At 42.5% G+C, this 144179-nt stretch overlaps 1 protein-coding gene across 1 annotated transcript; it reads left to right on the top strand.

Moving 5' to 3' along the window:
- The first annotated feature begins 72806 nt into the window (after window positions 1-72806).
- Window positions 72807-136686, top strand: LOC124777396 (dehydrogenase/reductase SDR family member 11-like). The gene is made up of 6 exons (XM_047252788.1): window positions 72807-72938; window positions 98602-98764; window positions 100576-100705; window positions 113159-113288; window positions 129090-129242; window positions 136376-136686. Exons 1-6 carry the CDS (start codon window positions 72807-72809, stop codon window positions 136418-136420), a joined length of 753 nt encoding a protein of 250 aa, XP_047108744.1. The 3' UTR covers window positions 136421-136686.
- The last annotated feature ends 7493 nt before the right edge of the window (window positions 136687-144179 follow it).

The raw sequence follows: 144179 nt of genomic DNA, 5'->3' as shown, positions 1-144179 counted from the left end.
GCACCTTAAGAGACGCATGTGACAAACTCAGAGATGGACAGTAAGTGAATAAATGAACAGGAAAATAAAACTTAGAATAACTTATCACATCTTGTATTTCAGCACTGGTTAATTTGGAAACGAGCAAGTAATTCCTAACTTACTTTCTGCCTATGGCAGAACAAGTTCTTTCTCCACATGGCCACAAAGCTTGGATATAGCATCATGAGCTACACGACAAAGACTTTGAAGCGTCACAGGATAGTTGCGTTCTAACCATTGTGAAGTTATTTACGTGTAGTAAGAAGTGTCAGTGTCGGTCTTTGCAATTCTTTCTGCGCTCCAGCCAGCTGTTATAATTTTATTTTACTATCTAAAGCTATATTGTTGATAGAATATTGGAATCTGCGCTCCAGCCGGCTGTTATAATTTTATTTTACTATCTAAAGTTATATTGTTGATAGAATATTGGAAGGTAAGAAGTAAAACTGAAAGAAGTCTGTTTTATCTTCCCTCCTTTTACCTTCACCCATCTCTTGCAATCGTGAACGAACTGAAAATCTGACTAATTTCCACTCGTCTAATCCTGCGTCAACTAAATCAGTGGCACACTGACGTCCTAAATTCTATGAAACGCGGATCATTCATGGTTGTGAAGTGATCTTTATTCACTGAAGATTTATGATTCGCATTGGTACAATTTCAGTACTACGATGCAGATACGTCCTGTATGATATTTTACTGATTTTATTTCTGGTTGCAGTAATGTTGGGCTCAGTTTAAAGCTACCACTGGGAGTCGTGCGACGTGTCAGCTATTTCTCGGTTGATTTCCACAGTTTGGTTGGTTTGGTTTGCTATAGTCGGTACGAAGGACGCAGGGGGTTATGAACTGAGAACTACCGTACAGAAAACTGATTCGCTTTATTCGTTTATTTCTTCCGAGTGCTCATGTAGTACAATCTAATCTTTATTCAGATGAATTTTCTAAAATACATCAGTTAATCAACCATAAAATATTTATTGGCTTGGGAAGGCCAAAGACAGTAAGAGAGAAAGCAATCCATGATAATCAACGCATCCTGAGCCTTAGAACTAATCTACCCATACATTATGATTCATGTTGAACAGAAGTATGTATGTCATGCCACTTTCGAAGATAAAATAATTTTGTAGTTGATGCCTTTTTCTTTGGTTTGAAACAACAGTTAGCCTGGACTTCCGGCCTTGGGCTAAGTTGACTTCAGCTACTGTTTTGTAAGATTCATCGTTTACACATGCATTTTCAATACTACGATACAGATCTGTTCTGTGTGCTATTTCACTAAATTTTTGTTGTTGTTGCAGGAATGAAGATAATACCATAAATACACTCATAGAGTACGTCCTAGTTTTGATTTGCAAGCCATTTAATATGCTTCTCATAGACTTCGACTATATTTAATTTTAATGTGTTGTTGGGGTGACATGCATAATAAATAAAGTATTCCTTATTAAATCATTAATTATGTTTATCATGATTCATAAGTTATTACCTTAAGGTTGACGTACGTTAGAGGTAATAGCTACATGAGTTTTGAGACCTCATATCGTAAAAGTAGATTGCAACCTCATTGTTTGGCTAAGAAGAATTTGGAGTGCAAAAGGCAATTAATTAAGGCTGTTTGCCCTTTAAATCCTTGCATGAACGGAGCTCATACTCGCGTGATCCTGGCTGATTTGTATCCCATACTATAAATAATCGTAATAGATTTCCTTTGAGTCATGTCTTTTTACTGGAATGATGCGTTCGAACACACATTCCTGCCTGTGCCTCATCTCAGAGGAGCACTTGCACCCTGCGTCCTCAGCTACTTGGATGAATGCCAATTCCTGTCTTTCCCTACAGATGTTACCCTCTATTTCTCCCTCAGGTACCATAAAGATTATTCCTTGAAATCTTAACACATGTCCCGTCATCATGTCCCTTCTTAGTGTCAGTATTTTCCATATACTACTTTCTACGGCGATTCTGAGGATAACTTCATCCTTCATCTTCTCAGTAACCCATATATTTAACATTCTTCTGAGGCACCACATCTCAAAAGCTCCAATTCTCTTTCATTCCGGTTTTCGCACTCTCCACGATCCCTACCGTACACTGCTGTGATATAAACAAAAAAAAATCCAGAAATTTGTTAGTGACTGAAAACGACAGTTCTGTGTCAAATTCTTAAATGTAAACATGCAATCAGGCTTGGAAAAGAATAATTTTGGTGAAATCCATCTTTATATAAAAAGGAGAGTTTTTTGCGTTAGATACGTTTGAGAACTTGAGTTTTGAATCAAACCTCAGTTTTTCAGCTTAGTTTTACTATGGAAATAAGAACTTCAGGATAAAAATACTCACACTTTTCCCAACACAAGTGCCAACCGAACAATAACATGTGGCTAACTCAATTTTCTTAAAATGTGGGAAAGAAGAGTTTCATTTCTAACCCCCTGATGTATAAGAATCGTAATAAATCCCTCATCCTACATGCAAATACGTGTTTTTATCCACAGACAAACTCCCAACTGGTCCACATGGAGAAAGACTGAATCAACACAGAGAATGAAGTCCACCAGCTGATAATATCGCATTATTAAATTCCCAAAATAAATGAATGTGCGGTTATCGATCTTGTTTGAAAAGAAGAGTTTCATTTCTAACCCCCTGATGTATAAGAATCGTAATAAATCCCTCATCCTACATGCAAATACGTGTTTTTATCCACAGACAAACTCCCAACTGGTCCACATGGAGAAAGACTGAATCAACACAGAGAATGAAGTCCACCAGCTGATAATATCGCATTATTAAATTCCCAAAATAAATGAATGTGCAGTTATCGATCTTGTTTGAAAAGATGTTGCTTCCATGGGGATGCACAGGATCCAATTGCTTAATAAAATAATACATTGTCTGTTGTTGGCTGTATTGTGCTTTATTAAAATCGTGCTGTTAGCTAATTTCGGTCGAGAGCCATTATCAAGCACATCTGCCATCTCATGTACTATTTATTGTGCTCATCACATTCTTTTATGTAGCACACATAAAACCAGAATTCGTATTCCATCGTACTGCAGCACTTGGAGTATGTTACGATGGAGTAACTTCTTTCCACCATAAATCGGTTCGACATTAACGCATTAGAACATCTACTGAGTTTCACATACTCGACCTCAGTGAGTCGCTGCACTTAAATTATTACTTGTGTAATATGTCACTGAGTCTTCTTTAGTGTGGGTTAATTTTTGAGTGTTTCCATTCTTCATTTTCTCCTTACAGGTAACTGAGTTCACATTCATTTGATACCCAGCAAAGTGGTGCAGTTGTGAGACCCTATACCAGCATTCAGCAGGATGCCAATTCAAACTTTCATCCAAATATGCTGATTTAAATTTTCCATGGTTTGACTAAATCACTTAAGGTGAAAGCCAGAAGGTTTTTTTTTTTAATGGGATATGACCGATTTCCGTCCTTAAGTTCAGTTTTTGGTTCATCTCTAATGATCTCGTTGTCAACAGTCGACGATCACTAATCTTTATGTAATACCTTCGCTAGAGCAGAATTAATGGAAACCATTACTTTCCACAGGTGATGGAGAGGAGGAGCTGTCCCAGCAATTGCGCCAGCTGTCACAGCAGGTGCGTCACTTCCCCATCTCATTCAGCACCTGCTACGTCCTCACTGTGGACAGTGGGCTGTTCACAGGTTATCTGGCAGCAGTAGTGACATACGCCGTCATACTGTTTCAGTTTGGTGGATAGCGTTCTTCTGATGGTGCCTTCTGAGAGACAGCTGCCTTGTCTTGATGGAAGTGTGTTACATTCTTAAACACAGTTAATTAACTACATCATTAGTTGAAACTGGTTATGTTAATATTGTAAATATCGTAAAGCAGTTTTTAGTCACCTGCCACTTTGTAGTAGTGACATAAACAAACACAATAATTACAAACGCTGCACTTATTAAACAGATCTACTTTTATTACTCTGTTAGTATTTTCCCTCTCGGTATCATCCCTCACAAAACAGTAATCATTAGTTGTCAGTAGGTGTAAAATTTGTGTTCTAGTTCAAGTTTTTTAGGTTTTCAGGACGAATTTTAGGGATTTTGGGTCTAAATTTAGGAATTCTTTGAGAATAGATCCTCAACTGATCTTTTTGAAACGACCATTCTTTTCTCAACAAATTCTGATATACAGTTCCAATTAAATATTTATCCATTTAGTGACCATGAATTGTTTTTTTCATTATTAATGAATCAAATGGTGTAAAAAGATAATACAAAAATAAATCGAAGTCATATAAAATTTTGATTAGCTGTATAACGATATTATGTATAGAATTTAATGGATTCACATATTATATGTTATTTTGTCTGTACTCAAAATAATAAACTAATTCTCTCTAAATTTATATATAGCATCCTTGAGACAATCATTTTTAAAATTATTGTTTCAACAGTATGATGGTAGTAAGCTCTTCAAATTGGTAGTATGTAACCCATAACGAAAATATGAAACATAAATGCTGCAAGTTGATGACACATTTATCTTTGTTTGATATCAGATTTTATTTTTATGATTACATAACACATTTCAAATACGCCACTGCCCCACTCTACTGTTTAGTGAGTACATGATTCAGTCTTGCATTATTAACATTAATATCAGTATATTATGATGATGAATTACCCAATTTATAATACCATTACATTTATTGTTGTAAAATATTTCTGTCTTATATGATATTAAAATAGTAATTACTATAATGTCCCAGTGGGGTAACCTAGGCAGAGGAGCACTAGGCCCAAGTAAGTGTTGAACATCATTTGTGGGCAATATATGCATACAATGTAAAACGAACCAATTAAGAAAAATTTACTTCTAAGCTTCCTACAATTAATTACAAACACTTTAAGAACAACAGCAACAAGTTTCAAACATGATCATACGCCATAAATGTGCATATTCCTCTCGTGTTTATTTTTCATTCAGGTAAATCTTTAATGCGCTATCACACTTACCCACATTGTACAGTGAAAAACATATGAAACCCAAAATGTTGTATATCCTTTCTTTCAGGAGTGCTAGTTCTGCAAGGTTCGCAGGAGAGCTTCTGTAAAGTTTGGAAGGTAGGAGACGAGATACTGGCAGAAGTAAAGCTTTGAGGACCAGGCGTGAGTCGTGCTTCGGTAGCTCAGATGGTAGAGCACTTGCCCGCGAAAGGCAAAGGTCCCGAGTTCGAGTCTCAGTCGGGCACACAGTTTTAATAGTTTTAATCTGCCAGGAAGTTTCATGTTGTATATGGTTATGAAAAAATCTGTGTTCAAAGACAACAAGTGAACTTTGTACATAGGTATCATAATTATGGAAGAAAATAGTTTCATCAATCTACATCACAGAGGCAAAGAAACTTGTTGCAGTTCTTTGAGAAATAATCACTTATCACAAAGTTTCAACTCCTGTAATGAGGTACCCTATTACGACATGAAAAAAAATTTAGTAAAGAGTATGTGACAGAAGAATTATGAAAAAATTGTATACAATATCTATGGTTCAAAGAAGAATTTGTGTCGCAAATACTTTAGCATATCACCTCACTGATTTTCCCACAACATGTTTAGTGATTTGCAATTGCTTGGTATCAGTGAATGTTTTGGAACACTACTGTCCAAAACAGTGAGACTTACTAAGACAATGATCTTAATATTTACATTAACTTCCACAAAAAACACACACACACACACATTTAAAAAAGAAACACAGAATGTCCTTGAAAATCGAAGACAGGTACAATGTTTTTTGGGTCGCATGAGTACTGTTGATCAAGAGGCACCACAACTTGCCCTGTGACCTCAAAATCTATCCTGGTGCATCTAGGTAGTTGATCAGTCTAATTCAGATAGAGACACCTCCCATATAATCGATACAAATCTGTGCATAGCATAAGTAACTGCTAGCATTACTTGGCAAGGAAAAGACCTTTAAGTTTAACAAATAATAAAACCATGTATGATCTTTGGCCCCTCAGTCATGGAACTGAACAGAATACGTCTGTGAGTGTAATTACACACTGAAATACCAATAATGGGGAAGAAACTAAGTTCTCCAATATTAGTAAGCAGCAAAAAGGCAATATGGGCATTATTATTGTTATTGAACACTCACCAAAACCTCAACAAGCAGATAAGAGAAATCGCCCCCCAGCCACAGTAAAAAAAAAAGAAAAAAATGCCTCTGAGCACTATGGGATTTAACTTCTGAGGTCATCAGTCCCCTAGAATTAGAACTACGTAAACCTAACTAACCTAAGGACATGACACACATGCATGCCCGAGGCAGAATTCGAACCTGCGACCGTAGCGGTCGCGCGGTTCCGGGCTGTAGCGCCTAGAACCGCTCGGCCACCACGGCCGGCAGCCACAGTTCAGTTTTAAAATAATGCCCAATGCCGTAACAATAGCAAAAGCCCCCAAGTGGTTTGGGAAGCCAACAATGTTGAAATGGATGCACACAGGTGGCAGACGAATTTCGATTACATTACCAGACAGTACCTGAAATACCCAAAAATTGCTACCAACTCTTTTCTCCCAAAATTAACAAGTTAAATAGTAAGCATTAGAGCCACTCACAGCAATAAATGAAGTAACTTAAACTGAAGTCCACAAAGCTGTCGGATACGAGAAGGTAAAACCACAGTATGTCTTAATTACAAGAAAATCACAGATTTATGCTGGTATAACAAGCACTTGATAGAAATACACGCAGGCCTCTTGAACTCGCAATCAGCGTACCCACGACCAGAGTGTAAGAAAGCAGGAAGGCTGAGCAGGTGTATCTGTAGTGCTAATAGCCATGAAGGCCGGTAGGGTGCATAAGCAGACAGCGATGCTTCAGGAAAGACAACAGAAAGGCAAATTTTGCGAACCTTAAGCTGTCCCCGAATTCACTCAGTAGAAGTAAAATACCTCACTATAGGTGTAAGATTGGACGCTTCCCTCTTAACTACGGCATCGCAACCCTCGAAGTCCATGCTAAGAATAACTATGGCCACCTCGAGTCCTCCAGAGCTGTCAGGATGAAAACCTATATTGAGACGCACGACTGCAAGCGGAGTTCCAAAGTCCTGTCATCCTACAGAGAAATTGGACATCACAACATGTCATGCCTGAAGAACCCTTCCTGCTGCGCTGTCTTTCACCATCCAACTCAATCATCACACTTTCAGTTACGTCAAAATGGTAAGCCCTCTGTTGGAGTGAAAGGTGGCATGTACAGCGATCTATCGACAAGGTAAGGCTCAATCTTCCCCGCTCCCCGCCCCCGCCGAAAGTGGAACCACGAGCGAAGGTCTACGAAGTTCGACTATTTCTGACCTCGTTTGACTTGACTCAGATGGATCTTGAGTTCGCCTCCACTGTCTTCCTGTTTGACCCCGAATGTGAGAGAGTGGGAACTTCCAACACCCTATATATTCCCAGGAAATGGAGAGACGACTTACTCGGAACCCTACTGCATGAATCCCTACCCCAACATTTTTGACAAAGACTTTATCCCCGACTCGAATGTTTCCCAGACGATGCCCTTTATTATACCCTGCAGCTTTCCTGCTGTGGGCACACTGAATATTAGCCTTGACCTTCACCATGCATCTGTGATATAGTCGACAGTGGGCTTGTTGGGCAGCAGATCTTGTATGCGCCAGAAGTTGGCCAAGGGAGTATTAAGCGATAAGATAAAGTAAGCGAGGGGGAAGTAGTCCGAAGGGTTTCTTGCCTAGCTGTATTAAAGGAAATGTATGGTGCCAGCTAGTTTGAGTCTCAGAGTGGAAGGCATTAAGTGAGAATTTCTAATTACGATTGACCCATTCAACGAGTGATGGCTGGGGATAATAGGGACCAATAGTAACATGATTAATATCGAAGTGGAAACAAATTATCGAAAAGAAGTAAGAATTTACGAAAAGAAGTATGAAAAGGAGCATTATCACTAACTGGAACACTTGAGTGAGCAAACCAAGCATAAATTCTACTCATATCTGTAATACTCTGAGCAGCCATAAGATTCCTATTACGCAACAACTAGATAAACCTAATAAATCCATCAACAACGACTAAAATACATGCCCACCATGGGTACGAGTCAGGGAACGAAAATAATTGATAAAGAAGCCTTCCATGGGACTCTCGGCTCGAGTATATATAAGTAACTCCCCTAGAACGCAAATAGGGAAACTTACAAATGTGGCGATACCTAACGTACCACCGCTGGCTCATCAAGAAAATACTAGTACCTCAATCCAAAAAGGTAAACAAGGTCTCATTGTTAACCTTATACACAAAAAGGGAAAAGGATTCATATTTTCAGCTTTCAGTGCTTTACAGTGAGTAGATATGATAGAGAAAATTCACCATCATCTGCCCCTCTGGCGTCTACTGTTCAGAACATGTTTAACATCAGCCGGGCACTGTCAGGCAAGGTAACCAGGCTGGCCGCAATGTTAGCAATTTTCTCTAATAGTGGTTTTTTACTGAAAGCGGCACCCTCCAGATTGGTGTCCATGTGCATCGAAACCACTGCCCTGACCCCTCCTCTCCTGTGATCCTCTTACATAACTCCTTTCACAAGCGTGGCTAGATAATCTAAGTCACAGTAGCACAATACACATCACAGAGGCAAAGAAATTTGTTGAACTTCCTTGAGAATGAATCACCTATTACTGTTTCAGTTCCTATAACTAGATACCATATTAGGACAAAACAAATTATTATTACAAGCTTATGCTACAGAAGAATGATGAAAAAATTTAATACAGTACCTACGTCTCAAAGACGAATTTGTGGCACAAATACTTTAGCGGTTCAGCTCATCGATGTTTACTAGTTTACAAGTTCTAATGGTTCAAATGGCTCTGAGCACTATGGGACCTAACATCTGAGGCCTTCAGTACCCTAGAACTTAGAACTACTTAAACCTAACTAACCTAAGGACATCACACACATCCGTGCCCGAGGCAGGATTCGAAAACCAGCGACCTTTAACGGTCGCGCGGTTCCAGACTGAAGCGCATAGAACCGCTCGGCCACACCAAGTTTGCAAGTGGTTGGTATCAATCAATGTTCCACTACACTCCTGACCAAAGAAGTTAAACTTAGTAAGACAATGATCTTAATATTTACTTTCATATCCCCAAAAAGTCCCACACACACATATTTGAGAAAACACATCATTTTTAAAAAACCAAGACATGTACGATGTTGGATCAAGACATGTTTTTTAGACAACATGAGTACTGTTGATCTAGAAGCAGCACCACCTCCGACCTCAAAATCCAATCGATTGCGCCCAGGTAGTTACTCAGCCAACTCAGATATAGACAGATCCTGGAAAATCGAGACAATTCTGCGCATGGCTCAAGTAACTGCTAGTATTACCTATCAGGAACGAAGACCTTTAAGTTGAACAAATAACCAAATCTTTAATGATCTTTAACAGCTCAGTCATGGGACTTTGCAGAATATGTCTATTAGTGTAATTACTCACCCACATACGAATAAAGGGGCAGGAAGCAAGCCCTCCAGTAGTAATAGCACAAAAGCAATTGTGGCATTATTACTGAACACACAACACAGTCTCAACAAGGAGAGAAGAATATTCGTCCGCCAGCCAGGTTTCAGTTTAAAAATAATGTCCAATGGTATCAGAGTAGTGAGGATGTACACAGTTGGCAAACCAACTTCTATTACATAAGCAGACAAGCATCAATGCCACTCACAGGAATAAATGAGGTTAAATTAAACGAAAGTCCACAAAGCTATCTATATAAGAAGGTGAAACCACAGTATGTCTTAATTATCACACATTTATACTGGTTTAATAAGCATTTGGAACAACCACGTGCGGGCGTCTTGAACTCACAATCAGCGAAACCACATCCAGGGTGTATAAAAGCGGGAAGATTGAGCTGGTACCCCTATAGTACTAATAGGGATTAGGGTGACAAAGACGCATTAGCAGACGGTGATGCCTTAGAAAAAACAATAAAAAGGAACCTTTTGCGAACCTTACACTGTCCCCAAATTCAATTAGCAGAAGTAAGCTACCTCGCCACGGTTGTAAGATGGCTCGTTTCCGTCTTAACCGTGGAACTGCAGCCATAGACTGCCAGTTAAAAATAGATATGGCTGCCTTGTGTCCTCCAGAGCCCTCGGAGTGAAAACTTATTCTCAAACACACGACCTCAAGTGAAATACCGAAATCTCTCACAGAAAAATCGCCTGGCTCAAATCACAACACGTCATGCTTGGAGAGCCCTTCCTGCTCCACTACCTGCCACTGTCCAGATGATTCCTCACTCTGCCACTTGCTCTCATAAAAATGGCACGCCCTCCGCTAGAATCAAACATGGCAAGCGGAAGATGTACCATAACCTATCGACGCAGTACAGCTCAGACTCTTTGTCATCATGTATAATCATGAACAGCTGCCAAAATGTATAACTTAGAAGTAGATATCCTCGGAGCAGTGAAACAACTTAAATCACCTAATAAAAGGAACTCTTCTGGCCCAGACTGTACATCAGTTGCGTTCCTTTCAGAGTATGCTGATGCAGTAGCTGCATACTTGACAATCATATACAACGGCTCGCTCGACGAAAGATGCGTATCCAAATACTGGAAAGTTGCGCAGGTCACGCCGATATTCAAGAAATGTAGTAGGAGTAATCCAGTAAATTACAGGCCCACATAATTAACGGTGATATTATGCAAGTCAAGATTTTGGAACACATATTGTGTTCGAACATTATGAATTGGGTCGGAGGGAATGGTCTATTGACACAAACATAGATTTAGAAAACTTCATACTAGCTCTTTACACACAGGAAGTGTGTAGATTGATTTCGTATTTCTAGATTTCCGAAAGGCTTTTGACACTGTACCGCCCCGCGGAGTGGCCTCGAGGTCTCAGACGCCATGTTACGGATTGCACGGCCCCTCCTGCTGGAGAATCGAGTCCTCCCTCCGGCGTGGATGTGTGTGTTGTTTTCATCATAAGTTACTTTAAGTTAGTTTAAGGATTGTGTAAGTCTATGGACCGATGATCTCAGTAGTTTGGTCCATTAGGAATTTACACGCGCTCTGAATACTGTACCACACAAGCGGCTTGTATAGTGAGATTGTGTGCTTATGGAACATCGTCTGTGTTATCTGATTGGATTCGTGATTTTCTGTCAGAAACGTCACAGTGTGTAGTAACTGACGGAAAGTCATCGAGTTGAATAGAAGTGATTTCTGACGTTATCCAAGATAGCGATTTAAGTTTTCTGCCGTTCCTTATCGATATAAACTACTTAGGAGGCAATCTGTGCAGCCGTCTTAAGTTTTTTGAAGATGATGCTGTCGTTTATAGTCCGGTAAACGCATCAGATGATCAAAAGAAATGGGAAAACAATTTATATAAAGGTATATGAATGGTGCAAAAATTGGCAGTTGACCCTAATAATGAAAAGAGCATCCAGATCAGTGCTAAAAGGAATCCGTTGAACTTCGGTCACACAATAAATCAATCGAATAAGAGGTCATAAATTCAACTAAATACCTACGAATTACGATAATAAATAATTTAAATTAGAAAATGTTGTGGGGATGGCAAATCAGAGGCTGTTATTTATAAGCAGAACACTTAGAAAATTGAACAGATCTATTAAAGAGACTGCCTACAGTACGCTTGTCTGTCCTCTTTTGGAGTACTGCTACGCAGTCTGAGTCATCACCAGACAGGGTTAACGGAGTACATCGAGAGAGTTCAAAGAAGAACGCCACGTTCTCTATAATTGTGAAATGGGGGAGAGAGTGTCACGGACATGCCACAAAATTTGATATGGACTCCATTAAAACAAAGGTGTTCTTCGCTGTGGCGGAATATTTCCGGAGATTTCAGTCACCAACTTTCTTCCCAAATGCGAAAATTGTTTGTTAACGCCGACCTAAATGGGGAGACACGATCATCATACTAAAATAAGGGAAATCAGAGACCGCATGGAAATGCATAAATGTTCGTTTTCCTGCACGTTTTTAGATAGTGGAATAATAGAGAATTGTTGTGAAGGTGGTTCGATGAAACCTCTGCCAGGCACTTGACCGTGATTTGGGGAAGATTCATGTGGATGTAGATATAGTAAGCTATTTTATTTAATTTTACTGTGTAAATTTGAAGTTTATATCTTCTAGCTAAATTCGTGAATCTATGTAAACCACTATTGTTGAACAAATATGATTTGTAGTCATCAAATATGATCGCAGTTTCCACTAACAGTTTTTATAAACTTATATTTTTTTACGTAAAGCATTTCCAGAACGATATTGACACCTCATAGCTTCCAATCCAATGAATTTTGTTAATCATTTTTATTACATTCGTGTTTCATTTTTCCTAAAATCTGTTTCTTAACTTGTGGCATACTATATACACTGTTATATACATAACTACATATCTCAAGTTCATCATGCATACTTTTCATATCTGTAGATATAAGATAATAATTTATATTGTATGTTTAACTATCTGTATCTTGATAACACATTTCAATATTTGTGCCATATTTTGGCTCCAATATATTTTAATTGAAATTATGCATCAATTCATTTAATATATTTAATATGCACACACCAATGCAAATTGGCGTGTTGAACTTAATTTCCGATTTATTCATATGAATTACTACTAGAATTTCTATAAATTATCTGTGTGTGAAATTTGGCTTAGCTATAAATTTATAGCATTTTTTACCATCTGATACAGTCTTCGTATTCACAAGATTACATCTATATTCCATAGTTTTTCCAACTACACTATTATTCATGAGCTTATATAAATATTTTTCAAATTCGTTTTTGCTGTCACTCTCATGTCGGTATTTTTATAAATCTATTTTGGCAACAAATTACATTGACTAAACTTCAAAATTCTATCCAGTTTAGTTAATTTTAATCCTAATTTTATACATAGTTTTAATTTGCTATAATACATCACACACACACACACACACACACACACACACACACACACACATATATATATATATATATATATATATATATATATATATATATATATATATATATATATATATATATATATATATATATAACTTCCGTTCATATCATTTTTTCCATTATGGACAATGTTTGAACTCAAATATCTCATGACGATACAATTTTCACTTCTTCCCTTTCTTCCTTTTCTCTTAGCAAAATCTCTTCATCCTTTGACTATGCTTTTGTTTCTTTTGTTCTGTCCATAATGCTCCCGGCTTCCTCTTCTCACTTACAATAAATTTCGCTCATGAAAACCACACATTGCATTTTGTACCGGAGGTGGTGGTCCAGATTGCTGTACACACCGGTACCTCTAATACCCAGTAGCACGTCCTCTTGCATTGATGTATGAATGCATTCGTTAAGGCATACTATCCACAAGTTCATCAAGGCACTATTGGTATAGATTGTCCCACTCCTCAACGGCGATTCGGTGTAGTTCCCTTAGAGTGGTTGATGGCTCACGTCGTCCATAAACAGCCCTTTCAATCTGTCCCAGGTACGTTCGATAGGGTTCATGTCACGAGAACATGCTGGCCACTCTAGTCGAGCGATGTCGTTATCCTGAAGGAAGTCATTCAAAAAATGTGCAAGACAGGCGCGAATTGTCGTCCAAGAAGACGAGTGCCTCGCCAATATGTTGACAATATGGTTGCACTATCAGTCGGAGGATGGCATTCATGTGTCGTACAGCCGTTACAGCGCTTTCCATTACCACCAGCAGCGTACGCCGGCCCCACATTATGCAATCCCAAAACAGCAGTGAACCTCCACCTTGGTGCACTCGCTGCACAGTGTGTCTAAGGCATTCAGCCTGACCGGGTTGCCTCCAAACACACCTCCGACGATTGTCTGGTTGAAGGCATATCCAACACTCATAGATGAAGAGAACGTGATTCCAATCCTGAGTGATGTATTCAGCATGTTGTTGCGCCCATCTGTACCACGCTGCATGGTGTCGCGGTTGCAAAGATGGACCCCGCCATGGATGTGGGGAGTGAAGTTGCGCATCATGCGCCATCTATCACAAAGTGAAAAAATGGATCCAGCTAAAACATTCACATTTCTTTACGTACTACACGAACATATAATAAAAAATGGGGGTTCCTATTAAAAAAAATAATAAAACGCAGTTGGTATTCGTTTGACCTATAGCAGCACCATCTAGCGGACCAACCATAGCGCCATCTAGTTTCCACCTTCAAGTTAGACAAGTTTCGTTCTTTGTAATTTTTTTGTTTGACGCATATTTCGTGAAATATTTGGCCCGGTCACGATCAATGGGCCATCCTGTAGAGTGTATGCTGGTTTTTGTTTTCCTCCCTGAATGGAAGCTTTCTGCATACTGAAGAGTCTCGCTGTGGTTTTTTTCAACTTACATCGTAAACTGAATGTTTGTGTGGATGAAATTCAGATGTTGTAAAAACCGTGACAGCTCTTCTTCACCGTGAGGCCACACTACAAACGTATCGTCTACGTATCGCCAGAAGACTGTTGGTTTAAACATCGCCGAATCGAGAGCCGATATAACGGCGCTGTTTCACCATGCCCTTTCCTCTACTTACTTTCTATTTAATAATGAATATTTTGAGCAACTTGACGGGGTTGCCATGGGTAGTCCCTCTGGTAGCAAACTTTTATATGGAAGACTTTGAGGAGAGGGCTCTCGATTCGGCGATGTTTAAACCAACAGTCTTCTGGCGATACGTGGACGATTCGTTTGTAGTGTGGCCTCACGGTGAAGAAGAGCTGTCACGGTTTTTACAACATCTGAATTCGATCCACACAAACATTCAGTATATGATGGAAGTTGATAAGGATGGTTGCCTACCATTTCGGGACGTCATGGTTAATCGCAAGGTGGATGGGTCATTGGGGCATTGTGTTTATCGAAAACCCACGCATACGGACCTGTACTTGCAGGCGTCAAGCTGTCATCACCCGTCACAAACTATGGGCGTCCTTCGAACGTTGGTGCATAGGGCACATGTCATGTCTGATAAAGACAGTCTTGCAGACGAATTAGAGCACTTGAAATCTGTATTTCTACATAATGGATATTCTGTACATCAGGTCAGTACTGCTTTAAGGATGAAAAAACGTGATCACCCACAAGATCAAGAGGATAAGGAGGTGCTTAAGTCCAGAGCATTTCTCCCATATGTTGGTAACATTTCTCCGAAAGTTGGCAGAATTTTAAAGAAACATCGTGTGAAAGCAATCTTCCGGCCACCTACAAAGACTCGTGCTCTTCTGGGCTCAGCCAAGGATGATATGGGATTACGGAAGGGTGGAATTTATAAAATACCTTGCGAGTGTGGGAAAGTCTGCATTGGTTAGACCACACGCACAGCACACGACCGCTGCGTTGAACATGAGTGCCACACTCGCCTTTTACAGCCCAGTAAGTCGGCCATAGCCGAACATTGTATTTCCACAGGACATACTATGGATCATTCTGCCACGAAAATCTTGGCTCCATCGAGATTCTTTTTATTTCTTTATTGTTATTTTTAAACCTGTTTACAGGCAGGCTTGCTGCAGCATACTACGCCGCTCTTTGGCATCAGAGAAACACAAAATATAGAAATGAAGACAGTTAAAGAAAGATGGTGGACATATAAACAGAAACAAACACTTTTTAAAATACATGGTGCCGTTCACGGGCGTATAGTCCAAAATAAAATTGTTCAGACACTTGGACACATACAGAGACGAAAATTGTCACACGTGAACGTAGGTGCACAGAACGAATAACACTGAACCACTTAAGCACAAAACGACGGCACACACAGAAACATGAGGCGTTGATCTCCGGCGCGCGAATGTTCACTAACCGTGTACGAGTCCGGGGACCTGCCAAAAGAGGAGGAGGAGGAAGGGGAGTGGGAGAGGGAGAGGGGAGACCAGAGATGCCATGTGCTGGGGAGATAGGGGGAGGGAGGAAGGGGGAGGGGAAGCCCAGGGGAAGAGGGGCAGAGGAAGGGGGATGGGGGAAAAGGAAAGGGAAGGGAGGGAGGGTGCCTAAAGGAAGGGACACAGGAAGTGGGGGGGGGATCAAAGTTGATAGGAGGGGTAGATGGAGGGGAGGTCGACATCATCAGGGAGGGGGAGCAGGCGGAAGCTACCTTGCGAGAGGGTAAGGAGGGTGGAGAGATGGAGACCGGGTGGGACGTGGGAATACAGGCGCGGCAGCGGGCGGGGGTGGGAGAGGAGAGGTGAGACAAGCGGTTGAGGAGGATCGAGTTTGCTTTTCAAAGGAAAAGGAGGAGGTGGGGGAAGGGGATGAGATCATACAGGATCCACGTGGGGGAGGGGATACGGACGTGATAGGCGAGGCGGAGAGCATGGTGTTCAAGGATTTGTAGGGATTTATAAAAGGTAGGGGGGACGGAGATCCAGGCCGGATGGGCATAGCAAAGGATAGGGCGGATGAGGGATTTATAGGTGTGGAGGATGGTGGAGGGGTCCAGACCCCACATACGGCCGGAAAGGAGCTTGAGGAGATGGAGTCGGGAGCGTGCCTTGGCTTGGATTGTCCGGAGATGGGGAGTCCAGGAGAGGCGACGGTCGAGGGTGACGCCAAGGTACTTAAGGGTGGGAGTGAGGGCGATAGGACAGCCATAGATGGTGAGATAGAAATCAAGGAGGCGGAAGGAAGTGGTGGTTTTGCCTACAATGATCGCCTGGGTTTTGGAGGGAGTGACCTTGAGCACCCACTGGTTGCACCAAGCGGTGAACTGGTCGAGGTGGGATTGGAGAAGGTGTTGGGGCGCTGCAGGGTGGGGGCAAGGGCAAGGAAGGCGGTGTCATTGGCAAACTAGAGAAGGTGGATGGGGGGTGACGGCCGTGGCATGCCTGCCGTATACAAAAGGTACAGAAGGGGGGAGAGGACGGAGCCTTGGGGCACACCGGCAGAGGGGAAAAAGGTGTAGGTGGCGGTGTTATGGATGGTGATGTAGGAAGGACGGTGGGAGAGAAAGGAGCCGATCAGGTGGACGTAGTTAATGGGAAGGGCGAAGGTTTAGACCTCGAAGAGGAGACCGGAATGCCATACGCGGTCATAAGCACGTTCCAGGGGGAGGAAGATTGCAGAGCGATGGGAATTAAGCTGGTCGGAAAGGAGATGAGTGAGGTGAAGGAGAAGGTCGTCGGAAGAGAAGGACGGCCGAAAGCCACACTGGGTAACGGGAAGGAGGCGGTGCTGGCGGAGATGCTGGTGGATGCGGTGGCTGAGGATAGATACCAGGACCTTGCTGAAGACCGAGGTAAGGCTGATGGGACGGTAGGAAGAGACGGCGGACGGCGGTTTGCCAGGTGTAAGGAACATCAGAATACGGGAGGTTTTCCACAGGTCGGGGTAGTAACCGGTGGACAGGACTACATTGTAGAGCCTGGCCAGGGTGGAGAGGAAAGAGACAGGAGCTTCACGAAGGTGATGGTAGGTGACACGATCGTGACTAGGAGCGGTGTTGCGTTGGGTGCGGAGTGCAGCAATGAGATCCTGTGTAGTGATAGGGGCATTGAGTTCTGTGTGTGCGATGTTGTCCAAGTACTGGAAACCAGGTGCGAGGGGAGGGACAGAGGTGTCAGTTCGATCGCAGATATCTGGGAAGAGGGAGTAATCGAACTGCGGATCATCGGGGATGGAAAATACATCGGAGAGGTAGGAGGAAAAGTGATTGGCCTTACTAAGGGTGTCAGGGAAGGGGTGATTATCATCGAGAAGAGGATAGTAGGGGGAGGGTTTAGTTCTGGTAAGGCGACGGAAGGCTGACCAGAACTTGGACGAGTTGATAGGTAGGGTAGCATTTAAATGGGTGCATGTCTGTCGCCAGTCCCGGCGTTTCTTAGCCGCGAGCAAATTACGAATGTGTCGCTGGAGTTGCCGGTGGAGTCGTAGTGTGTCCGGGTCACGCGTGCGGAGGAAGGCACGGTAGAGACGACGGGATTCACGGAGGAGGAGAACGGCCTGTGGGGGTAAGGTAGGACGGTGGGGGTGGATGGCGACAGTAGGGACGTGGGCCTCCAGGGCCTCAGACAAGGTGTGCTGGAGAAATGAGGCGGCATGGGTTACATCGTCAGGGTGGTGGTAGGTGAAAGGGTGGCTATCGACCTGGGTGGAAAGGGTATCCCGGTAGGCATTCTAGTTGGCACGGGATCGAGATCCTTCTGGGTTTCAGTTGTTAAGGAACCCGTGGACATACGTCTGGCTGAGAATCTCATTAATCGTGATGGCGGCTTTCAATTGAATAAGGCCTGGAACCCGTTGATTTCTTTAATATCAACCGAAAGGAAACTTTTTATGGCTTCTGACATGTCGACCGACAAGTAATTTTAATTTTAGTACTGAAATTGTGCATTTTATTGTTTTGGACACGTCTGCGTGCATGTTTTACTTGTATCACGCATTCGTTGGTGCTCCATAGATGCAGTATATTGTAGAGGGCCTTGTAATCGGCAGGTGCCGCGCATGCCACGGTAACTTGCGCATGCGCGTCTTGCGGCACTTTTACGTATAAATAGAGCGACTTGCACTAGCAACATCCAGTGTCAAACACTCGCCTGAAGATGGCTGTAAGGTTGTCAGCCGAAATATCGTGGAAAGAAGTCGACGAGTTCCGGCTGCAATCCAGAAATCTTGTGGAATATTCGATACGCCGGGTCAAGAGTCACGTATGATGTTAGTTTCTCCTGGCGTACTTTGTGTCCTAATAACTAACGGGAAAGCAGCCAGGTGATGTCGATAACCGCCGATATTTCGACAGGAGCATACCCTGCCATTTTCCAGGGAAAACCGCAGCACCTAAGCCCTGTCCAAGAAATTCTGTAATGATAAGACTCTTCCCCCGCCCCCCTCCCCCCCCCCCCTCTCTCTCTCTCTCTCTCTCACACACACACACACACACACACACACAGACACGCACACACACACATATCTGTAAACTCGAGCGCCATCACAAACTAAAAACGTGAAATTAATGGTCAACGAGTGAGGTACTAAAGACTGTCCCTCTGTGTTTTCACGTTTGAGAGCAGGAGCAGGATACCGTGTAGAATTCGGACAAAAACCACCACTTCTATTTATAAGATCACTTGCAAATTCAATTACAACAGCCTTGTTAATAACACTATCCAAATAGCTGCAAGCGTATTCCAAAATCTCCATGTTTCTACATTCCATAGTGCGTGTTCTGCAATCTTGGATTTGCTCTGCCGCTGTAAGCGTGTGTTCTGCTAATGCTCAGTACACTGGTCCTCCACAGCCCTGATGGTCTGACCAATATATGACTCGCCAAAACTGCAAGAAGTGCAGTAATCATCCGCCTTGCCGAAACCAAGAACATCCTGTACGGTGCCTAAAAGGACCTTGATCTTAGACGGCAAACGAAAACCACAGTTCACATCGTATTTCCACAAACTACGACCAGTCTTGTTCGAAATGTTCCCTGCGTAAGACAGAAAGGCCGTAGGGATTGGTGCCATATCGGTATTATCATCACACACCCAGCGCACAGTCGGTCGATTTCGCAATCCACGTCTAATCGGTCTTTCACTATAATCATTATGACGAAAGTTGACTTCGCGATGGGCTAACTGATCTGACAAACTGTGAGGGTCCGAGATGACATCGGCTCTGTGAACCAAGGTATGAAGTAGCCCTGGAAGTTGAGCCGGATTATGACAACTGGCAACCTACAGATTCAAATGAGTGTGACTAGTCTTCAGATAGACAGCATTTTCCAATGTATCGTCCGTCTTCCTCCTGACCAGCTCATCTAGAAAGGGAAAGACATACATCCTTTTCCACCTCCATCCTGAAACGAATATGCGGTTAGAGTGAATTCAGCTCTTCAAAAATGTCGAAATTTATCTGTTAAATCTGCACCAAAGCTAACGTCAATCAACCATAGCGAATCAGGCAAGAGGAACACGAGTGAAGAGAGAGACCACATCCAAACTAACTAGAATATCAAACTTCTTCAAATGCATTCCCTCTAATCGACATAAGAAATCCGCAGAGTTCTTAATGTGGTCCTCACATCGACCGACTGTGGGGCTCAACAGGGTGGCGAGTCGTTTTGCTACACGATATCTCGGGGCACCAGAGTTACTCACAATCAGACTACAAGGAACACCTACCCTGTGGATCTTAGAGAGGCCATATAACCTAGTGAACAGCACAATGAGAAATGAGACTCCTGATGGTCTCCTGCGATAAGGATCTTTTAGTTGGAAGGCTGCTCGTCTTCCTCTGAACATAGTTCGTGAGGTCAGCAGCGACCCTGCGGTATGAAGAATCAGGTAGTAAACACCGTTCGTGCAAAACATCGGTTGCTTTGCCCTTCTCAGCAGGTAAAATAACAGTATCCTGATATTGTTATTTCTCCTGCTGTTTTTTATATAACGTGAATCGGATATTTAAAGTAGCTATGATCCACCTTGAAAATGTCTTCCGCAGTTGCGGACGAAACGTTGGGATTTAAGGTGAAATCCATTCGGCCACGACTAACAGTTCGGAACATTTTATTAATTGTGAATACTTACTAAATTCTGCAGGAGCAGTGTCGGCTGTCTACGCTCAATTATTTCACAGACTACCGAATTAAGTACTAGGTGCGCTTTAACCTCATACTGATCCAAAACGTTATTAACACTCAACAGTTTTTCATTACTATTACTACTCGCTGTTTTGAAGTCTCTGGTCGTGTATTTTAGGAATCTTGTCCATCTGCATCTGACACAAAATAAAAAATTCATTACTGTTTGTTGATTGCAATAAGATATTTCTAGTTATCTTCAACAATATGTCAAACATACTACACAACACTGCTATTGCGCAATAAATTTTGAAATTTGTCACAATGGTGGATAACCAAACTAAATTTTGCGGTCTTCTACCTTAAACGTCGTTACGCCAGTCCTTAGTCCCAAAATTATTGGTTACAATCATCGAGAGTTTATGCATTCTCTTCTGTTGATCACGCTTTGCTAACTAATGTGACAATACTCAGGAGAAGAAATGGACTATTAGCAAGTTTTATTGCACCGGAGTTACAGATCCTGTCACTGGTAGCCAGTGTTCAATGTTATGATAAAAATGTTATTAAATTATAATATAATATTAATAAAGAGATGTTATTTAATTATATAAATGAGGGTACACGTCTATATTTAAATGTGTTGAACTGGAAGTTGTGATACCTATGGAAACAGTCCTACAATATCATCATTTACTTCCCAATCACAGTGTAATTAAACTAGCTTCCCATAGATTTTCTTTTAATAAAGACTGTTTCTCTATTGTTATAAGTTCTAGAAATCAATTATAACTGTACGTTGTATCTCTTTTTCTGTCTAAGAGGTGATGATGCATGAATTGTTCGTCGGATCCTGTGTAGAACTTGGGTAGCCGTGCAGTTATCTGGACTTCGTTTCCCAGTCGCAGAATTGTTTTTTCTGTTTCTTTTGGAATACAGCTTGAAATAATATATGATAAACATTTTTCTCTTCTCTAACTCATTATTTCACTTCATGGAACTACACACTTTTACGTTAACTTGAGAACAGAACGCATAATTGCACTTACACATAATACGAGTGGACGGTGCCCCCCATCTCTATACTTGCCCGCTAACTGACAACTCAAGACTGGCAGTCTCCGAGGTCTGCTTGGGCTCAACAACCACGACAAGTAGAGCTTAGCTTAGCGATACACCGTCTTATCCAAAGATACTTGTGTTGGATTTCTCATGCTCAACTTATATATACAGTAGGGATTTTCTCTGCCTCGTGACTGGGTGTTGTGTGATGTCCTTCGGTTAGTTAGGTTTAAGTAGTTCTAAGTTCTAGGGGACTGATGACCGTAGATGTTAATTCCCATAGTACTCAGAGCCATTTGAACCATTTTTAAATATACAGTATATAAATACTGTAGCAGATTATTCATTGGGAACATAAAAGTAATTAAAGGAAGATGGTACCACAGGGATATGGAGCCATGCTGACTCAATTTCTGTGGCCAGATGCGCTTGGTTTTTTAGTTGAGGAGTCATAAAGCAAATAACCCGCACCATGTGGTCCCACTGATTCTCGATTGAGTTTAAATCTGGGGAGTTTGGGGGCAGACGAACACAGTAAACTTATCATTGTCCTCTTCGAACTACGCACATACACTGCTACACACTGTATTGTCTTGCTGGAAGAGGATAGCGTGCTGAGGCAAAATAAACTGTTTGTGTTGATCCATTGTGTCTTCCTGATGATTTCACCCAGGAAATGACAAGAAAATTTTCCTCAGACCATAATACTCCCTACTCCAGCCTGGGCGATTGTTGCAGTGTGTTTGCTTTCAGATGTTTCACGCTGTACATGCAAATGGTCATCTGTCCGCTCGAGCATAGAACGTGGTTCATCTGATAAGGCCACCTATCACCACTCACTGGACGTCCAGTTGTATCTGACGCCAATCAACAGCAATCAGTATGGGTACATGAACCCGTTACCCTATGCGGTGACCCGTATGCAGCAACGTTCGCTGAACGGTCTTTGGGGAGACACTGTTGGTAGCCCCTAGGTTCATCTGGGCGGTCAGCAGCTCCACAGTTGCACGTATGTTTGCCCATATACATATCTGCTGTCATCATTCACCCTTGTCACTTGTGGACCGTGGTTTACCACAGTTGACACAGTTGCGCTTTTGGATAGCACCAATTTGACACGCACGGTATGCTTTAATCGCGGCTGCATGCGATCAGTTCACAAAATTTGCCATGGTATACTTTAACTACTGTTGCACGCGAACAGTTTACAAAATTAGCCATTTCTAAAATACTTCCGCCCTTGGCCTGGATACCAGAGGCTGGTGTTGGCAATTGCCGTCTGTTAGTGCTTAATGCACAAAGACTTCGAACAAAGCCGGTGATGACATTAATGTGACTGGATCCTTTATAATTTCAGCGTAAGTGCGCAGGGTGGGCTGGGGTAATATTACCTCCGATCTGTCTAGTATTTTTCTAATTCACAGAGTACATACCGATGTCAGCTGGTTGTGCATAAGAGTAAGTAGGCTAAAAGTCTACCAACAAGGGTAGGAATCCGACAGCAGCATAGACACTGTTTATTGAGACTGCAGTTTATAGTTCTGAGATATTGGTGGTCACGTTGGTCGGGATCCCACCACCAGGAAAGTAGCTTGTTTTGAGCATCATAAATATCGACACAGACAGTGTAATGACGTCTAAAGCGTCAAAGACTGGCAAAATGACAGACATTCTTGGGCTTTCTTTCATGTGGTTGCTCGCAGAGAGGTATACTGGCGCACGCACCAACCACAGTGGACATGGAGTTGCATCGAATCTTTTCTTCTGATGTGTCCCAGTTCTGCGAACAGTACGAAGATGGATGCATCGATGGGTCAAGGGTTCGAAGAGAATGATCACAGCCAGTCAACATTCATCATCATCATACAGTCCCAGTATCTGGCATGTTGGTAAAAGGGTAAACAACCTATGAATGGCTAGTGATTATGACAGTAGCCGTTCCATTCATGATGTTTTGAGGCTAGTTGGTGAGTTTTATCTTAGAAGTCTCCGTGACGTTACCTTTCAACAAGACAACAGACGAATGCCTGTTCCCTATAATGTCATGGTCTACCTAGGTACAGAGGGTTTTTGGATGTAGTCTTATCCAGCATACTCTCCAGATATCTCACCCACTGATGAAATCTGATCATGGCGGGAACGTCTCTGTTTGCCAACCACGGTGTTGTAGAGGATAACCTGCCTGGAATTACGTATAGCTATTTCCTGACTACGGAAAACATGTGAATCAGTACCACATCTACACTCACTGCCAAAAGGGTGATAATATGGGCTATCAAGCGAAATTTGTGACTCGACAGATGTTTTTTTTTTTTTGTATGGAGGATACAGCATGTCAACTTGGATTGAGAGTTATCATGAGATGAAGAAGTAACATCGAGTGTGCCCCGAGGAACTGTGTTGGGACCCTTGCTCTTCATGTTGTACATTAACGACACTGCAGGAATTATTAATAGTAAGAGAACTGTTTTAGATGATACACTTATCTATACTGATGTTCTGTCTGAAAGAAGTTGCTTAATATTCAGTCAGATATTGATAAGATTTGAATATAGTGCAAGGATTGACAAAGTGCTTTGAATGTTCAGAAATGTAAAACTGTGCAGTTCACAAACAAAAATACGTAGTTTCCTGTAACTATAGTGTCAATGAGTCACATCTGGAATCAGTCAACCCGCACAAATACGTGGGTGTAAGACTGCATAGGAATATGAAACAGAATGGTCATACAGACTCAGTCGTGCATGAAGCTGACGGTAGTCTTCGTTTTATTGGTAGAATACCAGGGAAATGCATACAGTCTGAGAGGCACCCACATGCCTTGCTCATACTGTGGCATCAAGCAGTCAGGCCTGCAAGATGAGTGGTCTGCCAAGCGAGTGGATTCATTCTTATTTATCGAGTAACATGAACTCTCGTACTCACAATTAAGTTACAAATTATCCTCCTATATGAATAATACGCAACGGAAACGTACATCTGACTATCAGTAACTTACAGAACTCTGACTGTTCACTACACACTGGCAATACCACATTTTCTTTTTTTATTTAACGGATTTTATCAACACCTGGCCATCGCACTGAATATGAGTGGCGCACACATTATGAATTCTGGATATGATGACAACATACAATTCGAAGGAAAAGGCCACCAATCTTTTTCTTTTCACTATCTTATTTATTCCGATAAATTCTATAACCTAAACACACAAATTCTACAACAATAACACATGAGAAACTCCGCCCAGTGGGCATGGCTTTACATTGGTGATTCTCTACCTTATGGTCTCGTAATTATTTAACGCTACAGTGCACTTTCTGGATAGGATGGTGGATCTTTTGCTATATCTCACACTTCGACTCTCACAACCATCATCACGAAACTTTCCTCCAGACCGAGCGGTACGAAAGGAACATGCATAACCCACTACCTCTGAAACTACCTTGCTACTCTCCCATGCAAACCACACATATTCAAATTACATGACATATACCACACTACAACATGAAATACAACACAGGGAATAGTCACAACATTATCACTTTCAGCTTTCCCACTTCAATTAATATTTGTCCCAGTTTCACACGACACTGCCCCACTTCGTAATTCTACTTTCCTACTATGAACTCTGGAGATATATGCACGTCTTCCTGTGCAATGCAAGCCAAGTGGCGTTGCTGGATAGACGGCTAACTCACCTTGCTTCTCTCTCAGAGTATTATAGTTTGAATCCAGCATCACACGGAAACATATCACTCAAAGTAATATTAAGAACATATTCATCACACACACGAGTCCTCAACTGATACCATGGACGAGTAATTCTCTTTATCCTTTGTCTCATACGCAGATTGAGACTCACACAGTACTCACCATGTGGAAGTACTCGCCTCTAATTTCAAGTCCTGCACACGCTATTTCTTAAATATCTCAACTTATAGCACACACGCTAGTAATTCAGCTTAACTTAAGCACACAGAAGTATTTCAACTTACTGCTACACGTGGTTTCATTGTGACCATTGGTCACTTCCGAAGATTACTACGATCCCATTAATATTACCGGCCTGACATTTAATTCTCCCCACAAAAGTTCCTGAAATAGAGAAATTATTATTTCAAACAACTCTTAAGTATTCCACATGCATACCATGTCTCCACTCTTTTGTCTTTACGGAGCACACCTAAGACAAGTCTTAACAGCACAAGGTCCAGCGGCAGAGTGCTGAAACACGGCCATTCTTCAGGTCCTCTCGCACCTCTGCCCAAGTGGGGGAGCACCTTGCTACCGTATTGGTCAGCCACATTTCAGGTGCTCAAAGCTCAGGTAAATTTCATCTCTTTGGTCCCACCAAAGGTGGCCAAAGGATCGTATCAAAGATGATCATATATTCACATTCACTATCTGGGGTTAGCAGACGACCATACATTCATTCATTTCACAGATCTCACCAAACTGGATGTAGGGATTTATTTTGTGGGAGTGCACATGTGATCAATTAAATAAATAAATTGTCATTCTTTCCCACACTGGTATCTGGCTTCGCTGTATTAATTGAAATTGAGTTATTTTACAAAAAAATGTGTTGTTCTGAGAAAAATAATGAAGTATGTTGTACCTATTTTCAATGTCGGGCGGTACTGTACCCTTTCACCACCGGCTACACACGCAGAAATAAATGACACGGTACTATCCTTGCAATGCGAGGGTAGTTCCGAAATTTTTTTTCAGAAAGCTGTATTAGAACAAACGTAGCAAGTCATCATAATAACCAGGAGGAGACCTTAGCCCCTGGTGACCTCAAATAGACGACCAAATGCTGTTACTTTACCAAATTATTGACACAGTTGTTGCATTATTGTACTCTCCACAATCCAGAGTCACATACACATACAAATTTACAGCAATCCACATGACAAATAAAACATTACGTCATACAAAAAAAAAATAATGTTGAGATAAAAATTGGCTTAGTTACTGGGATCTTCGTTATTTTTATGAGTAATCCAAACTTCACTAATTCTATGACAAATAAAAAAATACTAATTGTACTCATGAAATTTTAAATAGCTCACTGTCCAAACACATAACAAGTAATCACACATTCATAAATTGCGTTGCAATAATCTTTTACACGGCAATGTCTAAATACAAAACAAAACCAATAAAAGAAAAAATTGCGTACACTAGTTCCATGTATAATGTCAGGCTCCATACCATTACTCTAAAATATACATGAAACGTACAGAGAAATAAAACTGACAAGAAAAACAATGATATATGCCACAAGTTACATACTGGTTACGTAATATAGTTCATCTAAGACATCATGTCATACCTCATTAACTATCATCACTGAAGCAATTGCCACCACTACTCGAGTGTGAGTTTAGCCTTGTCCTTGTCCACCAGTACAAATACCTGCTGCTGAGCTAGTCAGTCCGTCAACTTTGATCAATACACGCAATAAATAGTTAGCAATAAGTGCTTGAATCCACCAGTAGCTCTCGTATCTTACTCTACTGCTCATTTCTCTGTTGTTACACAACTTGCATTTCGACTAGCCTTCGTTACACTTTAATGTGAAATATCACCATTGTGATAATGAAAATAAGTGGCTTCAGTCAACACACCAACAAGATCATTACTGTCCATGACATCAAAATGCATCAGTTAATTCCGATATTTGTTTTGCAATGCAAACTATTGTCCCCTGTGACAACCTTACTGACCAATGCAACAAGAGCCGCTACATTAGTATTACGCCACTGGCTAATAATTAAAGCATCATTGTACCAAATATTCTAATAAACATGCTACGTGAACTTGATAACCCAGAACAAACAAAAAAAAAACACTAACTATTCTAAACACAAATGTTAATGAAATACAATTACACTTGCTGTCCCTTCTGGAATGAAACATATAAAAAATTTACACAATTACAAGTACAAATACATTATTCCCTATCTCGCGAGTCACACGGAATCATTTCATTCTGTGATTTTCTTGGGATCAAAAAAGTTGCTGACAGGTTCCCTAGAAACACTGTCTCGGTGTCAAAGCTCTCCCAGGGTTGCCTGGACGAAAGTCTTTAAGTCACTCAAATCGGCGTTTTGAACACATTAAACACAAATGTCATAGTCACTCTCAGAGTACCATCCACACGAATCTGGTCGTCCAGAAATGGCCCTACAACTTCTATTACCCACGGTTCTGTCCTTTCAGTTCATGGTGTAATTAAAAGTCGTAAGTTCCAACGAACAGCACTTATTCCCACACCAATTAAAGAAATGTCTCCTATTACAAATGTAAATATCAATGTCCCACTTTAGTTTCTTGCGTTCATACAATAATTAGTCACCAAACGACAACTGTCCTCTTTAAGTATACCAAGCATTCCACATGCAATTCACAAAGCACACTAACAAATCACTGCCAAAAAGTTTATTGGTCCCACCGTTCAGTGGTCAAGACAAAACAAAACAATCGTCCTGTCTGCTAAAGACAAAATCTTTTCCACCACTCACAACGTGGGAACACCAGTCCTTCACTTTCCACGATATGGAGACATACGAGCAGTCATCTTGTTTCACGGCTCCACAGTCCAGTACTAGTTAATAGTTGCTGGTAAAAAATGCCCGCCGGACTCTGCCGCACGTCGTTCATTCTGCCGTGGCGCTGCCACGCGAGATGTTGAGCAGAAGAAACCACCCGCTGTTGCCTCCGTGGGATACTTTCCCCAGTCGTAAGGTTGGCGGAACTTATGAATGGCCAGTGGTACGTGCGTGTCGCCCCAGGCCGTTGACCTGCTGTAGCGGGCACGTGGAGTGTACCCCGACCGGCAGTGGAGTGGGGAGTGCCGCGGCTCTGTCGCCTCTCCCATGGCGACGTCAGCTTGGCCCCGCTAGCGGTATGGGCGCGTTCTGCGTAGCCCCTCAGTGCTACGACACCCAATCAGTCAGACCCCTTTCAAGACACTGTCCATTCCATTCAACTGCTCTTCCAAGTCCTTTGCTGTCTCTGACAGAATTACAATTTCATCGGCGAACCTCAAAGTTTTTATTTCTTCTCCATGAATTTTAATACCTACTCCGAATTTTTCTTTTGTTTCCTTTACTGCTTGCTCAATATACAGATTGAACAACATCGGGGAGAGGCTACAACCCTGTCTTACTCCCTTCCCAACCACTGCTTCCCTTTCATGTCCCTCGACTCTTATAACTGCCATCTGGTTTCTGTACAAATTGTAAATAGCCTTTCGCTCCCTGTATTTTACCCCTGCCACCTTTAGCATTTGAAAGAGAGTATTCCAGTCAACATTGTCAAAAGCTTTCTCTAAGTCTACAAATGCTAGAAACGTAGGTTTGCCTTTCCTTAATCTTTCTTCTAAGATAAGTCGTAAGGTCAGTATTGCCTCACGTGTTCCAGTGTTTCTATGGAATCCAAACTGATCTTCCCCGAGGTTGGCTTCTACTAGTTTTTCCATTCGTCTGTAAAGAATTCGTGTTAGTATTTTGCAGCTGTGACTTATTAAGCTGATAGTTCGGTAATTTTCACATCTGTCAACACCTGCTTTCTTTGGGATTGGAATTATTATATTCTTCTTGAAGTCTGAGGGTATTTCGCCTGTTTCATACATCTTGCTCACCAGATGGTAGAGTTTTGTCAGGACTGGCTCTCCCACGGCCGTCAGTAGTTCCAATGGAATATTGTCTACTCCGGGGGCCTTGTTTCGACTCAGGTCTTTCAGTGCTCTGTCAAACTCTTCACGCAGTATCATATCTCCCATTTCATCTTCATCTACATCCTCTTCCATTTCCATAATATTGTCCTCAAGTACATCGCCCTTGTATAGACCCTCTATATACACCTTCCACCTTTCTGCTTTCCCTTCTTTGTTTAGAACTGGGTTTCCATCTGAGCTCTTGATATTCATACAAGTTGTTCTCTTATCTCCGAAGGTCTCTGTAATTTTCCTGTAGGCGGTATCTATCTTACCCCTAGTGAGATAGGCTTGTACATCCTTACATTTGTCCTCTAGCCATCCCTGCTTAGCCATTTTGCACTTCCTGTCGATCTCATTTTTGAGACGTTTGTATTCCTTTTTGCCTGTTTCACTTACTGCATTTTTATATTTTCTCCTTTCATCAATTAAATTCAATATTTCTTCTGTTACCCAAGGATTTCTACTAGCCCTCGTCTTTTTACCTACTTGATCCTCTGCTGCCTTCACTACTTCATCCCTCAAAGCTACCCATTCTTCTTCTACTGTATTTATTTCCCCCATTCCTGTCAATTGCTCCCTTATGCTCTCCCTAAATCTCTGTACAATCTCTGGTTCTTTTAGTTTATCCAGGTCCCATCTCCTTAAATTCCCACCTTTTTGCAGTTTCTTCAGTTTTAATCTACAGGTCATAACCAATAGATTGTGGTCAGAGTCCACATCTGCCCCTGGAAATGTCTTACAATTTAAAACCTGGTTCCTAAATCTCTGTCTTACCATTATATAATCTATCTGATACCTTTTAGTATCTCCAGGGTTCTTCCATGTATACAACCTTCTTTCATGATTCTTAAACCAAGTGTTAGTTATGATTATGTTGTGCTCTGTGCAAAATTCTACCAGGCGGCTTCCTCTTTCATTTCTGTCCCCCAATCCATATTCACCTACTATGTTTCCTTCTCTCCCTTTTCCTACACTCGAATTCCAGTCACCCATGACTATTAAATTTTCGTCTCCCTTCACAATCTGAATAATTTCTTTTATTTCATCATACATTTCTTCAATTTCTTCGTCATCTGCAGAGCTAGTTGGCATATAAACTTGTACTACTGTAGTAGGCGTGGGCTTTGTATCTATCTTGGCCACAATAATGCGTTCACTATGCTGTTTGTAGTAGCTTACCCGCATTCCTATTCATTATCAAACCTACTCCTGCATTACCCCTATTTGATTTAGTGTTTATAACCCTGTAGTCACCTGACCAGAAGTCTTGTTCCTCCTCCCACCGAACTTCACTAATTCCCACTATATCTAACTTCAACCTATCCATTTCTCTTTTTAAATTTTCTAACCTACCTGCCCGATTAAGGGATCTGACATTCCACGCTCCGATCCGTAGAACGCTAGTTTTCTTTCTCCTGATAATGACATCCTCTTGAGTAGTCCCCGCCCGGAGATCCGAATGGGGGACTATTTTACCTCCTGAATATTTTACCCAAGAGGACGCCATCATCATGTAATCATACAGTAAAGCTGCATGCCCTCGGGAAAAATTACGGCTGTAGTTTCCCCTTGCTTTCAGCGGTTCGCAGTACCAGCACAGCAAGGCCGTTTTGGTTATTGTTACAAGGCCAGATCAGTCAATCATCCAGACTGTTGCCCTTGTAACTACTGAAAAGGCTGCTGCCCCTCTTCAGGAACCACACGTTTGTCTGGCCTCTCAACAGATACCCCTCTGTTGTGGTTGCACCTACAGTACGGCTATCTGTATCGCTGAGGCACGCAAGCCTCCCCAGCAACGGCAAGGTCCATGGTTCATTGGGGTGGATTTAAATACTCATTGATTACATGTATGATCTATTAGATACATTGGTAATAAAAGAATCTTTGTTCCAAAAAACGTAAAATCATACACCCTAGTTTTCTACACATACATCATTAACATTTATCCCTTTTCTATATACGGCCCACACTTGTGCTAGTGATTGTACCTGTCGTCCCTCATACAAAACATGAAAGTGTAGAAAAAAAAAGGAATAAGAAACAATCTATACAGCTCATAATTACAATATCAAATAGTAGACTACTTTAACATCCTATCACAGTGAAAATATTAGAAACTGTTGATTCTAAAACTATAATATACAGCGAACCTTTGTGCTTGTGACAGACTGAAATTAATACCCCTTGAAAGTGTTCTAACAAAAAAATAAGAAATAATCTACACAGCTCACCATTAACTACCACATGTTATTACATAGAAAACTACTTTAACATCCTAACACAATAAACATTTTAGAAACTGATGACTCTAAATCTACAACATACAATGCACCTTTGTGCTTGTGACAGACTGAAATTAGTATCTCTTCATATATTTTACCTTTTTATTATATATAACAACATTTCTAGGACATGCATGTACCATCCACATGATGTCAGATCCTGACCTGCCATCGAAGTTCATCCAAATCAAACAATAAAACACGATAATATTTTAGTTATGGATCAGTAGCATCCCCTTTACAGGAATGTGCGCATTGATCACACTACTCTACGACTCTCACTCACCAGACATCACATTTTCCTTCTCCTTCAATCCATTAATACACTAACAGAATAGGCCTAGAAGTCAGCTAACCTTAACACCACCACACTCACGACAACATACCACAACTTTGCTCCCTTATACTGAAGCTGTTTCAGAGATAGCATTCCAGTCTCCGAATTCGTCCTTTCACTCTGGCACCTCTCTCCATCGGCTTACCTCTGCATTCACTTTACCGATTATTCATCCTGCTATATATCAACTTAGAATTGCGACGTTTCATCTAAGAACAAAAAATACACAAATTATTCATCCTGCAAAATAACTGTACACATTCTTGGTACCGTTTTGAATAGTTATACTGGCACCAGGCTTCAACAACAACAACAAAAATTACTTTCTTTCATGTTGCAAATGTTATGGTAAGAATTAGATTTACACTTATATTACATCTTACGTCAGTATTCCACAACGTTCAACACCTGGATCTCATACTCCCTTTATGTCCCTTCACGTTGTGCAGTTGTCCTCATCTCTTCATTCGTATTTCGGCTCTCCGTCCGTCCATTACTCCATCATTTCCCGTTCTTCCTTCGCCATTCGCATCAATCTCGATTGCAGCATACACAGGCCTCTCTGTAACATACCTCTAAGACATCTCCACATTATTAGTTCTACTCGCCTTTATTTACCACTTTTTCATCACGTCGAATCTCTCTTTATTAATCACACTGCTTCACGTCGCTTCTCTCCTTAAATATCACCTTTATCCACTACTATTTATCACGTCGCTTCTCTATCTACCATTTTTATCCACTCATTAATCATCACGTCGTTTCTGCTTGATCCTTATTCATATGACAAAAAATACGCACATACACCACTCTGTCGACTCCTGTTCATGATTCATTCGACCAGTCTATTCCGTCATACTTCCTGACATCCCGCCTGAAAATTGTTATGTTCTATTTGACCCTGCACAACGATACACACCACAAATAAGTACACTGACTACCTACAATAAATTGCCTACTTTCGATCTACCCCTACCTTTTCCATAATTTGATGTTAGAAATGTGATGAAGCCCACACGATTGTTTTCCCTTGATCGCCTCAATCAGTACAGCATTTTCACGGACAATATGCCTCACTCTGAATGGTCCACTGTACACAGTAAAGAATTTGGTAGTTAGGAATGTGTGCTCACATGAAAATTAAATGTGTGCAGAGAATATACAAGTTGGGAGAAATGGGACAGCCCAAGTGTTAGAAACTTTGGTGCTAGTGGCCTCTTTCCCTAACACCAGATTCTGAACAACCATACGCAGCACCTCATTATAACTGTCACTATGACAACGACATGCTACCGATCAGATGGCAGCTAATCTAAAAACTTCGATCAGAATGTTGACTTTTTACATTACGTGTTAAGTACCTGCAATAGTCAAATCGCACTAATTAAACTGGACTCATTGGCATTATTACATAACATTTTTAGCAACTGTATTTTTTTTTGAGGAAACAGTCCTTTTACTTTAGTGTTCCAAATCAAATTTGCAAATTTTGCTCTGAGAGGCCAGCCTAACAGATTCCATTACTGGTGTTTTATTCTGTGATCAGAAGTATGGTATTTGCACTCCTACATATCAGTAGAGTATGTCTGCTACATAGACAATTTTCAGTGCCAGTGGCAAGTGTTTTAAGGCAAGATGCTAAGGGTTGATACGTTGGATTAGTTTCTCCTATCCATCAATCTATTACAACAAGAAATAAATGCCAGGATTCCATGCTCTCCTGTCATTCTGATGGTTTCTGCCGTTCCTATCCTCGACTCTGTCTGACCTATGAGTCGTGTCTCCGTTCGCAATGTTGCTCTTATTACCAAGTTCCTGTAACAAGTGCTGAAATGATGCAGAATCGTCTAAGCCTCTGCCTGCTATCACTATACCTCTGCGCAATTTCACTGGAAACTTCGTTATACAGATCCTAATGAGTTCCTCAGTTTCGTATGGCACATCGAAATACCTATTTCGTCTCAGCATTTCCTGATAGCACGATACTGGATCTCTTATACCACCTTCTTTACAATTTAGCATCATCAATATGCTTTGCTTAACCTGGTCCTGCTTACTTTTCGACCAGAATTCATTTGAAACTTGTCACGAAATATCTTGTAGCTACTACAGTCTTTAATAACTTCCTGCATTTTCGCTCTAGCCTCGTCGTTCAAATGGTTACACACAAACCTCATTTTGAGAAGCGGTCCCCATGATGAAGGCAATGAATCTCGAAATTGAGACAGCCACAGGCATGGATGTTGGTAATTATCAGGATCCGGAAAACAAGTGTACGTTTGTACCGACACGAAGTGCCTCCTACATTCTTCTTCCACATTTGTTTTCCGACCTTGGACTATACCCAGTTGGGTTTGCCACCTGTTTTATCCGACACAACCGTTCTTCTAACTCTCTGAGTTCGTCTTCCTCTTTCTCCCTATTTTCGTTTTTTGAATTTATCTCACTCTCCCTCTGCAATCTACCTAGTGGTGTTTCACCTTCGCTTCTGCACGCTAATTGCAACTGTGCTAGTTCTTCCCTATGTTTGCTATTTGCATCTAATTGCGCCTCTTTAAACTGTAATAGTGATTATATCTCCTCCTGGTCGGTATAAACCTCTCGCTGTGTACTGTCAGAGCCTGTTTCGCCTCTTATACTGATCTTTTCTACATCTGCACTAATCGTATTCATTCTGACCACTACCTCCGCAACTTCATCCCTGTGTTTATTTAGCACCACTTCCTGCCAGATGACTTGAGCTTCCACGCTGTCTAATGCCCCTTGTTTATCTGCACGTAAGTCCTGCACTACCTCTTTGATTCACTCATCTGGCAACACGTCCCTACGTTCTATAATATCACTCTCTATTGCAATTATTCGTACCTCCAAATTATTGGCTTTTTCTTTCACGGTGTCACATACTTGCTTCAATGCATCCAGATTCTTCTCCCCCTCATCTAACCGATTATTAACTGTGGACAGACGCTCATCGATAACTGTGTGTAGCTTCCTCATTGCCTCTTTATTTCCCTTATCCATTGCCTCCTATCTTTCCTTATTTGCTTCCAATCTTTCCTTAGTCTCCCTATTTCTCTCCTTATTATCTCTATCCATCGCTTCCAATCTTTCCTTATTTGCCTCCAATCTTTCCTTATTATCTCTATTCATCGCTTCCAATCTTACCTCATTATCTCTATTCATCACTTCCAATCTTTCCTTATTATCTCTATCCATCCTCTGTAAAAACTGCAGTAGCACTATGTCATTTGCTACTTTCGGTGCACTCACCTCGTTCACCTGAGAAACCGTAGCTTCACCAAGGGTAGCTTCACTTTCACTGCATACCTGACCTTGTCCCGGCTCGACCGCATCGTCGGGAAAAGCCCCCGGTTGTGGACAAAGCCTGCTGCTTAAAGGATCACCTAGCCGTGGTCCGCTGAACAATTCAGCACCTTCCGAGCGTTTGCCGTTCTCGCTCATCAACCCAAGGTCGACACCTACTTCCTGCAGCACTGCTACGTTCATCCCAGAATCACTATTCTCCATGGTGACTACACTTTTCGACTGCGACCTAGTTGCTACGGACATTACACAAAAAAAAATTATGCAACGATCTTCCAGCCTTGGACGATATAGCAATTAACTACATAAAAAAATAAAAGATCCTCACCAATCCAGAAAGAAATTGCAAACAAAAAAATTTTACTTCTTAGCGCTATCACAATATATTCCATCAAATAAAAAAAATCTTAGCAGCAAACCCTAACAGCAAAATATCCTGGCAAAATATCCTGGCAGGATCCAAATTATGAGAGGCACCCACATGCTTTGCTCATACTGTGGCATCAAGCAGTCAGGCCTGCAAGATGAGTGGTCTGCCAAGCGAGTGGATTCATTCTTATTTATCGAGTAACATGAACTCTCGTACGCACAATTAAGTTACAAATTATTCTCCTATATGACTAATACGCAACGGAAACGCACATCCATCAGTAACTTACAGAACTCTGACTGTTCACTATGCACTGGCAATACCACATTTTCTTTTTTTATTTAACCCCTTTTATCAAAACCTGGCCATCGCACTGCATATGAGTGGCGCACACATTATAAATTCTGGATATCATGACAACATACAATTCGAAGGAAAAGGCCACCAATCTTTTTCTTTTCACTATCTCATTTATTCCGATAAATTCTATAACCTAAACACACAAATTCTACAACAATAACACATGAGAAACTCCACCCAGTGGGCATAGCTTTACATTGGTGATTCTCTACCTTATGGTCTCGTAATTATTTAACGCTACAGTGCACTTTCTGGATAGGATGGTGGATCATTTGCTATATCTCACACTTCGACTCTCACAACCATCATCACGAAACTTTCCTCCAGACCGAGCGGTACAAAAGGAACACACATAACCCACTACCTCTGAAACTACCTTGCTAATCTCCCATGCAAACCACACATATTCAAATTACATACATACACCACACTACAACATGAAATACAACACAGGGAATAGTCACAATATTATCACTTTCAGCTTTCCCATTTCAATTAATATTTGTCCCAGTTTCACACGACACTGCCCCACTTCGTAATTCTACTTTCCTACTATGAACTCTGGAGATATATGCACGTCTTCCTGTGCAATGCAAGCCAAGTGGCGTTGCTGGATAGACGGCAGACTCACCTTGCTTCTCTCTCAGAGTATTGTAGTTTGAATCCAGCGTCACACGAAAGCATATCACGCAAAGTAATATTAGGAATATATTCATCACACACACGAGTCCCCCCCCATGAACCATGGACCTTGCCGTTGGTGGGGAGGCTTGCGTGCCTCAGCGATACAGATAGCCGTACCGTAGGTGCAACCACAACGAAGGGGTATCTGTTGAGAGGCCAGACAAACGTGTGGTTCCTGAAGAGGGGCAGCAGCCTTTTCAGTAGTTGCAAGGGCAACAGTCTGGATGATTGACTGATCTGGCCTTGTAACAATAACCAAAACGGCCTTGCTGTGCTGGTACTGCGAACGGCTGAAAGCAAGGGGAAATTACAGCCATAATTTTTCCCAAGGGCATGCAGCTTTACTGTATGATTACATGATGATGGCGTCCTCTTGGGTAAAATATTCCGGAGGTAAAATAGTCCCCCATTCGGATCTCCGGGTGGGGACTACTCAAGAGGATGTCGTTATCAGGAGAAAGAAAACTGGCGTTCTACGGATCGGAGCGTGGAATGTCAGATCCCTTAATCGGGCAGGTAGGTCAGAAAATTTAAAAAGGGAAATGGATAGGTTGAAGTTAGATATAGTGGGAATTAGTGAAGTTCGGTGGCAGGAGGAACAAGACTTCTGGTCAGGTGACTACAGGGTTATAAACACTAAATCAAATAGGGGTAATGCAGGAGTAGGTTTAATAATGAATAGGAAAATAGGAATGCGGGTAAGCTACTACAAACAGCATAGTGAACGCATTATTGTGGCCAAGATAGATACGAAGCCCACACCTACTACAGTAGTACATGTTTATATGCCAACTAGCTCTGCAGATGACGAAGAAATTGAAGAAATGTATGATGAAATAAAAGAAATTATTCAGATTGTGAAGGGAGACGAAAATTTAATAGTCATGGGTGACTGGAATTCGAATGTAGGAAAAGGGAGAGAAGGAAATATAGTAGGTGAGTATGGATTGGGGGACAGAAATGAAAGAGAAAGCCGCCTTGTAGAATTTTGCACAGAGCAGAACATAATCATAACTAACACTTGGTTTAAGAATCATGAAACAAGGTTGTATACATGGAAGAACCCTGGAGATACTAAAAGGTATCAGATAGATTATATAATGGTAAGACAGAGATTTAGGAACCAGGTTTTAAATTGTAAGACATTTCCAGGGGCAGATGTGGACTCTGACCACAATCTATTGGTTATGACCTGCAGATTAAAACTGAAGAAACTGCAAAAAGGTGGGAATTTAAGGAGATGGGACCTGGATAAACTAAAAGAACCAGAGGTTGTACAGAGATTCAGGGAGAGCAAAAGGGAGCAATTGACAGGACTGGGGGAAATAAATACAGTAGAAGAAGAATGGGTAGCTTTGAGGGGTGCAGTAGTGAAGGCAGCAGGGGATCAAGTAGGTAAAAAGACGAGGGCCAGTAGAAATTCTTGGGTAACAGAAGAAATATTGAATTTAATTGATGAAAGGAGAAAATATAAAAATGCAGTAAGTGAAACAGGCAAAAAGGAATACAAACGTCTCAAAAATGAGATCGACAGGAAGTGCAAAATGGCTAAGCAGGGATTGCTAGAGGACAAATGTAAGGATGTAGAGGCCTATCTCACTAGGGGTAAGATAGATACCGCCTACAGGAATATTACAGAGACCTTTGGAGATAAGAGAATGACTTGTATGAATATCAAGAACTCAGATGGAAACCCAGTTCTAAACAAAGAAGGGAAAGCAGAAAGGTGGAAGGTGTACATAGAGGGTCTATACAAGGGCGATGTACTTGAGGACAATATTATGGAAATGGAAGAGGATGTAGATGAAGATGAAATGGGAGATACGATACTGCGTGAAGAGTTTGACAGAGCACTGAAAGACCTGAGTCGAAACAAAGCCCCCGGAGTAGACAATATTCCATTGGAACTACTGACGGCCGTGGGAGAGCCAGTCCTGACAAAACTCTACCATCTGGTGAGCAAGATGTATGAAACAGGCGAAATACCCTCAGACTTCAAGAAGAATATAGTAATTCCAATCCCAAAGAAAGCAGGTGTTGACAGATGTGAAAATTACCGAACTATCAGCTTAATAAGTCACAGCTGCAAAATACTAACACGAATTCTTTACAGACGAATGGAAAAACTAGTAGAAGCCAACCTCGGGGAAGATCAGTTGGATTCCGTAGAAACACTGGAACACGTGAGGCAATACTGACCTTACGACTTATCTTAGAAGAAAGATTAAGGAAAGGCAAACCTACGTTTCTAGCATTTGTAGACTTAGAGAAAGCTTTTGACAATGTTGACTGGAATACTCTCTTTCAAATTCTAAAGGTGGCAGGTGTAAAATACAGGGAGCGAAAGGCTATTTACAATTTGTACAGAAACCAGACGGCAGTTATAAGAGTCGAGGGACATGAAAGGGAAGCAGTGGTTGGGAAGGGTGTAAGACAGGGTTGTAGCCTCTCCCCAATGTTGTTCAATCTGTATATTGAGCAAGCAGTAAAGGAAACAAAAGAAAAATTCGGAGTAGGTATTAAAATTCATGGAGAAGAAATAAAAACTTTGAGGTTCGCCGATGACATTGTAATTCTGTCAGAGACAGCAAAGGACTTGGAAGAGCAGTTGAATGGAATGGACAGTGTCTTGAAAGGAGGATATAAGATGAACATCAACAAAAGCAAAACAAGGATAATGGAATATAGTCTAATTAAGTCGGGTGATGCTGAGGGAATTAGATTAGGAAATGAGGCACTTAAAGTAGTAAAGGAGTTTTGCTATTTGGGGAGCAAAATAACTGATGATGGTCGAAGTAGAGAGGATATAAAATAAAGGCTGGCAATGGCAAGGAAGGCGTATCTGAAGAAGAGAAATTTGTTAACATCGAGTATTGATTTAAGTGTCAGGAAGTCATTTCTGAAAGTATTCGTATGGAGTGTAGCCATGTATGGAAGTGAAACGTGGACAATAAATAGTTTGGACAAGAAGAGAATAGAAGCTTTCGAAATGTGGTGCTACAGAAGAATGCTGAAGATTAGATGGGTAGATCACATAACTAATGAGGAAGTATTGAATAAGATTGGGGAGAAGAGAAGTTTGTGGCACAACTTGACCAGAAGAAGGGATCGGTTGGTAGGACAAGTTCTGAGGCATCAAGGGATCACCAATTTAGTATTGGAGGGCAGCGTGGAGGGTAAAAATCGTAGGGGGAGACCAAGAGATGAATACACTAAGCAGATTCAGAAGGATGTAGGTTGCAGTAGGTACTGGGAGATGAAAAAGTTTGCACAGGATAGAGTAGCATGGAGAGCTGCATCAAACCAGTCTCAGGACTGAAGACCACAACAACAACAACAACACACGAGTCCTCAACTGACACCATGGACGAGTACTTCTCTTTATCCTTTGTCTGATACACAGATTGAGACTCACACAGTACTCACCACGTGGAAGTACTCGCCTCTAATTTCAAGTCCTACACACGCTATTTCTTAAATATCTCAACTTATAGTACACACGCTAGTAATTCAGCTTAACTTAAGCACACGGAATTATTTCAACTTATTGCTACACGTGGTTTCATTGTGACCGTTGGTCACTTCCGAAGATTACTGTGATCCCATTAATATTACCTGCCTGGCATTTAATTCTCCCCACAAACGTTCCTGAAATAGAGAAATTATTATTTCAAACTACTCTTAAGTATTCCACATGCATACCATGTCTCCACTCTTTTGTCTTTATGGAGCACACCTAAGACAGGTCTTAACAGCACAAGGTCCAGCGGCAGAGTGCTGAAACATGGCCATTCTTCAGGTCCTCTCGCACCTCTGCCCAAGTGGGGGAGCACCTTGCTACCGTATTGGTCAGCCACATTTCAGGCGCTCAGAGCTCAGGTAAATTTTATCTTATTGGTCCCACCAAAGGTGGCTAAAGGATCGTCTCAGAGATGATCATATATTCACATTCACTATCTGCGGTTAGCAGACGACCATACATTCATTCATTTCATAGATCTCACCAAACTGGATGTAGGGATTTATTTTGTGGGAGTGCACATGTGATCAATTAAATAAAAAAATTTTCATTCTTTCCCACACTGGTATCCGGCTTCGCTGTTTTAATTGAAATTGAGTTATTTTACAAAAAAATGTGTTGTTCTGAGAAAAATAATGAAGTATGTTGTACCTATTTTCAGTGTCGGGCGGTACTGTACCCTTTCAAGTCTACAGAGGCGATTGCTTACGAATCACTCTAATGGCTCATTCTAGAACATTGCTCAAGTGTGAGGGACCCATAGCAATCAGGGTTAATAGGGTGTATTGAATGTATACAGACAAGGCAGCACGAATGGTCATTGGCTTGTTTGACCACTGGTAGAGTGTCACATAGAGCCTAAAGAAATTGAACTGGCAGACTCTTGAAGATAGACATAAACCATTCCGAGAAAGCCTACTTATATAGTTTCAAGAGCCCCCATTAAATTATGACTCTTTGAATATACTACCGCCCTCTAGGTATCGCTCACATAGGGATCGTGAGGAAAAGATTACATTAATTACAGCACGCAGAGGCATTTAAACAAGCACACTTCACGTGTTCCTAGGTGAATAGAATGGGAATAATCACTAGTACAATGGGATGTATCCCCTGCCACGTACATCACAGTGAATCGCCGAATATAGGTGTAGATGCAGATGTAAATATATATGTCATCGAAGATCAATTCGACTCGACGTCCAAATGGGTTAGAGCAACTGTTGATGCCAGGTATGCCATATCTCTGTATCAAATATCGTTCCCTATGTGGCACCAAACCAGTTACAGATGTAGTAAAGAATTGTTCTTAAAATACTAAGTACCCATAATAAATTCGTTATTTGCTATCCTTACCGCAGTTGCATGAAACATGGACCTTGCCATTGGCAGGGTGTCCTGCGTGCCTCAGCGACGCAGTTAGCAGTACTACAGGTGCAACCACAGCAGAGTGCTATCTGCTGAGAAGCCAGATAAACATATGGTTCCGGAGAAGGGACAGAAGCTTTCTCAATAGTTACACTGGCAGGAGTGTAACTGTGCTGAAAATATACATTCTCAGAAATTTCTTCCTCAGCTTAAAGCTTATGTTTGATCCTAGTCGATTTCTCTTGGCTAGAAATAATATTTTTACCAAGTGCGAATATGAATTTTATTTGCCCCTTCCTCCGTCCGTCATGGGTTATTTTGCTGCCTAGTTAGTAGAATTACTTAACTTCATCTACATCATAAACACCAATCGTGATGTTAAGTTTCTTGCTGTACTCACTTCTGCTACCTCTCATTACATTCGTCAATTCTACGGTTCACTCCCAACCAAAGTTCTGTACTCAGTAAAGTGTCCGTTCCATTCAGTAGATCACGTAATTATTGTTCACTTTCACTGAGGACAGCAATGTCATCAGCGAATCGTATCACTGATGTCCTTTCACCTTGAATTTTAATTCCATTTCTCAACCCTTCGTTTTTTCCATCGTTGCTTCTCCAATGTGCAGATTGAACAGTAGGGGTGAGAGACTACGCCCTTTTAATCCGAGCACTTCGTTCTTGATTCTTGTACATATTGTCTATTACCCGTCTCTCCCTATAACTCACCTCAATTTTTCTCAGAATTTCGAACACGTTGCACCATTTTACAATGCAGAATACCTTTCCCCAGGTCGACAACTTCCTCCACACTTCTCGGTCATTTACTGCTCTTTTCCACCCCTGGACACCCCTACTAGTAATATCCATTATTACCTCGTCGATTCACCTTCTTCTAGGTCTCCCTTTTCGACTAGAGGAATGAATAACATTTTTCATCATTTTTTTGGAATTCTATCCTCTGAGATTCTCTCAAAGCGTCCTAGCTGTGATTTCACAAATTTTACTACGCCCCTGCCTTGTATAAACACTTGTAATTCGGCACTGTAGCGTATTCTCCAGCCTTCTTCCTCCCTTATTGACCCATAGATTTTGCGTAGTATTTTCCGCTCAGTGGTTCATAGTGCATTTTTATCGTGTTCTGTCAACGTCCGTACCTCTGACCCTGTATGATAACTTGGCGGACTAGGGAATTATATATTAGCAGTTTTATTTTTCTTGTAACAAGGCTATTCGTTCAAAATGGTTCAAATGGCTCTGAGCACTATGAGACTCAACTGCTGAGGTCATTAGTCCCCTAGAACTTAGAACTAGTTAAACCTAACTAACCTAAGGACATCAAAAACATCCATGCCCGAGGCAGGATTCGAACCTGCGACCGAAGCGGTCTTGCGGTTCCAGACTGCAGCGCCTTTAACCGCACGGCCACTTCGGCCGGCTAAGGCTATTTGTGAAAAGTTGCATATTTCCAAAGTAGCCTCTCTAATACTGTTATAATTTGTTATTAGGGCTCCCAAGTAGTTAAAGGAGGACAGTCCTTTGAAGCATTTCCCATTGATGTTTAGGTTTTTAGGGGTTCTTCTGGCCTCAAAAAATGTTCAAATGTGTGTGAAATCTTATGGGACTTAACTGCTAAGGTCATCAGTCCCTAACCTTACACACTACTTAACCTGAATTATCCTAAGGACAAACACACATGCCCATGCCCGAGGGAGGACTCGAACCTCCGCTGGGATTCTGGCCTCTGTTTTGTTTTCATTTACTATGAGGCCAATTTTTAAGGCTTCTGTTTCCATTGACCGGCATGTTTCTAGCAGTGTATTGGTATTTCTTCCTTCTATAGAAGTGTCATCAGCGTATGTACATATCTGACTAGTTTTTATAAATATGGTGACTATTTTGTTGATTTTATTTACTACACTATGCAGGGCTATATTGAATAGGACAGTGGAGAGAGTATGACCTTACCTCACACCTTTATTAAAGTGAAAGCTTTCACTTGGTCTACTAAGGACCATTACTTTTGCTCTTGTCTCTGTCATTGTCATTCTGATTAGTCTTATTAATTTAGCACATGTACCAACTTCTTTCAGTACTCTGCATAGTTCATGCCGATTTATGCTGTCAAAGGCTTGTTTGAATAGGAAATGCAGATCTATATCATATTCATAGAACTTTTCCGTCATTTGTTTTATCACAAATATTTGATCAGTTGTCCCTCTGTCTGATCGAAAGCCACACTGATATTCCGCTAGTATGCCTTCCGCACACTTCCGTATCCTTTCGTTTAATATACTTGTGAAGATCTTATAAGCTGTGCTTAGGAGTGTTATACTTCTATAATTTTCACATGCTGTTCTGTCCCCTTTCTTATGGATGGGGATTATTATTTCAATTTTCCAATTATGTGGCACAGTTTCTGTTTCCCATGTATCTGATCTTAATGTGTGCAGTTCCTTTATTGCAGCCTCACCACCAGTTTTTATTAATTCTGCAATTATGCTGTCTTCCGCAGGGGCTCGATTGTTTTTTGACGTTTGCACAGCGTGGAAAACCTCTTGTAGTGTTGGCTTTCTTGCCTCATTGGTTTCATTATCTACTTCCAGCTCCACTCTTTCCTCCTGTGCGGCTGCCTCTTCATCTTCGAGGCTGGTTCTTAGTGTATCTTTGAAATACTCCGCCCATCTTCCCACTATCTGTTCTTCCTCCCTTATCATTTTCCCATCTTTACTGGAACAGGCCATTGTTTTCGGTTGGGATCTATTCCTCATTTTGCCTGTATCTTGATAGAACTTTCTTATTTTACTCTGTTCCTTTAATTCTTCTAATTCTTGAAATTTCTGCTTGTTCCACTCTCTTTTATTTCTCTTGCACAGTCTGTTAGCTCATCTCCTTAATTCTCTACGTTGTTCCACATTATTTCTGGTTTCTCTCTGTAGCACTTTTGTTCTTGCACTGTTCTTTTCCTCTATTGCTGACCTGCAATTTTCATCAAATCATTCCTGAGTTCTTCTATTTCTTCTTATGCCTATTATTTCCTCTGCAGCACCCTTAATGGCTTTTTCAATCCTGTTCCACAATTCGTCTACTCCTATTGCGGTCTCTTAATTGCTCGATTTTCTGCTTAGTGTTACTTGGTATTTTTTTACTTCATCAGGGATGTACAGTTTGTCTTTATTCCATTTCGTCATCTTTCCTATTCTGTTGCCATTTGTCTGTGACAGTTTCTCTCTCAAGACTGATTTAATCACAAAGTGGTGCGAATCACAGTTTGGTCCTCTGCAGCTCCGTATATACGTAACTGGCGTGGAGTGGCGTGCAGTCACTAAAATATGGTCAATCTGATTGACTACTCCATTGGCTGCAGACTTCTAAGTACCCAGATGGGTCCTTTTGTGTGGAAAGCAGGTACTTGTAATAATCATATTATTCCTTGCTGCGAATTGGCATAGTAAGTATCCATTCTCATTGTTTTCTTCATGTAGTGAATATTTTCCAGAAACTCCATATGGGCCTTCATTCCTCCATATTTTTTGCATTAAAATCTCCTATTACTTGCATCAGATCATCTTTAGGTACTGCACAGCATACTTTTTCCAAGTCTTCGTAGAACTGTTCTTTAATTATGTCCTCTTTTTTCCTGTGTTGGCGCATGTGCATTAACTATTGATACATCCCTAAATTTCCCTCTTAGTCTGAGGCTCCACATACTTTCATTTAAGGGTTCAAATTCTCGAAAGCTTTCCCTAACTTCCCTAGTTATTACAAACTCTGATCCAAGTTGGCCTTTTCTTTCTTCTGGTCCACTATATACCAATGCGTACTCAGGTTTATCTATCTGCCTATTCCCTTGCCATCTTATTTCCTGTAGCCCTACGATGTCACATTTGAATTATAAAATTTCATTGACTGTTTCTTTCATTTTTCCAGGCTGAACCATTGTTCTCACATTCCATGACGCTACTTTCAGCCGGGGTCATGATACAGGCTTGTGTTGAATTACAGTAATTTCTTTTTACAGTATGTGGTTATTAGCCACATGCCCAACCTCCCACCTGGAGGACCAGGATTTTATGAGGTTTACTCCTCTAGGGAAGCTGGCTTCACTATGCCTCTAGAGCTCTCCCTGTCCTATATTGTGGGGCACACTTTGTCTGTCTCCCATGAACCTGTCTCGATTTTTCTCTAGTCAGCTTTCATTATCAAACCTAACGTCAGAATTGCCTCTCTGGTACCTTTACCTTTCCTGATGCCAAAATGATGGTCATCTAACTCATCCTCAACTTTCTTTTCCATTTTTCCGTATATTACTCTCGTTAGCAACTTCGATGCATGGGCTGTTAATCTGATTGTGCGAGAACTCTCGCACTTACCAGCTCTTGCAGTCTTCGGAATTTTGTGGATGATATTTTTACGAAAGTCAGACGGTATATCGCCACACGCATACATTCTACACACAAACAGGGACAGTCGTTTTGTTGCCTCTTCCCGAATGATTTTAGAAATTGTGATGGTATGCTATTCATCACTTCCTCCTTGTTTGATCTTAAGTCTTCCACAGTTCTTTTAAAATCTGATCTAGTACTGGATTTCCTATAAGTTTTACATCTACTCATGTCCTTCTTCTACCACAGTAGACAAATCTTTCCCCTCACAGAGGCCTTCAATGTACTGGTTGCACCTCTCTGCACTCTCTTCTGCATCCAATAGTGAAGTTCCCATTGCACTTATAATGTTAGCATCCTTTTTTTTAAAATTTTGCCGAGAGTTGCTTTGACTTTTCTATATGCTGAGTAAGTCCTTCCGACAGTCATTACTTTTTTGAATTCTTAGATTTTTTACCCAGCTATTTTGTCTTAGCTTCCCTGCACTTCCTATTTCTTTTATTCCTCAGCGACTTGTATTTCAGTATTCCTGAATTTCTCTAAACATTTTTGTACTTCCTTCTTTCATTGATCATCTGAAGTATTTCTGCTGTTATCCATGGTTTCTTCGTAGTTTACTTCCTTCTGCCTATGTTTTTCTTTCCAACTTCTGTGATTGCCTATGATGTCCTTTCCTCTTCAACTCTACTGCCAGCTGAACTATTGCTTAAACCAGTATCTATACCCTTAGAGAACTTCAAGTGTACGTCGTTATTCTTTAGTACCTCAGTATCCACTTCTTTAAGTTTTGATTTTTCCTGATTAATCTCTTAAACTGCATCCTACACTTAATCACTACTACGTTGTGATCTGAGTCTGTATCTGCTCCTGGGTATGCCTTACTATCCATTATCTGATTTCGGAATCTCTGTTTGACCACGATGTAACTGAAATTTTCACGTATCCCTCTGCTCTAATGATTCTTGAACGGTGTATTCGCTATTACTACGAGAAATTTGATGCAGAATTCAATTAGTTTTTCTCTCATTCCTAGTACCAATCGCATGTTCTTCTGTTTGGTCTACTCCTTCCCTACAACCGAATTCCAGTCCACCATGACTACAAGATTCTCATCTCCCTTCGTGTGCTGCATTATCCGTTCAGTACCCTCATATACTTTCTCTGTCTCTTCGTGTCCAGCTTTCGACAGCAGGATATATACCTAATTTATCGTTGTCAGTGCCGGTTTGCTGTAAATTCTGATGAGAACAATCCTAGCACCGAACTCTTCACAGTAATTTACGCTCTGCCCTACCTTCTTATTCATAAGTTGTCCTACTCCCGTTATACCATTTCCTGGTGCTGTTGATATTACCACGACCAGAAATCGTCTTCTTTCCATTTCGCTTTACTGGACCCCACTATACCTGGACGGAGCTTTTGGATCTCCCTTTTTCCGTTTTTCTAGCTTCCCTATCATATAGAAGCTTCTGACATTCCACATCACGACTCTTAGGAGATTATCCTTTCATTGGTTATTCAGTCTTTTTCTCATGGTCACCATCCCCCTGGCAGTCCCCTCCCAGAAATCAGAATAACTGATAATGCTCTTAGGACTAACATTTCGTTCCGATTAGTTAAGAAACGAGTAAAAGGGCTCTCTCCTTACTCACTGCTTTCAGCTTTCTTTGTCGTTGGTGCTTTGTTTCTGTGTCCACAGTGGGCGGTCGACCAGAGATATGGCAACTGCGCCACCAGGCCATTGTCTTCAAACCAAACTCCCTCTGCTTGCTAGACAGCCATCTGCTGATGAGGATATTGGCAACACTGCCATGACATGAAGGATATGCATCAAGTGGCACACGTGCTTTCTGTAGCTGACAACAGGAGGATGGTTGAAGTAGTGCAGTCAAGGCTATGTTTGAGTCAGTTGCAATGAGTACTGGCTGAAAGAGCAGGGTTTCAGTTCAGGCGCCCTAACAGTATGATTAGACTGATGTTCTACTTTCTCAGAGAGCACAACAATGTTTTTAGGGACTGCATGGTGATTCGGTATGGCCATCTCGCATGGTGGCGAGATGGGTGTAGGCGTTTCGAGATACCAGAGATATCATTCAGATAGGCTCTATTTGGGGCGAACCCCACAGACCATATGACAATTTTGAGTTCCTTGCTTCCTTGCTGGAAGTGGATCACCAGTGGACTGGGCGTAAGTAACCAACAGAGTTGGGCATGTGCCACAAGCAGTGAGCGACGTTTCGTACGACATTCTTCGGTTCTGCAAAACTGCAGCACATTGGTACCACATTCAATGACCGAGGTACAACAGTGGTAACGTCATGCACTCGTAGGGAACTGATTAATCACTGCCAAATGGAGGGTGAAGGCTAATGAGAGGCTCATCACTATGGACGAAATCTGCACTTGGCAAAACACAACATGATCACAGCGGCAGGGAAATGTTTTAGTTCTCCTCGTTCACAGAACGTGCGCCATGAACCAGATGGCACCAAGGTGATGGTTATTGTGTCTTATGACTACGTTGGTTAATCCTGCATCATGTTGTACCACAGGGGCAGACAGTCACTGCAGCCTACTACTGCAGTTTCTTATGACATGGCCTTCGGATTGCACGAAGGATAAATCAGCAGAACCTTCTGGCACTGTCTCTCGTCCTACTCCATGACAGTGCACAATGCCACACAGTGGATCCATGCAGGAGCTCCTGCGTCCATTATGGTGGTAGATACTAGAATATCCAGTGGAAGACATGGAAGTCATTATCTATGCCATATGACGATCCCAGGAAGACATCGAACAAAAGGCTGTGCTGACGACATCTGAAACCTTTCACTTGTGGAGGGGAACCTGACCTACATGTGGGGCGGTTATGTTGAGGACATACAACAGAGTTTTAAGAAAATCTAGTATGAATTATAACAATGATGCCACTACTTTTTATCTAACCCATGTATACAGAGCGAGGCAGCCAAGCCATGTAACGGGAAGTTCATACAGAATGATTATTGCTGTTTTATAAGGCCAAATGTGGGTCGTTTTCTGACATATGCTACGTTTGTAGATGCCAAATTACGACGCCGACACAACGTGCGTGAAACTTAATCAAATAGCACAAGATAACACCACAAACTACTGTCTTGCAGTCACAAAAAGAACTCCCAAAACGTACACACTACTGTACCAACTACATCCGCATCTAGATCTGCATCTATACTCTGCAAGTTATTGTGAGGTGCATGACACAGGTTACGTCCCCTTATACCTCTTATCAGGGCTTCTTCCTTTTCCATTGAAAAATGCGATGCCCAAAGAGTGATGACTTAAACACTTGTCTGAACTGTAAATAGTATAATCTCCTCTTTTTATACTTAAGGGTACGTTGCATAGACAATTATTGTGTATTTCTAGATTCCTCACTAACAGCTGCCTCTTGAAACTCTATAATTAGATTTTCATGGCATATTTTGTGTCGTTTTTAAGTACATGCTAGTTTACGTTTCTCAGCATTTCGTGTCTGATAAAATCTGAGTCGACCAACCTCGTAACTGTTTGTGCTGTGATTTATCCAATATGCCTTGATAGTTCTATTTTATACGGGTCCAAAACATTTGATAAATTTTCTAGGACTGTCAGTTTGAGTTTTTGGTAATCAAATACCTTTCAAGAGTGCATTTTGTCATTAATCAACCAATTAACCGAAATACGTCACCTGCCTTATCTATACCTATGTGATCATTGCCCTTCATATCCCTACTAACTGTTACGCCCAGGGAGTAGTGAGATTCGTGTTCTGACTCATTGATATTGTAGTTAAAGCTATTACATTTTTTCGTGTTGTGAAGAGTCAATTTTACATTGTTGAACGTTTAAAGCAAGTTATCATTCTTTTAACTAATTTGAAATTCTGTCTGAGCAGTAGGGTGATCCATATCCGGTTGGGTCAATATGATCTTTGATCGGTGAATGGCAGGCTGGTTGCGCGGTGGTCCTCGCGAAAGCGGAGACTCGCGAGACCAAGTTGAAGATCGGGAGCATGCGGGCTGGAAGTGCAATGAAGGAAGTGAGCTGCTGCGGCGAGTGGTAGGATGGCTGCCTGTGTATTGCAGTTGGGCGGTGATGGAGAGCGAGTGTAGGGAAAGACCGAGAGAGAGAGAGTGAAGTATTTTGTGGATCAGCAAGGAGTGCAGGGTTTTCTGGCTCCTTGAAAGCAATTGACAGAGCCGTAAAGAAGACAGAAAGAGAACTGCGAGGGTTTGCTTCAGGAAGTAAGCGGACGGTTTGGGCCTCACGTCGTGGGATTAATCGTTCCAGCTCTTTGGACGGGGACTTGGGCGTGTACTGAATCCCACTCCACTCTCTCTGAAGGCTGAAAAAGCTTGGAAATCCGCCACAAATGTGATGGACGCAGTGCGGATTTATTTAACTTGGTGACCACTTACCTTCTGACAGTTAGGTGTGAAGTAGGGAACTTAGTTGGCATAAGTAGAGCTGTTACTCACCTCCACCCATGTTTTCAAGGTACATTCTGAGTTATCTAACTTTACGCTTTATGCTGGAACTTTGTATTCTGTAGTGTAATCTAAAGCTCACACCAATGTCAGTTAAGGCAACATACAAAGATGCACATGTGTATTTCTTAAAAACACGTTTGTCTTTGGAAGTTGTTATCAGCAGGCTAGGTCCTATGAAGGGAACCAGTACATAGAAGATTTTTCAACAGTTGTGTAGCGGAATCTGTTGTGACGTTAAGGTGTCGTCGAATGATAATTAGAAGATTCCAGGATTTCTTTTTTATTGAAGTTGGTGCTGCTAGAATTAAAATTTTTGAGAAATGTATTCCCTTTAAATCAGATAACATATTTTTTAAATTGGAAGTTTAATTTTTTCATGTGAAGAAAACATGAAGGGTAAACCAGGTTTTTCTGAATTATTGTTTAAGGAAGCTTCTCGTGAAATGTTAGACGGTATTCCGTGTCAGGTCAGCAAATATGTTTGACCGTTATATTATCAAGATCTGAATGAATTTTCTGCAAAATTTATCACGCTGTATTCGAAACATAAATCCATCATTCGTGAAAAGTCTGAGTTTACTATTAATATTATGTGCCAAGTAATTACTATATAACATAAAAAGCAAGGGCCTTAGAAGTCTTAAATGGCCACCCTCAATGTATCGTGTACACCTGTCTATGAATCTCCATCTAAGTTAATACGTTGCAGTTAGTATTGCGTGGAAGTTGATAAATATATAATATAAACAGGAAGAGACCCAACACCCTTTCCTGGTCACACCAGATGTCACATGTTCATCTGTCTGTCAACCTTCGTCCAAGGGAAAATCTTGCGTCTCCCTGTCAAGAAATCCTCAATACAAATTTCGTTCGATATCGCCTCATTACCATGATCTCATTAATAAACATGGGTGTGGTATGGAACAAAAAGCTTTCTGGAAGTCAAGAAATACTTCATCTTCCTTACTGCCTTGGTGCACTGCTTTCAGGATGTCATGTGAGATAGGTGCCGCTTGGTTTTGCATGATCGATGTTTTCTCAATGGTATGGATGAATTCTTTTATTTGATGATACGCATTCTGGCGGGCAACAGTTCATACGCTAGTCCGACGATCCACATATACTTTTCATATGATCCCCGTAAATAGCCTCAGGCAAATGTTGGAATGGTTCCTTTAAAGGGCATGGCCGGTTCTTTGCACATCCTCCCTAAATTCGAAGCTTATGCTCTGTCTGTCGATGGGATATTAAACGCTAATCTCCCTTTTTTCTATTTATGATACTTCATTGCATTTGAGCTCAAAATAATCCCAACATCCTACAACAGACTTACGTCAAAGACATTGCACGGTAGTTTTTCAGATAACTTTTGCTGCTCTTCTCCAACTAACCAACACAATTTTTTTCTTAGACAGACCTGGGATGATAGTAGAGGTAAACACTGCTGCAAATTCTGTACAGAATGCAACTGGAATTCCGTCAGGTGCCGAAAGCTTTGTTCAGTTTTAACGATATCAGTCATTTCTCAACACCAGTAACAATAACATCTCTACCACCCACCTTCGCAGTGTTGTGAGAACTAGACTGGGATAGTACACTTGGATTTTCATTTGCAATTGGATATTTAAAGACAGATTGCAGCCTACCTGTATTTGCTTTGTTACCCTCAATTTTAATTCCGGTGTCATCCATGACTCTCAGGACGCTTTCCTTGGCACTATTTACAGGCTTTACAAATGATCAGAACTTATATAAATCTTATGAGAGGTTTTTCGATAAAATTTGGCTAAAGTACAGCTTAAAAGCTTCATGTATGGCCCTCTGGAAGCCAAATCCTTTTCTTTTAGCATTTCCTTATCCGTGCCACTACGCTATGTTTTACACCAACTGTGCCGTACTCGCTGTTTTTTCACAAGTGTTTTTACAGAGACTGTACCATGGACAGACCCTCAGGTCACAAACTGTTCAGCTAGCTGCCTATGTAACCAGTACTTAAGCCACAGTTCTTCTACCTGCTCCTGCCCAAAGCTGAAAGTTTCAAATTTCCCATTGAGATATGACAGTTCTGCTGTTCTATCTAATATACTGAAAGTATGTTCTTTACATATTTTAGTGTCACTTTGAACATCGATGTCCATTGTTGCTGTAACCTCCATAGGCTACTGACATCAGTCTGTGTATGTCCTCAAAGATGGCAGACCTATTTGTTGCTTTTAGGTCCTCAGAGGCTCGAGACAATGTTCCTTTGGACATTGCGGCGACTACAGACTTTACAAAATGCGTGAATGTCGAGCAAAAATTGTAGCATACTTACGAAAATCGAAGGCACTGCAAATCGCATTTGTCCACCGACTCCGCGGAAACGGCTTTTGGTTAAAAGATCTCCCCGCCTGTATGGAAATACGCATTATGGTTGCACAAGAGCATGTTGGAGACACATACTTGACGACATATGGAAGTTTGGGCTTGTCTGTCAGTTTTGCTCGGAGAACATAATGGGAAGGCGACCACCCGCGATAAGCTGCTAATTCGGGGGTCGGGTCCTGGTAAGAACAAATTTTCACTGCCGTCATTCCATTACACAGCTGATGGTGGTGCGTACTCTATCTAAACTGTGAACACATTTGATGCAGCTGATATAGGTTGTTTTCATGATCTCTGAGGTTTCTGGTGATAACTAGGGATGAGTCTTTTTCTCGACAGAAGCCGTAAATTAATGTTGTATGACCGTCTTTGATACTGAATCCTTGCTAGATAATCTTAGATACAGTTTAATTTCTGTCTCGATTGATTGATTTTCTCATCTGCTGCAACAAGTTCATGATCTTCATTCTCCATCAGCCTACCGTTTCGATATAGATTTTGATTCACCTCAAAAATCTAACTGTAAAGACGTGCAGCTTTTAACTAGTAACTATACCTATTATTCAATATCTATTGTTATTTTGGGTCCTTCACTTGTAAATGACGATACAGCTATCACTGATCCCACTTGTAGCACATACCCTGACCCATTTAATGGGACACTACATTTCTCAGCTCTCTGGCGCAAATCTAAGAAGTCACAGCTTAGCTTGTCATACAAGTTACTTAAAACTATTTGAGGTTGATTTATGAAGTAATAAAAAAATAAAGGAATCGAAACTGAAATATACGTTGGGTTACATTTAAATAAAGAAATCTTAGAAGAAATTAAAAGGAGGTGTACTACTGCATATGAAAAATATAGACAAAATATACAGCCAAAATCGTTCAAAATGCAGGTAACATGAAGTAAAAATTATCAGCTCCAAAACTTACTTTCTAAATAACTTCAGAAAATTAATATGTTGGCATGAATTACATTTCAAACATTTCTACTTCCTATATATGAAGGTAGTATCTGTTCCCGAATGAACAGATCTATTGATGACAGTGCAGCTTCTCTAGAATGAAATAATAATTAAATCGACACCCTAGCTGCAAACAGGCGTTGATTTACATCAATGGGGACATGTTGAAAACGTGTGCCCTGACTGAGACTCGAACCCGGGATCTCCAGCTTACATGGCAGACGCTCTATCCATCTGAGCCACCAGGGGCACAGAGGATAGTAAGCTGCCCGTGAGACCCACATCCCCAACATGTCCACACCACTACATTCGTTGTGCGCCTAATAGCTGTTTGCCCATCACACTCATTACTCGTGGCAGATTAATCTACCAAGTCCCGTACGACTTGGGGCACAGCGTGTGCGTTCGCACAAGAAGGTCAATGGCCGGGTAGCCATATTTTAACGATATATGAAGGTAGTATCTGTTCCCGAAAGAACAGATACTATTGATAACGGTGCAGCTTGTCTAGAATGAAATGCTAATTAAATTGTCACCCTAGCTGCAAACAGGCGTTGATATACATCATTGGGGACATTTTGAAAATGTGTGCCCAAACCTAGACTCAAACACGGGATCTCCTGCTTACATGGCAGATGCTCTATCCATCTGAGCCACCGAGGGCACAGAGGATACCACGCCTGCAGGGACTTATCCCTAGCACGTTCCCCGTGAGACCCACATTCCAACATGTCCACACCACAACACTCATGGGTTCGAGTCCTGGACGGGGCACACATTTTCAGCATGTCCCTAATGTTTTATATCAACGCCTGTTAGCAGCTAATGTGTCGATTTAATTATCAGTTCATTTGTACTTTCGACTGAGAAGAAGTTGCGAAAATATAAAACTAATCAAAGTGAAAAGCTATTGATATCGTCCCTAAGTTATAAATATTTCCTGTAAAAAGAAACTAAGTTGAGTTTCTTCTGAGATAGATAATAATAATAATATTATCCGATTCTATCGCCACGAAATATCGATGTAACCAATTTATTAGCTGGACAAATATCGATTAAATAACCCCTATAACTGATCCGGTAGGTCGACATTTCGAAATGTCGCTGTGTATTTCCCACCCCTGGGCGTGTGTAGCACAGCTTTTTATGTCTTCAGGAGGCGTCCTGTTTCCTTACTTTTTTTTTCGTCACAGATAAATATTAAGGGGTGTAAAGTCAAATGGTTCAAATAGCTCTGAGCACTATGGGACTTAACTTCTAAGGTCATCAGTCCCCCTACAACTTAGAACTACTTTAAGCTAACCTAAGGACTTCACACACATCCATTCCCGAGGCAGGATTCGAACCTGCGACCGTAGCAGTATCGCGATTCCAGATTATAGCTCCTAGAACCGCTCGGCCACTCTGGCCGGCGGTGTAAAGTCGGATAAAAATTTTGGCTGTGTTGTATATCCAGAGCAACAGGACATACAAGCTTCAGGTGTGTTGATAAGAAGGACTGTTATTATCAGTGCAGAATGGATGGGAGATCCGTCATGCTGGTACCAATGGAACCTCATGTACATCGGTATACAATTTAATAAATGCGGTAGAATATCTCAGTAAATTTAGAACTTCTGGATATTTAGATTCTATCAATAAAACAGGTATCAATTACGCGATTCGTGGGCAGCATTATATTGAGATACACGGGGTAATTATGGAGGTAGTTGGTTAGGAACGTACGTTCTGTATACCACAGTCATGTTAACACTCACACATTTAGATACATTTCATTGAGAAGAGTCACACACTTTGCTTTGAAAGCTGAATAAAACTACGCCGATGAGCCCAAACATTTCGACCACAGCCGAGCACGTTGTTGGATTCCGCCTGGTGGTATTGCGAGCAAGTGTCACGGTAAAAAAAGTATGTAACCGGAGTAGACACGGATGGGTGATCACCCTTTTGAAGATATGGGCTGCGGATGAGGAAATCCAGTGAGATAAGCGCCTTTGACAAAGGGCAGATTATTACTACGCACGACCTTTGAAAGAGTATCTCGAAAACGGAGAAGGTGGCCGAATGTTCACACGATGCTGTCGTGAGCATCAATAGAAAGAGGTAGGAGGACAGTGAAACTACCACTAGGTGCTAAATGGTTGGACACCCACGGCTCTTTGCAGAACCATAGGTTCGTAGGCTTGTGTGCTCTGAAAGTAGGATGAGTGGGTGATCTGTGGTATCTCTGTCGAAAGAGCACATTGATGGTGCACGCACAAGTGTTTCGGAGCACACTGTTCATCGTACATTGTTGAGATATTCTACCTGTGCGCAGAAATCTTGTGTCCCATACCTCCGGAACCTATCATTTGGCAGGAGAGTAAAAACATTAATACCTGCCACCACTCATCCTCACCTTCCCTTCTATGCGGAGGGAATAATAAATAATGAAATAATATGCGGGCAATGATACTTCGTTATATTGAATTAAGATTGCAGTCAGGCACCATACTGATCTTCACTTTTGGGCCTTTCATATGCTTAGGTCGTGTATTAGATCGCACTTAAGCTGGCTGTTGACTGCGGGCGGCTGCCACATGTAAGGCAATGCTTGCGTAAACGACTTCTAGATCGGTCATCTGTACTCGGCAGATAAACATTCAGTAACATTTCGTGTATCACGAGGAGACAATTTGTGCACATTTGTAAATGTAGCAAGTGTTTGTGCTTTACTTGCCTGCACTGAAGCAGAAGAAACAGCTGCCAAAATATTCAGTGCATAGACTAATATATGTAAGACATTTGAAACGTCAATTTCGCAGGTCAAGGTTACACGTTTCGAAATTTTGGAGCTACACCAGAATGTTGACCAGAAGCTTTGTCACGTTAATTACCACTATTTCATCTCATATTACATATCACACTGTCATTCGAGTTAGTGTTTCAAGAACAGAAACGGTTTTAGTTACCTTAAGTTAAGTAGATACACGAAAGAATTATTTACTTTTTCAAAAGTGAGATTTCATTTTATGAGGTAGCGGCTGAATTGTTTGGTAAACTCCCGACAGCTCAACCGTCTCAATGATGCTACAGACGCTGTCCGTAGTGTCCTACAGATATTGGAAGCTTACCGTAAGATCATGAAAATTTAAAGCAAACAATGTCGCACAACGGATAATGGCTTATAGAACGAGACTTACTGGGGGTGTCCGAATGGAGGAAGAAAGTGTGGGGCAGCACATCTCACACATACATATTAATGAAGGGATCTATGAAACTAGGAAAGGAAACTAATGGTCACTAGAACTGTCTGGTTTCTTGCCAAGAGTCATCAAAAATGTTTTACCCACTCGATAGAGAATACAAACACTTAACAAGTGGACAAGGGATTTCAAATACGAATTATAGCCTTGGCGCAGGTGGGTTGATACATAAAAGAATGACGTAAAACTGTATCCCGAATACGGGCAATGTATCCGAAAAACATTATTGGTTTAAAGAAACGTTCCTGGAAAAGCGTGAATGAACAGCAATACTCTCGCCCAAGTGTATTAAGCGTGCAACTAGCTTGCTGCAAAAATTAGATCCACAAAATGAAACCATGATGCAAATGATCTTACTTCACACTCGTCTCTTCTTGGTGTTTCTAACGGTGGTGCATGCGTACCATTCTTAGACTGTGGAAGGATGGAAGACGGTTGCAGTACTCGCTGAAAATTCTAAGTTCAGCACCCTCTGTACTCTGCTCTGAGTTGGAGACATCTCTCTCTGCAACGATCTGGAGGAAATATCTTCTGCGGCTGCCTAAGAAGAACCATGTTCTAGATGCCGTCCACGAAACAAGTGTATTCTAACTCTTCTCTGCAAACTTAGCTGGTTCTGCCAGCATCGAAATCTCGCCGGCCAACTGCACCAGACCTTGTAAGTTCTGACCAATGATAATTTAATAAACAAGTTTAAAAGTTTCCTACTCTTGCAGATCTTGTCATGGTTACCCAATAATATATGTTTCTCTCATGGCATACAGAAGAAAGCAGAAAATCTGTCTCAGTACATGGCTGGTATTCAGTTATGGCCAACGTAAAGACGTGCATAAACGCACATATTGGACCACGTACCCACTACCAAAATTGTATGAGCCAACCAGAGAGCCTGGCTACAAAATTCTAAACAAACATCCTAGCAGTCCGCGTTTGGGCTTAACGGCTGCTTTCACACATCATGGCTCGGGTTTTCTCCCGCCTTTCAGAATCTTAACTTAGCCAGAAAGGATTTCTTGCACATATTATACACTGCAGTTTTATTTCATGCTGCCCAACTTCCTCGACACTCTTGCTGGGCTGGGATGGCAGACTATCCTCCTCGATTCTCTACCTGAGCGGGGAACAGTTTCCAGCCGAAAATAACGACTATTTCGTTCTCTCTGTAAACTTCCGTTTTGCGAGCGAACTAACAAGACTCCCTCACCATACTGCAAGATAAGGTGATATAGAAAAAATTACAAGTCTAATCATTGGCAATAACGAATACTACTTGCAGGTCTCTTGCAGCTTTAGTGATTTGACTTGACTAACAATTGAAATCTGCATTTTACATAATAAAACATTTTAGTGGGCACGTTGGGAACTAATTTCCATATAAAAACTTGAAGTTTTCAAGTCCTACCATGACACTCATCTTCACAGGTTCAAAAAAATAAAATTCTATTGATCTGTGAACTGAAACTGATGACTTATTTTCACCTTCAGTTTTCTGAATTAATTTGTGTTTTTTTCATGGTGGTTCTACTGTGTTTCTTCCTCAATGTAAGTTAATTTTTTTTATTTGCTAGTTTCTAGAATTATTTGGGAATGGAGCTCTTGAAAGAAAAAGGATGTCTTTTCTGAGTACCTCTTGGCTTCTTTTTCTCTTTAAAATTATGATTATAAAGCAACTTTTAGTATGTGGACCAGGAGCTTACAATGGCAGGATGACTTGGGTCAGTAGTAGTTTGTATGCACACATAAATTAAACTGTATTGACAAACAACACATTGTAAATTGTAGTCTATGTGATATACAGTGCGTAAGAAAAGACTACACTGGTTGGAGGCGAAGTTGCAAAACGCTACTTATGCGTGGTCGAATATTTTGTAGTAGGAGCCTCAGCGCTTAAAAGGTACTATGGATGTCTCCTCTTCTCACCGTTACCACTGAACACTGTTCACACCTTCCACTTCTTTACTATTGGAGCCAACGAATATCCGAAGTAATATTTCCGTGGAGTTGTGGGTATCTCTACCTCGTATTCGGTCCGAGATATGTCTGCTACGATGTCTGACTACTGCCGGATTCTTCATACTCATCTGGCGTGGTCTCCATTCGTCTTTCACATTTTCCACTGGCGCGTTCTTGCCTCGTTAGTACAAAGGGGCTTCCCTCCACCTTCTCATATCCTATCGTTACAAATCTGTCGACCGTATACATGGACTGGTAACGACACAGTATTTTCCCAGATTACCTGACATGAAAAAAAAAGCGGCTCATTTACAGTGGTCAAAATGAATGTTGCATATTGCCGAAACTGTAAAATTTAAAGCTGTGATGCAGTAACACGTTATAAGTGCACAGGGTTGTTTGTAATATAATTATTGCGGAAACAGTCCATGTCCCCACCAAGACGAGCTGTACGTGCACTTAATGCCAACCGTGTCACCTGTAAACACTGCAGTATTTGTGTTGTGTATCACCATGAGAATTGTGTTGCTTCATGATGGTTTAGACAATATTAAGTTCCAAACTGCTACGGGAGTGCAGATGTTTAGATAAATGACAGAAATAGACCCCACGAGCAGGGTGTTTTTTTCTTACGTGCCAGAGGACCTTCCAAGGCTCCTGCTGTAAACAGTGTCCGGAGAGTGACGTGTCGCCTGATCACGAATCCACTCATGGTGGGCTGGGCAGCAGTGGGACAGGACGTTGTTTTCTGATGAGACCCGTATCAGTGTCCAAATGACGATACTGATATTCATGTGTGGAAGCAACGAGGACAACGTTTACATGCAGCGTTTACTCCCCAATTGGCAGCTCAGTAACGTTTTGGGGTGGAATCATCTATGTCCGCAGGACATCCGTTGCACCAGTACAAGCCGGCCGGTGTGGCCGTGCGGTTCTAAGCGCTTCAGTTTGGAACTGCGTGACCGCTACGGTCGCAGGTTCAAATCCTGCCTCGGGCATGGATGTGTGTGATGTCCTTAGGTTAGTCAGGTTTAAGTAGTTCTATGTTCTAGGGGACTGATGACCTCAGTAGTTAAGTGCCATAGTGCTCAGAGCCATTTGAACCATTTGAACCAGCACCAGTACACGGGAGGAAAACTAGTGTGAAGTACCGGGACCACATCCTTGGACCCATTGTGGCTCCATTAGGGAACATACCGGAGCGGGATCCGCGCCGGTGGACGACAATGTACGTCCACATAGTCACAATCTTGTGAACACCTTCCCTGGGGATCATACAAACGCCGGCCGAAGTGCCGTGCGGTTCTAGGCGCTACAGTCTGGAGCCGAGCGACCGCTACGGTCGCAGGTTCGAATCCTGCCTCGGGCACGGATGTGTGTGATGTCCTTAGGTTAGTTAGGTTTAATTAGTTCTAAGTTCTAGGCGACTGATGACCTCAGAATTTAAGTCGCATAGTGTTCAGAGCCATTTTGATCATACAAACAGTTGAATGGAATGATACACACATTTTCTAGAGCTCTTCTGCATTGAAAATGGTACATGCTAAAACGGTTCGCGGTCGTCCTGTCCCACCAGAGACTACATAGAGGCAGCTTTGGAAGAATGGAGCAACATCTGGACAATCTGGTAAGGAGAACGCCTAACCACATTCAGAAGTGTCTCTAGTTACAAGGAGGACCAACTGGTTAGTTAACAATGTGTTATGCAAGATGACAGTGAGAAGTAAGTGTATTGTCAGCAGTGGAATCTTTTGTAAGGTTTTTTTGTGTTTAGCAAGTGGAAATCAGTTTCTCTTCTTTATTCCAGTTTTCTTGCTTCCTCTTAAGTCCAGTGTTGACAACAAAGTAATACGCAACATTTATTTTGACCCCTGTATATTACAAAATCTCAAACAAACAAAAATAATGATACTGTATACTATCATAATTACTATCATAATAGCCAACCCATTTTTTACAACTGACAGAAATGGATGAACAAATAACATTTTAGTGTTACACTGTCTCGTTACAAGTCGCCAAGTCATTAACTCCTGGGACTATTCTATCCCGAGCTGTCGCCTCCTTTCCTAGTTAACGCCAGAGAGGTTCTGCAGGCACCATGACCTTCCATGACCTTTGCAGCTTCTGGCGTTTTGTCGTACTGTAGATGTTTCTGTCGAAACATACTGTATGAATATAATGGTACATGTTGGATGGTTAAAAATGACGAAGAGTTGGGAGAATTTTAAAGTCATTTAGTTCTGTACATCAGCACCTATAAAGTTCGAGGCAAACTGTCCACTGCAGGAGCCACTGACCTACTGTACCAGTTTGTCAGTTTAAATGGTCTTTCTACACACAGGCAAAGATGTGCGTTTAATTAGAATTAAAGAGATAGAGAAATTAGCTCACTCCAGGAGATAGCACGTTAATATGGAATAATAAGTTGGCATCAGACGAAGTAACTACTATGCTTGAATAGAAAACAAAGAAAATAATTCAAATATCAAAAGCATTCAGGGGGACGCCACAAAGCAAGAGAATGGCTGTTATTAACTAGCCATGAGAATTAGAGAGATTCGTTGGAAGGGACAACATACTTCGCAGCTCTTAACCAACTTAGCGAAAGGATATAGAGGGGTTCAACATACACTACTGGCCATTAAAATTGCTACACCACGTGCTACAGACGCGAAATTTAACCGACAGGAAGAAGACGCTGTGATACACAAATAATTAGCTTTTCAGAGCATTCACACAAGGTTGGCGCCGGTGGCGACACCTAGAACGTGCCGACATGAGGAAAGTTTCCAACCGATTTCTCATACACAAACAGCAGTTGACCGGCGTTGCCGGGTGAAGTATTGTTGTGATGCCTCGTGTAAGGAGGGGAAATGCGCACCATCACGTTTCCGACTTTGATAAAGGTCGGATTGTAGCCTATCGCGACATTGCTGCTCGCGTTGGTCGAGATCCAAAGACTGTTAGCAGAATATGGAATCAGTAGGTACAGGAGAGTAATACGGGACGCCGTGCTGGATCCCAACGGCCTCGTATCACTAGCAGTCGAGATGACAGGCATCATATCAGCATTGCTGTAACGGATCGTGCATCCACGTCTCGATCCCTGAGTCAACAGATGGGGACGTTTGCAAGACAACGACCATCTGCACGAACAGTTCGACGACGTTTGCAGCAGTATGGACTATCAGCTCGGAGACCACAGCTGCGGTTACCCTTGACGCTGCATAACAGACATGAGCGCCTGCGATGGTTTACTCAACGACGAACCAGGGTGCACGAATGACAAAGCGTCATTTTTTCGGATGAATCCAAGTTCTGATTACAGCATCATGAAGGTCGCATCCGTGTTTGGCGACATCGCGGTGAACGCACATTGGAAGCGTGTATTCGTCATCGCCATACTGGCGTATCACCCAGCGTGATGGTATGGAGTGCCATTGGTTACACATCTCGGTCACTTCTTGTTCGCATTGACGGCACTTTGAACTGTGGACGTTACATTTCAGATGTGCTACTACCCTTGGCTGTACCCTTCATTCGATCCCTGTTAAACCCTACATTTCAGCAAGATAATGCACGACCGCATGTTGCAGGTCCTGTACGGGCCTTTCTGGATACAGAAAATGTTCGATTGCTGCCATGGCCAGCACATTCTCCAGATCTCTCACCAATTGAAAACGTCTGGTCAATGATGGCCGAGCAACTGACTCGTCGCAATACGCCAGTCACTACCCTTGATGAACTGTGGTATCGTGTTGAAGCTGCATGGGTAGCTGTACCTGTACACTCCATCCAAGCTCCGTTTGATTCAATGCCCAGGAGTATCAAGGCCGTTATTACTGCCAGAGGTGGTTGTTCTGGGTACTGGCTCTGAAAACTATGGGACTTAACATCTGAGTTCATCAGTCCCTTAGAACGTAGAACTACTTAAACCCAAGGACATCACACACATTCATGCCCGAGGCAGGATTCGAACCTGCGACCGTAGCGGTCGCGCGGTTCCAGACTGAAGCGCCTAGAACCGCTCTTCCACATCGGCCGGCTCTGGGTACTGATGTCTCAGGATCTATGCACCGAAATTGCGTGAAAATGTAATCACATGTCACTTCTAGTATAATATATTTGTCCAATGAATACCCTTTTATCATCTGCATTTGTTCTTGGTGTAGCAATTTTAATGGCCAGTAGTGTATATATGGATAAACCATGCCTAAAACGGTGTAAGAAATCCGTTGGCATTCAAAACAGCTTTTCTCGTTCAGGAGTGTGTAAATACAGGTCGTGTATAATTTTAAAGTGGATTTTGTGCCATTCTTCCCTAAAATAATGGCAAGTAACAATGATGGAAGTGAATAGTGATCACGCAACATTCTCTCCAAAATTAGACGGAAATAGCTCAACAATATTGGGATCTGGTGCCTGCGGTGCCTAGTGGAGATGTGGCAGTTCATACTAGTGCTATGAAAACCAATCCGGGACGTTGTGAGATGTACGACCAGGGGTGCTGTCTTTTAGAATACGACGTCAGCACTGGGAAACAAACACTGCACCATGGGATGGACAGGATCAGCCATAATGCTCATATAGTCCTTGACAGTTATGCTATCTTGCAGGTTAATCATTAAGTTGATGAAAAGCTACGATATGGCTGCACAAATCATCACAGAACGTCCGCCATGTTTCACCCTTGGGACGTAAACTTTGCAGAAGCTAGAACTAGTGTGAAACAATCCTCATCTGACCAACTTACTGTCCTCGATTGCTTCGTAGTCTAGGTATTATTGCTGTTATGGTCATTCGAATCACTGATGGCTGGTTCTGAAATTCTAATTCGCCTTCCAATACCCTCACTGCGGAGCTCCCTTCACGTTGTGTACGTTCTGACAGGGTTTGCGAGTACGACAATGAGTTTTGCAGCGAGTTTTTCAGTTTTCGACCTCTTATTTTTCCTCAGAATCCTCTTCAATTACTGCCCGTCGTGATCATTCCAAATACAATTTTGTTCATGTTGTGACTTAACAGACGACTTTTATCCATTATCCCATTACAAATCTACGATACGGTACCGCTTGAATCCTTAAACGTTTCGACTACGTCGGTCACAGAAACACCAACAATTTGCCCCCTTTCGAATTGAGCTGATGTTTACTCAGGTGAATAAGCGAGCTTTGACTCATGTACACTAAGATACGTGCTAAGTGACGTTAGCATTGACAAAAGGTTTGCTACGATCGGCATTGTGTCCGTCTCCACCAACTATTATACAGATACAAATTGATGTTCTTTTTATTTAACAAAAAAATATCATGTATTTTTCATTTAAGACAATCCATCACTGTACCTTGACTTGAATACGCCCATTATGTGTGTCAGTGTAACCACGTTATGTAGCATGACGGCCGATATGCACTAACGTTTAATGGAATGTTGGACTGTGCTGCGAACTATTTCTATGTTAATGAAAGTGATGAATTGTTCTACGCAAACACATCTTCAGAAAGAGAAGCATCACTGATATTTCAACTGAAGCATACTACACCGAAATATGTCATACCTTTGAAAAATAATAGCTACGTGGACTGAAAATTTGTGTGCAATGTTATGCTGTTTGTGAAGGATAACAGAAGAAATATTGAATTTAATTGATGAAAGGAGAAAATATAAAAATGCAGTAAATGAAGCACACAAAAGGAACACAAACGTCTAAAAAATTAGATCGACAGGTAGTGGTTCAAAAATGGCTCTGAGCACTATGGGACTCGACATCTGAGGTCATCAGTCCCCTAGAACTTAGAACTACTGAAACCTAACTAACCTAAGGACATCACACACTTCCATGACCGAGGCAGGATTCGAACCTGCGACCGTAGCGGTCACGCGGTTCCAAACTGAAGCGCCTAGAACCGCACGGCGATCGACAGGAAGTGCAAAATGGCTAAGCGGGGATGGCTAGAGGACAAATGTAAGGATGTAGAGGCTTATCTCAGTAGGGGTAAGAGATATACTGCCTACAGGAAAATTAGAGAGACCTTTCGAGAAAAGAGAACCACTTGTACGAATTTCAAGAGCTCAGGTGAAAACCCAGTTCTGAGCAAATAAGGGAAAGGAGAAAGGTGGAAGGCGTATATACAGGGTCTATAACAGGGAGGTGTACTTGAGGACAAATTATGGAAATTGAAGAGGATATAGATGAAGATGAAATGAAAGATATGATACTGCGTGAGGAGTTTGACAGAGCACTAAAAGACCTGAGTCGAAACAAGGCCCCGGGAGTAGACAACATTCCATTAGAGCTCCTGACAGCCAAGGGAGAGCCAGTCCTGACAAAACTCTACCATCTGGTGAGCAAGATGTATGAGGCAGGCGAAATACCCCCAGACTTTAAGAAGAATATAATAATTCCACTCTCAAAAAATATTTCCAATCCCAAAGAATGCAGGTGTTGACAGATGTGAAAATTACCGAACTATCAGTTTAATAAGTCGTGGCTGCAAAATACTAACGCGAATTTTTTGCAGACGAATGGAAAAATTGGTAGAAGCCGACCTCGGGGAGCATCAGTTTAGATTCCGTAGAAATATTGGAACACGTGAGGCAATACTGACCTACGACTTATGTTAGAAGATAGATTAAGGAAACGCTAACATACATTTCTAGCATTTGTAGACTTATAGAAAGCTTTTGACAATGTTGACTGGAAGACTCTCTTTCAAATTCTGAACGTGGCGGGTATAAAATATTGGGAGCGAAAGCCTATTTGCAATTTATACAGAAACCAGATGGCAGTTACAAGAGTCGAGGGACATGAAAGGGAAGCAGTGGTTGGGGAGGGAGTGAGACAGGGTTGTAGCCTCTCCCCGATGTTATTCAATCTGCAAATTGAGCAAGCAGTAAAAGAAACAAAAGAAAAATTTGGAGCTGGAATTAAAATCCATGGGGAAGAAATAAAAACTTTGATGTTCACCGATGACATTGTAATTCTGTCACAGACAGCAAAGGACTTGGATGAGCAGTTGAACGGAATGGACAGTGTGTTGAAAGGAGGATATAAGATGAACATCAACAAAAGCAAAACGAGGATAATGGAATGTAGTCGAATTAAGTCAGGTGATGCTGAGAGAATTAGATTAGTAAATGAGACACTTAAAGTAGTAAAAGAGTTTTGCTATTTGGGGAGCAAAATAACTGATGCTGGTCGAAGTAGAGAGGATATAAAATGTAGACCGGCAATAGCAAGGAAAGTGTTTCTGATGAAGAGAAATTTGTTAACATCGAGTATAGATTTAAGCGTCAGGAAGTCGTTTCTGAAAGTATTTGTATGGAGTGTAGGAATGTAAGGAAGTGAAACATGGACGATAAATATTTTGGACAAGAAGAGAATACAAACTTTTGAAATATTGTGCTACAGAAGAATGCTGAAGATTAGATGGGTAGATCACATAACAAATGAGGAGGTATTGAATGGGATTGGGGAGAGGAGGATTTACTGGTACAACTTGACTACAAGAAGGGATCGGTTGGTCGGACATGTTACGAGGCATCAGTGGATCACCAATTTAGTATTGGAGGGCAGCATGGAGAGTAAAAATCGTAGAGGGAGAGCTAGAGATGAATACACTAAGGAGATTCAGAAGGATGTAGGTTGCAGTAGGTACTGGGAGATGAAGAAGCTTGCACAGGATAGAGTAGCATGGAGAGCTACATCAAACCAGTCTCAGGACTGAAGACCACAACAAAAACACTTATTGCAATGTTCATTCAATTTATTATTTTATGCTAAAACCTAACCCTGAATGACGCAGTTTTCATAGTCTTTATATTCATGACTGCAGACGATCCTCTCACATTTATGTCACCACCTGCCAAAAGTCTGAACGTTCACCTTTTGTAGCGCGGACGTAGAGGTAGAGAGGCAATGAAGCTCTGCAAGGTACCGGCAAGGTTGTGGAATCACGCTGACTGCTGTGCTGCGGCTAGCTGGGCTATGTTCCTCGATTAAGAATCCAACGCGCGAACAGCCCGTTCGAGTTGGTCCCACGGTTTGTGATTGGGCTTAAATACCGAGAGTTTAGTGACTAGGGGGATACGGTAAACTCATCCTGGTGCTCTTCTACCCTCACGTGTACACTGAGTGGTGTGCGACACATTCCACTTTCCTGCTGTAGACGCAATCACTCCGAGGGACAAGCAAACTGCTTATAGATGTGGGCATGGCGCCAAGGATGTTGGTCCATTCCGCGTTCGAAAATAGTGTCACTCAAGGGAATGCCACAAAAATATTCCCCAGACCAGAATGTTGGCTCGTCCAAGCTCAACACTTCCTACACTAGTTCCAGGGCAGTACGCGCCAACGACCATCTGTGCGATGAAGCACAAAACGGGCTTCATCTGAAAAGGCTACCAACCGCCACTCAGTGGACGTTCAGTTGCGGTTTCGTCGTGCAAATTCCAGGCCCCTGTCCCTGATGAACAGCAGTCAGCAAGGCTGCATGAGTCAGGCGCCTGCTGCAGAGGCGCATGCCCAGCCACAAAAAACACGATAGTAAGTTTGCTGCAAATGTGAACATTAGAAACGGTGTGCATGTGATTTGAAAGTTGGAAATATAAAGCGTAAGAAACAGTACCGGCAAGAGAAGAAGCACTGTTTTCAGTGCTCTACCTTCATCAGCTATCGTTGCCAATACGGTAAAAGACGATATATCATGGGCTTCTCATCTTTGCTGTCTCAAATGTAGAAACAAAGACAAAACTCTATTTACGACGGTAAATACAGTATGTATTTCATACCAGAAAAATGTTTGAAAGTAGCTCCCTGACAAGATGTTGGCAGCATAAGCATTGTAATAATTATTGTTTAAAACAACTGTCACAAGTAAGCTACAGAAACTACGAACAAAAAACAACGTTGCCTAAACCTACATTATAATGCCGACGTGTTTAAAAACGGGAAATGACAAGAAAGATTAAGAAGAAAAAGAGTACACAGAGATTAATTTTTAAAAGCATCTGCTTCTAGTGTCCCGTGAGGAATGGTTAAGATTCAGGGATATTGGGAATTATCTTTGTATATGAGGTTTGTGAGGTGCACAAACGAAAAGTGAATACATGAGATGAAGTGGTTAGTCGCATCGTGGACGCTGTTGCTCTCATCAGAGAACGTGCAGAGGCATTCGGACAACCAACACAACATGTCCTCCCAAGAGTGCTCATATGCAATGTAGCTGACCATGGGGTATAAAAAAATTTACTGTCAACTTCACAATACCTTAATATAAATCTCTTAAAAATACGTATTTTTCAATTGATACTCTGTAAAAATCATGTTGTAATGTTTACTAACTGTTGTATATGTGTACATGTGTAGACCTGACAATTTATTGAATAATACAGAAGCTGAATAACACTCTACATGAAATTTTTATATCTCGGAATAGCGCTTATGTCCATATGAATTTTTTTGGACTCAAATGATAGTTCCTGCCGTATCCTTGAAAAGTGATCATTACTCCTGGGTATCCTGTATACAGGTTGGTCCATTGATCGTGACCGGGCCAAATATCTTACGAAATAAGCATCAAACGCAAAAACTACAAAGAACGAAACTTGTCTAGCTTGAAGGGGGAATCTAGATGGCGCTATTGTTGGCCCGCTAGATGGTGCTGCCATAGGTCACACAGAAATAAACTGCGTTTTTTAAAATAGGAACCCCCATTTTTATTACATATTCGTGTAGTACGTAAAGAAATATGAATGTTTTAGTTGGACCACTTTGTCACTTCGTAACAGATGGAACTGTAATAGTCACAAACATATGGCTCAGAATTTTAGACGAACAGTCGGTAACAGGTAGGTTTTTTAAATTAAAACACAGAACGTAGGTACGTTTGAACACTTTATTTCGGGTGTTCCAATGTGATACATGTACCTTTGTGAACTTATCATTTCTGAGAACGCATACCGTTACAGCGTGTTTACCTGTAAATACCACATTAATGCAACAAATGCTCAAAATGAAGCCCGTCAACCTCAATGCATTTGGCAATACGCGTAACGACATTCCTCTCAATAGCCAACAGCAAGTAGATCGCCTTCCGTAATTTTCGCACATGCATTGACAATGCGCTGACGCATGTTGTCAGGCGCTGTCGGTGGATGACGATAGCAAATATCCTTCAACTTTCCCCACAGAAACAAATCGGGGACGTCTGATCCGGTGAACGTGCGGGCCATGGTATGGTGCTTCGACGACCAATCCACATGTCACGAAATATGCTATTCAATACCACTTCAACCGCAGGCGAGCTATGTGTCGGACATCCATCATGTTGGAAGTACATCGCCATTCTGTCATGCAATGAAACATCTTGTAGTAGCAGCGGTAGAACATTACATAGGAAATCAGTATACATAGCACCATTTAGATTATCATCAATAAAATAGGGGCCAATTAACCTTCCTCCCATAATGCCGCACCATATATTAACGCGCCAAGATCGCTTATGTTCCACTTGTCGCCACCATCGTGGATTTTCCATTGCCCAGTAGTGCATATTATACCGGTTTACGTTACCGCACCAAGGTCGCTGATGTTCCACTTGTCGCCGCCATCGTTGACTTTCCGTTGCCCAGTAGTGCATATTATACCGGTTTACTTTACCGATGTTGGTGAATGACGCTTCGTCGCTAAATAGAACGCATGTAAAAAATCTGTCATCGTCCCGTAATATCTTTTGTGCCCAGTGGCAGAACTGTACACGGCGTTCAAACTCGTCGCCATGCAATTTCCGGTGCATAGAAATATCGTACGGGTGCAACCGATGTTGATGTAGCATTCTCAATACCGACGTTTTTGAGATGCCCGATTCTAGGGCAATTTGTCTGCTACTGATGTGCGGATTAGCCGCGACAGCAGCTAAAACACCTACTCGGGCATCACCATTCGTTGCAGGTCGTGGCTGACGTTTCTGATGTGGCTGAACACTTCCTGTTTCCTTAAATAATGTAATTATCCGACGAACGGACCGGACCCTTGGATGATATCGTCCAGGAAACCGAGCAGCATACATAGCACACGCCCGTTGGGCATTTTGATCACAATAGCCATACATCAATACGATATCGGCCTTTCCGTAGTTTGTAAACGGTCCATTCTAACACGGGTAATGTATCACGAAGCAAATACCGTCCGCACTGGCGGAATGTTACGTGATACCACGCACTTATACGCTTGTGACATTTACAGTGTCATGTATCTCAAAGCGAAAAAAGTGGTCCAACAAAAACTTTGATATTTCTTTACGTACTACACGAATATGTTATAAGAAATGGGGGTTCTTGTTTAAAAAAACGCAGTTGATATCCGTTTGACCTATGGCAGCGCCATCTAGCGGGCCAACCATAGCGCCATCTGGTTTCCCCCTTCAAGCTAGACGAGTTTCGTTCTTTGTAGTTTTATCGTTTGATGCTTATTTCGTGAGATATTTGGCCCGGTCACTATCAATGGACCACCCTGTATAAAGGGACTGCAGTTTAATTTATTTGCCGGCCGAAGTGGCCGTGCGGTTAAAGGCGCTGCAGTCTGGAACCGCAAGACCGCTACGGTCGCAGGTTCGAATCCTGCCTCGGGCATGGATGTTTGTGATGTCCTTAGGTTAGTTAGGTTTAACTAGTTCTAAGTTCTAGGGGACTAATGACGTCAGCAGTTGAGTCCCATAGTGCTCAGAGCCATTTTTTTAAAATTTGTTTCGTGTTTATACATTTGGTACTTGGTTATGTGTAGCAATGCCTAAACTTGATTCAGATGAAACCATAATACAAGGGACGTTCAATATGTAAATGCAACACATTTTTTTCTGATACCAGGTTGATTTATGCAGGATTCCAGTACATCATAAGAGTCCCTTCTCTTTTGGCTACAAAACTCCATTTTTCATCATAATCTCCGTAAAATGCTAGGGCCTTGCCGTCCGTTACTGGAAGAGCCTATACGCCTACATCGTACCACATACTAGTCGACGTCGGAGCCATCATCTTTCTGCATCAATAACCTCCCTCCTCACTCCCCCCTCCTCCCCCGATCATCCACGTACAGCTTCCTTCGGAGTGCATTATTCATTGGACCAAAAAGATTCAAGTCGTAAAGTGCGAAATCTGAGCTGTAGGATAGAGGAGGAAGAGCAGTCCCATGAACTTTTTTCTCTTGGGTGTGCAGACTTGTGTAAGGCCTTGCTTCCTCCTAGAGAACGAGAATGTAGTTTGCAATTTTTTGGCGACGAAGACGCTTAAGTCGTTCCTTCAATATCCTGAAGGTGTGTGCGGGGAGCCGGCACGCCGGAGATCGCGACGGTTTCCTCCTTCTTGTTGTGATGATGACGCACGCCTCGCCCTAGAACTCACCGTGCATTTTTTCACTGCCAGGTCTCCATAGATATTCTGCAAACATCTATGAATATCTGCGATGCTCTGGTTTTCCGCCAAAGGAAACTCAGTGACTACTCTCAGCTTGGGAGACACGACGTTTGAATGATACGTATAACGCCGCCGCATATCGGAACTTCATGAAACTTTATAGGCTGAAGCGAGAATATTCCAAGCTGTCCCACAACAAATTTCTCATTTCTTCAAGCTATACTGAACGAGGAAACAATGTGTTGTGTTACTTATTGAACGTCCTGCGTAGAACGATGCCTTTGTAAGTAGGCTGTTTAGGTTCTAATGTTGGTAACGCCACGTAGCGCTCTGTACGGAAATCACTGGCTGTGCTGCGTGCAGACTGTGGCTAGTTTTCATTGTTGTTTGCTACTGTAGTGTTGGGCAGTTGGCTGTTCAACAGCGCGTAGTGTTGAGCAGTTGGAGGTGAGCCGCCAGCAGTGGTGGATGTAGGGAGAGAGATGGCGGAGTTTTGAGAGCGGATGATCTGGATGTGTGTCCATCAGAGACAGTAAATTTGTAAGACTGGATGTCATGAAATGATATATGTATATATATATATATATATATATATATATATATATATATATATATAATGACTTTTGAACACTATTAAGTTAAATACATTGTTTGTTCTCTATCAAAATCTTTCATTTGCTGACTATGCCTATCAGTAGTTAGTGCCTTCACTAGTTAGAATCTTTTATTTAGCTGGCAGTAGTGGCGCTCGCTGTATTGCAGTAGTTCGAGTAATGAAGACTTTTGTGAGGTAAGTGATTCATGAAAGGTTTAGGTTATTGTTAGTCAGGGCCATTCTTTTGCAGGGATTATTGAAAGTCAGATTGCGTTGCGCTAAAAATATTGTGTCTGTCAGTTTAATTTTTCTAATGGGACGTTTCACCTTGAGTTCGGATGGAGTTTACTCCGACGACGTTACGTAGCTTTACGACAGTAGTTAATACGAAACGCTTCTCAAATTCTTTGGAATAAATGATGACACGTATTTATTTATTTACATACAGTTGCAGTCAAGTGTAAGATCCTTATGAATAAAACAAAAACTTCCCCTCTACTTGGTCCAGGTTCTAGAAGCTCCTCGTTAAAGATGAGACCTACCAGAGAACTAATGTGTCCCTCCGCAGCGTTTCACTGAAGACGCCCATCGGATAAAACGAGCTGCCCAGGCGGCCCCACGCGGGCAGCCTGCCCTCTGCAGGCAAACATCCGCCGCGCTAGTGGCCGCGCCGCGCCACTTGTTGTCGGGATGGAGCGGTACGCAGGTCGCGTCGCCCTGGTGACCGGAGCCAGCTCCGGGATCGGTGCCGCCATCGCACAGGCGCTGCTCAGGCGCGGGCTCAAGGTCGTCGGTCTCGCCAGGAGGGTCGACATGGTCAAGGTAATTAATTAACCAGCAGCCTCGTCATATTATCTGAGGACCGTACAGTCACAATAACTGTGGCGTTGCTTCTGTTTGTGGCGTTGTTTAGCTGTTTGTAACAGAAGTAGCACTGTTTTCAGTGCCAGAAGGAAATGTATATGCTATATTAAGAGTAAGGTATTATTCTTTCGTTTTTGAACCAATCAGTTTTTTATGATACAATGCTAACCGGTTTCGGCCTTCAGAGACCATCTTCAGGTGCTACATCAGAAAACAGAAAAGCTTAAAATCAAGACCTGAAACAAGTGCAATTACTTTCACTAGATCTACCTGTGAATTTAGTAAAGTGCTATTACAATTCATATGGCTCATATATATGGGCGGTATTTCATAAGCCAGTGTTCATCAAATAAAAGTGGCTCTGAGGACTATGGGACTTAACTTCTGAGGTCATCAGACCCCTAGAACTTAGAACTACTTAAACCTAACTAACCTAAGGACATCACACACATCCATGACCGAGGCAGGATTCGAACGGGCGACCGTAGCGGTCGCCCGGTTCCAGACTGTAGCGCCTAGAACCGCTCGGCCAAGTGTTCATCAACGTCTCTGCAAATGGAATGTCGTTTTTTTTCCAGAGCGTATTAACACTTCTTGCTGCTAAAAAGTGAGCCCAACTGTAAGACTAAACCCTAGAAAAAGTATTGTCTTAACTTGTCCATATACTTTTTTTTTTTTTTTTTGGTCATCAGTCTACTAACTGGTTTGATGCGGCCCGCCACGAATTCCTTTCCTTTGCTAACCTCTTCATCTCAGAGTAGCATTTGCAACCTACGTCCTCAATTATTTGCTTGACGTATTCCAATCTCTGTCTTCCTCTACAGTTTTTGCCCTCTACAGCTCCCTCTAGTACCATGGAAGTCATTACCTCATGTCTTAGCATATCTCCTATCATCCTGTCCCTTCTCCTTATCAGTGTTTTCCACATATTGCTTTCCTCTCCGATTCTGCGTAGAACCTCCTCATTCCTTATCTTATCAGTCCACCTAATTTTCAACATTCGTCTATAGCACCACATCTCAAATGCTTCGATTCTCTTCTGTTCCGGTTTTCCCACAGTCCATGTTTCACTACCATACAATGCTGTACTCCAGACGTACATCCTCAGAAATTTCTTCCTCAAATTAAGGCCGGTATTTGATATTAGTAGACTTCTCTTGGCCAGAAATGCCTTTTTTGCCATAGCGAGTCTGCTTTTGATGTCCTCCTTGCTCCGTCCGTCATTGGTTATTTTACTGCCTAGGTAGCAGAATTCCTTAACTTCATTGACTTCGTGACCATCAATCCTGATGTTAAGTTTCCGGCTGTTCTCATTTCTACTACTTCTCATTACCTTCGTCTTTCTCCGATGTACTCTCAAACCATACTGTGTACTAGACTATTCATTCCATTCAGCAGATCATTTAATTCTTCTTCACTTTCATCAGGATAGCAATGTCATCAGCGAATCGTATCATTTATATCTTTTCACCTTGTATTTTAATTCCACTCCTGAACCTTTCTTTTATTTCCATTATTGCTTTCTCGATGTACAGATTAAAGAGTAGGGGCGAAAGTCTACAGCCTTGTCTTACACCCTTCTTAATACGAGCACTTCGTTCTTGATCGTCCACTGTTATTATTCCCTCTTGGTTGTTGTACATATTGTATATGACCCGTCTCTTCCTATAGCTTACCCCTACTTTTTTCAGAATATCGAACAGCTTGCACCATTTTATATTGTCGAACGCTTTTTCCAGGTCGACAAAGCCATGCTTCCATTAATAGCCGTAACGTCAGAATTGCCTCTCTCGTCCCTTTACTTTTCCTAAAGCGAAACTGATCGTCACCTAGCGCATTCTCAATTTTCTTTTCCATTCTTCTGTATATTATTCTTGTAAGCAGCTTCGATGCATGAGCTGTTATCTGATTGTGCGGTATTCTCGCACTTGTCAGCTCTTGCCGTCTTCGGAATTGTGTGGATGATGCTTTTCCGAAAGTCAGATGGTATGTCGCCAGACTCATATATTCTACACACCAACGTGAATAGTCGTTTTGTTGCCACTTCCCACAATGATTTTAGAAATTCTGATGGAATGTTATTTATCCCTTCTGCCTTATTTGACCGTAAGTCCTCCAAAGCTCTTTTAAATTCCGATTCTAATACTGGATCCCCTATCTATTCTAAATCGACTCCTGTTTCTTCTTCTATCACATCAGACAAATCTTCACCCTCATAGAGGCTTTCAATGTATTCTTTCCACCTATCTGCTCTCTCCTCTGCATTTAACAGTGGAATTCCCGTTGCACTCTTAATGTTACCACCGTTGCTTTTAATGTCACGAAAGGTTGTTTTGACTTTCCTGTATGCTGAGTCTGTCCTTCCGACAATCATATCTTTTTCGATGTCTTCACATTTTTCCTGCAGCCATTTCGTCTTAGCTTCCCTGCACTTCCTATTTATTTCATTCCTCAGCGACTTGTATTTCTGTATTCCTGATTTTCCCGGAACATATTTGTACTTCCTCATTTCATCAATCAACTGAAGTATTTCTTCTGTTACCCATGGTTTCTTCGCAGATACCTTCTTTGTACCTATGTTTTCCTTCCCAACTTCTGTAATGGCCGTTTTTACAGATGTCCATTCCTCTTCAACTGTACTGCCTACTGCGCTATTCCTTATTGCTGTATCTATAGCGTTAGAGAACTTCGAACGTATCTCGTCATTCCTTAGTACTTCCGTATACCACTTCTTTGCGTATTGATTCTTCCTGACTAATGTCTTGAACTTCAGCCTACTCTTCATCACTTCTATATTGTGATCTGAGTCTATATCTGCTCCTGGGTACGCCTTACAATCCAGTATCTGATTTCGGAATCTCTGTCTGACCATGATGTAATCTAATTGAAATCTTCCCGTATCTCCCGGCCTTTTCCAAGTATACCTCCTCCTCTTGTGATTCTTGAACAGGGTATTCGCTGTTACTAGCTGAAACTTGTTACAGAACTCAATTAAATGTAAGCGTAGGCTTCCGCGGCCGTTGTCTTCTTCAATAAAATTCTTCAGGGTATCAGACCGCATCGTCATAATTTAAAATGCGCCAACATTTCGGCCAGCGTTGCAGCTAGCCTTCATCAGGGCCTTACGTTAACTGATAAAGGCTAGCTGCAACGCTGGCCGAAACGTTGGCGCATTTTAAATTATGACGATGCGGTCTGATACCCTGAAGAATTTTATTGAAGAAGAACTCAATTAGTCTTTCTCCTCTTTCATTCCTTGTCCCAAGCTCATATTCTCCTGTAACCTTTTCTTCTACTCCTTCCACTACAACTGCATCCCAGTCGACCATGACTATTAGATTTTCGTCCCCCTTTACATACTGCATTACCCTTTCAATATCCTCATTCACCTTCTCTATCTGTTCATCTTCAGCTTGCGACGTCGGCATGTATACCTGAACTATCGTTGTCGGTGTTGGTGTGTTGTCGATTCTGATCATAACAACCCGGTCACTGAACTGTTCACTGTAACACACCATCTGCCCTACCTTCCTATTCATAACGAATCCTACACCTGTTACGCCATTTTCTGCTGCTGTTGATATTACCCGATACTCATCTGACCAGAAATCCTTGCCTTCCTTCCACTTCACTTCACTGACCCCTACTATATCTAGATTGAGCCTTTGCATTTCCCTTTTCAGATTTTCTAGTTTCCCTACCACGTCCAGGCTTCTGACATTCCATGCCCCGACTCGTAGAACGTCATCCTTTCGTTGATTATTCAATCTTTTTCTCATGGTAACCTCCCGGAGATCCGAATGTGGGACTATTCCGGAATCTTTTGCCAATGGAGAGATCATCATGACACTTTCTCAATTGCAGGCCACATGTCCTGTGGATACACGTTACGTATCTTTAATGCAGTGGTTTCCATTGCCTTCTGCATCCTCATGTCGTTGATCATTGCTGATACTTCCGCCTTTAGGGGCAATTTCCCACCCCTAGGACAAGAGAGTGCCCTGAACCTCTATCCGCTCCTCCGCCCTCTTTGACAACGCCGTTGGCAGAATGAGGCTGACTTCTTATGCCGGAAGTTCAAATGGTTCAAATGGCTCTGAGCACTATGGGACTCAACATCTGTGGTCATAAGTCCCTTAGAACTTAGAACTACTTAAACCGAACGACATCACACACATCCATGCCCGAGGCAGGATTTGAACCTGCGACCGTAGCGGTCACGCGTTTCCAGACTGAAGCGCCTTTAACCGCACGGCCACACCGGCCGGCCATTATGCCGGAAGTCTTCGGCCGCCAATGCTGATTATTTATAAAAAATTAGGCAGTGGCGGGGATCGAACCCGGCACCGAAGACGTTTTGATTATGAATCAAATACGCTACCCGCTTTTTTTTTAATTTGACCACTTTTTTTCCGTTAAAAAGCCCCTTAGGAAAATGGAACTAAAAAAAAAACCCTAAGTGCCACCGCCACTTTTCATCCTATAACAAAAAATCTGATCCACTTCAGGCGTTGGCTCCTGAGTAAACTCACCGCAGAGAGCTGCCTATATATCAGGGGAAATGGGAAATCAAGGTTAGGGCTATCCTTTGCCACGTTCTTTTTTTTTACATGATTACATTTAGGGAACGTGTACAAATGAGAATTCTAGTAACTCAGTGTTACAAGTAAGTGTTACAACAACGAAGGTGGCATAAAAGAGTAATCAAAAAATAAAAATGTAAATCACTGATGTAATTCCAACTAAAAGGTTCTTCAATAACGTAACTGGTTCCACTTGGAGCCTCGCCATCGTTTTCTGATATCTCCAATAGCGCCTTTGAAGGGCATCTGCAACGGAAGCATTCTGCTTCGCTAGTGCCTCAAGGAAAACAGCATCCTTGCAGCAGCTTGTCTCTTCCTTCGCTCATGGCTGACAAGGCAGAACGTTCAGCCGTTAGTGTGATGCGGTACAGAACATTAACCGCAGCTTGGCACTCCCCAGCTGAGTGGGGGGTTAACGAAAACGCTGCGTAAATAATTTGCGAAGAGCGTACGGTATTTCGGTGTGCGTTCGAGGGCATTGTGAGCATTTTGTAGGAACCACCAGTAATCAAGCTGCTCTTCCTCTCCGTCACTAAAGATGTAGGTGACGGTAAGTCCTTTGAACCATGTGAGCGCATGATATTTTGCAGCCGGAAAGTAAGTTTCATCGGGACAGAGTAGGGTCTGAGGGTCAATCATATCAGGTGTGACCCGGAGGTAACAAGCTAATATCTTCTGTGTTAGTCGCCAAACTCCGGACGATGATGCGCAAGTAAAACGATGTTCATCGGTATCCAAAAGGTGACAATCTGGACAATAAGGGGAGTCTGCCAGTCCAATAGTGTGAAGTCGCTGTCGTGTGGCATATTTTTTGTTGGCGATCTGATACCACTTCGAACGCACCGTGGATGACAGAAAGTTGTGGTGTATCGTTTTCCACACTCTTGGCCAGTGAACCGTAGGGTACTTGTTTTCCACCACGTTATGGGGAACAGCCCGCAGAAGGTTGGTATAAAAATCTTTCACCTTTGGTGGGCGTGTGGCGGAGACGTTCGAGCTGACATAGCTGTAATCAAGAATGAAAGTCGACACATGGGAGAGCTGTGGTGCGACGTGCGCAACCGACACCGGCTGGACGTTAGAGACTGGCATCAGAACCTGTAGTAAACGACCCGTGAGAGAGGTATATTGACTTTTCCATCGTTTCCTCATGTTGCTCATGTAAAGGGCAGCTGCTCTCGCCCTGACGTTGACCAATCCCAGCCCTCTTTTGTGCACTGGGAGGGTAAGAGTGTCGTATCGTACTTTAAAGATATGACCTGCGGAAATGTAGTAACTGAAGGCCGCCTGAAGCCGGCGACCTATCTGCAGCGGTAGTGGGAGGACCTGTGCCACGTGGTTGAGTTTTGATGCTACGTAGAGGTTCAAGTATTCAACACGTTGTAGCTGATTCAAGTCCCGGAGCAGGTTCTGTCGCACCATTGCGCGTATGACCTGTAATAGCCATCGGTAGTTTGCTGCAGCTGTTTTACGTACATCTTTCTTGAACGTGATTCCCAAATATCGCAGATCAGAAACTGGTGGGAGGGGAGCGAGGGCTTCCGGTCCGCCCAATATCCAACGCCGCCGACTTGTTGATGTTCAGAAAACTGCCTGCAGCCTGTCCGTATCACTCAATCTAGGTTAGTACGCTTTGAACTTCGTCATTGGAACGAACCAGCAGTAGCAGGTCGTCAGAGTGTGTCCTATAGCGAAAGGTGACGTCCCTCAGTATGATGCCAGGTAGGCGGTGGTTGAGGCCCCCTAGGAGTGGCTCGAGTGCGATTGCATAAAGGTAGGTAGAAAGGGGACAACCCTGTCGTAGAGACCTCTTAATGGGTACCGGTCCTACCGTCCTTCCATTGACCTGGACGTGTGAGCTGGCTGCGGTCCAAAGACGTCGTAGGGTGTCGATGAGGCCCGGGGGGAATCCCATACAGTCCATCACTCGTAGGAGGAAGTTGTGGTGCACTCTATCAAAGGCGCGGTTGAAATCGATGGAGACGATCGCCGCTCTCAGACGGCACGCAGAAGCGATCGCTATTAAGTCCCTGCAGTCACCGGTGGCCATCTGTATGTTGGCTTCTCCCCCCTGCGACGTCTGTTCTGGAGCGAGGATCATCGGCAAAGTCGTCTTAATACGGCTCGCCATAATCCCGGTGAAAATCTTGTAATCGGCGTTCAGCATTGTAAGCGGCCGATAGTCGTTAATCGATAGCCCTCCACCTGGCTTGTGTACCAGTATGAGAAGACGTTCTACAAACGCTGGCGGCACAACACAGTCTGGAAACATAAGTTCTCGGAACATTATAACCCAGCAAGGCATCATGATGTCACGGAAAGTCCGGTAGAATTCGATGGGCAATCCATCAGGTCCAGGAGACTTATTGGCCGCACCTTTGTCCACGGCGTCTTCGACTTTTTCAAGTGAGATTTCCTCTGTTAGTGCATTCACGGTAGCCTCGTCGATAGTACGTGTTACCTGCTGTAACACTTCAGTAGTGGCCTCGTCATCGACGGTTCTTTCCTTGTAAAGATGACGAAAATGATCCTCCACCGCCTTTACTATGGTTGCTTGGGTCGTACATAAGCGACCGTCGTGTGTCCTGAGTTGTGTGATTAAATGTTGGCGTTGTCGGCGCTTATCCGCCACAACGTGGTGCATAGTGGGTTCTTCTGCAACCGTTCGGTCGTGCCGTCGCGAGCGGACTACTGCACCTTCTAGTCGGCGCTTCGTCAATGATAGTATGTGAGCCTTGATTTTGCTTTGGTCATGTTGTCTTTCTGGGGAAGGGGGTAAGGCGTCGAGGTCCCTGAGTGCCGCGTAGTAAAAATCGAGGATCTGTCGATGCCACGCAGTCACGTCCTTGCCATATTGCATAAGTGTCCTACGGATTGCTGGTTTGGCACAGAGGAGCCACCACTCCAGGGTCGAGGTGTATGGTGGGTGGCGGCGTTCACAGTCAGTCCACGTTGCTGCAACTTGCCGACAGCAATGCAGGTCCTGGAGATGCGTTATGTTGAGCTTCCAAAAGCCATTGCTGCGCCAGACTTGTTGGGGCCGTAGGTGTATAGTGCAGATATAGGCACTGTGATCAGAATAGGCTTGAGGCCATAGTTCGGCGTCCACCACACCTTGTGTGAGATCTTGTGACACATATGTGCGGTCAAGTCGGCTGGCCGAATGACTGGTAAGATGAGTGTGGCCAGAGCGATTACCGTGGACTTTTTCCCACGTGTCGCACAAATGAAGTTCTTGGATCATCGCACCTAGTTCAGGACAAGGCATGTAATGTGGGATTTGATCCTTGGGGTGAAGTACGCAATTAAAATCGCCGGCGAAGACGCTGTGGTCGTATCGTCCAAGGAAAAGGGGAGCGACATCTGTGGAGTAGAATTTGGCGCGGTCGTGACGTCTTGTGGTACCCGACGGCGCGTAAACATTAATGAATCGGGTGTTGAGTGCCGTAAATGCTATTCCTCGCGCGGAGGGAAGAAACGCGACGTCGGTAACTTCAATACCTTCACGCACTAATATTGCCACTCCGGTGTCTGCAGGGCTACCGGGCGTCACATGTGTGGCGTAACCGTAAAAGTGCGGGAGTGCAGTCGTTTTCACTTCTTGTAGGAAAGCAAAGTCAACTCCCATGGCTCGTATGGTTTCTTTCAAAAGTTGGATGTTGACAGGAGAACTGATCATGTTGATATTCACTGTCGCCAGGCGGTAAGCCTGGCAACGCGTTGTTTGGGCGGGGTTATCCATGTTGAAGTTGGAGAGAAGCGAACATCAGAAGTGATGTCACCCCCCGCCGAACGCGGTCCTCCATGTGCTGCTTATGCTGCACGATCCGGCGGCGCCTCAGCTGGCCGCGGGTCGGGATCTTGTGTCTCGACGTCCTCGGCCCACGAAGCGGGCGCGGATGTCTGTTCATGTTCCATAGCCTCGGAATGTTTGATAGTAAGGGACCGGGCGACTTCGCTGCCTGCACTGGTACCTTCCCGCTGCTCACTGTTTCTGTCAATGGGCTGATGGTCGAAAGCTGCATGTTTTTCTGTCTATTCTGCAAGGTTGGAGTCAGTGGAAACAGCCTCAGCTTCGCGGCTGGCTTCTTGAGTGGTCAGTTGTTCTTCCCCGGCCGAATGCGATCCGCTGTGTTCCGACACGGTCCGACGACGGCGCTTTCGGCGTTTCGGTGATCGCTGTTTCCGTGCGTGGCCTTCATTGTCAGAAGACGGCACTGTCTCACGCTCCGACGGAACAAACGCTTCGGTCGGTAGAATAAGGGAATCAATTGCCATCTTGCTGGCGTCAATGTCTGTCGCGTTCGGTAGCTCCAGAGTCGTAGTAGTATTTTCCACCACTAGCCAGGTCGGCGGATCATCCAGGTTTTTGTCCGTGGAAAGTGATTCTTGTAACGCTGAAGCGGTCGGCCGTGTCTGTTGTGTGGAGAACGTCGTGAGCGCCGCCGCGTAAATCACGGGTAGAATAGTCTTCGCCGCTGGTGGTGCAACGTCCTTCGGTGGGAGTTGTGTGATCCGACGCTGGAGGCACTCGGAACGAAGGTGACCTTCCTTGCCGCATCCGGAACACGTCTTCGGCTGGCCGTCATAAATAACTATGGCCCGGCATCCTCCTATCTGTAGATAGGATGGCACGTGTCGTTGGAGATCTATGCGCACTTGGCGTACTCCATTGAGTACTGGATACGTCTTAAACTGGGTCCATTTTTCAGCCACGTGTTCGTGTACTGTGCCGTAGGGGCGGAGCGCCGCTACAACTTCTGCCGCCGGGAGTTCAAATGGAAGTTCGAATATGCGTATAGTCCGCAGTCCCATTGCGGCATGGCCGACCTCAACGTTGCCAACATTGCCATCTGCGTGGCAGAAGCGGAGTTCTTGTTTCATCTCACGAAGCACCTTGTCGCATGTAGTTTCGTTTATGAGCTTTACATAGACCGTGCTACTGACGATCGAAAAGTGAATGCCGACAATGTCGGCAGCCGGGATCTTGGCTTCCTCTTTTAAAAAGCGTTCGACTTCGAGCGCCTTTGGTCGGGAAAAGTCGTTCCGAAATGTGAATTTCAAGGTTGATCTTCTGTATTGGTTTGCCATGGTCTTGTAGCGCTACGGCGTCACGTTAGTGTTGGCCGAAGAAAGTAAACAAGGCGCGCGGGCCCTCTCTGACAGCGGAGAGCACACACCGCACGTCTGCTTCGGTCGGCTGCGAGAGCCGCGCCCTTAGACCACGGGTACTACCCACAGAGATTCAAAACACGCAATCTCACGTCGGCAAGCAAAGAAACGAGCATATTCCTTAATGTTCTATGTGGCTTACACAGCTACTCTGAAGACCCTACCATAGTATTCGAGACGAAACATTGGGTTGTGTGAACACACTGTAGTGCAGACTGTACGTAGCTCGAGGTCTAGTTTTGATTGGTATGAGGTAGCTGGGTTCTGAGTTTGCGAAATCAACAATCCGTGTCGAAACAAAGCTGTTATTTAATGTAATGTTCTGCAACTATACACATATTCCGCACGTCACCATACGGTGCACGGCAGATGGTATCTTGTACTACACTCCTGGAAATGGAAAAAAGAACACATTGACACCGGTGTGTCAGACCCACCATACTTGCTCCGGACACTACGAGAGGGCTGTACAAGCAATGATCACCCGCACGGCACAGCGGACACACCAGGAACCGCGGTGTTGGCCGTCGAATGGCGCTAGCTGCGCAGCATTTGTGCACCGCCGCCATCAGTGTCAGCCAGTTTGCCGTGGCATACAGAGCCCCATCGCAGTCTTTAACACTGGTAGCATGCCGCGACAGCGTGGACGTGAACCGTATGTGCAGTTGACGGACTTTGAGCGAGGGCGTATAGTGGGCATGCGGGAGGCCGGGTGGACGTACCGCCGAATTGCTCAACACGTGGGGCGTGAGGTCTCCACAGTACATCGATGTTGTCGCCAGTGGTCGGCGGAAGGTGCACGTGCCCGTCGACCTGGGACCGGACCGCAGCGACGCACGGATGCACGCCAAGACCGTAGGATCCTACGCAGTGCCGTAGGGGACCGCACCGCCACTTCCCAGCAAATTAGGGACACTGTTGCTCCTGGGGTATCGGCGAGGACCATTCGCAACCGTCTCCATGAAGCTGGGCTACGGTCCCGCACACCGTTAGGCCGTCTTCCGCTCACGCCCCAACATCGTGCAGCCCGCCTTCAGTGGTGTCGCGACAGGCGTGAATGGAGGGACGAATGGAGGCGTGTCGTCTTCAGCGATGAGAGTCGCTTCTGCCTTGGTGCCAATGATGGTCGTGTGCGTGTTTGGCGACATGCAGGTGAGCGCCACAATCAGGACTGCATACGACCGAGGCACACAGGGCCAACACCCGGCATCATGGTGTGGGGAGCGATCTCCTACACTGGCTGTACACCACTGGTGATCGTCGAGGGGACACTGAATAGTGCACGGTACATCCAAACCGTCATCGAACCCATCGTTCTAGCATTCCTAGACCGGCAAGGGAACTTGCTGTTCCAACAGGACAATGCACGTCCGCATGTATCTCGTGCCACCCAACGTGCTCTAGAAGGTGTAAGTCAACTACCCTGGCCAGCAAGATCTCCGGATCTGTCCCCCATTGAGCATGTTTGGGACTGGATGAAGCGTCGTCTCACGCGGTCTGCACGTCCAGCACGAACGCTGGTCCAACTGAGGCGCCAGGTGGAAATGGCATGGCAAGCCGTTCCACAGGACTACATCCAGCATCTCTACGATCGTCTCCATGGGAGAATAGCAGCCTGCATTGCTGCGAAAGGTGGATATACACTGTACTAGTGCCGACATTGTGCATGCTCTGTTGCCTGTGTCTATGTGCCTGTGGTTCTGTCAGTGTGATCATGTGATGTATCTGACCCCAGGAATGTGTCAATAAAGTTTCCCCTTCCTGGGACAATGAATTCACGGTGTTCTTATTTCAATTTCCAGGAGTGTATTATGAAACGTCCCCTTTGAACAATTATACATGACTGTGCTTAAACTGACACACAATATTTTGCTAGCGCAACTTTCAAAATTCCCTACAAAAGAATGGCCCTGACTAACATTAAACTATACCTTTCACAAATCACTTACCTCACAAAAATCTTCGCTGCTCAAGCTACTGCAATACAGCGAGCGCCACTACTGCCAGCTAAATAAAAGATTCAAACTATGGAAGGCACTAACTACTGATAGGGATAGTTAGCAAATGAAAGATATTAATAGAGAACAAACAATGTATTTACCTTGATATCATCATATATAAATATAGCAGTTCATGACAAATTTCAAAACTCCGCCATCTCTCTCCCCACATCCACCACTGCTGGCGGCTCACCTCTAACTGCGCAACGCTACGCGCTGTTCACAGCCAGCTGCCTAACACTACAATGGCGAGTATTACAACAATGCAAAGCAGCCACAGACTGCACACAGCACAGCCAGTGATTTTCATACGGAGGTGGCGTTACCAATAAAAAAACCTAAACAGCCTACTTACACTATTACCGGTCTTTCCCTTTCATATTCCACTCGCAGATGGAACGAGGCAAGAACGATTGCCTACACACCTCAAAAAGAGCCCTAATTTCTCTTCCCTGATCTCGGTCGCCCTTAGGTGTAATATACGAGGGGCGTTCAGAAAGTAAGCTCCGATCGGTCGCGAAATGGAAACGACTATGAAAATCCGATAAAGCTTTGCACAGATGTGTTGGGTAGTGTCTCTAGTACAACCCCAGTTAGCATCACGTCGCTCTTCTCATTTCTGAGCTCGCAGTGAGTGCGTAAAGATGTCTAGAAAATAGTGTCTGCCGCCAAGTACGAGGCCCTGGTGAGAAATTTCGCTTGAAGCTATGCAGCTAACATTACATAACTGTCGTGCTGTTTCGTCTTCACGACAATTCTCAGCCGCATTCTGCAGGGGCAATGAAGATTCTCCTGCATCGTTTTCAAATGGAAATGTTAGATTACCCACAATACAGTCCGCAATTGTCTCCCCCTGAGTTTCATCTCTGGTCACATGAACCGCTGTCTTTGAAGACAACATTTTGACACAGACAACGAGGTGTAGGCCACCGTGGAGAATTGGCGGAAAGCACTGGCGGCTGCCTTCTATGATGAGGCTATTGAAAAGTTGGTACCACGCTATGACAAAAGTCTAAGTCAGAACGGCGACTACGTAGCGAAGTAGCTGAAAGGTGTAGCTAATTGTTACAAGTAAAACATTTCTGATGTTCACTGTTGTTTCAATTTGGCAATCAATCGGAGCTTACTTTCTGAACAGGCCTCGTATATTCCCAGCAGCAGAATAGTTCTCACTTGTGTTTAACGAAAGGAACAACGTGTTCCCTCCAGGGATTCCAATTTACATTCACGAAGTATCTCTGTTTCACTTGCCTATTGTTCGATTCTATAGTAAGAAATCCGGCAGCACGTCTCTGAATTGTTTCCTTGTCTTTCTTAAATCCGACTTGCTGGAGCAGCACTCAAAAATGGGGAGCACCAGTGTCCTATACGTGCTCTCCTTCATAGATGAACTGCATTTTCATTAGAATTGTCCCAGTAAATTGATGTCGGCCAATCACCTTCTCTATTGTCGACATTACATACTCATTTAATTTAATTTACATGAAGTTATTTCATTGAAGTGACTGCGTCATGTAGCACAGCACTAAAACTCTGTTCGCACATCACAGGATTGTTTTTTCTACTCACCTGCATTAACTGACATTTCTCTAAATTTAGAGCAAGCTGTCATTCAACACACCAGATTGAAATTATCTCCAATTCATCCTGTATCCTGCAACACACTCAAACACTTTCCCGTGTCAGCGAATGGTTCAAATGGCTCTAAGCACTATGGGACTTAACATCTGAGGTCATCAATCCCCTAGACTTAGAACTACTTAAACCTAACTAACCCAAGGACATCACACACATCCATGCCCGAGACAGAATCGAACCTGCGACCGTAGCGGTCGTGCGTGGTTCCGGACTGAAGCGCCTACAACTGCTCGGCCACAGCGGCCGGCTGTCAGCGAATAGTCACCCTATCCGTCACATGGTTCGTTCATACAAAGAGAATAAGATTGGTCCTATCACTCGACCCTGGAAAACGTACTGGGTCCTGTTACTTCAAAAGCCTTATAGCCACTCACATATCTGAAAACCTATTCGGTATTATGGGACCGTCACTTAGTCTACAGTAGTACCCTGTGCGGAGCCCATACTGGAAATCTAGGAAAACTAAATCTTCCTGTGGCCTTTCATCCATGGTTAGCAGGATATTGTGCGAGAAAAGAACGCCGACCGCTGTGGCCGAGCGGTTCTAGGCGCTTCAGTCCGGAACCGCGCGACTGATACGGTGGCAGGTTCGAATCCTGCCTCGGCATGGATGTGTGTGATGTCCTTAGGTTAGTTACGTTTTAGTAGTTCTAGGGGACTGATGACCTCAGATGTTAAGTCCCATAGTGCTCAGAGCCATTTGAAGCATTTGAGAAAAGATCAAGCTGACTTTCGCACGAGCGATGGTTTTTAAATCTGTGCTGATTTGCTGACAGAAGCTTTTGTCCAAAGGAAGTTTGTTATTTCGAACATTTGTGCAGTGAACCAATGTTAATATTACTGATCCGTAATGCTGCTAATCCGATGTTTCACCCTTCATATACGCAAGAGTCACCTGCCATTTTTTCTAGTCACTTGGGACTCCACTGTGGGTGATAGATTATGCAAGTTGAGTAAGCAGCCAGTGTTGAAAAGAGCCCCCTATAAAATCGAATTGGAATTTCATCCGGTCATGACGACTTAATTGTTTTCAACTTTTTCAGTTGCTTCTCATGCCAGATATACTCGTTAATATGTCTTCCATACAGGAGTCTGTGCGACGGCCAAACGACGATATTTGTACCATCTTCGCTTGTGGATAATTTCTTAAATGCGAAATTTTAAACTACTGCTCGTAATACTGCCTTTTGTTGCTACATCAGACTGCTTGATGAGTGGCTGAAAATTTTTGGAAATTGGTAAGGTCTTATGGGACCCAGCTGCTGAGGTCATCGGTCCCTAAGCTTACAGATTACTTAATCGAACTTACACTGACTTACGCTAAGGACAACACAGACACCGTGACCGAGGGAAGACTCGAAATTCCGACGGGGGGAACGGTGCGAACCGTGACAAGACGCCTTAGCGATGAGTGGGTCGATCAAAGTCTTCTACCCGAATTTTCCCCAGGTCTTGTCCTCTGCCAACATTTAGCGGTCGAAACTCTACGCTTCTCGTGTCTTTTTGTACACGGACGAATTTCTAATAATTTTGCCTGACGACTCTTGCGTTTCCTTTTTTGAACCTAACAAAAAAATCTCTGCTTCCTCAGCATTTTCAGAATTTGGTTATTAAACCTCGATGGGTCTTTTCGGTCCTTAATCCACTTACTCGGCGGGTTGCGCTGACAGACTGATCTGTAGCGTTCCCCCGAGGCCTTCGTTAGAATTTTCAAAAATGGTTCAAATGGCTCTGAGCACTATGGGACTTAACATCTATGGTCATCAGTCCCCTAGAACTTGAGCTACTTAAACCTAACTAACCTAAGGACATCACACAACACCCAGTCATAACGAGGCAGAGAAAATCCCTGACCCCGCCGGGAATCGAACCCGGGACCGCGGCCGTGGGAAGCGAGAACGCTACCGCACAACCACGAGCTGCAGACGTTAGAATTTTAAGGTGACATATTTGCTGCCTAGTGAACAGAGGGAGCCGACGGTCCAAAACTTTGACGTGTGACGTTACGCGTTGCATAAATGATCTCTTTCTCCGATGTTTTTATTTGTAAGATTCAACTGTAGTTGTCGTTCGTGTGGTTCGTTAATAACGTGTCCTTCGTGCTTGCGGATGAGGTTTCGATTGTGTTGCTACACCGACGATGCCATTCACATGGCATAGTTTGCAGTCTCGCGAAATAGCCAATGAACGTCGGAACGTCGTCACTAATACGAAAAACATTTAAAAAACAAAAACTTAGAAACGGAACCATCACATTAATAAACAGCCCGTTACATTAGGTAATCCTTGTTGCTTCTTGGTACAGCAACATAACACATGAAAAACACAGTATTGTGTATGTTCTACAACATAGGGAAATAGTGATCCACGGAGCCACATGCTGCCGGCTAATTTTTGTGTGGCCCACCAAGACAGTCTGAAAAGTCAGCCTTGAACCCAGCCTTCTTTCCTGGACGCGACAGAGGATTTCCAGTAGGTTGGCCACATCAATGCGCATGCGCTACTCAGTATAGATACTAATTTCACAAACAAAGTTGACACTCGGCGCGGTGGCTTATGGGAGCAATCACAGAGGCATTTTCCATTTACTTATTGGCATGCCGTCAAATCACACGTGAAAGGTATGTTTAACGCTACGACATTAAATGGCTTTTAAAATCTTTGCCTGCTGAAAAATTTCTGTGTTTGAAGAAATTGACTGCTAAGATGTTCTCTCTAATTGGGTCTATAAATGTATGTGAGCAAAGTTTCCCTGTCTTGAAGAACGATAGTAGACGTAGGTCACTAGATGCTCTTTGACAGACATTAACTTGGAGGCTATGATGAGGATCTCAACAAGCAATTTCACTGATGATAAAAAAAACGAAGAAAATGGTAATGTGATACATTTGACTCATTAAACTAATCCTATATTTAAATTTGCTTGCAGCTATAGATGATGTCAAATCAGCACAATAAATAAACTGACTGAGACTGCGACTAATATACATACGCACTGAAGAGCTTAAGAAACTGATATACCTGCCTAATATCATGTAGCGTCCCCGCGAGCACGCAGAAGTGCGGCAACACGACGTAGCATGGACACGACTAATGTCTGAAGTAATGCTGGGGGGAACTGACAACATGAATCCTGTAGGACTGTCCACAAATCAGTAGGAGTACAAGGGGGTGGAGATCTCTTATGAACATCACCTTGCACGGCATCACATATATGCGCAATAATGTTCATGTCTGGCGAGTTTGAACGCCAGCAGAAGTGTTAAAACTCAGAGAACTGTTCCTGGAGCCACTCTGTAGCAATTCTGAACGTATGGGATGTCTCATTGTCCTGCTGGAATTGGCCAAGTCGATCGGAATGCGCAATGGACATGAATTGATGGAGGTGATCAGACAGGATGCTTACGTACGTGTCACCTGTCAGAGTGGTATCTAGACATATCAAAAGTCCCACATCACTCCAACTGCAGACTCTCACAATATGACAGAGCCTCCACCAGCTTGAACAGTCACCTGCGACATGAAGAGTCCATAGATTCATGAGGTTGTCACCATACATAGACACCTTCATCCGCTCGATACAATTTCAAACGAGACTCATCCGACCAGGCAACATGTTTCCACTCATCAACAGTCCATTGTCAATTCTGACGGGTCCAGGCAAGGCATAAAGCTTTGTGTCGTTCGGTCCTAAAAGGTGCACGAGTGGGCCTTTGCGTTCAAAAGCTCATGCTAATGATGTTTCGTTGTATGGTTTGCTCGCTAAACTTTTTGATGGTCTATCATTGAAATTAGCAACAATTTGCGGTAGAGTTGCACTTCTGTAACGCTGAACGATTCTCTTCAGTCGTCGTTGGTCCCATTCTTGCAGGGTCCTTTTCCGGCTGCAGCGATGTCAGTGATTTGATGTAGGTGTTGCCGATTGCAGCGTCGTATTCTGCCTATCTACATATCTTTGTATTTGAATACGCAATCCTACACCAGTTTCGTTTCGCTTCAGAATATATATATATATATATATATATATATATATATATATATATATATATATATATATATGGTAAAATTCTGAAATTCAACGTAAACTAATGAATGCAATCATTTCAGGAGGCGCTACTCTCCGCTAACCTCCTCTTCCACGATGTGGCTCCTAAGCAAAAACAATTTCCCACCCCCGTTTCACAGGATTGATTCGTTTATTTAAGTGGTTTTCGGGTAGAAGTCCATCATCAGACTTTAAACGATTATCATCGTCAAAGAAGTTACAATATTTGTAAATAACATAGGAAAAGATTTTACTCGTATAGGCCGGCCGCGGTGGCCGAGCGGTTCTAGGCGTGGAGTCCGTAACCGCGCGACTGCTACGGTCGCAGGTTCGAATCCTGCCTCGGGCATGGATGTGTGTGCTGTCCTTAGGTTAGTTAGGTTTAAGTAGTTCTAAGTTCTAGGTGACTGATGATCTCAGCTGTTAAGTCCCATAGTGCTCAGAGCCATTTGAACCATTTTACTCATATAGACTGAGGCAAAAAAACCAAGAAAATGGCATCACTGATAGCGGGGAGGTAATACAATTAAAAAATTGAATAGTATATAAACGTAAGGGGAGCAAACCAGGAATAACTTTAACACTTAAATTGTAAACAGTACATCGGTAACAATTTACATTAACTTAACGTTTCCAATAAAATCAGTGCTTGAGAAGATTAAGAGGAAGTAGTTCATGAGATGAAAGTGATGCAGAAGCAGAATAAAATAAAGATTTCACAACCGTAACAACAGAATATATGAGGTACATAAACACTCAGAATAAATTAAAAATGAAAACAGGAAACGGGAGGAATATAATACAGGGGCGGTTAATGCTGTTTGTGGATGACGCTGGAGTTGTCCGTTGACGTCTCATATGTGATCGAGTATTCTAAGGCAACATGTCGACACAGTTGGTAGTAACTGGCGGAACGTCATTGAGTAAAACAGAAGTGATTTCTAACGTTCCCCAAGGTAGTGTTATAGGCCCTTTGCTGTTCCTTATCTATATAAACGATTTGGGAGACAATCAGAGTAGCCGTCTTAGGTTGTTTGCAGATGACGCTGTCGTTTATCGACTAATAAAGTCATCAGAAGATCAAAACAAACTACAAAAAAAAATCTGAATGGTAAGAAAAGTGGCAGTTGACCCTAAATAACGAAAAGTGTGTGGTCATCCATATGAGTGCTAAATCAGTCTAATCTAAAAGCCATAAATTGATCTAAATACCTAGGGCTTACAATTATGAACAACTTAAATTGGAAGGAACACACATAGAAGACTGCGTTTTATTGGCAGGACACTTAGAAAATGTAACAGACCTACTAAGGAGACTGCCTACACTACACTTGTCCATCCTCTTTTAGAATACTACTGCGCCTTGTGGGATCCTTACCAGATGGGACTAACGGAGTACATCGAAAAAGTTCAAAGAAAGGCAGCACGTTTCGTATTATCACGAAATATGCGAGAGAGTGTAACAGAAATGATACAGGTTTTGGGCTGGACATCATTCAAAGAAAGGCGTTTTTCGTTGCGACGGAATCTTCTCACGAAATACCAATCACCAACTTTCTCCTCCGAATGCGAAAATATTTTGTTGATACCTATCTACATAGGGAGGAACGATCACCACGATAAAATGATGGAAATCAGAGCTTGCACGGAAAGATATAGGTGTTGATTCTTTCCCCGTGCTATACGAGATTGGAATAACAGAGCTGTGTAGGTGGTTCGATGAACCCTCTGCCAGGCAGTTAAATGTAATTTGCAAAGTATCCATGTAGATGTAGATGTAGACACTTTGTAGAGCACGTTCCGTTACAAGAACAGACGAACAGTGCCACAGGTCGAATCAGCAGATGGACATACAAATTTGCAGTCAGGGTGTGTGGGGTAATCAAGAGAGTGCTCCTGCTGTCATACGAAATCGCACATCAGACTAAAACTCCAGGTGAAGTTCCAACGTCCAGCTTCCTTCAAACCAACACACGGCCATCAGTGACATCGAGTCAGAACCAGTTTTCAACAGAAAACACAACAGACCTTCACCCTGCCATCCAATGAGCTTTTGTTTGACACCGCTGAAATTGCAAATGACAGTGGTTTGGGACCAATGAAGTGCACGCTACATTACGAGTGGCTCGGAGCTGTCCTTGAAGTAACCGATTTGCAACATTTCGTTGTGTCACTGTGGTGTCAACTGCTGGTCATATAGCTGCCGCAGATGCAGTACGATGCGTCAGAGCCATAAACCGAAGGTCTTCTCTCCTGTTAGTGCCACTTGGCTGTCTGGAACCCGGCCTTCTCGCGACTGTACATTCACGTGACCACCGCAGCCAGCAATTACGTGCAGTTTCTAGGTTCCTGATAAGTCTTTCTGCATTATCGCGGAAGGAACACCCAGCTTTCCGTGGCCCTCGATGTTGGCAATGGCGTCTTTGTTGTCTTAAAGGCGTTCTTGACTAATATGAAATCAGCACGTCCAGTCTCCAATGTAACTAACGCTTGCGACTATTACAGCGTGTATTTGAACCAAACCTGATTTGTATCCTCAGAGTGACGATAGCAGCACCAGTCTTACGAGATTGGAGCGAAATTTTAATAGACGTCACCTTTCACATGTTTAGCAACTGTCGTTTGTGTCGTGCAACGTCTCCTTCGTGATACGATTTTTTTTTCCATCTGCGAATTTTGGTCCAATGTCAATATTCTCTGAACTGTGGAAATGTGGTATCAAGTACTTCACTTTCACTATTCAGTACAAGATAATGAAATTATAAAGCGGCAATATCATCGAGTCACTTGGGGACTCAACATAAAATAAATGATACGGCTTACAGCAAAAAGTTATTTACAGGTGGCTCGAACACACCAGGCATCCTTGCAGAAGCTATGACAGATATTAGTAAACTCGATTTTCATTACATGGCCGCTTCTGTTCGCTGTCCATATAAAACAGCGCGCTAATAGCTAAACTACTTTCTGACAGGTCACACAGTACGAAACAAGTCGACGGACTCTTCTTGTGTACCGATCCCATGAGCACACAGTTGCCTGCTGCGACAGCTGCTTCGAGGAAAACTGCAAACTATCTAGCACTGGGTTGGGGTTGGGTTGTTTGGGGAAGGAGACCAGACAGCGAGGTCATCGGTCTCATCGGATTAGGGAAGGACAGGGAAGGAAGTCTGTCGTGCCTTTGAAAGGAATCACCCCGGCATTTTCCTAAATCAGGATGGCCGGAACCGGGATTGAACCGTCGTCCTCCCGAATGCGAGTCCAATGTCTAACCACTGCGCCACCTCGCTCGGTACTATCTAGCGCTGGACGTCCTAAGATATCTTGCTACATCGCAAGAACTCCATAAATCGATGTTACTGGCGACAGTAAAGTAAGAGGCAATGGTCGCATCAGTTTGCCAAATAGGAGCAACAACTGACACACACTTCAGTATCCCTTCTTCAACGTGACAACTACCAACTGCTTGAGCCGAGACAGTGGCAGAGTTGTCAATGTTATGTTGCGACATTAACTCCAGGGAAATTGGGAACTGAGAAAACTAACAGCTTCTAGTCTGAAGCGGAAGATTTTCACCATTAATAGGTTGAGAGCACTCATTTCCATTGCAATAAGATGCCACAATGGATATACACTGTAGTTTGTGAAAAGTGCAACACCGAGAAGGAATTACCCGAATAGCGCCACGCTTCGTGGATGTGGCGACGAGTGTGCAAGCAATACTCGATACGCTTTGCAGCGAGACGGGGTACACGTAGGTCGATCAGAGCCCTCTCGTGTCGGTCCGACAGGGTCGGTGTTGCGCCAAGTGTAGTCGGTGCAGAGCTGTCACACAAGGTGGAAACAATACAGTGAGTGCCAATATGCCTCGTCGACGATAAAAGTGAGCCACATCGGCATGTGAGCGAGTTTGAACGGGGCAGAGTGGTCGGTCTCCGGGAAACGGGGCTGTCATGCCGTGACAGTTCGGCTCACACAGGACATGATATTACAACAATGATGCGTGTGTGGAAGCAGTGGGTAGAGGAAGGACGTACGCAGTGACGAGCGGGAACTGGACCACGGAACATGACCACAGCACGAGATGGCCGTCAATTTGTCCGCATGACCATTACGGATCGTACAGCGTCATCAACATTGTTGGTTCGTCACTGGGACAATGCAACAGGTGTGAACTTGTCTGCATCGATGGTTCATCGCCGTCTGCTGCAGGCTGGACTGGTTGCACGCATACCATTACGTCGGCTTCTATTGTGCAGGGAGCACAAGCTCCTCCGACTGCACTGGGCACATGAACACCGTCACCGAGGTGCTGAGTGTCAACATGTAATTTTTTCGGATGAGTCCCGCTTCAGCGTGTCCTACAGTGACGGCCGCATACGTGAGCGGCAGTACCGTGGTGAGCCCAACCTGCGGGGCTACATTATGGAGCGGCACAGCGGACAAACACCATTTGTAATGATTTGGGGTGCCATTGATTACAACAACCGTTTTCGTCTCATACGTGTTGTGGACACTATGAACAGCAGCAAGTACCTAACGGGGGTTGTGGAGCCTGAGGTACTCCCTCTGCTTCAAGCAGATGCACAAGTTACATTTTAACAGGACAATGCCCGGCCATATATTGCGAGGAAGGTACAGGTCTTCTTCGAAGAGCGAGAGGTATCATTGCTTCCATGACCTGCACGTTCGCCAGACATGTCGCCCATGGAACATGTCTGGGATATGGTTGGTCGGCACCTGGTGCGTCACGGTCCTCCAGTAACTGGTGTCACGGATCTGTGGGCTCGAACACGAACTGCATGGAGGGAAATCCCTCAGGGACGTATTCAGAACCTTGTTGATTCAATGCCACGGCGTACAGCGGCTCTCATTGCAGGGCATGGTGGCCACACGACATACTGAATAGTAGGGCTCAAAGGACATGTACAGATTTGAAAAGGTAATCATTTGTTACTTGCCATGTAACTAATCTGTGGTATTAATTTAATTGAATTCATGCGTTTCCTTCTTGGTGTTGCAATTTCCACATATGGTAGTGTAGTTAATACCCTACGCAAATTGCGGTTATTGGTCAGATGAAAAGGTGGTGTTACAGACTGACGCAAATAAATCACAACACCGAGAACAAGTTTCGTGACACGATAGTTGGTAGTCATGTGTCGACATGTGAAAGATGATGTCGACCCAAATTTCGTTTAAGAGTGGCGCTAACAGCACTACGAGGATGCAAACAGGTTTTCTTCAGATACACGCTTAACAGTCGTAATCGTTAGTTAACTTTGCGGTTCGAAGCGTTGAGTTGATGTTAGTCAAGAATGCCTTTAAAGCGACAAAGACGCCGTTATCAATATCTCACTGAGTTTGAACGAGGTCGTGTAATAGGGCTATGAGATGCTGGATATTACTTCTGCAGTACTGCAGAAAGACTAGCAGGTACATAGCCACTGTATATGATGGCTGGCAGCGATGGTCCTAGAAATGTACTGTCGCAAGAAGATGGGCCTCCGGACGGCCACGTGGCACAACCGAGAGGGTAGACCAGCTTTTTCACGGTATGGCTCCTGCACGTCGTGCTGCATGCAACAGTTGGCACCACAATGACACAATGAAGTTACAAATCTGTTACATTAAGGACAGCTCCGAACCAGACATCCTGTAGCATGGTTTGCACTGACTCCAAACTACCACCGCTTGGGACTTTAGTGGTGTCAAGCAAGAGCTCGTTGTAGGCTGGGTGCAGATCTGTTGTGTTTTCTGATGAAAGCTAGTGCTGCTTCGGGGTGTCGGTTAGAAGGAAGCCAGTTTAGAGCCAGCAACCATCCTGTCTGCCTGCTGGACACAAAGACTTACAACTGGAGTTGTGCTGTAAGGTGCGACTTCGTATTAGAGCAGGAGCTCTCTCGTGGTTATCCCACGCACCCTTATTACAAATTTGTACGTCAGTCTGGTGAATCTACCCGTTGGTCCCATTCATGAACAGCATTAAAAGGCATGTTTTCCAACAAGATAACGCTCGTCCACATATTTTTGTAATCCTGTATGCTCTACAAAGTGTCGTCATGTTACCTTCGCCTGTTCGATCAGTAGATCTTCCTGCAATTAAGTACATACGGGACATCATCGGCCGACAATTCCAGCGTCATGCACAAACAGCATTAACCGTTCCTCCAATGACCGACCAAGTGTAACAGCCATGGAACTAAAGCCTGCAAGCTGTCCTACAGCACCTGCACGATGCAATACATGCACTTTTGAATGCTTACATTCAACAGTGTAGCGGTTACACGGTTTATTAATGTACCAGAATTTCGCATTTAGAATGGCGTATCTCGAGCTTACATTAACCTGTGATCCCACAGTGTTACTGAGTTAAATATTATTGATTGGCGACTCCATAGAGTGCTGTGTGCACAACGATCACATGATAAATAAAATTACAAGGATGGCCAGCATTGGCTGTAATTTTGTTGATTTATTAACAGCAAAATCGATTTTCGATCACATAGTGATCATCTTCAGTGCTGGAAGTTTAACATTTCACATAGCGATCAGTGAATAAGAAACAAAAGACCACAAGTACACCTGAGTGTAAACCAGCTGTTGGTAAGAACATACCTTTAGCGTACAAATTAAAGCTCGTAGGCGCTTGTGTCTAGTTATTAGCAGTAACAGAAGCTATGAAACAATCACAGCAAACAGCGACTTCAGCAGGAGAGTATGCCAGCCCAGAGTGGTACAACTCAGTGCATGCAAAGCAGGTTGATGTAGCCTTAAAAGACAGCTGTAGGATTGTTACATGCTGCCTAAAGCCAACCCTCATAGTCAAAGTTCAATGACTCGTTGGGATTGCTCCATGTGACATCAGAACAGAGGTCGCCGCTAACATCGAGAGGCATAAATCACATACAGTGACCTCACATCCACATCAACCTGCCAAGCCAAGACTGAAGTCTGGGAAGAGATTCCTAACAACTTCACAACCCTTAGAAGGATCAGCTGCGGCTACCTGACTCACCAATTGGAGAGAAAGATGCCAACACCTGTCAAACTGGATGACACCACAAGAATCCCTGCCGCCGGGACATATGGAGAAGTGGGTCATCTGGCAGTCCTTGAACAGACTACGGACCGAAGTAGCAAGATCGAAGGACCATCTCCTTAAATGGAACTTCCAACTGCCAACTGCCAACTGCCAACACAACACTGTGCGAATTGAACTGCAGACAACCCGGCATCTCTTAAAATATAACTCATGCCCAACCAGCGGTAGCATGAAGGACTTAACGTCTGCAGCACCCAATGCTATCAAAGTTGCACAATTTTGGGCGAATACTGTATAGTTTTCTCTGTATGTATGTGTTCATTTTTGTGTACCTCTGACACGAATAAAGAAAGATAGCTTCCATTACTATGTCTAGTTACACCAGTGCCCACGAGCTTTAATTTCTATGCTAAAGTTATGTTCTTAGCAACAGCTGGTTTATACTCAGGTGTATTTATGGTCTTTTCCTATTTACTGATCGCTATGTGAAATGTTTAACTTCCAGCACTGAAGATGATCATTATGTGATCAAAAATCGATTTTGCTGTTAATAGACCATCAAAATTACGGCCAAATCTGACCTTCCTTCTAATTTTATTTTCAGTTAAATATGTTACATAGACAAACGTATTTCGGAAGTTTCAGTACTCTACTTCTATCATTTTTTTGGTGTTGCGATTTTTTCCGTAACTGTAGTTTCTGGTGCACTAGGTAAGGTATAACAGCTAGCAGAACACTAAGTGATGTTCTCAAAATTGTTGACTTCTCATTTTGATTAGCTCTAAGTTGTTTGAAGAATTCTGAAAATGTAAATTTTTGAATCTTACCTGATTGGTGCTTTAATCCGATTAGTTAGTGGTAAAAGCTTAACAGTGAATGGCTACGTTCAGTTTCTTTATATACGTGAAAAAATTAAATGATTCTACATGTGTTCATGTACTTCGCCATTCTCGGGAAAGATACAGATGTAGTTTCACCCTTCGTGGCAACGGCTTCTTTGTTCCTGTACTGATGACATTCACTTGTGTAGAGTGGAAGTTAGTTAAATGACAATCGTGATCTTTCTCCTGATGGCAAAGTTGATCTTCCTCCTGCTATCCTGTGCAGATTCTACTAACCTGTCATTTATTTCTTGCAGGCTCTAGAACTGAAGGATGCTCCGGGTACGCTGTATCCATTGCAGGGTGACGTTAGCAGCGAGGAGAGTATTCTATGCGCCTTCAAATGGATCAAAGAGAATTTAGGAGGAGTCGATGTCCTTATCAACAACGCTGGCGTTTGCAGAGAGAGTTTTCCGTCAAGTAAGTGAGCCACAGTTCTCTTCCATTCAAGAAAGAACCACGACACGTCATGTTACGACAAAGAACATGGAAAGGGATTTGAGGTTTATGTGGACAGGTAGTAAAGCACGGACAGATATTGTGCTGAAAAGACTTCTTATACGCTTTCTGTTTCTCTCTTGCCACGGCTGAATGTCTTATTCATCCCGCGTAATACAACTGCATATAGCATAAGAAGCAAAGCTCTCACAAAATATTGACACAATTTTTGATAAAGAATTGTTCAGTTCACAGAATGCAAAATGCTCAGTTAATGTCGAAAGAGGAAAAGAGGTAGCAGGTACAACAGTTAAAAGGATCGTAAGGTGCCTTGAGAAAACTTGTCTAACATGTTCCCAGGTGGCAGATGAGACAGTCCAATGACGAAGTAGCACAGACAGTACATAGTGATGAGCCAGCTCGTGAGACCAGTTGTACATCACGTAACCGAAGCAAAACAATAGCCTTAGGTGTGCACAGGCAGGCAGATGAGGCGGTACCATTTTGAAACAGAAACACACTGCTGAGACAAACGATAGGACACGTAGCTATTGTTCAGAGCTCGCGGAATTTGAATGAAAAATAAGCACGAGGAATTCCTCAGTTGGCAAACACACACACACACACACACACACACACACACACACACACACACACACAAGCGACGCAAAAATTGGACAAGGGACGGTGGTAAAGATCGAACCAAAGCCGAAGACAGGGCAGTCCTATAAGCTGTCATCTATGCTATAACAACTAACACTGATTGTATCTGGCTGCCCGGTTGAATACGCGCGATCAACGTCCTGCTCTGCTAACCTCAAAGCTTATTATTTTGGAGACAGCGCAAAGCATTGTATCCTTTTCACAACACCCTTAAAAGCTTTTCAGACTGTTTCTGACCACTCTGTATCCCGTATTTATGATGCATAATGAAATAAAAGTCTAGGTACCAGTGACTTAGCTCCTGCCGAATAATAATTAAGTGCAAACGGCAGCCAGCTCAAAAAAATTCATTGTGACTACTTCTGGAACGAAAATGATGTAGTTCTTGATTTTCTGTAACGCCGCTGTTTATAAATAGCTAGAATTACATTCACTTTTAACAATCATAAAGACATCAAAGAAGGAGGAGGTTACACAAGAACATGAAACGATCCCATTTCACAGTGGTAATACCCAACTGCAAGAATCTTTGGCAGGTAATTTGCCACATTCTTGGAAAGGATCAAAATCCCTTACCCATTGCACAGTCCAGATGTGACATCCTCCAACTTTTACACGTTATGACCTATGAAAGACAGTTTCCAGCGTCCGCGGTTTGATAATATTTTGAGGTGAAGAAGTAGATACAACAGTTTATCGCCGGCCGGTGTGGCCGAGCGGTTCTAGGCGCTGCAGTCTGGAACCGTGCCACCGCTACAGTCGCAGGTTCGAATCCTGCCTCGGGCATAGATGTGTGTGATGTCCTTAGGTTAGTTAAATTTAAGTAGTTCTAAGTTCTAGGGGACTGATGACCTCAGATGTTAAGTCCCATAGTGCTCAGAGCCATTTGAACCATTTCAACCACCAGTTTATCCGACTTCTTTCAACGAGGATTACGGAATAAGCTTCAACGATGATGCTCAGTCCCTACAATTTAAATTATGACAGTGCTGCGTGGCTACATTATTTACAGGGACAGTAACTTTAATGGTGTAACCATTTCGAAAGATGAATCAGTTAACACGGTTTTAATACAGTCTTCGTCCTTAGCTTTGTTGCTGACTTATCATGGCGGTACACTCTGTTCCCAGCTGGACAGACAGCCGAGTGGAAGCGCATACTGGATGTCAACGTGCTGGGGCTGTCCATCTGCACCAGGGAGGCCGTCCAGAGCATGCTGGACAGGGGAGTCGACGACGGCTTCATCATCCACATATGCAGGTACACTTCAAAGCGTTTCTAGCGATACTTTTTCTTTTTCGTCTGATGAGACTGTATAAAGGTGTTCTTCAGAATACAGCCATTCAGCATGTGACAGTCAGCGAAGATGTTGTATTAGGCTTCTGGGAATCCGATAAATATCGACATCCGTTACTTCATTAGAATAATTGTGTCTGGTGACCTGAAGACCACACCATGGTCGAATTCTGCATTCAAACCTGCGGCAGCTCTGACATGCAGATCATTTCGTGAGGTACTTTACGGAGAAAGTAATAAGGTTCTTGATCCTTCTTGGATTACAGTACTCTTCTTCATCGTGTACCAAATATATGTTGCAATGTACAACAATGAGTTTGGTTCAAAATTCTACTGCGCCGTGCCTACTAAATGCACTGATGGCCAAAAGAGACACTCGTTTTAATTTATTATGCGCTTTTTATTGATCGAAGAAGGTAGGGGTCGTACTAGATACACAAGCAATACTCACAAGGGAACCTCCCCATCGCACCCCCCTGAGATTTAGTTATAAGTTATCACAGTGGATAGGCCTTGGAAAACTGAACACCGATCAATCGAGAAAACAGGAAGAAGTTGTGTGGAACTATGAAAAAAAAAGCGAAATATACAAACTGAGTAGTCCATGTGCGAGGTATGCAACATCAAGGATAGTGTGAGGTCAGGAGAGCCGTGGTTAGCGTGAGCAGCTGCGGAACGAGAGGTCAAGTTAAAAGTTTAATTTTTTATTTTCAGTTTATGTGACAAACACTCATGTTTTCATCACTTTATAGGAGTGATTATCACATCCACAAGAAAACCTAAATCGGGCAAGGTAGAAGAATCTTTTTACCCATTCGCCAAGTGTACAAGTTAGGTGGGTCGACAACATATTCCTGTGATGTGACGCACATGCCGTCACCAGTGTCGTATAGAATATATCAGACGTGTTTCCCTGTGGAGGAATCGGTTGACCTATGACCTTACGATCAAATGTTTTCGGTTCCCATTGGAGAGGCACGTCGTTTCGTCTACTAATCGCACGATTTTGCGGTGCGGTCGCAAAACACAGACACTAAATTATTACAGTGAACAGAGACGTCAATGAACGAACGGACAGATCATAACTTTGCGAAAATAAAAAAAAGTGAACTTTTCACTCGAGGGAAGACTTGAACCAAGGACCTCTGGTTCAGCAGTTGCTCACGCTAACCACGGGACCTCTGGTTCAGCAGTTGCTCACGCTGACCACGGGACCTGCGCTCATAATCTCCTTGATATTGTCTATCTCACGCATGGACTACTTAGTTTGTATATTTTTCTTATTTTTTTCATAGTTGCACACAACTTCTTCCTGTTTTCTCGATTGATCTGTGTTCAGACTTTGAAAGCCTATCCGCCTTGCCAACTTATAACTAAATCTGAGGGGGGTGTGATTGGGAGGTTCCCTTGTCTGGGACTGTTGGAGCTTTTTGTAAGTTATGGTTTTCGTGGCTGGTCCATTGAATTAGGATTCCTCCAGCGAATTACATACCAAAATTTATCTCTTCCGCAACTAGCGTCATGTGATAATTTCACCATAGATCGCTTGAGACACACAGTCATACATTGATCAGCCAAAACATTATGACAATTGTCCACCGTGACGTTCTATGCCGCCAGGTGGCTTTGCGGGCGCATGACACGGTAACAAATGTATTGGGGATCAACCTAGCGAAGATATGGGCTGCAAATGGGGAAATCCATTGAGATAAGCGACTTTGGAAAAGGGCAGATTATTATTACGTAGAGCTTGTAAACGAGTATCTCGAGAACGGTGAAGCTGCTGAAATGTTCACACGCTGTTGTCGTCAGCATCTACAGAAAGAGGCGGAAGGACAGTGAGTCTACCACTAGGCACTAAATGGTTGGGCGCCGACGATTCTTCACAGAACTTAGGGTTCGGAGGCTTGTCTGCTCTGTAAAATAGAATAGATGGTGACCTGTAGCATCTCTGCGGAAAGACCACGATTCGGGTGCACGCACATGTTCACCGTATATTGTCGAACATGGAGCTCCGCAGCAAACCACCCATACATGTTCACATGTTGACGCTACGACATCGTCAATTACGATTGCAGTGGGCACGGAACTATAGGGATTTGAGCGTGGATCAATGGAAACGTGTCGATTCTTCAGGTAATAATAATGAGCGTATAGCATTGGTGGTCGGGAGACCCCTCGCGGAGCGGTTCGGCCGCCGTTCCTCAAGTTCTTTAACGCCACTACGGTGACTTGCGAGTGAATGAGGATGAAATGATGATGAAAGACACACAACACCCAGTCATCTCGAGGCAGAGAAAATCCCTGACCCCGACGGGAATAGAACCCGGGACCCCGTGCGCGGGAAGCGAGAACGCTACCGCAAACCACGAGCCGCGGACGGTTCTTCAGATGAATCACATTTTTGCTACACTAGCTCGCTGTTCATCTGCACAAACGCCACCTTCGCTGTGAACGGCGGATCGAAACGTGCAGCGCGACACGGACGCAAGCTAGTGGGAACAACATTGTGCTATGGGAGACATTCTCCTGCGCTTGCTTGGTACATGTGCTAGTAATCGAAGACACGCTGACAGCAGCGAACCACTTGCATCCCTTCATGCTTGATGTCTTCCCCAGTCAACTTGTATCAGTAAAATAACCCGTGTCTGGGGGCTGGAACCGTGTTGGTTTGAGGAGCACTGTACTCAGTTCACGATAATGTTTCGGCGACCAAATTCGCCTGATGTAAATCATGTGGAGCCAATCTGGGTCACTATTGAGCGCTATCACCGCGTACGCAAATCACCGACGCGTTATTTACTCGAATTACAGGTCCTGTGCGTAGACAAGCTACTAAGCAGGAGGTCATAACGTTTTGACTCATCAGTGTATATACCAAGGGACGAAGGTGTAATTGTGGATGGCTGTATGGCGAAGTCGATATGCTAGTCCGCCTAATTATTCTTGAGCGCTTTTTCAGTGGTTGGGATCAACAAGTTGGCATTATAGAAGACACTGAATGTCTTCAGGCAAGCGCTGTTACGATTTAACAGGCATTCGTATCGGTGGCTCCTGCATTTAGATCACTTGATCCCAATGACGATGTTACATATAATAATAAGTTGAAACATTCCTGTTTTGCTTTATGTTTCTTCATGATGTCACGTTATGTAGTTTCGTCATCCGTTAAGCGCAGTGACCTCCTTTCACGTCATTAAGAGAAATATGACTCATTACTTCCTGAATTTCTAAACTGACCAGATTTCTCTGATTTCTGAATGATTTATTTATTTCTGTGTTGTGACTTGGCAAGACAGCCAAGCCACTAGGAGATAGCCGAAAGGCACGCGTTTAAGCTCACGTAGGCTGGCGTGAGGTCTGGAACAGTTAAAGGAATAGAGACTAGCAAAAAAGGTACGAAGCTTCTGGAATACTTAACTTTAATCCATAATTGATGAACATCGGTCTGACGGTACATGCATCACAAGATAAATAGCAATTGATAATGGCGCCTTGCTAGGTCGTAGCAAATGACGTAGCTGAAGGCTGTGCTAACTATCGTCTCGTCAAATAAGAGCGTATTTTGTCAGTGAACCATCGCTAGCAAAGTCGGCTGTACAACTGGGGACGAGTGCTAGGACGTCTCTCTAGACCTGCCGTGTGGCGGCGCTCTGTCTGCAATCACTGATAGTGGCGACACGCGGGTCCGACGTATACTAGCGGACCGCGGCCGATTTAAAGGCTACCACCTAGCAATTGTGGTGTCTGGCGGTGACACCACATTCTGAAATGTGTCTTGTTACTGCGGTATGTAAACAAATACATTCTGCGTTTACACACTGCATGCCAGAACTGATGCAAAATAAGCACAGGGCATTTGTTATGAAATAAATCTCCAGGATTGTTGAAGTCTATCTTTAAGACAATGATGTTCTCGGTGTGAACCAATGTTTTATTTTGATGATATCTTTTCAAAATCAATAACGAACCTTATTTTGTATACTGGTGGTAATATTTTTGGGATTCTCAAGCAATAATCTTCATAGATTACTTGTAAAAAGGTAGAAACGTAACCGGACCCTGTTATGCTTTATTATTGGATCGTTTGAAACTTCTGATGGCTGCAAAAAGACCTAGGTTCGCACACAATAGTGCAAACGGAAGTGGTAGTTCTGCAAGTTTCGCAGGAGAGCTTCTGTGATTTGGAAGGTAGGAGACGAGGTACGGCCCGATGTAAAGCTTTGAAGACGGGGCGTGAATCATGCTAGCGTTGCTCAGTTGGTAGAGAACTTGCCCGCGAAAGGCCAAGGACTCGAGTTCGAGTCTCGGTCCGGCACACAGTTTCAATCTGCCAGGAAGTTTCACAACAGCGCACACTCGGTTGCTGAATGGAAACCTCATTCTGGACACAAAAAGTGCTGTTTCAGCAGAATAATGTGCCATCCCACACATCAGCGGTAACTATGGCAACAGAGAGTGAATTTATAACTGAATTAGTTCATCATTCACCTTATTCACCAGACTTAACCCCCAAGTTACTTCTTCTTGTTCCCTAACTTGAAACTTTGGCTCACTGGAGGAAATGCTCATCAAATGGAGAAGTGATAGTTGCATTTAATGAGTGTTTCACGGAGTTTGACAGAACTTATTTCTCTGATGGGATGGAAAGGCTGGAAGATCGCTGGAGCAAGCGGTGTATCCTCCAAAGTACAAAATGTCGACAAATAAGGTGAGTTGTTTAAGAAGCACACTTTTTCCTTTTTTTTACGAAAGTTATTGAAACATCCTCATATTACAAAACAGCTTAAAATCTATTGTTGCACAAAGCCTAATTTGACTCTAACATAATGTGCACTGGGTTAAAATTACACTTGAAAATTTGCAATTAATTTTTCTTTGTTGAATTTACTTCCGTCATCTTCACTTAATGGTTGACACCAGTTGTAATTTGCTGCTGTTATTGTCGTTGTTGGAGGTGGTGGCGGCGGCGGCGGTTGCGGCGGCGGTGGTACGAGTGTGTATATATATATATGTGTGTGTGTGTGTGTGTGTGTGTGTGTGTGTGTGTGTGTGTGTGTGTATGTGTGAATCGTAGCTTTATTTGTATTTAATGGAAAGTGTAACAACTGCGCAGTTAATAAAAGAGCCGTTGCGATAATATTTTGTTATTACTGGGCGTTTTCGTTACTCGATTTCCATTCAACGTTTCATGTTTGGAAAACTTCTAGAAGTTCTTGTATTTGCGCGTGTATTACGGAAGACTGTTTTATTTAACCAAAAGTTAGCTTTCGGTTAGTTTTACTAACGAACATGAAAACTGACTCTTGGTTCGACAGTCTGCATAAGACAATTTACAGCAATAAAAAAACTTTGGTGCATTATATCCGGTTTTCCCGAATGAGGGAATCGTTACAACGGAATCACTTCCGCTTCCTTTTAAAAGACAGCGTCTGTGAAAGTAACTTTGTGTCACCACATACAATTCTCATACATCTACAGAAGCAGGAAAATCCGTATTGCCCGAGACGGCGTTGTGGATAAAGATACCGGAGGTGTGGATTTCAGACCGCCGACCAGCGATCTCCATGAAAATTTCCTGTGGTTTGTTGGTTTACTTTAAGTCCCAAGCCAGAATGATTCCTTTAAGCTCACCGCTGATTTCATAACACAGTCCTTGTTAAATTGAACTAGTGTTCTGTCCCTTGTAACATCGATGTCGATGGCACATTAAAACTTCTTTCTCTTACAAAGGTGTCATCTGACGCATGACAGATGGTTTTATGTCCATTACATAGAGAAAACTCTCATCTCAGACACCTTCACTGTTCTATGTGGGAATATTTACCTTAAAAATCAAGGAATTCAATTTTCATGTGTTCACTCGAACTATAGAAACGAAGGCGCAAAATTTTTGTAACCTACAGATCTTCATTACCTTCTCTCTGTATAGCGCCAAGCACTTTGTCATATCTGTATATTAACATGATGTTCACCAAAACCATCGCCCAGTAGTGCTAAAAACTATGACTTCCTCACTGTTATGACTAACAACATGTTGAAGAGCTGAAACTAACTTTCGTAAGATTCAGCAACAAAATACTTAACTGAGGAACTCAATCTACAGCACATCTGGTGTGACATTTCCTGCGTGAGAATCTACAGGGTGAAGCGAAATTCGCGCACTCGGGCTTCGCAGTGCGACTCCTTACATGCCAGCTATAGAAAAACGTCTCTCGCAAAATTTTGTCCGGTGAGTACATCCAGCAGAAAAAGAACGTTAAAGAGTATCAATCTGGCAACACTGTAACCACATGAATGGTAATTACCTCTGTCAGCACATGTTACTTTTGCTGTACAGTGGGTGCGGTGGATATAGTTTTGGGTTAGTATGCAGGAAGTCAATGGTTCGATACTGGTTTGAGGCATACGTTTTTAATTTGGTAAATTTAGTCCAGGTGGTACGGTACCTGGCATCTTAATCGTTAACGACTGAAGCGGGTCCTTTACAATCGTAGAAATGGAAGATTGGTCAGCTTTCAAAGCAGCTCTTGCCACTTCGTGGGGGTGAATTTATTCGCACCACTTCGTTTACTAGATTCTAAAACCTGTTTTCTTTGTATCCTTCTCCAATGGCATCATAAATTAGTATCAAGTATTATTCTTGCCTCGTTCAGGTCCATTACATCTGGTTAGGGCCTTACGTTACCAGTAGGACTAGCAACGTGCTTTGTGAATACTGTGGATGGTTCCAACAAGAACGGGAAGCCAACGACGATTTCGTGAACACCGTAATATGGCCGGATGAAGCAGCATTCACTCTTGAGGGTGTCTTCAAATATGCACAATGCCTACCATTGGTGTGAAGTTAACCTGTACGTCACCTGGGACCGTGGATATCAAGTTCAATTTGTTATCAGTGACTGGGCTTTGAGCACTATGGGACTTAATTTCTGAGGTCATCAGCCCCTAGAACTTAGAACTACTTAAACCTAGGTGACCTAAGGACATCATACACATCCATGCCCGAGGCAGGATTCGAACCTGCGACCGTAGCGGTCGCGCGGTTCCAGACTGAAGCGCATAGAACCACTCGGTCACTCCAGCCGGCCTATCAGTGACTGGGCCGGAATTTTGGGTGACAGGTGTTTAGGTCCATAGACATTGCCTGACCAGTTGACTGCACGGAGGTATCATGCATTCCTCAAACTATATGCCCGATGCGCTGGAAGATGTTTCACTACACGTTTGGCAGAGGACACGGTTCTAACATGATCATACACCTCCACATTCTGGAATTAATGTGAGACAGTATTTGGACAGAACAGACACAGCGTTCACCTGTCCTAAATCGCCTGGTTTTCTTCCTGTGGGGTCACCTGAAGGAGCACATGTACTTTACTCCCCCGACGAATATGGAAGAATTGGTAGTGCGTGTTGATGCTGCTCTTTTTACTGTGGATGCAGATTTTCTGCCAAGGGTCCAGAGCTGCATGATACGGCGGGTTGCGCAGCGTTTGGACGTTCAGGGAGGTCGCTTTGAGCGTCTATTGTTCTGAGGACGAAGTATTTTGTTGTGAAGGTCATGCGGTCATTAATTTGGACATTATTATTGTCACTGGTTGCTAATGTGCGACATCTGAGCGCTCATATTACATGTAGTGTAAATGATAAGCATATGTTGTGTTATTGTATTGTTCTATCATCTTTACCATTTTGTAGTTATTCTGTCTTATGACAGGTCAGTTGTTTCAACTGTCTGTTTCTTATTTGTCTAACCACGTATTTGTTACGTTCAACGTTACAAAATGTTGTAAATTTAGGATACATGTGGCCTAAGAAATGGTGTATGTTACAGTATGAAATGTCAGAATGAAATTAGGAAATTAAAAAATCCGCCCAAACCCAGGTTCGAACCCGCGACCTCCATGCTAACCCAGAGCTCTATCCATTGCACCAACTGTACGACACGATTAATATATGCTGTTAGAGGTTGTTACCATATATGTGGTTACAGTGTTGCCAGATAGCCGCACTTTAACGTCCGTTTTCTGCCGGCGTAATCGCCGGACGAAATTTGGTGACAGACATTTTTTTATCTCCGGCATGCAAGGAGTCGCGGTGCTAAGCCCGAGTGCCCGAATTTCGCTTCACCCTGTATGAAACACACTCCTCACACTTAATACTCTACTTCATTCCCGTGATTGCTACGGAAGAATTCTGCGACATGTTGAGTATCACACTGAAGTTTTTGTGTTTCAGGAATAGAAAGTAATGATTATTACAGACCTGTACTCATAAAGGTGCTGTCATTTCGTTTCCAGCACTACCCCCTCTAACTGCGCTCGTTTATTTGTAATGACCGTCAATGTCGTGATCGCAACGGTCTGTTCACACATAAAAGGTGAATTAAATTAGCCCTGCCATTGACAATCTGCAACCGCGGGTGACGTGTAGGTTATCTCCCAAGATTGTGACAATACTCCACTGTAACTTAATGAAGGTCTGTATTTGAAATCTAATTCTAATCTACTGGATGCTGATGACAAGTTTGCCGGCCGAAGTGGCCGAGCGGGTCTAGGCGCTACAGTCTGGAATCGCGCGACCGCTACGGTCGCAGATTCGAATCCTGCCTCGAGCATGGATGTGTGTGATGCCCTTAGGTTAGTTAGGTTTAAGTAGTTCTTAGTTCTAGGGGACTGATGACTACAGCAATATAGTCGCATAGTGCTCAGAGCCATTTGAACCATTTCTGACAAGTCTGTTATAAAAACAACTCTCAAACAAACAATGCAAAGTGAACGCGTATAGACATAAAACGGTAACAACTACTCATTAATCAAAATTTGATATTGGCAAAACACGTATGATGTGACTCGAAATCACGCCACCGTTTATAAGACGCAAAGAGTTAAGTGGTTGATATTAATTAACATCGAATTTAAGAAAGCCTCTACCCTTGCTGGTACTAGCAGCAAGGGCTCTGCGATGAAACAAATGGTACTTAACATATTTGCTGTTAAAGAAGAGCAGCTCCGCAGTGGTGATATGGGCGCTGCTACCAGTGGTGGTACAGACGAAGTGCTTTGCGCAGCTAAAGATTCTGACTGCAAGGGGGCGTCAAATGGCGTCTGCATACTCTTTAGGTAGAAGCCACATTCGTACAGAGCCTGACACGAGTAAGATCCGTGCTTGCTCATAGGCCAGGAGCAGAGCCTTAAGTGTGCGATAGTAAGGAGTACTTCGTACTGCCTCCATCTCTACAAAGAAGCACAGGGTCGAATCTTTGCTCACAGAGAGACGAATGATACCACTTTCGAATGCTGAGACTGTACTTCGTCACCTTGCCAGCAGTATCTCGAAACGCTGTCCAGTGAAGTTATGCCCTACTGACACCTTGCCAGCAATGTCTCTAAATGCTATCTAGTGAAGTGCGTCCTACGGACACCCGCCAGAGATCTCTCAAAGTCGCTATACAGCCAGCCATGTCCTATCGACATCCGCCAGACTGTCCCCTCTCCACGAGGAGACCAGTTTAGAGCAAACTTCGCGTCATTAGCATGAACACTTGTGAGGTGAAAGGCTGTGGCGGGGCGGATGTGAAGACTGCAGTTTCTGTAGTAAAACTCGCGGCAAAGTGGCAGTCGAGAATCTGGCGTGTTTACATCTAAGATGGGTGTGTGTCAGCCGTCTTGACAGGAGCAGAATCTTCCTAGTTTCGGCACTGACCGACAGACGGCACTAGTTTAAAATGAGTACGGCCAGTTTGGCGTCCAGCCACGTGATGGGGAAACTCAAACGCCGGCACGCTGGCTCATGGCGGGCTTTCTCCGAGCCGCTTTTAACATAGAGCTAAAGTGAATGTATGATGTAGAAATAAATAAAAACTGATTCCAATGTGGCACAAAGGAGCTTGTAGCCTCATTTTAAAGCAGAAAATTAGCCGGATGTGCTCATATAAACGCGCCTCCACTTGCCCTGGTAGTTTTTGAATTATAATAAATTAAATATTTTAATAACTAAGTAATATTGTAAATTGGACATCTTGGAGACCCTTTGGCAAAATTTTACGAACGAGGTGTCAAATAAAAGGTCCGAATGAGTTGTATTAAGATATCTATGTAACTTTTTTTACATGTTTTACAAATTCAGATGAGGCGCTGGAATGCTGTTTTCGTTATTATAAATGCAGAATTTTGATAAATAAAAATAGGAACTATAATGATAGCGGCAGCACGGAAAAGTAGACATAAGGAAATAGGTAATACAATAATAATATCAGTTATTTATGCATTTAAAGTATTTTAAACAATGAAAAGTTCTATATGAAGAAGACCTTAATTTTAATAATATGAGAATAAGATCTCGTACACAAATTCTGATGAAGAATCTGAATGCAGCTGAAAATTTACGTCTGAATAGAAGTGTTACATGCATTTTATTGTATCTATATTAAGGGTAAGAGTAAATTTTATGTGCAAACAAACTTGACTTGACTTCAGAGTGTTCAAACAGAGGTCTTTTAAGAACGACAAGTTTCTGTGGTAACGTGCAGTTGAGTTGAAAGGGGTAGCACATGTGACTCGCAAAAATCCGTGCACGAATTGGACTTACAATATTTTCGGACCGCGGAGTCGCCTGAACTTGTGATTTTCAGCAGTTGGGTGCTGCTGGACTTTGAAAAATCTCTGTGGTGCGTTTGTGAGACTTGTGAAAATTTCGCGCAAGAGTTGAACTTCGTACCGCGAAGTCGTGTCGAACTTCGACTCTGAACAACCGCTGTGGGACATAGTGATTTCAGCTTGCGGTTGGACTTCGAATTGTGTTTGGTTTATTATTATTTTTCGAGAAGTATTCTCATATGGTTCAAATGGCTCTGAGCACCATGGGACTTGACTATCTGAGATCATCAGTCCCCTAGAACTTAGAACTACTTAAACCTGACGAACCTAAGAACATCACACACGTCAATGCCCGAGGCAGGATTCGAACGTGCAATCGTAGCGGTCGCGCGGTTCGAGACTGAAGCGCCCAGAACCGCTCGGCCACACCGGCCGGAGAAGTATTCTCCGCTCGGAACGTTGTTCATCTTGGGATTTCAGATATTTTAAAAGAAACATTAAGTGAATAATTGCTGAATAATTGTGATTAATATTTGAGTGGCGCTGTTGAACTAACTCGGTAAATATGTGAGGTCAAGTCAAGAACACTAAGCAGTATTTCAGTCAAATCTGTCCAGAACAAGTTAAAATAAACTCCAATTATTTAAAATTGTGTTGTGTTCACCAAAAATTATTCCTGTCTGCTAAAATTGGTTTTTATAAACTTAATATTAATTTAAAATTACTGGGGAAAGTGCAGCGGAATGTGGTTGGCACCCCTAAGACCTAACGTAGCCAATTCAGTTAGTAAGTCCAACCACATTTTACGGAACCCCAAGGGGATGGTATGTAGGTGCTTGGGTGATATCTGTCTTTTGTTTTTCTTGCAGAAGCACGTGAGGGCTCAAGCCATCTAGTTTTACTAGGCTTTGAACTAAAATTATTGTGATCACCCGGTGCAACCAGTGTGTTTCTCCCGATCTCGCGCATAGAGAGAAACCGTAGCACGTCGCAGATGGTTTCTCGACCCAGCGAAGCTCGCAAATGAGTATTTCTCGTCCGTAGTAGCTCGCACTCTCCATACAGCCAATCACCAGCCCAATTACAAATTGAACACCTACCACTCCAGAGATCAAGAAGCTATCAGAGAACCTCGTGCAGCTCATACTCAGTTCAGTAGAAACTTCTAAAACAAACTGCGATACCTCCTCCATTTATAATTCAGCCAATCAGATGCGTTTCTCCGTCTTTTGTCTTTTGTCAGGAATACACCCAGATACCTGGCTTCAGAACTTTCTGCGACCATTAGCCCGCATTTGAGGCAGGCATTCCATGTGCAATCCTCGTGTTAAGAAAGGCAAGTCGCAGTACTTGTAACATCCTATCACTACGGACTTACGGTTTTACCATCATCTCACCCTCAGCTCCTTAGCGATCACAAGTCCATAACGAGAAGCCCCTTTCTACCAGCCTCACGACGGGGCGGCATTATTAGGCCGTAAACGCTCGGCATCCTCTTTTCAGAGCTGTAAAACTTACCTACGTGCAGCATGTGTTCTATGTCCCACGTTCGCCCCGCTGTCAGAGCCAGCGCGAAATTACACTCAAAGCATGCACCTCTACAGAAATGTTAGTACAAGGCTACTCAGTATCAACCAATAAATGCTTAATAATTCAATAACCTCAGCAAAAAAGTCCTATCCCTTACTAAGTAAGTGAACTATGAATTGTCAAAATTATTCTCGTATGGTGGCTAAATTTTGTCGACTTACACAGTATAAAATCTGTATCTATATAGTGCAGACAGTAGCAATTTGCTTCTTTCTCTTGTTTCCAGTATATTTGGTCACATTATGCCACTTGATCCATTGTACTCTATGTACCATGCCAGTAAGCATGCTGTCAAGACCCTGCTTGAAGGGCTGAGGAAAGACCTGGTTGCCAGGAAGAGCAAGATACGATGTGGGGTAAGTTTCAGATGCATTATGTTAATACATTTGAAAGACTCTGAGCAGAAATTGAGCTGTTGATTCTGTGGTCAAGTAAATATACTTCTCAATTATGCAGATTTTTCTAAGCAAGTAAATGTGTATGGAAACTGCCGAAAAGGAATATTAGTGCTGTTAAATAATGGAAATAGTCATGGAAACTCCAAAAATCTGATTTATATCCAGACGGCATATTACTCTGTAGATAACACAGCGTTAAAAAAGACATTATAGGAATTCAGGCTTCAAGACAAAAGTAAGAGGTTAATTAATAGAATCATTACTAACACAATCTCACAGACGACAATTCCACTTTGTAGCAGACTGTATGCCCAACTAAGACTTTCTGTCTGTCTGATGCAATGCTCAGAGTTTCGTCTCGAACCTGAAACCCTGACTTCGGCAACAGAACTCATACTGGCTGAGTTACCCACACAAAGTCCGTCTTCTTATTTCCATCCTACCACTAACTCCCTCCTGTGTTCCAACTCCCTCTTGCGTTCCAAAATTCTTAAGAGGTCCCTAGAGGTGCCTTGCTTCATTGACCTCCCTGAAAGAATGAATATTCCCAAGAAATGTAATGAAATAACCTCCAGTCGGGAGACAATGTTTAGTAAATAAAATTATCAAACAGTAAATACGTGTAACAGTAGTTCTTTATTCCCTGCTAGTATTCCACACATAACAGAAATTCTCAAGACTGGTATGACGTATACATTGTTCAGGAATTACACTTGTAGCGGGGAACTGACCATTTTATTTCCCATGATGAAATCACTCAGAACAGCTTAACCTGCGTTCTGACGCTGTTCCCTCCATAATCTTTCTGCAGGTAAAACCGTAACTTGACAGCTACCCCAGATCTGTTGTTTCATCCACATTGGCCATCTGCTGTCACCCATGGCTCATGTGGTGTCTTTTACCCGCAGTAACTTAACTGCAAAGGTGGAATCAATGTTATATTTTCAAGTGTAGGTCAGGTAGCAGGAACAAAATCGGGACATTGGGCGGAAAGAGAAACCATCGGACATGGAATGGAATCTGACGCTGTCAGAAAATGACAGTAGACCTTGGGATGAATACAAGGCTCAACCGAACAGAAGACAGACTGAAATGCCTGAAGAATGCCAAATCAGGATGCCCACCCCAAAACAGAATCACCTTATCACTTATAATGCCCTCATATCAACCAAACCCAACCTCTGGAAGGCCTGTGCTTAGGAGTTTCCATATCCTTCCCCCCAATCCTGTTCTAGATGGTGTTGAGTTTCCCATAGTATCATCTTGTCATTGGTGTGCTCAGTTTCCAATGTACCACAACGAACAGTCGAAATTAAGTATCCCCACTGTGTCAATAGAGGTTGCAGGCTTCGACCCGTTTTGGAGAATCCCCCTGCAGCGACCAGTATGGATATAAGAATCCAAACTGTGCTCCAGAGGCAGTCTCACACAAGGCACCTCTCACTGTCTGCACCCACCATAATTTGCCTACCAAAAGTTTACAAGGATAATATCCCATTAAGACCCATCATTAACTTCCGAAATGCTCCATCCTACCACTTAGCCCAACAAACATACACACTACTGAAAAACTGTACACAATTGATAACAACAGGAATCTGGAAAACGCAAAAGAATTAATCGACAGAATCAAGAACATACACATACCGGACACAGCAACCTTCATATCATTCGACGTCACATCAACGTACAAATGTATTCCAATAAATGAAACAACCAACATCATCACACAAAGATTAAAACAACAAGGGAACACACCAGACATACACATCAATGAAGTAACTACCATACTCATGACAATAGCATCACAAAATTATTTTGTATTCAACAAAGAATTTTATTCTCAACACGAAGGACTGCCAAAGGGATCACGAATCAGCGCCCTCCTAGCTAGCATATTCATGAACAACCGGGAAAACATGATCTTCAGACACATAATAAAGCAAAAAAACTACAAAGTAATATGCCTGATTGATGAATCACATACACGCATAGAACAGCTACACAATGAAATAAAAAAAATTACGCCATAAATCAACTACACATTACAAACAGAAACTAACAACATACTACACTTTCTAGATCTCACAGTACATACAAACAACACACACAACTTCACAATATTCAGGAAATCGACAACCACAAGCACCATCATTCAGAACCTATCAAACCACACACTGACACATGAGCATGCAAACTTCAGATTCATACTATACAGATTAAACAGAACACCCAAGAACAAACAGAACTACACACAATAACTAAACACAATAAAACAAGTAGCAGTAGAAAATGGTTATACTACCCATATGGTACACAAGTTAAATAAAAAGTATGAAAACAATACAAAAATGAACACATCACACACACACAAACCCTCACCCAGCACAGAACGACACAAAACACAAACAATGATGACACACACAAGACACAGAAGAGCAACAACACACACACAAAACGAAATGCCACATACTCACCTACAATTAAAAGGTTGTTCATAGAATAGGCAACATATTGAAGAAACAGGGACTCCAAATAGGATACAGGACAGAGAACATAACACAGAAAAAGATCAGAACACAAGAAACACCCATTGATAAATTTGACAGATCAGGAACATATGAACTCACATGCAACACTTGCCAGTCAGTGTACATAGCCGGCCGGTGTGGCCGAGCGGATCTAGGTGCTACAGTCTGGAACCACGCGACCGCTACGGTCGCAGGTTCGAATCCTGCCTCGGGCATGGATGTGTGTGACGTCCTTAGGTTAGTTAGGTTTAAGTAGTTCTAAGTTCTAGGGGACTGATGACCTCAGCTGTTAAGTCCCAAGTGCTCAGAGCCATTTGAACCAGTGTACATAGGACAAACATGCAAAAACTTCGAAACCAGACATTCAGAACGTCTCAGAGCTTTAAAAAGCAACAGCTCCCATAGCACATTTGCTGACCACCTTGTAGCCAACAATCACCACCCAACCACAATAGAAACAGACTTACGAATACTAAAACCCAGCCATAGCCCATACAGAAAACTGACCATTGAGGAAAACTTCCATATACAGGTGGCAATAGCAGAAGGAAAACAGGTCTTCAACGAATACAATAGACTCTGCAAGGAACACTATTTAACATATTAAAGGAATTTTACGAATAAAAACAGCACAAACAGATAAAGTCTACACAAACACACACACACACTCCTCCACACACACACGCACTCACACACACACACACACACACACACACACACACACACACACACACACACACACAGACATACACACACACAAAGATAAAACGTAAACAAAATTCAAATTTGGCGCCGAGCTCTCTGGTGAACAAATGAACACTGACTGGGCTGGAACACACAACAAACCACAATCACACTGTATTTTGGTGAAGTGAAAAGTGTTTTACTACGTTATTTGTCGATAATACTTGTTATAGTTACGTGTGCATAACACCTCAGCATGACGCGGAGAATGGAAGTTCTTGCCACACGAAAACCTAAGTAAAAACGAATATGGCCGCCAAAACATCGCGACAAACTAAATTACATTGTAGAAGATAGGTAAACTCCTAGCAAAAAACTTTCTCGTCAACATCATTTGGTTGCAGATGACAAGCTACCTGTAGTAATTAACACACAAGGGATCCAGAAAATTCATGCACACCAAATGTAAAGGTATTTACAAAAAGAAACGATCTGTTGGTTGAACTAAAGATGCACATAGTTTATAATTATTTAACAAAAATGTTCACATTGCAAAATAAATGAAAACGAAAACCCACTGATGATGGCACAGTGGTGCCGTAACATGTTTAGGTACTGAGAAAAAACGGTGTTTCGCATAACTGGCGGACCTCACATTCAACAATTCATGTTTATGACTTTGGCAAATGAGTGTTCATTAAATATTGTTATGTCTTTGGTCTTAAGCTCTATAAATGGTTGTTATGGTGCTAGATGCACAACAACCAGTCCAGGACAACCTTAGATACCATGTAACCATCATTTTTAAGCAGATCCAGCCAGATAGAATGGAGCGTTATAAATATGTTTTTCGTGTGTACTTTAAGGTAGTAAAGTGCTCCAAACCATCATTTTCGGCCAGGACTCCAACATATGGCCACATTTACAGTGCTATTAACAGTAAATGAAGATGTTTTACTTTACCCAGTGGTAGCCAGATCTCGCCACACATTGTGTTTAAAGCTATGTGTCAGCCTTCCTGCACATTTACAGTAGCTTCTTCTTTTTGCAATTGCAGTTCTTATTGTTGCTTTACGGCAGTTGCATTCGACATACACTCCAGTTTTCGATTTTTGTTTTAAATGTCTCCCATTTCCAGTTTTGTTTTCGTACACACAACATAGTAAGTGCACTAAAAGGTGAAATTTCGTTAATTGGGGTGGTTTGAGAGTGTGTAAGACTTTTACTCTTTTTCACTATTTCCGGGTACCAGTCATAATTCGGTGATCTCTATACCCAACGATGTGGTGGAGGACAGTGTCCTAGATTGAGGGAATTACGTTTCTCTTCCTTGAAGGTAGCAATTCTGCGTTGTACTTATGTTGTCTGTGTTGGGGTCAGTGTTCAGAATCTCTGCACAGTTTACACATACATAATTAAGGCCATATGCAGACAGAGCATAACTATAAGCTTTCCTCGGTCTTGAGAGTATGGCAGACTTACCTGAACACCAGTCAGTTTTCGGTTATATTTATTACCCCAGTGGACAAACTAAAGAATGTTGTTATATACCACACAGAAGATAATATGTAAATTATTAGTTAACTGACACTACATGGGTGTAATTGGCACAGAAGATTGGTTGGTTGGTTGGTTGGTTTGAAGAAGGAGACCAGACAGCGTGGTCATCGGTCTCATCGGATTAGGGAAGGAAGTCGGCCGTGCCCTTTCAGAGGAACCATCCCGGCATTTGCCTGGAGTGATTTAGGGAAATCACAGAAAACCTTAATCAGGATGGCCGGACGCGGGATTCCTCCCGAATGCGAGTCCAGTGGCTAACCACTGCGCCACCTCCGTCGGTGGGCACAGAAGACAGTGGATCACATTGTAAATAGTGTTTGTTATATTTAACGGTTTTACACAGAGTCAAATACACGATCCATTCTGTACTAATAAATTGTTCCTTCCAGTCTGGCAATACCTTGTTCCTTAGCCAAGGAAGACGTAAAACTTTCCTGTAGTCACATGTCTGAACGCTTCACAAAATATGTACGGTAGTGTCTCTGATTACTGATCAAAACGTCCTCAGTCCTGGCTTAGAAACCCGCTACCGCTTATGTTTTGATTAATGATCGGCATTGGCGGCGAACAAGTCCAGCATACGAAGTCACACTCATTCTGCCAGCGGTCTTGGCAAAGAGGGATGACGAACGGACAGAGGTTCAGGGCACTCTCTTGTCGTAGGGGTGGGAAACTGCCCATAAGGCAGAAGAATCAGTAGTGATCAACGGCATGAAGATGCAGAAGGCAACGTAAGCCATTACATTTAAGACACGTAACGTGTAACCACAGGATATGTGGCCTGCAATGGGAAAAGTGTCATGATGATCTCTCCACTGGCAAAACATTCCGGAATAGTTCCCATTCCGATCTGGAGAAGTGACTGCTAATGGGAAGGTGACCATGAGAAAAGGTTGAATAACAAACGAAAGGATAACATTCTATGGGTTGAGGCGTGAAATTCCAGAAACTTGAACATGGTATGGAAGCTGGAAGAACTGGGAAGTGAAATGCAAAAGTTCAGTCTAGATATAATAGGGGTCAGTGAAGTGAAATAGAAATAAGAAGAGGATATCTGCTCAGACGAGTATAGGGTAATAACAACAGCAACAGAAAATGTTGTAACAGTAGAAGAATTCTTTATGAATAGGAAGGTAGGACAGAGAGTGCGTTACTGTGAACAGGTTAGTGATAGGGTTGTTCATATCAGAATCGACAGCAAACCAACACCGACAACGACAGTTCACATATACGTACGTGCCGACGTCGCAAGCTGAAGATGAAGAGAGAAAGAAAGCATATGAGGGTATTCAAAGGAAATACAGTATGTAAAGGGAGATGAAAATCTAATGATTATGGGGGACGAATGCTGCTGTAGGAGAAGAAGTAGAATAAATATTTACAGGGGAATATGGGCTTGGGACAAGGAACGAGAGAGGAGAATGTCTAATTGAGTTCTGCAGTAAATTTCAGCTAGTAATAGCGGATACTCTGTTCAAGAATCACAAGAGAAAGAGGTATACTTGGAAAAGGACGGGTGGTACGGGAAGATTTCAGTTAGATTACATCATTGTTAGACAATGATTCCAAAATCAGATTCTGGATTGTAAGACATACCTGGAGCAGATATAGACTCAGATCACAATGTAGTAGTGATGAAGAGTAGGCTCATGTTTAAGAGATTAGTTAGGAAGGATCAATACGCAAGGAATTGTGATATAGAATTACTAAGGAAGGACGAGATATGCTTGAAGTTTTCTAGGACTTTAGAAATAGCTCAGTAGGCTGTATAGTTGAAGAGAATGGACATCTCTAAAAGGGCAATTGCAGAAGATGGAAAGAAAAAACATAGGAACTAAGATGGTAACTGCAAAGAAAACATGGGTAATAGATGAAGTACTGCAGTTAATCGATGAAAGAAGGAATTGCAAAAATGTTCAGGGAAATTCAGAAATACAGAAATACGAGTCACTTAGGAATGAAATAAACAGGAAGTGTAGGGAAGCTAAGATGTGAAAAATGTTAAGAAATCGAAAAGAAATGATTGTCGGACGTACAGGCTCAGCATATAGGAAAGTTGAAACAACCATCGGTGAAATTAAAAGCAATGGTGATAACATTAAGACAGCAACGCCAATTCCAGTGCCAAGTGCAGAGGAGAGAGGGGATAGGTGGAGAGAGTACTTCGAAGGCCTCTCAGAGGGGGAATGAGTTGTCTGATGTGATAGAAGAAGAAACAGGGCTCGATTTAGAAGAGACAGCGAATCCAGTATTAGAATATCAAAGATTGGAGAACGCAAGATCAAATAAGGGAGAACAGATAGATAAAATTCGATTAGAATTTCTAAAATCACTGGGCGAAGTGCAAAGAAAACGACTATTCACATTGGTGTGAAAAAATGCATCTGATTTTCGGAAAAATATCGTCCACACAATTCCGAAGATTGCAAGAGCTGACAGGAGCGATAATTATCGCTAAATCAGCTTAACAGCTCATGCGTCCAAGTTATTGACAAAAATAATATATGAAAGAATGGAAACGAAAATTGAGGATGAGTCAGAGGGCGATCAGTTTGAGTTTAGGAAAGGTAAAGGAACCGGGGAGGCAGTTCTAAGATTGTGGTTGATATTGGAAGCAAGACTAAAGACGTAGTAGCCCTTAATTTAAGGAATAAATGTCTGAGAGTGTACGTTTGGAGCACAGCATTCTATGGTAGTGAAAAATGGAGTGTGGGAAAACCAAAACAGAAGAGATTCGAAGCTTTTCAGATATGCTACTACAGACAAACGTTTAAAATTAGGTGGAGTGATAAGGTAAGGAATGAGGAAGTTCTGGACAGAATTGGAGAGGAAAGGAGTATGTGGAAAACATTGACAAGGGGAAGCGACAGTATGATAGAACATCTGTTAAGAGTTCAGGGAATAACTTCCATGGTACTACTTGCGGACGTATGTTGCAAGTGCTTCTGTGTGATGAAGAGGTTGGCAAAGGCGGTCCACATCAAACCTGTCAGAAGACTGGTGACTCAGAAAATTAAAGTGGTGGTCACTGATAAATTTGTTCACAATAGGGTTTGTGATTTGACATTTAAATATACCCTACCACTGGAAGTCATCCACGTTAAACAGTCTATTACAACTGCCTTAGTGCTGTCCAGAATCACACCGATGTTTCCCTATAGTATTCGTCCATGACATAGTCGTGGATTTACATTAAGGAGTGACTCATCTCCATTTTATTAAAACTTCCGGCGAAATCTTACGTTATGTCGTAAACCAAAAGGTAATAGTATTCAACACGTAGCTGCTGCAATATTCCAGACAGCCCTCCCATTCGAACAGCCATTTTTATGGCAGCTAATTCCAATTTATATAATATAGCTACAAGATTTTTATAGTTCTTCGAAAGGTTTTACAGTGTTTTCCTACAGGTTTTGTCCAATATTCCTCTTGCGTTTGTACTGTCATTCTCGAGCAGGAGCAATGGTGGCTTCCCCTTGAACCGTCTTGGAACGACGAAAGTGGAGAATTTACTACGTAGATAATAGTTAAATTAGACACACGCCCCTTTCTTTAACATGTTTAATATGGTATCTAAAAAAAAAAAAAACTAAACTCCACCCGAATAGGCCATGGACTCCCAACGGTACCGACCGACCGCTGTGTCCACCTCAGCCCACTGGATACGGATAGGGAGGTTCAGATGGTCAGCACACCGTTCTCCCGGCCGTATGTTAGTTTACGATACCGGAGCCGCTGCTTCTCAATAAAGTAGCTCCTCAGTTTGCTCCACAAGGGCTGATCGCACCCCACTTGCCAACAGTGCTCGGCAGACCGGATGGTCAGCCCAGCCCGACAGCGCTTAACTTCGTTGATATGACGTGAACCGGTGCTACCACTGCCTGAAGGCCGTTGGCTCTGAAGGGAGTAAGGACATTTAAATTCTTCTTGCTAACGAGCATACCATTTCGGTGTAGTTTTTCTTTCCAGTGTCAGAAACATGACTGTCGAGGTTCACGATTAATAACCATAGGCCGAAACGTTCGTCCGTTGGTCTAGTCCTCTTCCCCAATAGCTGAGGCATGTTGAGTGCTTTGAGGAATCCATGTTGACACTTCGACTACCACAGAAGAATGATTGGTTATGGCTGTCAAGGCTCCTCTTACACTCGTTATAATCAAAAATGACGTATTTTTGGTCACGTAATCTGTCGGTCATTCATTCTTAGTTTGGTTGTACTTGGCAATCCAATTGTAAACGGCTAGTGAAATTGCTCTATTTTGTGGAAAGGTGTCCGTAGAGGGGAGGGAGACTACCTCTAGCGAATGGACAGAACAGTGTAATGCTGCATCCGAGCGTGATGGTTTGGCTGTGCAGCGCGGGCTAGGATGATACTCATGTATTTACAGCAGAGTAACGTCAACAAAACGCCTGAAATAGGGATCTATGTGTACGCGTGTGTGTGTGTGTGTGTGTGTGTACATGTGTGTGTGTGTGTGTGTGTGTGTGTGTGTGTTTCATTCTTGGTTTTGGCCATTAGTATTGCCACTTGGATGAATAAATGGATACCCTACTTGGATAGAGACTCTGTATTACTGTTGGATGGTACAGAAAGAAATAGCAAACTACAACTGGTTGTGTAAGCAATATGAGCATATTTATTATTGCATATTAACATATGAACTGGATAAATATTGAAAAATGACGTGCTTTATCTAAAGCAGCCCCACCTCTTTACTCGTCAATCAAACCCCAAACCGCATGGGTATCGTGGTAATAAAATATGTCACAGATAGAGTCTTACAAACTACAGACCATATCATCATTAAATCGACATTACTGAGGTGGCTCTGCCTCCCTGGAGTGACAAGGATGGCTTGCCTCTCTACTTGTTTTACACCTATGTTGCTCTACGATTTGTTATAACGTATTGTACCTGTAAGCCGGAATGAGGAGTTTCCTTGCTGTCTACCATTAACAGAACGTAGATTCGAACCTAACGCCTGATGCATGACACCTCACACCTGATTCCTGATGCATCACGACCAATGCCTAACGCCAGACAGCCCTACAAGAAACTGACACACGTATACACACGATAGTACAGTTCAGCTATGAGTTTACAATTGGACTGCACGTACAAGCAAATTTAGAATGAATGAGTGGAAAATAATGTGATAAGAAGTACACCCTCTTTGATCTTTAGAGTGTAAAACGAGGATTGTGTGGTAGTGGAAAGTCTTCTTCTAATGTTCTACACATCCCTCACCAATTAGTGAGGGGAAGAGACCAACTGATGAACGTTTTGGTTTGTGGTTATTACTGGAAAACATGGACAATCTTATTACTGATATCGGCAGTGTAAAATCACATTCATGAATAAATATTTTTTTGTGTACACGACAATTATTTATTTGGTCGCTTACTATTTTCCACCTTCTCATTCACAGAAATCAGGTAAGTATTGAACACATGTCACACCATGTGTCCTTCTCTTGAAGAATTGGAGAAATAATTCTGGAGGCTTCGTCAGTACGACGATCAAAGCACAAGTGGTCGATGGGCACCTGCATCCACTGTTCCTTCGGAGCCTCTGTATATATGGTAAAATCCCATTCGTCCAATGAGTAAATTAATGTGTACGCAGGGTCCAGCGTCCGGTAAATGAACTCGCTTCCTGGCATTCATGTCTCCATTAAGAACGGCACAGCTGTTGCTGTCAAGTGGGATATCTGCCTGCTGTCTTGTTACACCAGCAGGTCGCAGCAGCCATGGTGCCTAGCCATCGGTTCTTTGTTTCTCAACCTTTTTTGATACCGAGAAAAGTCTTTTGGACCTGACCTGTCTCTCAGGTTGCATCAGCAGGTCGCAGCGTGCATGGCATTGCTGTGTTCAGTCATCAGTTCTCCAGTTCCTCTACAGCCGCACGTGGTGCAGCAGTTGGCATTGTGATTACAGTTCACGGTAGCTGCAGATCGATAATGGTCATTAAACCATAAGGGAATTTATGTGCGTGTAGGAGGTGATATGTGCAGAATGGAAGTACGCCCAAATTCCTTTCCAGAACCAACGCCTCAATACAGTTCTGCTGAAATAATGCAGGTAACATTGTTGCTTAAATACAGGACATAGGACGCTAAATTAGCAACATACGACGAGTTGCCTCTTGTTGCTAAATAGCAGCTGGATGAGGTAAGTGAAGAGGAACAAATTTACACTGGTTGTGGCGATGAAATTGTGTGTTTTCATAGTGGCGGTGTTTGGAATCATTTGCATGAAAAGAATCCTCCTTGGACAACAGACACTGTGTGGTTCTCCAAATGTATGTTTCTAATTCGTGTAAAGGACACTGACTCCGTGGCTGCTAACTGTCGAACGAAAAATGAGACAACTACTGCAAACGAAGTGTTAAGTATTAAACTTCAAGGAGATATCCTGAACAAAGCAAGGATATTCGTCTGTGTAATATCTTCTTCCAGAACGAGGTGGGCGCGTTGTTCCACTCACGTGAACACATGACAACCTGTGTTAAATGTGCATTCTCCATTTTCTCATGCGTTGCATGTTACGTGCCTATACTATCTATAGTTATTCATTTAGTATTCAATTCATTCAACGTAAACAAGACAGCACAAGCAGAAAGTGTTTTTTTCACCAAATTAATATGTAACTGTTGTGAAGCACAATAAACGTCTTTCTTTGTTTTCTTTTTTTTTTTGTAAAGAAGTTGACGTATGCTATCATAACCATATCCACGAATTAAATGACGTATTTACATACGTCTATTAAAAAGTGCTACACAGAGTGCCTCGATTATATGCAACAACGCTAAGACAATGAGAAATTTTCGTGGCGCTTTTGTTTGTATTACGATATCCATGCACATTAAAGAAAATTTAGGTGCGCGATATTTAATTTGTGCTTGCAAAGTGTGAGACGTCTCGCAGTAAATTATGGTCCACAGCTGTTTCTTGAGATATCAACTCTGATGTTGTCCTTGGAGATGTCACATATGCCAGTGCTACGTTCTATCATTGTGTGTGTACAAGCTGTACATGTTCTTCTATTCTCTAAGAAATATCTTTAGTAATAAAAAACACCTTATTCTTTCCTTCCTTTTTTAGTAAGACAGTTGTGTTATGCACGTGTTTGTGGTGTTGTAGTTGGCTACTGGTTCCTATTTTCGCAAGACATGTTTTGCAGAATGCAACTGCACGGATAGAATACTTACAGTAAGTATTCAACAAAGTGAACAACACTGCTGATGTAGTTTTTAACAAAGCTTTTATAGATCCTTATAACTGCAAATTGCAGTTATTTACATATAATTTAGCAGGCCAGGGCTAATTGTAATAACAGCAATAACGGCCAGTGGAAAGCATGGTTTATATTTTTTTTCTATTGAATAGCACGATGCATTATCGGTGCCCCCTATTAAATCTATGCCTGAAAACTGTTTACAAATGATGAAATATATACGTTGAGGCTGTGTTGTGAGTAGTCAGATTAAGTCTGACTATTTGAATGCTTAGCTAACACAAATTTTTCTACAGTTATAAACCTAGTCAGGGTAAATTTACGATGCTGAATTTTTAGACCTAAGCCTGGTCAGGATAGTTTTACGGCATCGGATTTAAGGCCCAATTTGTAAGAATGTCAATTGGTGAACTCTACCACTGGCCCATATACTTCAGAAATTTGGCCACTAATTTAAGGACTGTCTGTACCTTTGGAAATTAACCTATGCGTTCTTCTACCCTACAGACCTTTTCTTTTAGCAATATTGTGACAGCGTTTCTTATGTATTAACCTCAGATAGTAATATTAACATTGTGCTTCTTGCACTTTCCCAGAAATATTTCGTTAGACTGTATGTTGTGGGTAGTTACACTCAGTCTGCCTGCTTAGCTGCTTACAGACACTTCAGAATGTATGCCAAACCTTAAATGCAAAAATAATTAATTTGCAATCAGTTGGAGGTTCAGATTGCTATTTAAGCCATCTGTTGTGTAGTACAATGATCGAACAATGGGCTTGATTTTACAGTGCAGCCGTCTGCGAGTGATACGAGCAAGTAGGATGCCAAAGTGGACTTGCTTATATTTACATTTTCAGAGTTTGTGGGAAAGTGTTTATGATAAAAAACGGCTATTCAGTGAATAATAATTCCAATTTTGTTACTTATACTTTATGGCAAATGTTGGTCTTTAATCGTTTATAGAGAAATATGCAATTTATCCGTTTCCATATTCAACGGCGGCTAATATAGTCCTTCAAATCAAAGTTACCTCTCTGAGGACTGGTGAATCAGTCCGTAAAAGAAATTTTGGAAGGAAGTCACGCAAAAATAGCTGCAGAGTGGAAGCACGAGGTGCGCGGTAGCAAGGGGCTGTGGCTAGGGTGGGGTGTTCTTAATGCAAAATTTGCAGAGCTGTTGAGGGGTGGGTGGATGTTTTGTTGTCTGCGACATATGGCATGCGTGCGAACTGCAGTCGCATGACATAAATCCTCAAATGAGTGGAGATAAGGAAATGCTGATGATGACATCAGCAAAATAAGACATACACAATTGCATGAGATTTTCCTGAATGATCTCTACGTTGGAATCATAGGTATCTCTTCTCTCCTTGCCCTACTACTCCAAGAAAAGACCAATTTAGTGTTGTAAGATTTTTGCACTTTGATTTAAGAACCCAAATAGAAATTAATTTGAAATGAAGAAATGGTTTCTTAGGATTTCGTTAGGTAAGGGGCTATGATTGTGAGAGTTTTAAAAAGTAAATAATAAAGTTTGTTAGAGAAGATGAAAATACAGCTGGATAGATGCAGTGGTCAAAGATACGACCATGCTGTATCTGTAAGAGGCAAGCACAAAGGTTTGCAGTCAACAAATAAACCATGGATCCAAAATATGAAATTATACATAGATTATTACATGAAAAAATTTGTTACTAATAGATTCCATAGTGAATATATTGGAACTGCAACAGTTTTACACAAAAACCATGCATTTAAGCGTTCATCAGTGATGCTGTGGTTCAGTGGCAACAAATAAAAGAAAATATTGAACTGAAAGACGTGTTAGACACTAAAGAAACTGTGCCAAACTAGGTGGTCTTCCAGATTTGATTCATTGTCGGCAAGCAGAATTTCATACAAATTTTGCAGTGCCTATCCCGTGTAATTTTGAACAGTAAAGGAAACAGAGAGAGATGAAGCTTGTAATTTCATAATATATGAAAACTTCTGATTTTTTCAAGCCTCTTGTATTCCTCATTAATATTTTGAAAAGTACTGACTTATTTTCTATTCAACTCCATTCTACCACTGTTGATGTTTCAGGACACAGATTCCTATGCTAGAGCTGTTCCTCAACACACATTCTGCAACCCTCTGAAGTTGGTCGCATTATTCCTGGGACACTGTGCTTCTGCTTGTGTGTGTGTGTGTGTGTGTGTGGTACACGGGTATATGAAGCTCTGGTCCTTCGTGTCCATTTCACGTTATTGCCAGATCAACTATCCCATAAGACGCACGTACAAATTTTCTCTATGTTTCAGGGGGAGATAAATCAAATCGTTACCTTCAATTTAACAGAACGTAATGGAAAACTGACCGTGAAAGTTTAACTGGTAAAAAGTAGCAAAATGAGGCTTTATGTAGTTTTACTTACGTAACACAACTACTGGATACGGGTTTCTGAAGACTTTTGACTGAGTAATATATGTATAAGTTGTTCCACTAACTAGGACAACACGCCATTCTATGGATACATTACACAGTTACTGGGAAGCATCTGTCTCATAACACTGACGTACGATTAGACAAATAGTAGACTCGTTAATATGGCTGAGTGAGACTAGGCTTCAACTGTAGAGTTCATATGACAAACATACGTGACTCTTAGGACGGTCAAAGAAGTTTTCACGCGATATGCGAATCAAATTCATCCAAGGAATTCTCTAGACTGACACCATCACCCACATGAAGACATTTAGTGAAGTCAACAGCATACATTCGATGGCGTCTAACGTAAAACGTTTAAGGAACTCTAAATGAATTGCATCACAGAAATTGTACTTGATTTACGAGTTTCATATTATTTGAACAGTGAAAATTATTAAAAATTTTACGCTATATCTTCTAGACTGTACACGTCATGTAACTTAGCTGTAAAACCCATACTGCTCATTGTATGAGGACTATTAAGAAAGAAAGGAACAATTGGTCGTAAAATGGAAACCGCAGTGAGAATCCGATGAAACTTGGCTCAGATGTGTTGCGCAGTTTATCTTGTCCGCCCGTAGATAGCGTCACGTTGCTCCTTTCAGTTCTGAGCGTGCACAGAGGGTGCAAAATGCCTAGAAAATAGTGTCTCTCGCATTATGTGAGTGCCTGTCTGGAGCTTTCGCCTGATTTAATGCAATTCCACATAAAGTAACTGCCACGCATTTCCCTCTTCATGACAACTCTCGGTCGCACATTTCAGGGGTGGCGAAGACGCTCCTGCAGCGTTTTCTATGGGAGGTGTTTGATCACCCACCATATAGCTTGGTCTTTGCTCCCTCTGTTTATCATCTATGCGCAAATGAACCGCCGGTTATGAAGACAAGATTTTAGCACAGACAACGAGCTGCAGTCCAGCATGGAAAAATACGAAAATCTTAGGAGGCGGCCTTCCTTGAAGAGGGTATTGTAGAGTTGTTACAACATTACGACAGATTAGTAACTCAGAGCTGTGCTATGTAGAAAAGTAGCTGGAATATGTAGCTAACTGTTACAAATGTAACACTTTTTGTTTTCACAGTTGTTTCCGTTTAGTGATCGATTGTTCCTCACTTGCCAAATAACCTTTTTATATGTAATATACTTGAACTAGTGTAATAAGTTCAAGAATCACACAAATATCCGTAGATAAATAGTTAATATGAAGGGGCAAAAAAAAAAAAAAAATTGGAAAATCTAACACAATCTTCTGTTTTCTCACGTTTCATCTTTGTTTTAGGAAATATCACCAGGACTTGTGAAAACAGAATTATTCCATGCTTTAAAAAAGAATACGCTTGAAGTACTCGAAAATATGCGTATGCCTATCATGGAATCTGAGGACATAGCGGATGCAGTTATCTATATGTTATCGCAACCTCCACGTGTTCAAGTACGTACTCATAATGGTCATTTAACTAGACAATTCTTCTTCCTAGAAAAATTACCGACGTGTATTCTATGACAGGTAATTCTGTATCTTGCACAGTCTACATTAAAACGATAGGTATTAAAAGTCTAAATTTTTTCACTATTATTAATGTTAATAAATAAAACATTGATGGTTACAAACGTACACAGTCCATCTTAGAGAACCATTAAATCTATATTAAGGACTAATAACAATAATAATAGTGATAACTGAATTACAACTTTGAGGTACGATAGTAAGATTTACAATATTGGCAGTTTAGCAGTGGACATGTAGAATTTATGCGACACAGACGAAGCTGAGGTTATCGGAAACAAGTGATTGGATAAGAAATAAAACTAGCAAATTTAGTTCAGTTAATTCAAAAGAAACAACGGAGGTTATAGCAAGTATGAGAACAGAAAGATATGAGAATTCTCTTCCGTGTAACTGTGAAAAAAATAATTTAGGCATTATTTTGACAACATTACCACGATCAATATATATCGCTGTTCGAGCACAAAAGGCGAATATGCTCTTCTTTAAGAGACTTTAACAGAAAAGTGAGGAACCAACTACCTCTAAAATTTTGACACCTTGTGAACTATTCGTACTCTTTTAATACTGAACATTCTATTTCCCTTTTTCTCAATCTCTCATTGTACCGAGGTGATTATACCCTTTATCCCATTCTCACTGTTACTCTCTGTATATGTATATCTCTTTCCCAATATCTACTTCGTATCTCACTGGACTTTCTCCTGTCTGTCTCTCCCACTGTCATTGTCCTCATGCCTTTCTCTTGCTCTTCCTTATTTCTGTCTCCTTCTGTCACTTTTACTGTCTCTCTTTGCCCCACATCCATTGACTTCTTCCCACTCTTTTTCTCTCTCACGTCAATATCTCTTTCTTTCTAACTTAGAATATGCTATCCTTTTCTTCAGCCATAATTTTCTCCTCTCCACACTTGTCCTTTGGGATGGTTGCCTTGGGGCTTTGACGCCTAGGCTAGGAAGCTTTAGCACGTGCGTGGGTCGGGGGAAGCAGCCAAACTTTTTCATTCATAGGCTGGGGGGGGGGGGGGGGGGTAGGGGCGGAGAGAAGGAGAGTGGCTTCCAGACCCCAAGCTCATGTACAGTTCCACTCATTTCTCTCTTTCCTTGGCACTGTCTCTTGTCTCTTTGGTTCCAACTGTTATTACCTTCATCCATCACTTTCTCTTTCACTGCCACTTCTCCCCTCTCTCCCTCTCTCTTCCAATGTCTGTCTCCATCCCTCCCTCTCTCTCTCTCTCCCTCTCTCTCTCTCTCTCTCTCTCTCTCTCTCTCTCTCTCTCTCTCTCTCCTTCCCTCACTCCCTCTGTGTCTCTCTTCTACCGTCACTGTCTCTCAGCTACTCTATTACAGCACGAAAAGGCTATAGTATGTTCGCATACCAAAAATTTATAGTGAGGGATGTTGAATGGGTATTCAGGCAGCTGCTTACCCACTTTTCTCTGGATTTTTTACAGAGTAACGTAATCGTCTTTTATTGTGCTGTGACAGGAGCATTTCTAAGCTGGTTCCCTTCCTTCCCCTGTTACTGTAGGGTGTGGCGCTTATACAAAAAGAATTCTGGAGGTCAGTAAAGTTCAAAGCGTGCTGCTAGATTTGTTACCCGTAGCTTCGATCAGCACGCAATTGTTACGGAACTAAAACTGGAATCCCTGGAGGGAAGACGACACCCTTTTCGCCTTCTGCAGATGGATTCTACTGCCGCCAAACTACATTTTGCGTCAGGTCCACGAAGATAAAATGAGAGAAGTTAGGGGTCACAAAGAGGCTTATAGGCTGTCGTTGTTCCCGCGCTCTGTATGCGACTAGAACAGGAAAGGAAATGATTGGTAGCGATACTTCGTACCCCTCGCCATGCACGGTACGGGGGCTTCCGGAGTTCGGACGTGGATGCAGAAAGTGGTTGAAGGACGGCGGGTTCACGTGGGTCACAACCTTGTGGACCTCCACCCCTCCTCATAGAACGTGAAATCAGAGAGGCTTGCCCACACTGTGAAGCGGGCTAGGCGGTGATTTGTGGCAGATGTGACGACAGAGTACAGTGCTGGTGCACGCACAAATGTTGCAGAATGCAAAGCACGAGCCTCAAAAGCAGACGACTCCAACGTGGTCCCACGCCGACCGAATAATTACGATTGCTGTGGGTACTGGATAATCGAGACTGGACGGCGGATCAGTGAAAAAGTGTGACCTGGTCGAACGAATCGCATTTTTTGCGTTACCAGGTTATTGATTGTGACGAATTGTTCGCCATGGATTGAGGCCGGTTGGCTGAGTATTGTGCTATGACGGACATTTATCTAGGCTTACACAGGAACTGTGGAAGTAATCGAAGTCACCTTCACTGCTGTGAAGTACGTGAACATTATTATGTCACCGTGGACCTCCTACATCTCTTCTTGCAGCTCTGACACCTTCCAGTAGGATAACGGTCCGTGTCACAAGTTGGGAAGTTATCTGGCGGGCGTTACAATGAATTCACCTAACTGTCTTGATCACCAGTATCGTCTGGTGTGAACCAGATAGAACATATCTGGAATGCTACCGGGTGCCAGTTCCGTTCCCAGAAACCACAAGTTCGTGATTTGTGGTATCTTTTCGTTCTAGTCTGTCGCCACATACCTCAGGAAACCTACCAAGAACTTCACCATTCCATACCATGGCTGCTGTAGTTTGCTTCAAAGGTTGACCAATACGCAGTTAAGCAGCTGGTTCTGGTGCTATGTCTCTTCAGTGTAGGTATTTCTGTGTACGCTGTTGGGGTTTTACGGTAATTACATAAATCTTTGGGTTCCTCTCAGTCCATTCTTGATTATTCTCGTTCTCTCTTCCACAAGCCTTCAAGTCTTAGAAAGTGCTGCGTGAAGAGAACAGATGGAGATGCATTTCATTCTCAGTATTAAAAAAGAAAAGGGCTGCGTCATATAGGTGCACTACTAGCTGCAGATTTACTGCAGTCGTTATACTTCTTTGTTAGTAGGTATTAAAATAAAGTTCTTGAGATTTGGATTCTGTGCATTGAAGTGAGTCTGAGCAGGGCAGGGGTGTAGTTGAAAGCGTGCCGTACTTCTGTCACATCAGAACCACAGCACATATTCTCAGCAGCTGCCTGGCTGGAGGCCAGAAGGTGGGCGAGGATGGTAGTTCGCGAACCGCAGGAACACACAACGGTGCTCTATGGATGACTAGCCCCGAGTGTGCGCCAAATACTGGCCCAGCAAATAGACACAGGTACTTAGTCATACAGCAGCATTTTAAAGAGGGCAAGAAATGATAGCTTGAGATAGAGGTTCACTGGAAAAATAAAAGAGGAATTTAACAGTAGCATATACTGAGAGATAATATCAAAAGTACACTGCGTAAGAGGATGGCTGTATAACAAATCTTTTGATACACGTGCTGGTGATCTCTTGTTCTTATCTAAATAATCATGAAGGAATATGATAGTGTTCTTATTGTTGTTGTTGTGGTCTTCAGTCCTGAGGCTGGCTTGACGCAGCTCTCCATGCTACCGTGTCCTGTGCAACCTTCTTCATCTACAAGTAACTACTGCACCCTACATCCTTCTGAATCTGCTTAGTGTATTCATCTCTTGGTCTCGCTCTACTATTTTTACCCTCCACGCTGACCTCCAGTACTAAATTGGTGATCCCCTGATGCCTCAGAACATGTCCTAACAACCGATCCCTCCTTCTAGTCAAGTTGTGCCACAAATTCCTCTTCTCCCCAACTCTATTCAGCACCTCCTCATTAGTTACGTGATCTACCCATATAATCCTCAGCAACGTGATAATAACAATGTAACAATGTTAAATCGTATTCCCACTTGTGGACTGCCAGGTAATGGTTACTATTACTATTTCAGTTTAAGTTTAGTTGTAATATCTGTCCTATTCTGAAAGCTGTTTCTTCAAAGGCACACACTGTTCACAATCTATTGGGGTACATAAACAGGAACCACTTTCACGGCCAAACCATACATGTCTATCAGTCACTTCTTCGTAAGCATTATTACTTTCCTCCTTCTTCCATAGTCAGTTACATTGCTTGACATAATATGTGAAACATCCAGAATATACTGTCGGATTTCAACTTAATTTCGTAGATGTACACTTCATCGTTGGGTATGTGTATGCTCAGACTTGCAAATTCCTTTAAGCGGTAGAATGGGCATCGGAGTGCATTAGTGTCGGTCATGTCCAGTGTCATAACCAGTCCTCACAGGGTATACGAGAGGCATGAATTGTGTCAGGTGTTGACTGACGACTATGTAGGACCCGTAGATACCATGTCCTCGAGTAAAACAGCTTTACCTTCATTTGAGAAAAATACGTGAGTTCTTCATCTGCCCGCTAGGTCGAATCGTGCAATATCCAGATTTGCGACGTGGCCTTATTCTAGACTGCATGTGAATGTGTGGGCAAGCATACTTGTGTTCAAGATTCCGGTTCTCCACATCTGACCGCGAAGAGGGAGAATCACTCAATTGTGCACCAATGTGCATATTACCTCTTCATACCTGCGCCTCTCATCCGAGAAAATTTATTCAACAATCTGTCTAATACCGCACCATTGGTCAGAGACTACAAGCAGGTAGACTAAGGAATTACCGTCCCCTGCGTACCATGACGTCACCAGCACGACAGAGATACGTGCGTTTCGACTGGCGCCGTGACTAGAGAGCGCGGACTGTTGATGAATGGCGTTACACAGCGCTGCGCGGCAAAACGTATCTGTGCACGACCCCGGATGACCATCGTCAGCGAATATGGCGGCGACCTGGGGAGAGGTCCTGTTCTTTCAGAGATTCAGAGAGGAATAGTTCTTTTACATCTGACCTCTTGGTGTGACAAGCCATCAGATTTGAGTTCAGGTCAAATCACTGAGGATCCTATGACCGCAGAGCGATACTTAAGAGATGTCGCGCGCCTGGAAGGGTTTCCTCTCATGCAACAGGATCGTTATGCCATTTTTCAATGCGACACTGCACTTCCACACATGACACGTGTCCTTGAAGTGTCTGGATATACAGAGTTAGAGTCTTGTGGCCTGCAAGATCGCTAGATCTCTCCCGGACAGAACATGTGTTCGACCAGCTCAGTCGTAAACTCTGCCTCAATGCGAGTTTTTAAGGTATCGCGGACGCGTTACAACAGTTGTTGGCCTGCTTGCATCAGGGGAGGATACATTTTTATGACACACTTCCTATGCGAAACTGTGAACGCATCCATGTCAGGGGAAGTGAGGCTGTTATTAAGGTCGTAGGAAGCGTTATCCGATATGGGCGAGACTCATCATGTCTTCTGCAGGAAGGAGTGCTAGAGAATAAAACCGATGTTTTGGCCGAGGTTGCAGCAACCTTTCTCTGGGTATACTGCAGTAGTGGGGGAAACATCGGGTTTAGTCATCTAGTGACAGTTCACAACAATAAGTGCCTTTATACCTTGAAAATGTATACGTCAACTGACAACAGATACGGTCTTAAAGCAGATGTGTTCACAAAATTTAAAATGTATTTAGGTACCTGTGTTCGTACTATAACATATACAGGGTGTTACAAAAAGGTACGGCCAAATTATCAGGAAACATTCCTCACACACAAATAAAGAAAAGATGTTATGTGGACATGTGTCCGGAAACGCTTAATTTCCATGTTAGAGTTCATTTTAGTTTCGTCAGTATGTAATGTACTTCCTCGATTCACCGCCATGATTTCAAACGGGATACTCTACCTGTGCTGCTAGAACATGTGACTTTACAACGACACAACATGTGTTTCATGCACGATGGAGCTCCTGCACATTTCAGTCGAAGTGTTCGTACGCTTCTCAACAACAGATTCGGTGACCGATGGATTGGAAGAGGCGGACAAATTCCATGGCCTCCACGCTCCCCTGACCTCATCCCCCTTGACTTTCATTTATGGGGGCATTTTAAAGCTCTTGTCTACGCAATCCCGGTACCAAATGTAGAGACTCATCGTGCTCGTATTGTGGACGGCTGTGATACAATACGCCATTCTCCGGGGCTGCATCAGGGATTTCCATGCGACGGAGGGTGGATGCATGTATCCTCGCTAACGGAGAACATTTTGAACATTTCCTGTAACAAAGTGTTTGAAGTCACGGTGGTACGTTCTGTTGCTGTGTGTTTCCATTCCATGAGTAATGTGATTTGAAGAGAAGTAATAAAATGAGCTCTAACATGGAAAGTAAGCGCTTCCGGACACATGTCCACATAACATATTTTCTTTCTTTGTGTATGAGGAATGTTTCCTGAAAGTTTGGCCGTACCTTTTTGTAACCCTGTACTTACTACCAACACAGCATTTTAAATGATTGTTTGTTGATTGTTTACTGTCTGTGACATGTATTTTATAGTTACAGTATTTACTATATCTACGTATTTATTAGCTTGCTGATGTATACTCCACAAATATAAACAAAACTAAAATTTATCAATGACAATAAACATTCCAATACTGTCAAACAGATTTTTCATGCAGTGTACAGTTGTATCAACCAGCGCAATGAATGCATTTTATTACTGTCACACATTAAAGAAATTACTACATACTGTACTGCTGCAACGATATTAACTTATTGACATGCGGTATGATATAACATAACCTGCCATGCTATAACAGACCAGGTCATTACCTAATTAGAAGTAATCTTATACTAAGATTTTAACTTTCCACACACACAATATACAAAACACATAACTGTCAGACAACAGGGTAGAATGATCAAATACAGAACCAGGCGCTTAAGTTGAGGAAACAGGAGGCTACTGATGGCGGACTCACAGTATCCGAAATACATTGCGAGTTAGTAAAATACCTGTAGTGAGATTAGACAGTATTTATTTGCAAATGGGCGCAATGGCTTTAATGTACGCACTGCTGGTACACTTGGTGAGTATAACACACCAAAATGATTTTAATAAAATGTCGATTTACATCTTTATTTTGACGCCCTTAGATATCTCAGTGATTTAGGTGTGTTTGTTCTCGTCTGCCTGCTTGTATAGTTGCGAATAATTAACCATTTTCTGTTGCAGGTCTGCGATATTATCCTTCGTCCAACCGGAGATTTGTTGATCTGATGAAAGATTAAAGTGCTTCATAAAGTTTGCGAAGGAAACTACGATTCTCGTAAAGTAGGTGTACTTGCATATGCGACGCTAAACGTAATAGAAAATCCAAATACAAGTGCAAACAACCATTGTTTTTAAACGTTAATCTTCCATCAGTAGGTATGGTCAAATTGGAAAAAGCTCAGCTAGCCTAAGAGCGGAAAACTGCATCTGTTGTATTACCATTACCACTGTAAAAGAATAAACAATGAGAAATAAATTTGGCAAACAACGTATCACAGACAAACAGAATCAGTCTAATCGTGTGAAGCAATCTAGTGAATTTTCTGAGGTTCATGGGCTAAGTACTCAGATGTGTGTCAACAAACTTTATTAACACAAGTATTCTGTTATGGAGTGGATGGTCGTAAGGTTCCCGTGTCACAGTGAGAGATTAAAAATTAAGATGTGAGTGAATGACAACTTATGAAACAATTTCAGTTGTATTCAATACCAGACAAAGAAATATATACACGGGGTGGAAATGGTCTACGTTCTAAGCCCATTCTGTTTTTCAAAAACGTGTTTTCAGTGTTCTTGTGATCTTAGTACTCTGTCGCATGACCGTAGACTAGTTACAAGTGTCACATCATGGAGAAAATCTTTGAAACATTCATTGCTAGAAGGTACATGGTCTTTGTGCGTAGCAGTACTTAAGTCAGTGGTTCCATCAGATAAAGCTCTCGAACCCGTTTCATACGATTCATATTAACACAACTCCATTCTCTGAATTTGAAGACGCTGTTGAAGCGTTGTTGTCATTGGAGGCAGTAAGATACCAAATAAAGTCTCATCGAGGTGACTCACACTCTCGTATATGAAGCTCTATTAAAAATTCTTACTCTGACACAGAAGGATGGAAAAGTGTCACTGATTTCAAACGAAGAATGGAAAAGTGTTACTGATTTCAAACGAAGAATGGAAAAGTGTCACTGATTTCAAACGAAGAAGGAAAATAACAGATCCATGCTATGCCATACTTTCTCTGAAACACCAGCCAAGTTTATCAGTTGCACAATAAAAATACCTGCTGACTATGTTGCCATTTATTCCTCAAAAACATAGGGAGTTTGGTTGTAAAAGTTCGCAGTGACTGAAGCAACAGAAGTCAGTACCGAGGGACTTTTTCACTAACTTAATTTTCTTATTCCCCTGTAAAAAGAGGAAGAGAGAGAAATGGCTTTTGTTGACTACAAATCGCCTAGTTACACTATTATTGTTTCATTTCGGTAGTGGTAGTGTCACAAATAAAACGGGTAGTATCTTTCTCAAATAATTTACGGGTTTGCTGCCGGGTGACGTCGTCGATCACCGCCGATATTTCGGCAGGAGCACACACTCCCATTCTCAAGGCAAAAATGCAAGAAGGAAGAAATGTGCAGGAAAATTTAATACCTCGGTTCACAGAGGAGAAACCAGGAAGATACCACACACAGAACAAGTGTTAACACAAACAAAGATAACCAACATCAGAAATATCGATAGTGACTATTAATCAACAGGTGAGGTAGCACTAATACTGTCCCTCTGTTTTTTGTTGAGAGACAGAGCCGGATTCCAAGCAGCATTTAAACAAAACCCACCATCTCTGTTAATAAGGTTGCTTGATAGTTTTATTTCAACAGCTTCCTTAATAACATTATCCCAATAGCTGCACGTGCAAGCCAGAATCTCCTTGTTGTTGTATTCCATAAGATGACCGGTGTCAAGGCAATGTTCTGCAATAGCGGATTTGCTCGGCTGTTGTAAGCGTGTGTGACGCTTATGTTCAATACACCGGTCTTCCACAGACCTGATTGTCTGACCGATATATGACCTGCCACAACTGCAAGGAATACGATAGACCCCCGCCTTACGCAAGCCAAGATCATCTTTTACGGACGCCAACAGGGCCTTAATCTTAGAAGGTGGTCGAGAAACACATTTCACATCATATTTCTGCAAAATACGGCCAATCCTGTTGGAAATGCTTCCTGCGTAAGGCAAAAAGGTCGTAGACTTAGGTGCCACTTCGTTGCTATCGTCGCTCACCCGTTGCACAGAAGGCTGATAGCGCAAAGCACGTTTGATCTGCCTCTCACTATAACCATTCTGACGAAAGGTGACTTCGAGATGTGATAGCTCAGCTGCCAAACTCTCAGGGTCTGAGATAACGTGGGCCCCGTGCACCAAGGCACGAAGTTCTCCTTCACGCGGAGCTGGATGGTGACAGCTATCAGCTCGCGGATACAATTCAGGCTGAGTAGGCTTACTATAAACAGAGTGTCTCAACCTAACATCAGTCTTCCTTTTGACCAACACATCAAGGAAGTGAAGGCATCCATTCTCTTCCACCTCCCTAGTAAAATAAATATTCGGGTGGATTGAATTCAGGTGTTCCAAAAACTGGTTTAAATTCTCACTACCATGAGGCCAAACAACAAAAGTATCGTCAAAATATCTGAAAAAAACACGCAGGTTTCAAGGTTGCTGACTCCAATGCTCGTTCCTCAAAGTCCTCCATAACAAATTGGCCACAATAGGTGACAACGGGCTTCCCATTGCAACTCCACCAGTCTGTTCATAGTGCTGACCATTGAATAAAAAGTAAGTGGAAGTCGGCACATGTCGAAACAGATTTGTTAACTCGCCACCAAACTTAACCTCAATTAGTTGCAACGAATCAGAGAGAGGAACGTGAGTGAAAAGAGAAACCACATCAAAACTGACTAAAATATCAGAGTCATTTAAAAGCAATCCCTCCACTATCGAGGGTAATGTCTTCGCTTCTTTTTGTCCCACTCCACAAACAGGTCAGTGCCGTTCTAAAAAGCAACATCTGCAGCGAGTTGCCTCAATGCGACTCTTCTTCGCCAGAACCTAGCTACAAATCCCATAACACACATCTACTGTCCCACTTACACCAACGTCGCAGGATTTATAAAATTGCTATCCGAGCTATTACAAGCAATAAAGTTGGAGATATTGACATATTATTTCCTGATAAATACAGAAATATTCTCAGGATCGTTTCCTACCCAGGGCTGCTGCTGTCACCCTCAGGCTAGTTAAGAGCTGGATGCTTATCTACGCTGTTCGCCTATTCATCCACAACTGTCGAAGAACGATTTTTATGCACTGTGGAACGAACACAAAAATTAAAAATTTACATACATATAAAAACTCAAAACTTATTTCGTATGAAGTTATCGCTAATTGTGCATATAAGATTAGTATACTCTTACATGAAGGTATTTCAGATGCAATCCAGTCATTAAATATATCTCCTTACAATAAAGGGCAGCTAGTTTTTGTCTGGAAACATGTTGCGTTGAACGAAATCTGTATTGTGAAGGAAAATGAGGTAGGGGTTACATTAAACAAGAGTGATACACGTTTTGTTAACTGCACTGGATGCCGGCTTTGGCCATAGACGTCGTCAGCGACACTTGCGTCGGTTTATAGTGTATATCAGAGTGGTACACCTACCTTGTCACAGTGTTTCGTCATTAAGCTTTCTTTCACTTAGGAAAGCAAGGAGATGAAGTGGCCGTGCGGTTAAAGGCGCTGCAGCCTGGAACCGCAAGACCGCTACGGTCGCAGGTTCGAATCCTGCCTCGGGCATGGATGTTTGTGATGTCCTTAGGTTAGTTAGGTTTAACTAGTTCTAAGTTCTAGGGGACTAATGACCTCAGCAGTTGAGTCCCATAGTGCTCAGAGCCATTTGAACCAAAGCAAGGAGATACAGGATACCACAACCATACGCTACAGATAATTGTCTTAGAACCTCTTCCAAATGACTTCATTTCCGCCTGAAACTAGAAACATGAACCTGCAGGCAGTGCTGGTTCTTGGACAAAGCAATTTCCTGATGTCACTGATAGCGTTATCGTTATTTCCCGAACCCTCTCCCTCCACCCACCTGATCAAGTTGAATTGTCCTATGTATAAAATGGCAAGATATTAAAAAATTGTACTTTTGCCATATGTTTTCTGCATTTGTAAATAATTCACCTATGCTGTACATTGACAAAGATGTTCGATCGCACCGCACGAGCAGTGAATAACATCCTTGAATTTGTGTTTACGTTCATCTGTGGTCCCCTTGATGATCTGTCAATTATGTAGCGCCGAGGGTTTCTTATTTGAAGCATAGTAGCGAGCAATTGAGTTTTGTAGAGAAGGTGGCTTGATATTTGTGAATCTGAGAGAAATGATCTGGGATACTTTGTTAAGAAGATGAAAACTTGTTATTGACTGTACTCAAAGAAAAGATTTTGGGAGAAATTTTTCAATGTAACCAATGGATGCACAGGAATGAAATTCTTGTTTGTCAGAACTATTGATTCAAGGAAATTTTTGTCCCTTAGGTAATTAATAACATTCGTGATTAATGTAATTTGATCTCTTTGTTTTCATTATCTCACAAATAACGCAATTGGTTTAAATGTTATAATTTTTGCAAGGAGAGAATTACGTAGCTATTAGAGTCTCCTTATTTTATACAGTCTATTTTTGTCAATAATCGAGTTTAATTTTTCCATGAACGATTTTCTTTAAAGCAACACCCACCTTCATCTTTCTCGGTAGAGTTGTTGAATGTTGTGTTGTGTGCGCATTGCACCTTACATCACATGAAGCCAAAGGTCGTTTCTGAAAAGCAAAAACTAAATTTTATAGTGAGTAGTTTCTTTGTTCTTTAGCTGCTACATCTGATGATTTGAGTTTAATTTCCAGAACGTCACTACATCAGACATAAAATAGCATGCTAAGCAAGAGGGAATTTACTTTCCTTTCAGGCCACATCTCATTTCACATTCTTATGCAGCTTTACTGTATGGTTAAATGATGACGGTGTCTTCTTGGGTGAAATATTCCTGAGGTAAAATAGTCCCCCATTTGCATCTCCGGGCGGGGACTACTCAAGAGGACGTCGTTATCAGGAGAAAGAAAACTGGCGTTCTACGGGTCGAAGCGTGGAATGTCAGATCCATTAATCGGGCAGGTAGGTTAGAAAATTTAAAACAGGAAATAGATAGGTTAAAGTTAGATGTAGTGAGAATTAGTGTAGTTCGGTGGCAGGAGGATCAAGACTTTTGGTCAGGTGAATACAGGGTTATAAATACAAAATCAAATAGTGGTAATGCAGGAGTAGGTTTAATAATGAATAAAAAAATAGGAGCGTGGGTAAGCTACTACAAACAGCTTATTGAACGCATTATTGTGACCAAGATAGATACGAAGCCCACCCCTACTACAGTAGTACAAGTTTATATGCCAACTAGCTCTGCAGATGACGAAAAAATTGAAGAAATGTATGATGAAACAAAAGAAACTATAGATAGAAAAGGGAGACGAAAATTTAATAGTCATGGGTGACTGGAATTCGGTAGTAGGAAAAGGGAAAGAAGGAAACGTTGTAGGTGAATATCGATTGGGGATAAGAAATGAAAGAGGAAGCTGCCTGGTAGAATTTTCCACAGAGCACAACTTACTCATAACACTTGGTTCAACAATCATAAAAGAAGGTTGTATACATGGAAGAAGCCTGGAGATACAGACAGGTTTCAGATAGATTATATAATGGTAAGACAGAGATTTAGGAACCAGGTTTTAAACTGTAAGACATTTCCAGAGGCAGATGTGGACTCTGACCGCAATCTATTGGTTATGAACTGTAGATTAAAACTGAAGAAACTGCAAAAAGGTGGGAATTTAAGGAGATGGGACCTGAATAATCTGATTCAACCAGAGGTTGTACAGAGTTTTAAGGAGAGCATAAGGGAACAATTGACAAGAATGGGGGAAAGAAATACAGTAGACGAAGAATGGGTAGCTTTGAGGGATGAAGTAGTGAAGGAAGCAGAGGATCAAGTAGGTAAAAAGACGAGGACTAGTAGAAATCCTTGGGTAACAGAAGAAATAATGGATTTAATTAATGATAGGAGAAAATATAAAAATGCAGTAAATGAAGCAGGCAAAAAGGAATACAAACGTCTCAAAAATGAGATCGACAGGAAGTGCAAAATGGCTAAGCAACGATGGCTAGAGGACAAATGTAGGGATGTAGAGGCTTATCTCACTAGGGGTCAGATAGATACTGCCTACAGGAAAATTATAGAGACCTTTGAAGAAAAGAGAACCACTTGTATGAATATCAAGAGCTCAGATTGAAACCCAGTTCTAAGAAAAGAAGGGAAAGCAGAAAGGTGGAAGCAGTATATAGAGGGTCTATAGAAGGGCGATGTACTTGAGGACAATATTATGAAAATGGAAGAGGATGTACATGAAGATGAAATGGGAGATATGATACTGCGTGAAGAGTCTGACATAGCACTGAAAGACCTGAGTCGAAACAAGGCCCCGGGAGTAGACAAAATTCCATTACAACTACTGACAGCCTTGGGAGGGCCAGTCCTGACAAAACTTCACCATTTGGTGAGTAAGATGTATGAGACAGGCGAAATACCCTCAGAATTCAAGAAGAATATAATAGCTCCAACCCCAAAGAATACACGTGTTGACAGATGTGAAAATTACCGAACTATCAGTTTAATTAGCCACGGCTGCAAAATACTAACGCGAATTCTTTACAGACGAGTGGAAAAACTAGTAGAAGCCAACCTCAGGAAAGTTCAGTTTGGATTCCGCAGAAATATTTGAACACGTGAGGCAATACTGACCCTACGACTTATCTTAGAAGCTAGATTAAGGAAAGGCAAACCTATGTTTCTACCATTTGTAGACTTAGAAAAAGCTTTTGACAAGGTTGACTGGAATATTCTCCTTCAAATTCTGAAGGTGGCAGGCGTAAGTAAATACAAGGAGCTAAAGGCTATTTACAATTCGTACAGGAACCAGATGGCAGTTATAGGAGTCGAGGGACATGAAAGGGAAGCAGTGGTTGGGAAGGGAGTGAGAAATGTTTGTAGCCTCTCCCCGATCTTATTAAGTCTGTATATTGAGCAAGCAGTGACGGAAACAAAAGAAAAACTCGGAGTAGGTATTAAAATTTATGGAGAGAAATAGAAACTTTGAGGTTCGCCGATGACATTGTAATTCTGTCAGAGACAGCAAATGACTTAGAAGAGCAGTTGAACGGTATGGATAGTGTCTTGAAAGAAAGATATAAGATGAACATCAACAAAAGCAAATCGAGGATAATGGAATGTAGTCGAATTAAGTCGGGTGATGCTGAGGGAATTAGATTAGGAAATGACACACTTAAAGTAGTAAAGGAGTTTTGCTATTTGGGAAGCAAAATAACTGATGATGGTCGAAGTAGAGAGGATATAAAATGTAGACTGGCAAAGGCAAGGAAAGCGTTTCTGAAGAAGAGAAATTTGTTAACATCGAGTCTAGATTTAACTGTCAGGAAGTAATTTCTGAATGTGTTTGTATGGAGTGTAGCCATGTATGGAAGTGAAACATGGACGATAAATAGTTTGGACAAGAAGAGAATAGAAGCATTCGAAATGTGGTGCTACAGAAGAATGCTCAAGATTAGATGGGTAGATCACATAGCTAATGAGGAGGTATTGAATAGAATTGGGGAGAAAAGAAGTTTGTGGCACAACTTGATCGGTTGGTAGGACATGTTCTGAGGCATCACGGGGTTACCAATTTAGTATTGGAGGGCAGAGTGAAGGGTAAAAATCGTAGAGAGAGACCAAGAGATGAATACACTAAGCAGATTCAAAAGGATGTAGGTTGCAGTAGGTACTGGGAGATGAAGAAGCTTGCACATGAA

Source organism: Schistocerca piceifrons, chromosome 2 (genome assembly GCF_021461385.2).
Source record: "Schistocerca piceifrons isolate TAMUIC-IGC-003096 chromosome 2, iqSchPice1.1, whole genome shotgun sequence".
In the NCBI taxonomy this organism is placed as follows: Eukaryota; Metazoa; Arthropoda; class Insecta; order Orthoptera; family Acrididae; genus Schistocerca; species Schistocerca piceifrons.
This window is presented reverse-complemented; position numbering and strand designations above follow the sequence as displayed.

Bases quoted from the DNA above. Each gene is read 5' to 3' on its own strand.
- LOC124777396 (XM_047252788.1), top strand. From the start codon at position 72,807: ATGGAGCGGTACGCAGGTCGCGTCGCCCTGGTGACCGGAGCCAGCTCC. The intron at 113,289-129,089 runs GTAAGTTTCAGA...TCTTTGTTTTAG, and splicing joins AGAGCAAGATACGATGTGGG to GAAATATCACCAGGACTTGT. The intron at 129,243-136,375 runs GTACGTACTCAT...TTTCTGTTGCAG, and splicing joins CGCAACCTCCACGTGTTCAA to GTCTGCGATATTATCCTTCG.